The sequence below is a fragment of the Helicoverpa zea genome, chromosome 16 (assembly GCF_022581195.2).
Source record: "Helicoverpa zea isolate HzStark_Cry1AcR chromosome 16, ilHelZeax1.1, whole genome shotgun sequence".
NCBI classification, from domain to species: Eukaryota; Metazoa; Arthropoda; class Insecta; order Lepidoptera; family Noctuidae; genus Helicoverpa; species Helicoverpa zea.
In genome coordinates this window covers 11,995,852-12,140,030 of record NC_061467.1, presented here as the reverse complement: position 1 = coordinate 12,140,030, position 144,179 = coordinate 11,995,852, and the positions used below count along the sequence as shown (strand labels likewise).

General features: G+C 35.4%; 9 protein-coding genes across 9 annotated transcripts in view; 8 read left to right on the top strand and 1 right to left on the bottom strand.

Moving 5' to 3' along the window:
* Nucleotides 1-14,818: 14,818 nt before the first annotated feature.
* LOC124637804 (putative inorganic phosphate cotransporter) lies at nt 14,819-25,347 on the bottom strand. The gene is made up of 11 exons (XM_047174471.1): nt 25,128-25,347; nt 23,861-23,982; nt 19,577-19,756; nt 18,821-18,959; nt 17,742-17,959; nt 17,412-17,561; nt 16,953-17,085; nt 16,583-16,707; nt 15,422-15,541; nt 15,058-15,187; nt 14,819-14,971 (listed from the first exon to the last, which is right to left on the bottom strand). Exons 1-11 carry the CDS (start codon nt 25,162-25,164, stop codon nt 14,904-14,906), a joined length of 1,422 nt encoding a protein of 473 aa, XP_047030427.1. The 5' UTR covers nt 25,165-25,347; the 3' UTR covers nt 14,819-14,903.
* A 54,963-nt stretch (nt 25,348-80,310) lies between these two features.
* On the top strand, nt 80,311-87,992 carry LOC124637692 (O-acyltransferase like protein-like). Its single transcript, XM_047174312.1, has 13 exons — nt 80,311-80,535; nt 82,073-82,424; nt 82,974-83,162; nt 83,278-83,357; nt 83,786-83,985; nt 84,178-84,292; nt 84,576-84,790; nt 84,874-85,064; nt 85,292-85,427; nt 85,540-85,726; nt 86,821-86,963; nt 87,216-87,321; nt 87,507-87,992. The coding sequence occupies exons 1-13, from the start codon at nt 80,355-80,357 to the stop codon at nt 87,593-87,595; spliced, it is 2,184 nt and encodes a 727-aa protein (XP_047030268.1). The 5' UTR covers nt 80,311-80,354; the 3' UTR covers nt 87,596-87,992.
* Nucleotides 87,993-90,846: 2,854 nt separating this feature from the next.
* Nucleotides 90,847-98,549, top strand: LOC124637731 (putative inorganic phosphate cotransporter). Its single transcript, XM_047174359.1, has 11 exons — nt 90,847-90,972; nt 94,232-94,371; nt 95,112-95,291; nt 96,018-96,156; nt 96,271-96,491; nt 96,894-97,046; nt 97,239-97,371; nt 97,476-97,600; nt 97,670-97,792; nt 97,894-98,038; nt 98,124-98,549. Exons 1-11 carry the CDS (start codon nt 90,906-90,908, stop codon nt 98,183-98,185), a joined length of 1,488 nt encoding a protein of 495 aa, XP_047030315.1. The 5' UTR covers nt 90,847-90,905; the 3' UTR covers nt 98,186-98,549.
* Nucleotides 98,550-100,870: 2,321 nt separating this feature from the next.
* Nucleotides 100,871-109,941, top strand: LOC124637730 (putative inorganic phosphate cotransporter). Its single transcript, XM_047174358.1, has 11 exons — nt 100,871-101,018; nt 103,805-103,944; nt 104,280-104,459; nt 106,028-106,166; nt 106,761-106,975; nt 107,337-107,486; nt 107,695-107,839; nt 108,379-108,503; nt 108,729-108,851; nt 109,216-109,375; nt 109,796-109,941. Exons 1-11 carry the CDS (start codon nt 100,955-100,957, stop codon nt 109,873-109,875), a joined length of 1,521 nt encoding a protein of 506 aa, XP_047030314.1. The 5' UTR covers nt 100,871-100,954; the 3' UTR covers nt 109,876-109,941.
* A 2,527-nt stretch (nt 109,942-112,468) lies between these two features.
* Nucleotides 112,469-118,397, top strand: LOC124637729 (putative inorganic phosphate cotransporter). Its single transcript, XM_047174357.1, has 11 exons — nt 112,469-112,657; nt 113,177-113,409; nt 113,654-113,833; nt 114,098-114,236; nt 115,276-115,499; nt 115,919-116,068; nt 116,332-116,464; nt 116,779-116,897; nt 117,349-117,471; nt 117,877-118,006; nt 118,251-118,397. Exons 1-11 carry the CDS (start codon nt 112,603-112,605, stop codon nt 118,331-118,333), a joined length of 1,569 nt encoding a protein of 522 aa, XP_047030313.1. The 5' UTR covers nt 112,469-112,602; the 3' UTR covers nt 118,334-118,397.
* Nucleotides 118,398-119,183: 786 nt separating this feature from the next.
* LOC124637699 (putative inorganic phosphate cotransporter) lies at nt 119,184-122,309 on the top strand (the record flags this gene model as incomplete). Its single annotated transcript, XM_047174318.1, has 7 exons — nt 119,184-119,411; nt 119,831-119,980; nt 120,244-120,376; nt 120,691-120,809; nt 121,261-121,383; nt 121,789-121,918; nt 122,163-122,309. Coding segments are annotated over 7 exons (966 nt in total), but the record flags the coding sequence as incomplete, so codon positions are not given.
* Nucleotides 122,310-124,503: 2,194 nt separating this feature from the next.
* LOC124637548 (putative inorganic phosphate cotransporter) lies at nt 124,504-131,713 on the top strand. Its single transcript, XM_047174062.1, has 11 exons — nt 124,504-124,570; nt 126,236-126,489; nt 126,641-126,820; nt 128,182-128,320; nt 128,938-129,155; nt 129,385-129,534; nt 129,698-129,830; nt 130,035-130,153; nt 130,418-130,537; nt 131,380-131,503; nt 131,642-131,713. Exons 1-11 carry the CDS (start codon nt 124,504-124,506, stop codon nt 131,698-131,700), a joined length of 1,563 nt encoding a protein of 520 aa, XP_047030018.1. The 3' UTR covers nt 131,701-131,713.
* A 1,361-nt stretch (nt 131,714-133,074) lies between these two features.
* On the top strand, nt 133,075-137,466 carry LOC124637482 (putative inorganic phosphate cotransporter). The gene is made up of 11 exons (XM_047173991.1): nt 133,075-133,170; nt 133,496-133,803; nt 133,953-134,132; nt 134,201-134,339; nt 134,656-134,873; nt 135,178-135,327; nt 135,539-135,671; nt 135,780-135,898; nt 136,646-136,765; nt 137,085-137,208; nt 137,401-137,466. The coding sequence occupies exons 1-11, from the start codon at nt 133,110-133,112 to the stop codon at nt 137,454-137,456; spliced, it is 1,608 nt and encodes a 535-aa protein (XP_047029947.1). The 5' UTR covers nt 133,075-133,109; the 3' UTR covers nt 137,457-137,466.
* A 1,427-nt stretch (nt 137,467-138,893) lies between these two features.
* The window catches only part of LOC124637478 (putative inorganic phosphate cotransporter), a 5,672-nt gene continuing 386 nt past the window's right edge, over nt 138,894-144,179 (top strand). The window contains exons 1-10 of the mRNA XM_047173986.1: nt 138,894-139,190; nt 139,774-139,964; nt 140,228-140,413; nt 141,089-141,227; nt 141,444-141,664; nt 142,943-143,092; nt 143,391-143,523; nt 143,598-143,719; nt 143,800-143,919; nt 144,044-144,179. The exon at nt 144,044-144,179 is cut by the window's right edge and continues 386 nt beyond it. Coding sequence (XP_047029942.1) covers nt 139,130-139,190; nt 139,774-139,964; nt 140,228-140,413; nt 141,089-141,227; nt 141,444-141,664; nt 142,943-143,092; nt 143,391-143,523; nt 143,598-143,719; nt 143,800-143,919; nt 144,044-144,179 — 1,459 coding nt within the window. The 5' untranslated portion in view covers nt 138,894-139,129. The remainder of the gene's footprint in view (nt 139,191-139,773; nt 139,965-140,227; nt 140,414-141,088; nt 141,228-141,443; nt 141,665-142,942; nt 143,093-143,390; nt 143,524-143,597; nt 143,720-143,799; nt 143,920-144,043) is intronic.

Sequence of the window (144,179 nt, the reverse complement as noted above, 5' to 3'; positions counted from 1 at the left end):
ATTATAGTGCACGAGCATTTGCGCAGACACTGGTGCACTCCCTATTCCTTCACTCTCAGAACCCGATGGGACGGCAATCCGACACGACCGGAAAGAGATCAGGCGCAGGACCGACATTTACGTGCTCTCCGATGCACGGGTGAATCAATCACCAACTTCCAGACTACGGGCTGCTTTGTGAAAGTTTAAGAAAACCCACAAAGCGATTTCGGCCCGACCCGGGAATCGAACCCGAGACCTCGTGCTCAGCAGCCGCGCTTGCGACCACTAGACCAACGAGGCAGTCGATGATCATTATATACCTAAGTGCAAGAGTTCACATTATTGGTTTTGAATGTCAATTGCTACTGTTTCAGCTGTTTCAACCATCTATAGTTAAGTTTTGAACATGCCATCATGGTTTCATAAACGAAGCTGGTTAAATAAATTACTTACTAAAAATATATCAGATCTCTTTTGTTCTTATACATATGGCAGACACAACATGGTATTAAAAAATAACGTTATCAAAATACTCTCTTATGGAAATTGATAAAAGTGCTAGTTCACCATGACTTTTCTAACTGGATTGGTTTGATAACTAAGTTAACTTGTCATCTACTTGAAATTGCATAGCGTTGTTATAATTGATACGTAATTGCACATCATTAATCATGGTACGTAACATCCCACTTGAATACAATTATTGCAATGAATTGTTCATGTTAGATGAAATAAATGACACGCGTCCAATGATACAGTATTATGCAGCGTCACACACGAAAATATAACAAAAATAAACTACGTAACTAACTATATTAAAAACCCCCCTCACGTACTATAGTTCGGCCATTCAGAGAATGCGTTCCTGACACGTCGCGATTGAACTGACGACGTAACTACATTCATTGATTATTGATATAATAATGTTGTTTTAATGCTCCTCAATTGTTAAAACGGTAAACAACCAGCAAAAATATTTTTATCGTAACTGCAACGCCATTGCAAAGTTACGTCGTCAGTTCAATCGCGACGTGTCAGGAACGCATTCTCTGAATGGCCGAACTATAACCAAACTTATTTACGCATCTCGAGATATTTGTCACCATTTCACGCGTTTCCTTAATTTATCTTCTGATCAAGGAAAATGCACGAAATTATATTGCCTAAGGAAAATGGTGTCGAAAATCTTGAAACTCGTCCTTAACTAGCATACCTAGGCTATATCCGTGTGACAGCTGGGAATATTGATGCGAAGAGCTGCATTTGTAATCGGTCAAGGTGCCAAGCTGATAATCTATGTCAAAGCGCATGCAACATTAGGTATTTTCTAAAGATGTAAAATGAATGAAATAGACGAAATTAGGACGCTTAGAAGGTGATACTTACACCAAAAGGAATTGTATTATTCGGCACCGGTTCTTAGCTGCGTCCATGACCAGAAGTTGATACCAATACAAAGAAAATTTCGTGAAAAAGTGTTCAAAGTAATGATCATAACTTGGAAAAATCATATTTCCTTGCACTATCCAGGTTTAGAGTAGGTAAGTTGCTAAGTAAAGTTTATGTTCTGCGCTGTGAAAACAATTTAAAGTTGGTGGTACATTCATTTAAAAGTGTCTACTGTAAACTCATTTTATTTCTAAAAACGTGATTTCTACTGCATAATAATTTGTGATGTAATGCACATGCGCATTTACAATAATCAATATAATATAATATGATTCTTAAAAGCTTCGTCTTTATCTTCTCATCTAAAAAGACCCAAAAATGATCCAAACGATCGAGCAAATCACCAAGTTTTATGAAACACTATTACCATAGCTTAGCATAGACTGCAAGGTCGAGTATGACAGTGAGTTACGTGACATCCATCAGGTGCAACATCGACCAGTTCTCAGAATTGACCCTCTGAGGAAGACGCACTTTGTTATTGTTTTGTACAAAGTGTTAATATTCTGATTGTAAAGGATAATGTTGTGGTTTGAGCTCTACCTGTATGCTTAGCTTAAAACAATTTAAGTTACGCTCGAGTTAGGTGACGTCTATTTTCTTAAGCTATGATCTGAATCTGAATTCAAGGTTGATGATCACCCGCCAATAACTACCATACATTTGTATATAGCTGAAGTTGGTTTGTTTATATAGCTGAAGTTGGTTTGTTTGATTGCAAGAGCTAATCTTAAGTACTACTGGTCCGATTTGGAATTGTCAGTGTTAGATATTATAAAGAAAAGCTACAGAGGACTTTTTATCTGGGTGCCTGAAGTAGTTCATAAGTGATGCGGCAAGGTCAAACCGCCGTCAAATATGAGTAAGCTTCGAAGAGCTTACCTAATTTTAATCCCAAGACGACAAAATGGTGAAAACTGATAAACTGTCTCTGGGTTACATCATGAATGGCCTATGTTATGCTTGGTATGTTGGTATGTATGTCAATCTCATCACCTCAACCGAGATATTATAATCAGGAACGATAATGTTTAATCACGATAATAACGGATTGAATGACGGTTTAACACTATCTTGATTATTGTGATAATTTTGATGTATTTACATTGCATAACATTACATTGATAGTAAAATTATCTTCTTTCATTCATCTGTCCGTCATAGTTTGCTGTTTTGTTTTTTAGTTTATTATGTCACGGAAGTCTTTTCTTATATTATTATTATTGAGTCCATGATATTATTTCAAGTAAGTCTAAAGGCTAAACTGTTATCATCAAAGCAGTTTGTACGTGGAGCACGTACAGTCGAGTCAATTAATTTCACACATTAGGAAGCTCTATGGTTTTCCTTCACATTTATCATTTTGTTTTTACCGCGTGTCCTCTTGGATAAAAATCTATTAATAGACTGGGTAAAGACTGAAATTAGATAAATGATAAACATAGTAAAAAATATATTTGGTAACTGATTTAAATGCCTTCATCTTTGATTTGAAGCTCTTTAATAACAAACCTATTTAATTAGGCCTTAAACGATCTAGATTTGGATCTCAGACGTATATGTTATCAACAGCTTTGTACTGCCGTCTTGAAACGAGATGTACTGATCAAGTTCGACTAAAGGACAACAGATCGATGCGTGATTGAAATTCTGATGAAATGCAGCACGTGCGACTGTGGACTTACGTGCAATCGCGAGATTAACTCATGATAACATTATTATAAACAAAAAAGTTGATTTAGTAGTTCTTGTGTTCAATAAAGAACAAAAAGTAAGCACACATATAGATTCGCGGTACAGTCCCGGAGAGGCACTCAAGTGGTAACCTCATTACTAAACTATAAATTACAATATTTTCCTCCACAAGTTAACATACTTTGTAGTTAACATCAGATATTCTAGTCCTAATACAATCTGTCCTTTCACTTTTCGTACTTGCGCGATTATAAGGAAAATACGTGAAAATCTACCTAGGGCAGATCCCATTATGTAGATTATTTACTTGTAGGCTGTATGTGTTGCTATCCTCTATAATCTATACAATTTACACAGTCTGTTTCCCAATTATTGGACAGCAAAAGGGCGCTATATTATTGGGCGTTAAACTTATAACTTTTGTACCTAAGAATAAATAAAATCGATAAAGGCTCAGCAATTGATAGAATACTTGTCTGGTCTACTTGATATGATAAAGCTATTTTCCTTCTCAGAACCCGAATCACTATTCAGAATTTGACAGAGGTCAACAAGATGAGCCAAGTGTGAATTTCCATATCTTGTACAAAATGGCGTACTTATATTTCATTATTCTGGATACTGATAGGTACTCAAGATAAATGTAAAAAATATCGCAGCGAGAGAAAATAGCTGCCAATATATTGTATGATTAATACAGCGAGCCAGCGATCCGAATAAAACAGATAAATCCATTAAGAATTCATTTGATGAGCGATTCATTAAATAACGCAACTAGCTCGAAACACGATTAATACCGTTCACTAGGAAAATGATTAATTTTGCGTTTTGATGACCATTATAATAAAACTAACTGTTATGTTTTATCCTGAGGGATGATACTGTTATTGTAATGAGATTAACTATAAATTAATTATTATGTACGATACGGCAAATATTATTGTGTTACGATAACCCCAATTTGCTCGCTGTTCGGTTCGGTAATACTATTAGCATTTGAATTCTATAAAATAATATTATAGCAGCTAAGTGCGATTACAGCTGAATTTAAATGCTGACATTAAACGATTACGCCTAATTAATGATTCAGTGACCTACAATTTTTCAGTGGGAGTAGACGTTTTCATATCGGACACTGAACTGTCTTTTCTATAAGCCGTAGTAACATCACCTGTCACAATATAACATTTAGCCTATATCAGCTATCAAGGTTTGCTAGCATACTATTACTATGCGATTTTATGTAGTACAGCACATTTCCCTCAGGCGAGAACTATCAAAATGTGTTGGGAAGCATCCGATGGAATTACCAAGTCATCGACAGCGACGCTTTACGATAGCTCTAAGGACCTCACGTTTACTGTTATGTTTGAGGGTAGTAAAACATCCCCTAGTGGTCGTGAAGGTCGTTTGAAGGTCAGCTAGTGTGTTTATTATAGTTGTTATAGACTTGTGTTAATTGTGTTCGGGGATTCGAAATTGAAGGCTTGGAGCATAAAGAAATAAGACAGTTAATGTAATTGAAAGTGTTTTGGATGCTCAAGTACAGGTTGAGGTACAAAAATGGTTCGGGTAGTATTGAAACAGCTCTAGAAGTCCAGACTGTCTGTGTGCAACATTTCATTTAAATCGGTTTAATTGCTTTGGCATGAAAGCGAGATTAACAGGCAGAGTTACTACTTTAGCATATTTACCATTCGAAAGGATAGAGACTAAAGACAATGGGTATAACCTTAGCCTGTTTACCTTATTATTGACACACAAATCACGCGGATTAAGTCAACAGTGTTTGATTTATTGTAAGTGACACGAGATGGCTATCACAGCACTCGAACATAATCCAGTTTATGTTTATAAACTAAATAATTGACAGCTCCTCTTGATGCTGAAGTGTTTACTGAAGATATCAACTGCTGTGGTCAAGAGATGTGTCTAGGTATATACAATGATCAATGGTTGTTGTTCTATTCATTGTTTAGTGTAGAGTGAGAGATAATTCAATGGTTGAGGAATTTTCTGTTCTGTTGCTGTACGTGTCGTGATTTCGATTCGCATTTGGGACAACTCCATCCGTGTGCCGAACGTGGATTGAAGTTATGAACTCAATTGAAAATTTTGAAGATCGATAAAAGAGAAAAAAAAAACATTTTAATTTATATATTTTCGTTCTATATCAACATACATTTTTGTTACCCTCTTACACAGCTGTACACACACAGTCCGTAAAGGGAATTAATAAAATGTAGGTCATTATAAGAAAACATAAAATACTAGTGTCGCTATAACTTCATCTGCCGACGCCTGTTCCCTGAGGCGAGCACGTGCGGATAGAATATCGTCACGACGTTATTTTTTGCTCCAGGAATCAGTTTCTTTGTTTTAATTTATTATTTATCTAGATTTCTCTCTCGGTTTCCATCCAACCCAAAAGCTCGAGTTTCAAGTATAGTGCATCTAGTAATTATATGTACGCATGATGTACCTACATAGGTGGGCGAATTCACGTTACATATAGACGTACTTATCACAAACTATTACCGTCTTACCACAAAAACTTTTTCATCCCACCATCTCGAAAAGAGTAGTTTTACCCTTTGATATCTGAGTGTAAAAGCCGTTTTTATCCTCTAGAGCGGCAAAGTGATTTGAATTTAGAACATCGTGTGCAATACTCCATTTGTGACAATCTTGATAAGACTTTTCAAACAAATACATATTAAACAAATAAAATACCGCTTAAAATAATTATTCAATTAATTAAGTAATATTTATTATTGTTTTTACATAGATTTTTAACCTCGTTTCATTTTTAAACTGAGTTTTCAAATAAATGTACTTTAATAGGTACTTCTTTTTAATTTGATGCTCATATGTGCGCGCCATTTTGTTTTTTGAGTTTAGAAATTTCCTCGATGAGGTGGGATGAAAAGTTACGTGTTGCACTCGAGTGCAAAGATTTTTCACCTTGTGCTCTTTTGATTCCCTCGCTATCGCTCAGGATTCTAATTATTGAAACACTCGCTACGCTCGTGTTTCAATTTTAGAATCCTTCGCTTGCTCGGTCATCAAAATTGAGCCCGCGGTTAAAAAGCAACTTTGCACTCTTGTATAACAAATAACTATTAAACGTCAGTTTAAAGCTTATCTAAAAAAATAATAGTTTAAAAAAAACTAAAAAACACGCTTTTTATAGAAAACCGAACTAAAAAATAGCAAATAAATTTTAATGAATTTAAATTAAGAAAATAGTGTTCAAAATTTCAATGAATATAAATTAATAATAGTGTGAATACAAAAAAAATATTTAAAAAAGCGTGGGGTGCTTTTTAAGGTCATATCGAAATGAAAATCACTCTACTCATATCTGTCAATAAAATATTTATAACTATTGACACCATGCACCCCACGCTTTTTTAAATATTTTTTTTGTATTCACACTATTATTAATTTATATTCATTGAAATTTTGAACACTATTTTCTTAATTTAAATTCATTAAAATTTATTTGCTATTTTTTAGTTCGGTTTTCTATAAAAAGCGTGTTTTTTAGTTTTTTTTAAACTATTATTTATTTTCTACTTTTTAGTTTGGATTATTTATAATAGCTTTTTAATTTTAAACTATTGCACGACTCGTGATGCGAAGCATCAGAGAGTGCTTTACGATCGAAAAAAATTTTTCGCCTTATTTTGGCAACTATTTTTAGTATTATATTTTAAAGTAGATTTAGTTTTTTTTAAACTATTATTTGTTTTGTGGAATTAAAATTCTCTTTAGTATACAAAAAATTGACAATATTAGAGAAAACGGCTAAAGATAATTATTGGAAATAAAAATTAACAACGAGTCCTGCTTATCGACTGTTGTTTCCTAGCTAAGCTACTAGGTGATCTGCTGACCTACTAGTACACAAGATGGGGTGATGATAAATAAAACCTCTTCTGTGCACTGTTCTAAGCTGGTATATTAAAGTCTTACATTTTTTTTTTTTTTTTTTTGTGAATGGCATCTCGCAGTTCAGCCTAGGAGGCTGTTTACTGCTTAACCGGTCAAATCCCTGTGGATGCCTAGAGCTTAAGGCCTCCAGCCAGGGTAAGGCCTCCAGCCAGGGAAAGTCTTACAAAAAAAAAACATTTTGTCTTAGAGTATCGCTTGTAACGAAACCATAGCGCGCATTTAAACGCGACAACGCCATCTATCGAGCGAGTAGGAAGCATTCAAATGTTAGTCGCAAACATACCGCCCACCAAGGACGTTACTGAAGGAACGTCCTTGGTGGGCGAAAATGAACTAAGGATGAACTATACTTAAAAACATTTGAACTACATAATTTGCACTTGTACTGTATACATTAAATTCGAACAAAATTTACACATTATGACTCATATACAATGAATATATACATAATAAATATAACAATTTGACCTTATACTAACAAAGTTTAAATATGAATAACAATATTATCTTAAAATAATTAACATAGATATGGAAAGACAATTTAACAATATTGTGATTTTGTACATTTGATCTAAAAGTAAAGTAGTAAATATTTGTTGTATACTTACTTGATTTTAAACATATGTAAAGTGTAAATTTCTTCTAAAATAACATGCGTAAAACATAAAGCTTATTCAACTACGGGTAAAATACATATTTTGGATGTTGGTCTCTTGATGGTTGAGGATTTGGTGCGTAACGTGACGACACGGGTGATATTACGAATAGTTGTCACTATCCATACAAGTAGGAAGTTCTCATCAATACAAAGAATATAAGTCCAAACGAGGTATTTTACATATTCAGTTTATTTGTTTATTTACTCAGTTGTCGAGTTCCCTCGACTTTCTCTGGTCTCCATCATCAGGTCAGCTCCCAACCTTCACTGTTGCATAGGTTTTGTCAATACAAATAATTTAAGCCCAAACACGAGGTTTACATATTCAGTTGTCGAGTTCCCTCGACTTTCTCTGGTCTCCATCATCAGGTCAGCTCCAAACCTTCACTGTTGCAAAGGTCTTGTCAATACAAATAATTTAAGCCCAAACACGAGGTAGTTTACATATTCAGTTGTCGAGTTCTCTGGACCCTCTCTGGTCTCCATCATCAGGTCAGCTCCAAATCTTCACAGTTGAATAGTGCTTTTAGGCGTACACCTGAGTGTCAAGTTTTTACCCTATGTATGCCTACAACTTTCGAAGGTTGCCCTCGATTTCTCAGGGTTTCCATCATCAGATCCTGACCTGATGACTATGGGACCAACTGGCAGCTATTCCGAGTCGAACAAAAAAAGAATCACGTAGATCGGTCTATAAACCTCGGAGTAATCGATGTGTATGTGTAACCTCCTCCTTTTTGGGAAGTCGGTTAAAAATGGAATAATTTTATCAAATTAGTGTATTGTCATCGGTCCTCAATAAATCTACAAAGTTTGAACGAAATCTGGCCGTTTAAAGTGGGTCAAAATCGCGCCCAAAGAAGTCGGTTACAAACCTACAAACATACAAACATACAGGTGAAGCTAATAAAAAGCGTGTAAAAATGTCAAATTATGACGTTGACATATGGTTCATTTTGCAGCCACAATTTTTTTAGACAAGTGTAAAACAGTGGTTAAAGTTTTTGTAGTAAGGCCATTAACGTCCAAATAATTTGCAAAAAAATATTTTCAGAGTTTGTCTAAGCTAAGTTTCAGATTTATTTTCTTACAACTAATATGGTTGGAGTCTCAGGTTCGATTCCCAGTTCGGACCACAGACCAAAGAGCCAGTCTATCAAATCTACTAACTACTAATACAGTGACATTATCGATCAAGCTATCAGCGTGCGTGTTACACACAGATCCAGGTAATCAGTGCTGTTGCAATTACCGCGTTCATCTGATTGATTGCTGCACATCATGTGGCGTGGCCTGTGCCTGTGGCGTGGCCGTGGCTGTGGCGTGTGGCCTGTGGCCGCGCGCCGTCGACGCGTGGCGAGATTTGATGAAATTATCTCGCATCTATAATCTAGTAGGTGAGTGATTTTCGGGTTATCAGATAGTAAACGCTTATTATCGTTGGTGTTTTGTTGAGCTGCTACTGGGCTTAAGCAAGTGTTAACGATTATCTCACTTGCTAGACCGGATTCTTTCCATTTTACCCACGAGGCCGAAGGTCTGAATAGGCCTAAATTCTTTCGTTGAAGTAAAATAATCCTTAGTGTTTCTTTAAACAAAACGTGCTAATAAATTAGTATTAATTTAGTCCCCAACATTTTAGCGTTCCTCTCCTATTTAGGTGTAAGCTCCTTAATTAATTAGAGTGAGTGTTTTCGCAAACAATCGCGGCATTCGCTGCAGCATACATTAATTGTATCATTTAATGCTATGAGTGCGCTCCCGTGTCGGGCACCGCCATATATTACGTGAGCGAACAGATTCCGCTGAGCGCTCCTAGTGGCGACAGATTTATGGAAACATTGGTGTATTTTAGAGGATTTATTTGTAAAGGAAATTGATAGGTAAACTAGTAATGATGCTTAAGGCATAAATTGGAGCACACGGTCTGGAAACTATCACACGGTTTTGAAACTTCCTTTAATATTGTCTTTATCGTACTATCAAACTGTATTTAATTTGTTTTCCTTTACAATCATCGTACTGTATTTAATATACTTTTCTATACAATCGTCTCATTAATAAGAATGGGCAAGGTAAGCCAAAGCAAATGCCATATTACGAACACCTAAAAAATAAAATTACTTTTGTATGAGGAGGTCCATTTCTGATAAACGGAACGTAATTAATGAATTTACGAAATTAAATGAAATGCATGTGAATTCAATTTATTACCATAATGACGTTGTAAGCTATATACGTCTGTTGCGAACAATTCCATTATCACGGAGACGGCTCGTGACGCTGCCGGCCACAGAGACAGACCAATTATTGTTTTTCTTTTATCATTTATTGCAATACAAATTAAATTGATATTATTATATTTCCACAGATTGGGAATGAATCAGATCAATGAACAACCAAAGTTATGTTTCCCTACTCCTATCGATTCAAACATAATGCACCATTGAGTTTGTCATTTCTTATGTACTCATTTAGTTGCCCAGTAGTTGAAAATTGTGTTTACCACACGTGGAAAGAAACACGTTTCTGAAACTGTACCAATAACCGAAAACAATCAAGTTAGACACCAGTATTGCGAACTGAAAGCGAATCCAATATCTCCATATTAGCATCGGCAACATACTCGTTCACGATACTGCAGTTAATATTCCGCAAGGCAGTCCCCCGTGCATTGTGATTGCAGGCCACGAATATTCCATGCTGAAGTATGTTCTAGCTGCCTTATAACCCAGCCTGCCAATACCGACGCAATCTCCGCACATATTCAATTTACTCCAGAATTGCACACAAATATAACTTGGCTGATTTACAAGACTCCATAGTTCCAGAGCGTGGGACTCCGCAGTTAGTTACACTGAAATTGAAGCGGAACATTGATATACTAGGTGCTTCGTCGCTGGAATTTACTAAACTATGGTTCTGCATTTTTGGTGCGAGCAGTTTGTCACTGGTAATGGGCTATATGTGTCCGCAGTCATCAGTCTGAAGCGGGAAGCTCATTCATAACACTAACAACTGAAACTCCATCGCCAACAAATAGCACAAATATATCCGAGCAACATCGATAAACGACGCCTAAAAGAAAATAATAGCAATCATTTTTTAGGTGAATCTACAATCAATCTAAATAAGTTCTGTAAAGCGAGTCCTCAGAACACTACTACTAGCTCCGGTCGTTAATATTCACAAGAATAGCCAACTAACTGCTAGATAAAGTGCGCCGTTTTACTTTTAATTAAACTCTTCGTCTGCTCTTGAAACTAGGAAATCTTCTTATTGCTAAGTTTTTATGTTTCATTTTTCTGATTCTTTGTAACTTCGGGTCACAGAGTGACTTAAAGCAAAAATAAACTTTCCAATTACTTAGTTCGAGACGCGTTAAAAATATTAATATTAACGAACCTTCTTTATTGAAAAAAAATAATTATTTAAGTAACAGCTAAAATGGACGTAAAACTACAACCCTACCCAGAATATTGTATTCATGAAATATTCGAATACGACTTATCGTTCACTCTCAAATCTCTTTAAAAGAGAACCTTAAGCTGTTTGTGAAGATCTTTACCAAGTGCGAGGCAAACTGAGCACCGCGATGTGTTCCGAATAAAAATGTGTACTTCCAGAGACTTAAGTATGAAAACCTTGTTCTCTTTTTAATGCTCCTTTGTTCAGGATTTTAGATAAGAATGCCTGACTTTAAACTGAATATTCAAACTATAAAATTCTTTAAAATTCTTCCCCTTACAGCTCCTTTGGTAATGCACTAGAAATTGTAAAGGCTTTCAGTTCCCTAAAGCAAAATTTTTATACAAAACACATCCTTATCCTAGCACTAAATAATTTTCCGGCTTCCCATCCTTGCATCCAAAGCGCTCCTAAGCGAACCCGGAACCTCGTCTCACGTAGGTACCTCGGGTTCAAGACTCACCGACGACACTAGGGAAGGTTACTGTAAAGGCTATGACTCACGCGGATCTCGCATTCATTACACGTAACGTATTAGGCCGGTGTTACTTGGATTCTCGACACGTATACTATAGCTGATCCCGGAATAACATATGAAGTTTGGTGAAATATTGATAGTATTGTTTGCTTAGGTCACTTTGTAGAAGTAAAAAAAAAGTATTCGGCTTTGCATTCAGTGACCTATATTTTGATGAGTGTTTGACATAAAGTCTCAAGTGGTGACCAATACAAATGAGACGCATTTTTCAAATGAGTTCATCATAGCACGGAGAACTAATGAAAAATCCACTCGGAGCCGTCTCAAGCGACACATCAACGATTTCCAATCGAAATGCAAATGAACTCGCTGATTGACCTCGCAAGTTCACATCGACTGAGGTTCAAGATCAAGTCAAGGTCATTTGAATTCATTTGCCGTGTTTGATTCTGGGGTCACGAATAAAGCTTCGGAAACAATGAGTACCTATCGATCGTTCGGTAATACTCGAAATTGTGTAATCGGAGCATCCTCTTGTTTTTGTTGCTGATTATTCAAGTGGGTTGTATTGTTTCTTAATTATCTCTCTTGTCAGCCTTTAACAATCTTCATTTGAATTTTTAATCTGATGTCCCAATATCTATTAACAAGAGAAAATTTTTAAAAAGAATTTGAAACTTTTTAAGTGTTCTAATTTTCTTGTTCACAACACGAAATAAAAAAAAAACTTTTTTACAAAAAAATTAAACCGACTTCCAAAAACACTAAAAAGCAAAAAAATAATAATTTTAGGTGCATCGGCCTAGAAGTCGGTGTCTAATGGATGTTACTAAGTTAATTTTGCCACCGACTTCTTGGTGTTTTTGGAAGTCGGTTTAATTTTGTTGTAAAAAAGTTTTTTATTTACAGCTTTTTAGTGATACGAATAGTTGTCACTATCCATATAAGTGGAAAGTTCTTATCAATACAAAGAATATAAGCCCAAATACGAGGTATTTTGCGCTAAGTCGTGTCAGAAGTATAGACGGTATAGTTTTGTCAGATTTGGATGCCAACAAGTTACTTAATCGACCACACGACGGCAGGGCGTTGGCAGAAATAACGAGGTTAAGAAATCTTCCTTCCAATACTTAAACATCGGTAAACATTTCCATTTAGAATATCCTTAAACCGTTTTTTGTCTTCACTATCGAATCTGCAATATTACCCATCTCAGCTTAAAGTGCACATCAATACGAATAAAATACACCCAAACACTATGTAGCTGCTATCGACCATTAAGGAGTTCCCTAAACTGTACTGCCCCTGCATCACTGAGCTTGCTGTGGCAGTCATTACTCATTTCGTTGTAAAGATCTTGTCAACACTAATAAAATAAGCCCAAACACGAGGTAGTTAAGATGTGCCGTTTAGGAGTTCCCTCGATCCTCTGTCGCCTCCATCATCAGATCTGCCCTAAACCTCCATAGTATTGTAGTCTCATCAGATATACACATAAATATAAAGTTTTTACCCCATGCTCGCCTACAATTTTTAAGAGATGCCCTCGATTTCTCAGGGTTTCCACCATCAGATCCTGATCTGATGACAATGGGACCAAATGACAAACATAACCTTTCAAATAAAAAAAAGAATTTTTGAAATCGGTCCAGGCGTCTTTGAGAAATCGAGTAACAAACATAAAAAAAAAATACAGCCGAATTGAGAACCTCCTCCTTTTTAACCCCCGACGCAAAAACGACGGGGTGTTATAAGTTTGACGTGTCTGTGTGTGTGTGTGTGTGTGTGTGTGTATGTGGCATCGTAGTTCCCAAACGGATGATCCGATTGTAATGCGGTTTTTTTTGTTTAAAAGGTATGTCAGTCGGGAGTGTTCTTAGCTATGTTTGGTGGAAATCGGTTCAGGTCTTCAAGGTCATCAGCTCGTTTGATAGGTGTGATAGGAATGTTACACGCTCAGTTTACTTGCAAGTATATGTGGGATCTGAAATTTGAAACACTAATGTCTTTTGGAACCACTGAGCTGGTCTGCTGTTAGGGCACGAAGGTAGGAGACGTAACCCTGAACTGCCTTTTAGTAAACCCATCGAGTTTGGGCTCGTTGAATTTGTCTTGACGAGTTCTCTTCATGTTTCTGATTGACGAGAACCTGATGCTGGAAATGGGATGTGGCGAATGAAACCCTGGAATGCTGGAATGAAACGGATAAACCGATTTATATTTTTGCTGAAAATCTAGAATGTCCAAAGGTTAATCTTTACTGTTTCTCAATCTGTGCAATTCTCCCAGAGCCAGTTTGTCATAAGGATTGTTAAACAGCTTCCTTTGGCCGAGATCGCATATAGCGACCTCATCTTAAGATAAAATAAATTAAATGAAAGAAGGAAAAATTAAGGAGCTCCTTTAAAAAGCATGAAATAAAATTAAATTATAAATTTAAAAAAACCCCCGACCCAAAAAAAGTACGCAATAATTATGACAAAAGGTTAAAAACGCTAAACCCTATAAAAAGCAAAAAATAACTTTTAACACTAATTAAACTAAATTTTGACGTGTCGGGGGACCGCTTTTTACCTTCATAAATACTTACATAAATCAAATGATACTTACCTAATTACAACATTCGTTTAAAAAAAAAACACGTATCTAAAGTAATGAATTAGAGCGGTCCCCCGACACGACAAAATTTAGCTTAATTAGTGTTAAAAGTTATTTTTTGCTTTTTATAGGGTTTAGCGTTTTTAACCTTTTGTCATAATTATTGCGTACTTTTTTTGGGTCGGGGGTTTTTTTAAATTTATAATTTAATTTTTTGAAGTCGGTTGAAAATGGAAAAAGGAGATACATAACACCGTTTGTTATTTTTAGAACTAGTGATTCGTATTCCCACCAAGTGCAGGTTTGAGGCGCACATCAACTATGTATGGAAAGCTACATGAGTTGGGAAGGACAATACAGTCTCGTGAGGTGCGAAATGGTCATTTCAGTGTGAATGACTGATGAATTCGTTCAGACCCTGGAAACGTGAGACAATTCCAAGATTTTCTTGGAACGTTTGAAATCCACAGTGTTGGTTTAAGAATACATGTTTACATTAAAAGGTCTGCGTGTAGGTTAAATAAAAAAATAACTTTAACATTATCCTAATCATGACTTTTTATTAAAAAATATATCAAATTTAATTCAGGTACTCGAATACATATAACTAAATCCAGCTCAGCGTCGACTCCATTCCGCATCCAACTTCGACTTTTCAGGTTCTTTCACTTCAGGAGCTTTCATTTCTGAAAATATTAAAAAACTAATTAATTTCAAACGCTATTCAAAATTCATCTTAATAGCTATGAAGATAGAGTTTATTTTCGCGTACCGACGTCGACGACTTTAGGCTCGTTCCAGGGCTGCCTCACCGATGTACTGAACAGTATGAAGAACAGGTTTGTAAAGAAGTACACTCCTGAGGCTATGAAGAACACTTTACGCCACTCCGACGGATCCGTCTGTAATACCAAATATTAATATTAGTTTGTTATAATTATTATCTTCATGTTCTTCAATTTACGGTAAATTGAAAACTATTTTTAGAATACCCTGCAAGTTAGATGTTGTTGTTGAAAATGTTTAAGGCTTAATTTTTGCACCTATATATTTTGTTGAGGTTTTATCTAAAGAAGGTAGGTGTATATTCATAATTTGTTTTTAAACGAGTAATATTTTGAAACTAAGATCCTTACCTCATCATGAACAATGAACCCACAGACGAGCGGCGCGATGATGGAGATGATGTTTGCCAAGAAGTTGGTGATACCCATCAGACACCCGCTGAAGTTCGGAGCCAGGTCTATGTGGACCAACTAAAGAAGTAGAAGAGAAAACATAAGTTATAATATATTATAGATTAATGTGGTATTTAGGGAGATTGTGAAATAATGGTGAGATCCTTGATTTATGAAATGGTTTGTAATTAAATAAGATTGAAAATACACAAAAATGTTTTAAACGTTTCTTTTCTAACATTTTTCATCTTCGAGTAGTGTGAACCCTGAATAGTACAAATCAAATACAAGCGCTGTGAAACTTTCATCTCCAACTTAACCTCCCCTGCCTTGTGGTTCGTAATTTGTTTAATTCCATAAGCAGTGAACAAGCGTGCCACAGGGCTCTGTCTTGTGGCCACCACTATTAATTAATTATTTCTTCAGCGTTTGGAAAACTTGCTCCTGTATAATTGAACTGACTGGGACAGTTTCTTTGGTAAGTTCTTTAGTTGTGTTTTTAATATTCTGCCTTGGTAGCCTAGTTTATAAAGTTATTAAGAGAAAAATAACATGGCATTGAAGAGAGACTTTACAAATTGCTTTTTGGTGGAACATTTTTAGTTACCATATGTTAGTGAGAATTTTAAATCCTAGATTCAGATATCAGCTTGAAATAATTTAAGGCCATGTTCTGTATCTTTTAGCAAATTCCCTTGAGAAAGTTTATAAAACAAAACGATATATAACGTGTAGACAGCAAGCTCGGCTGACGCGTATCCCCAGACACGGGACCGTTTATGCTGACTAGTACACGTTTATTCTTTAACAGCGGCGGTCGTTTATCTTCCTATATTATCCCGACTGTGCTTTCCACTTCACAGCCTCTGAAGATATATGAGTGGAGCGTGCAAACTTGATGCATTCCATTAATCATCGCCAGTTGTTGCAGCATTAGCTTGCAACTTTACTTACAGTTTGTCGTTTGAGTCTATGGTGGACTGAAGGGAATGATGCTGTTTGAATGGGATTGTTTAGTTTCAAATATTGGATTTGATTTTAGGTTCCATTCAAACGTAATGTTAGTTACTCTTAATATCAATAAAAATATCAATCGACGTAAATAATAGACAGGCATACCATGTATCCAGTGTACTGGCCGGCGTTGATGCCCACAGCGAGTGTGAGCATAGCCACGGCAAACGCCATGTTCCCTTCAGGCGCGTACGACAGACCTATCAGAGCTATCGCCGGACCCCATAAACCTATAAGAAAATACATTCTAAGTAGCTAAAGGTTCAATAGTAATGGGTATATTCCATAGTTTCTTAAGACATTTCGTTGAATGGAATGTTTTTATGTAAACTTCTATCAATACTGAAATCGAGAGCAGTAACGGAAAACCTGTTGCTATGTTCTAATCAAAATGTATAGTCACAAAGACAATATATGACAAAAAAAAACTTTTTTCAAATACGCTATATTGATGTACAAAAAGTTTAGGACTCACCAATAGAATTGAAAAGTTTCCTAGTAGCCGACACTGACAGCCATTGGTTCTTGATTATAACGTCCGTCATAGCTCCCATGACGAAACTGAGCAAGTACATACTCAGGTATGGCAAACACGACAGCATACCATTCTGAAAGATAAAGTGAAAAAATTATAATATTAGCTACATTCTTATGTCTCATCTTAAGCTAATAAATGCGAATGAGAGCTTTTTGGCGCGCTTCCAAAGCATACTAGTTTAAATTGAGTATGCAGACCGTCTAAGGAAGGGTGCAGAATAATTTTAATCTAGGCAGAAGCGAAAATGTTACTAATAAAAACGTGTTCAGAAGCTCTTCTTAGATACTTTCATCTTCAGTCCTAGTTGTCTAGGACACTAACTTTGCACACTTTTTTAGTTTTAATAAGTTCCGCATTTTTGTTTTGTTAAGAGTCCATGGGTACTATATAACTTACGTTTTTGAGATCAACATTGAGCACTTTTGCCATGTAAGTGGGCATCTCCGTCATGAGCGTGAAGAAGCCCCAGTTCTGACCGCAGTGCGCCACGATCACCGCCCAGAACGGTAGCGACGTCACGATGCTGCGCCAGGGCGTCGGATATTTCTGCCAGAATATCATACCTATGTATTTATTCATACATAAAACTTAAAAAATGGGATTCTAAAAAATATTATAACATTTTCATAGTTTGTAGACATGGACTAGTAAATTTCTAGTTAGTTATAAGTAAGTTATATCAGAGACATTTTCTTTTATATTAAAACAACATTAAGTTATTATCACCTTTTGTTCACCATCTCTTCCCAAAGAAGTTTGAATATACAACACTTCTTCTTCCGAAATAAATTTGGATGATTCTGGTGAATCAGCACCAAATATAATGTATGTGATCGACCAGATTGCTCCCAGTGTTCCATTCGCGTAGAATATAGCCTGCCAGCCCCACGACGTGGCCAGGAAGCCTGATGCCAGTAATTGCAGAGCTATGCCCAGCTGCCCACCTGAAAACATCATTTGAATCCTTAATCACAGCCCTCGTAATTGATTGAGTTCCAATTGAGCCGCGTGTCATGTTCACTCGTTACTCTAATTTGTGATAGTTGAGTGTGTAAAGACTGAGTTATTTATTATTTACTCGCAGTCAATTAAAGAATTGATTGAAAGTAAATAATTAAAGCAGTTTGTGAGGCAATTAACTTTGTTTACTATTTGATGTTGAAGTCTGGCACGAGGGAGTCACACGATTAATTATTATTTACTGTGTCACTCGTGTTCAATTATCTATATTTTCTTTCAATACAAAATATAACGACAGCTTGACATATTTCATGCTTAAGCTATTCCTGGTCAAATTATTCTTATTGTATCCCATTACGTTGCCATAATGATGTCTGTAACAAACCCTATTTATGTGAAACTGGGCACCAGCTGCAACCCGTCCAATTACGTGGTACTTGTGACTGCAGTTAATGCATCTGTTGTTGCACTTGTGCTGAATAATGCCAGCGTTGCAACTGCACTCGGTGACTTCATTGTGACTTGTTGACGGCCACAAATTAATACGAGCTCTCTTGTTTATTCTGAAGTATACAATGTTGCATATCAAAATGTTTGCGGTAATAGTTTTATCAGGAGCTCTGTATAACTAGTAATATTTTCACTGTATAACTTTTACGAACGTAACTTACCATCAAATAAATCGAATAAAAGGTTAGGTCAAAAAACATATAGACAATCATTAATTAATGTGTCGAACAAAACCAACACTTTCATTTGTCAACACCACTTATTCATGGGAGGAGTGTTATACAGTTATCATTTTAACACTAATTATTATTTCTTTTTTCATGTGTTTATCTCACCAGCATAAACAGTGGTGGTAAGAAGCCCCTTCTCCTCCTTGGGCATCCACTGGCTGACGAGATGGTGCGTGCTCGGGTAGATGAACGCCTGCGTGAGGCCCTGCAGCACTCGGCAGATGCACACCAGCTTCCAACCACCCTGGTAGTCAATATTTACATTATAAAGTAATCTTCTGGGCGTAGCATAGGTGAGCTATATGAATTAAGCTTTATAAGAAGACACTGGAGGCATAACCACTGGCAGGTCAGTTTAGTTTTGTTAAGCAATTTTGCTTTACTGTTTTGAGATGGCCTGCCAATTTACAAGGGCCATTAATCGTCTATTCCAACATAGTGAATATCGCCAAGTGTATCTTCCTAACTATAATTTTGTTGTTGTATGTAAAAAGTCGTGGTGGCCTAGTGGGTAAAGAACCAGCCTCTCGAGTATGAGGATGTGGGTTCGATTCCAGGTCAGGCAAGTACCAATGCAACTTTTCTAAGTTTGTATGTACTTTCTAAGTATATCTTAGACACCAATGGCTGATAAAAAAGGTGAAGGAAAACATCTTGAGGAAACCTGGACTATATAGTCTGAAATCACCAACCCGCATTGAGCAAGCGTGGTGATTATAATGCTCAATCCTTCTCCGTGTGAGAGGAGGCCTGTGCCCAGCAGTGGGACGATAAAAAGGCTGTAACATGTAAAACAAAAAAAGTATAACCCAAACTGGCTATGAAACTAGAAATCTTATGCGTGCTATTAATTTTACCTACCCATTCAGCCCCCGTGGGCAGCAGCAGCGAGATCGCAGAGTTAACGACAATAGAGGTGGTGAACAGCCACTTGCCACCGAACCTGGAAGCAAGCTCTCCTGCCGGCACCTGCAGGATCACGTAGCCCCAGAAGAACGAGGACAGGATCACCGCCTGCACACTATGAGGCCAGGGGAAGTGCTGGAGGACATACAATGAAAATCAATAAAATATTATTGTCAGCCTTTCTTTGTTACCGCTGCTGGGCGCAGGCTTCTTCTCAAATGAAGATGGAGAAAGAGAAGAAGAACAGGCAATAGCAGAACATATACGAATAAGTGTACGTTGTTGCCTGCATATGGAAGGCATTTAATTTTTATTTGCTTGGCGCAAATTCCTAATTTAATATTTCCGAAATCGCGGGCGGAAGTTAATTTATACCTAGTTATTGCATGAATAACGAAATAAGAGATATTTTAAATAAATAGCAGTAACAGAGATTATGAATGCTTTATTGTTGAACCGTAAGTACATTCTATTCATATATCTTAATTGCACAACCAACATATGTTATTTTGACTAGCTATCACCGAACCACCTAAAGATGAAATGTTATCCACTACGTTATCATATAGACTTTAATCATATTCAGGATTTTATTGAGACCCGGCTGAAAATCTCACCTTGTGATAATTACGCATGAAGCAATAAATTAATTGGTATTTACATTTTAAATATAATCAATTGTAGACTACTCGAGTATGTTACAATAACATCCATTTAAAGCAAACTGCATAGCTCATTAGCATAATAATGTCTAGCTAATTACGAATACTTGGAATACGCAGCAACACAATACATTGCTATGATCACGGCGCTCGCACATTTTGCGCATCATTATTGTAATCCACAGATTAATTAGTGTATCTAACCACGACTACTGATCAGATATTTCCTGGAATTATTATTGTACATTAGATAAACAATAGATAGACTAATTATGTTGAACAAACCCTTAGCTGGTATCAAATAAGCTGTTTGATTTACATGTCCGTCAAAATTAAATCTAGTTCATATTTTTGTGTCAGTTACGTCAGAAAATATAATTAACCTAATATGTTACTCGACATATTGTTTAATTAAGTGCGTGCGCGCAGTGGTCCGTCGTGACGTCACGCAGGATAAGGTCGGCCGTATCTAAGTGGGCGGGGTGAGGTCGTCACCGGAGCGACTGACATCATAAACTTTCCATTCTAAGGAAGACCAGTGGAAATGGCCAGGGTTATATATGTTAACCTACTTTCTGTAAGGCGAGTAACTTTAAAAGAAGCATTTATTTTTACAAATGAATTTCTACTGAAATGTTTGTATACTGAAAATCAGATATAAGATAATTCTTGAAAACTACGACTCGACCTTCAAATTATAATAAATAAATAAAAGTGACTTTTGACCTAAATCTGTGACCTTATCAAAATAATACAAAATCCTAAGTTTTTTTACACTCGTTCTTCTTCATGATTAAAATATGTTGTTGAATTTGATTTGTTCCCACTATCTTGGAGAGACCGACTTGTGATTGAAGATAAAAGTAATAATAACGACCTCTAACAATACGTGTAACATTCTAACATGTACATCAATAACATCACAACACACGTGTTATAGATAACTGAGATCGTGCGACTGCGCACGAGATTACGAGCATGTTAATCCTGATCACTGAAACCGGAAATTTGCAGTTCACAACTGAGTATTAATAGATTTTACCTTATCGAAATCGACTGCAATTCACTACGCTATAACATGTTCCACCAATCCTTCTGAACTGAATCTTTAATAATATTTTAAACCTGAGTTTGTTGCTTTGTTTGCTTGCTTGAATGCAATAATCTCAGGAACTACCAGTCCGATTTAAAAAATCTTACAGACTTACGGCCAGTTTCTTCATCAAAAGTTAAAGTTAAAGTAATGTCTAAAGTTAAAGTAACGGTCAAATTCGTTTTTTCAAGGCTAAAGTGACAGCAAAATTCATAGAAAAATTTAATTTAACCGTTACTTTTACTTTAGACATTACTTTGACTTTTACTTTGGCTTTAACTTTTGATGCAGAAACTGGCTGTTAGACAGCCCATTTTTCGAGGAAGGCTACTTTTTCCGGGTTCGTGCTGAAATTTTCACAGGATGCGGGTGAAACCGCTGGCAGAAGCTAGAGATTTAATAAGTTTTAAGTCTTAGACAATTCAGCGAAGATTTAAAATTTTGGTGTTAAAAATTGTTTACGAAAGCTTTAGATAACGCGTGAGGTGCAATTAAGTAATTTTCCCAACTGTACAAGTTCACTTCATTATGAAAGAACAAGTCATAAAAACATTGTTATTATTTCATATTATTTAACTGCTGTCTGGGTTCAGTTATTTTAGCACAATTATGACTGGATTTATCTTGTTACAAAATTTTCCACGTAGGTAGATTTCATTGAGTTAAATAAGTAAAATGATATTCATTAAGCTGTTGATTACTTTATTTTGATATGTATGAGCCAATGAAATCTCACGTGGTGAGTTTGACCTAAGATTATTGCTCTGCAACATTGCTCACTTTTGTCCAAGATTAAAGTCATTCAGACTGCGTCGCGATAGTTTTTTTGTTTAGTTTTTAACAAAAGTTTACTATTTTATCATTGAGTAGTGAGATAACTCTGTAGTTATTCTTCTTATCATTCCAGTTTTAATTTTACGAGCCAATTAATTGACTTGACAGATAAGATTATATTTTTGCAAGACATCCAACACAATATTTGTTTAGATGTTTTAAATAGCCTCAAGATAATTTTATTGTATGTAATGTTAATAATTTTATGGCCGTTTAGTGTTAGTGGAGAAAAACAACAGGGATATAAAAATTGAAATGAAAAACATTAAAAACATAAAAATGTTTGTCTGATCTGTTTTTAGGGTTCCGTAGCCAAAATGGCAAAAACGGAACCCTTATAGTTTCGTCATGTCCGTCTGTCCGTCTGTCCGTCTGTCACAGCCGATTTACTCGGAAACTATAAGTACTACAGTGATGAAATTTGATGCGAATATGTGTTGTATGAACCGCTACAAAAATATGACACTAAATAGTAAAAAAAAGAATTGGGGGTGGGGCCCCCCATACATGTAACTGAGGGATGAAATTTTTTTTTTCGATGTACATACCCGTGTGGGGTATCAATGGAAAGGTCTTTTAAAATGATATAAAGTTTTCTAAAAAACATTTTTCTTAAAGTGAACGGTTTTTGAGATATCAGCTCTCAAAGTCGTAAAAAGTATGTCCCCCCCCCTCTATTTTTATAACTACGGGGTATAAAATTCTAAAAAAAATAGAGGTGATGCATGCTAATTAACTCTTTCAACGATTTTTGGTTTGATCAAAGTATCTCTTATAGTTTTTGAGATAGGTTGATTTAACTGTAATTTACGGAACCCTTCGTGCACGAGTCCGACTCGCACTTGGCCGGTTTTATATAGATATTATGACTCCTTAAATATTTTAATTATCTCTATCGTAATACGAGTAACTCGCGGTATTATAGATGGTATTATTACAGAAGGTAGTCGCGTTATAGAAGTCTTCCCTCTTTTTAATTCATCTTAATTTTTATCACAAAAATCTTAGATTTTGCAGTAACGTCAACGCGCTGATACGGCGTTCTCTAGATTGGGACTAACTAGTATAAGGGACTAGTATAAGGGATACAATGAGAGAGTAAATAAGGGATTACAAAAGCAAGACTATGAGGGAGTATATGTATAAAAGAGTACATATGGGAGTACATAAGGTAGTACATAAGGGAGTACATAAGGAAGTACATAAGGGAGTACATAAGGGAGTACATAAGGAAGTACATAAGAGAGTATATAAGGGAGTACATAAGGGAGTATATAAGGGAGTACATAAGGGAGTACATAATGAGAGAGTACGTAGGGGTTCCATAGGGGAGAATATAAGGCAGAACATGAGGTAGTATATAAGGGAGAACGTAAGGAAGTACATAAGGTAGTACATAAGGGAGTACATAAGGAAGTACATAAGGGAGTACATAAGGGAGTACATAAGGAAGTACATAAGAGAGTACATAAGGGAGTATATAAGGGAGTACATAAGGGAGTACATAATGAGAGAGTACGTAGGGGTTCCATAGGGGAGAATATAAGGCAGAACATGAGGTAGTATATAAGGGAGAACGTAAGGGAGTTCATAAGGGCGTACATAAGGGAGTACATGCTGAACATTGTGAATGTCTCTGAAGTGACTCACATCGGGTTTCCTCTCGTCGGTCATGTCGACGATGGCCATGCTCATGTTGACGCGCATGGTGAATGCGAACAGCATGCCGAAGAACAGCAGCAACGTCTGCGCGTGACGAACGCCCAGACCTTCTGGAAGTACGCGGAAACGTTATAGCAACTGTTTTCAAATATTGTGCTTAATTCAAAAATACCTTTGCAGGGCAGGATTTAAAAAACGTCACATTAGTTGCATGGTTTCGAACATTTCTAAACTGTGTGTTGATGAATTGTTTTTAAAGTGATACCACAGGTTTTCAGTATTATACATTATCTGCAAGTGATGACAAATAGAACGTGTGCCAAGGTCCAAGGTCCGCGAAGGGATATGCATTACTTTATGTGAAACCTCACAACCAAACAGACCAAAGCAGATGGATTATACTGTAGTGTTGACGAAAGAATAACTTCCATGAACAATATTTACTTACAAATCAATGGCTCGAATAGTAAGCATAGTATACATAGTTGAATGATCCCTATAGAAAACAATTTTCATGTCAAGAAGAAATATGTAAACTTCTAATGGCCAGTCTGTGAGTACAGTAAGTTGTCAGTAGTTTATCTTTTATATTTCCGTTAAAATGAACAGATATAAAATACATATAAGCTGTTAAAGTTGTCAGTAGTGAAGTAGAAATTGTATTTTGGGTGTTTTTTACTAACGATTATTTGACGGAAGAACAGCGTTTGGAAGTGTGCCCAATGAAAGCCAATAATGCTGAACTTATTACATGAAAATGGCCTTACTTTGCGAAACATATATCTCAAATAAATTGAAATAGGCTGTACGTAATATTGTTGACATCAAGTGGAAATTGGACTAATTTTAGAAACGGGATAACAGAATGCTGTAGATAACATCTTATAAAAACATGAAGTGTGAAACAAACGAAAACTCACATTTTGGCATTTATGACTTTGAACATTTAATTCAGAAAACAATGGTCAAATGATTTGTTTACGGAAAATTACGTCACATATTAGTTTGTAAATAAATATTGTAGTTTATCGTTACACTGATGTTATACCACTTGCTTGACCTTGTTATTATAAATAACGATGAAGTTAGAAGATGAAAAAAATCCCAATATTTGCGCTTTGAAAACTTCTAAGTATTTAAAAATTATAATTATGCGTATGGTGTAGGTACATACAGCCTTTCCTTCTTTCATATTTTCTTTTACAATTTTCATACATTTTTTTTAAAAGAATATATAAATCCACATCATACTTACTAGGCCTAACCGCATTTTTCTCATCAGTAATCCCCATGTTAGAAAGTACCAGTTTGTCACTATGTCACTATAGCCACTACCTCACAGTCGCGCGGGACGGCGCTTAGTGTCAGGATGACACTAATCGACCACTCGCAGACATTAGCACGGATTTTGTGAAACTATAGAGACGATATTAGCACTAAAGCCTTGTAAAACAATCGCAGATAATATGTAAATTACGTGATAAAAAATAAATTTAAAAAAATGCAGTGGATAAACACAAATACCAACAGTTATTGTTGCAACTATCACTGAAAAACTAATAAGTAAAACCGGTGCATAAAGTTTTATATTACCGCGGAAACAAATTACTTTTAATTTTCTATTGTTTTTTCCATCACAACAATTGTAATTACAAAACAAAATCAATATTATTATACATAAAGTAAAATTTTATGTATTTTTTCGAACCTGTGGATCTAACTTTAGAATCTTCACTTGTACTTAGTAACGCATATTTAATTGCGCTACAGTTATCGCACGACATTATTATAACAGGCAAAAAAAAAATAGACAAATGTCTACTCAATATTACTTTTAAAAGAAATCTCATTAGGTAATGCTAAAGTTAATTGCTATTAGTACTTGGAGGACCATTAGAATAAAGAATTTGATTTTAATGTTTAAGTGACGTAACTACAGTCACGATGTCTAGAGCAGTATCCTAGTCGTCAGTATCTGGTCTCTTCTCACTAGGAATCATCATCCTCCGAGCCTTTTCCCAATCATGTTGGGGTCGGCTTCCAGTCTAACTGGATTTAGCTGAGTACCAGTGCTTTACAAGAAGCGACTGCCTATTTGACCTCCTCAACCCAGTTGCCCGGGCAACCCGATACCCGTTGGTTAGACTGGTGTCAGACTTACTGGTTTCTGACTACCCGTAACGACTGCCAAGGATGTTCAATGACAGCCGGGACCTAAAGTTTAACGTGCCATCCGAAACACAGCCAATGGTGTCTAAGATATAATTAGAAAGTACATACAAACTTAGAACAGTTGCATTTGGACTTGCCTGACCTGGGATCGAACCCGCGCCCTCATACTTGAGAGGTTGGTCTTTTACCCACTAGGCCACCACGACTTGGAATGGACTAGGAATGTTTCAGAACATTATATAGAGATGTATTTAGGAAGACTAAGAAAGCATAAATATGTATTAGTGACATTGTTCAAACTTGAACCTATTGCCTACAATAATTATCATCACTGTACTACTTATCTGCTCTCTGTTAGCATGAAGACTATAGGAATCAGAGTGCCCACGAACACACCCCTTAATTATACACAAGAAAGAGTATCCACAGTTTTCCTTGTTATAAAATTTGTTAAGTTCTATGATATTGATAACTTGTGTGTGTATCTCTCAGAGGGTATCTTGTAAGGTCGCGAGAATCATATCAATAATTTGTCATTTCAGTACAAAGTTATTGCATAACAGTTAAAGCATAACATACCTTATTTCTCGGTAATAAAGTTCATGTGAACAGCATGAAAGTAGCAATTTTCGGAGTAGCGTTTGAACTTTGTCATTGACTTTGGCTTAATGATACTATTTTTGACTTCAATATCTTAGATTGATGCAATTAAAGCGACCAGTCGCACAAGTAAGACGTAGTTATTAAGAAAAAACATAAAGTTATTGTACTGAGGTGTTTACTATTGTCTGCAAAGAAATTTTGCTTCGTTTCGCTAATTTTCCAAAGGGTAAGTTTACCTTGAGTTGTTAACTTGTTCAATTTAGTTGCATCGTCTCCGCTTTGTTCAGTAGTCTTCCTCCGTCTCGTAGCAACAGCAATTAGGTAAGAAAATGGGTTTCCATCATAGTAAATATTTGTGAAGTTATTACGGTTAACTTCAAATGATCTGCCATCCTATATTTTGTCAATTGAACGGGTCTATTTAACTCATCTTTGCCTTTTAAGATAATTATTTTATATAGCACTTTGTATCTTCTTAATGTTCCTGCTAGAATGTTATGCGGTGGGAAATGTGTTTTGTTCACATCTATCAAAGAAAACCTCAACAAGATTCGTTAATATTGAACTTACGCCGTTGCGTAAGTTTATCATAAATTAAGTCAAATTCGCCCATACAATGTCATCCATTAACCATCCCAGTCCAGAGGTGCCTAAAATGCTGCACTCACTATTCCTCAGAGACCTTATAACCCAGTTGTTCTATAGTGATACCCACACTGCACCGTCTGTCATTCATTCATTAGCGTCAGATTAGTGGCCCGGCTGACACATTGCGGTGCAAGCGTCGGTTTAAATTGTTGCCGCTTCTCCCGGTGGCTATTGAGTGGGGATTGGCGGCTGTGGGCACAGTGACAGCGGCTTGTTATCATTGAGTTTTAGATTAATTATGTTGGTTTCTTATCTTTATAGCTATGGGTTTATAGTAATAAGTGTTACACTGTATATAAATAATTTTAGGCTCAGCCTACCATCGCTCTTATTAATAAAGGAACTAATTACCTACGTCATATATAATGTACATATATTGTTCTATACTAGCCTCCGTTAGCAGTTACACCTGCATCCCGTGGGAGTTGGGACCAACTTATTTCTAAAAGCTGTAGTAGTTCATAAGCTTAGCTCGTTGAAGCAAACATTTGTGGCCTTACTACAAAAACTTTCACCACTGTTTTACACTTGTCTAAAAAAAATATGGCTCCAAAATGAACCATATGTCAACGTCATAGTTTGACATTTTGTTAGACAAGTCTTAAACTGACGGTAAAAAGTTTTTGTGGTAAGACGGATAAACTCTTCAGCTTTTTATAACATTAGTCAGTATTCATAACATTGTCCTCTATACTACTATATTCCCGGCTACAAGTGCGCCCCCACCCGTAAGCTTTACGTGAAATGAGGAAGCTTTGCACAAAGGCGGTCCAATCAGGGATCCGCGGGGATCCTCCGACCAGCCGCGGTTAATTACGTCGCGATCATCGCTGCGCTATATTCTGATACTTTAACAATGTCTATATAAAAAGATATGATATAAACATTATCATCATCAGCCTAGACTTTACCAAATATTATATAGGTCGGCTGACAATACGCTATTCCTTAGTATGGCCACAGGCAATACACTCTTTTTGGCATCCCTGTAACGAGTATAAAAAATGTTCTAATGACAGCCGAGACTACTACTAACATGGAATATTTTCCTACGTGGTCATGATTCGCTATTTTGCTGTATTTATTCTTGCTCATTTTGTTGACCACTTTAACAAAGTTGTTTTCGAAAAAGTTATAATTTGGTGCTGAAGTATTCTGAATAGGAGACGCTGATGTGTGGTATGGCAGATACTAGTAATGTGGAAACAATAATTTTTAAATACGACATAAACTTTTGAACAGATATTAATATTTCAGCAAATATTACCAAACCATTATTTACCAGATTACACAAAAATGGTTTCAGATAAAAATAAAGGTCAAATTTGATTGCCATTATTAAAAAAAATATCTCATTTTGTTTTAAAACAAGGTGTGCTTGTGCCCCAAAGGGCAATTAAACTGTCTTAATTTGCGTTATTTTACCTTTTTATTATGGTCATAAAATATACCCTTTATACCGCAGCAAATAATCTGCGTATCACGTTTTTGGAATTACAATGTAAGCAGGAATTAGTTGCGCTTTTTTCCTAACAAAAAGGTAAAGTATGCCAGTGTTTTTATTACCGGTATTACTCCATTAAAAAGTTTCGTAAATAATTGTACAGTCCTTTACCATTAAATGTACACGGAGTATAATTTTTCAGAAGCTTTTAAAATCGGAAATAAAAACAGAAGCAATTTTGTGGAAGTGACAACATAAATCACTTGACATCAAGTACTGGCTTCAACCAGTGTCGGAGGCTCGCGGGTAAATCCGGGCTGACAGACGAGTATACTGAGTCACTTCACCTGTCGCTTAAACGTGATATACAGCCTCTTCGAGGATCTACTGAATAAAATCATTCCATCATCGATATATATGTACTACGTACTAGATAGAACGTTCCGAACAAAAAGCTTACCACACTGAACTGCACTGCAGACTATGCAGTGCCCAAAATGGCAAATCAGAGCGATTTTGACACCTGCGTCAGATGGATGTCTATGAAACTACAATTATAAAATAGAAAATACATATCAAGGTATAAACTTACACATATAAACTATTCGAGAGTCAAGTTAGTAAAATTACACGCTGTTCATGCTATTACAACGCTTGTATATCATACTTTTCATTTACAATTCAATTTTACAAATATGCATTAATTTGTTCCCGCCCGCCATCTTGAATTATGGATTAAGAAAATCGTGCAGAAACAGATGTGCCATAAAACTAGCAGTAGGTAAAATATCAATGAAAACAGACTTCACTTTGTCATGGTATGTTCTTACTTTCAAGAAAAAATAATTAAATTCGCGAAAATTTGTGATAGCCCTCTTAAGAAAAAAAACATCGTAATTAATATTAAAAACCCTAAAAATAAGTTCCTGGTTTTAATATATTACATGATTTTGCATTCAATTAGATATAAATAAACTTTTTGATATATTACATGATTTTGAATTCACTTAGATATAAAGGACAATGCCAGGGTGTGGGCTCAAAGTTTGCCCAGCAGTGGGAGTAGTTTCAGCTGGTTCCATAGTGCACTCTGAACACGAACTCCAAATATTTTTGAAATCGGTCCCAGAGGTCCCGAGAAAAACCGGTTCAAATGGTCTCCATAGATAGTCACTTAACAAAGCCTGAGCCATTTGCCCAGTAGTGGGAATGGTTAGAATAGGTTCTTTACTTCACTGTTATCACGAAATCCAAATATTTTGGAAATCGGTCCCAAAGGTCCCGAGAAAAACCGGTTCAAATGTTAAACTTGATCAGTCACTTTATAAAGTCCAAGCCATTTGCCCAGTAGTGGGAATGGTTAGAATAGGTTCTTTACTTCACTCTTAAGACGGAATACAAATATTTTTGAAATAGGTCCCAGAGGTCCCGAGAAAAACCGGTTCAAATGTTAAACTTGAACAGTCACTTTATAAAGCCCAAGCCATTTGCCCAGTCGTGGGAATGGTTAGAATAGGTTCTTTACTTCACTGTTATCACGAAATCCAAATATTTTGGAAATCGGTCCCAGAAGTCCCGAGAAAAACTGGTTCTAATGTCAAACTTGGACAGTCAATTAATAAAGCCCAAGCCATTTGCCCAGTAGTGGAAATTGTTAAAATAAGTTCCATAGTACACTCTAAACACGAAATCCAAATATTTTTGAAGTCGGTCCCAGAGGTCCCGAGAAAAACCGGTTCAAATGTTAAACTTGAACAGTCACTTTATAAAGCCCAAGCCATTTGCCCAGTAGTGGGAATGGTTAGAATAGGTTTTTTACTTCACTGTTGTCACGAAATCCAAATATTTTGGAAATCGGTCCCAGAGGTCCCGAGAAAAACCGGTTCAAATGTTAAACTTGAACAGTTACTTTATAAAGCCCAAGCCATTTGCCCAATAGTGGGAATAGTTAGAATAGGTTCTTTACTTCACTCTTAAGACGGAATCCAAATATTTTTGAAATCGGTCCTAGAGGTCCCGAGAAAACCCGGTTCTAATGTCCAACTTGAACAGTCAGTTTATGAAGCCTAAGCCATTTGCCCAGTAGTGGGAATGGTTAAAATAGGTTTTTTACTTCACTCTTAAGACGGAATCCAAATATTTTTGAAATCGGTCCCAGAGGTCCCGAGAAAAACCTAGTTTTAATGTTAGCCAGCCATTGTTAGCAAGCCATTTTAAGCAGCCACAAACCTAACAACCTCTTTTCTTGAAATAACATTCAGATAGATAGTGGTTTCACTGTTAACAGGATAAAAAAAAACAGAAATAGACGTTTAAAGGTAATTGTTGTTTCTCTTGCTTTTCAGTCTCTATCTACCACAATCAGTCCTAAGTTCGAGTAGCGTCATGCAATTAATATCCTTAATGGCAATGGAAAAATCTTATCAAGACGAATAAAATAAGCTCAAACACGAGGTATATAGTAAATAGATACCGTTGAGGAGTTCCCTCGTCTCACTGTCGTCTCCATCGTCAGGTCAGGTCTTAACCTCCACAGTTTTGTGGTGTCGGAGACATATACCCGAATGACAAGTTTTTATTCGATATGTGCTTACAATTTCCGAGAGTTCCATAATGTTTTAAGGTTTCTATCACCAGACCCTGGACCCTGGAACTATTTGGAAAGTAAATCCTTTTAAACAATAAAATGATTGTTTAAATCGGTTGGTAAACGACGGAGTTATGCACGTACTTACGTAAAAAGAATACAAATGAACTGAGAAACTCCTCCATTTTTTGAAGTCTTTTGGTAAAAAAAAATCTCGTTCAATACCTCGTATTTGTCGATTAATATTATAATGCATTTCAATTAAGGTAATAAAAGTGGAATAGTTAAGAGTTCGTAAGCATATTTTTCGTAGTATTGAATAAGAGTCAAACCAGTTTTTCTCAGCACTCCTGGGATAGATTTCGAAATATTTCGGTCTGGGACCTATTATAAGCCTATGGAACATAATACACTATGCAGTTACTGTGGGCAACTCTTGAGCCCAACTTCCATACAAAGAATAGCATTGTCCTTTTTGAGTAATGAAAAATGTAGGCAAAATACGAGCGACACTTCTGCAATTAACATCAATGAGGATGACTACATGTCACAATACGTCAACGAAATGTCAACAGACGACATAGCGGGTAAATTATTTGTATGGATGTTCTTGTCTATCGCTAGAATATATGTCAATGCATTCCATAGTCTTCTGAACGTCTTTTGTTTTTTGAAAAGAAATTGAATCAGTAAAGGTGCCTCTACACATGCATATTAAAAACGTGCGGGTCCAGCGAATCGCGCCTGTAGCAGAGCAAAATACCTTGTCACTTGTCGCTTGCGCATGTTAACTTGCTCCAGCTACATGCACCGTGTAGATGCACCCTTAATAATATCCGATTTCAATCGACTTATTTCATTTTCCCATCGAGAATGGAGTGAGATATTATATGATATTAGATGACAAAGTAGTATCGAGTGCTGGCAAAAGGAATCATCCAACAGCGCTACTATGGAGCAGTCGACCGTTCACTTTGTTGAATTTAGCTAATTGTGTGGTACTAGACATAGGCGGAGGATGGTTCAATATATTATTTTATTTTTACTTTAAAAACCATTGTATTGCTCACAAAATGGTATGCCGATATAACTTCATACTTCTTAAGAAAAAGCAAGATGTTATGATACCAATTAAAAATTGGATTGATTAAAATGTTACTTTAGGTGTGTATAATATATTTATGTATATATATATTTATTTATTTCACGATCTGATTTTCACGGCTATTTATTAGCGAAGTGCAATTTCTTATAACCTGGACTACGCCTTAGGACTTATACTCAACTAAACCAATTTAAGCTCTATTGTCACTGCATAGAACTCAAATTCTTTCGGCATGCACTTGTGTTCACTTAATTTATTATGAACGAAAGCTAGAGAGAGTAACATTAAACATTTATAATTGACACAGGAAATGTCTCTATCGATGATTTATCTTCCCTCTAAAATATGGAAATATTAATATCCGTTTTATCAATGGTTTATATTATAAAGCTAAAGAGTTTGTCTGTTTTCTTAAACGCACTTATCTCGAAAGAAGACTAAATATGTATTTCTATGGGTCCTTCCAAAAGCCTTAATCAATCTCTGTGGATACGGGATTACATCACAATTGATTTAACATCATGATTAAGTCATTATTTCCTTATTATTCCATGATTAAGTTATTTATTATAAACATGCCTACAGATTTCTATCATTAGTATCGGGCATTCAAATTCATCGTTGCTACTATATACACTTTAAATATTTGTAACCCTCGTAGAATATTCAAAGTCTCTATATCACCTAACACAGGACACGTACCTATCTGAAAATAAAGCAACTCGCCTACAACTTGGATTCTATAAGGCATCGTTCACACCAAACGTATTGTCCGCCGCTGACTGTGAGCGCGCGTTACGCAGTTTATTGCTTTTCCATATATATTGAAATTGTCGTTCACACCGAACCGACTATACGCTGTTACGTCGTCTGTTGTAGCTGACTCTCAGTAGCCGATTATTTTACTACGCGACTATGCACGGCGGACGCGGGTTGGCTACGCGGACGCAGTTGCCGAATAGCGCCGCTCCGCCGCGTACGCACCGCCGCTCCGCCGCGTCCGCACCGCCGCGCAGTGATGCCAGATTGGGGGGATTCCTCCCAAATTTGGGGGTATTTTCTGCCCACGGGGGATTTTTTGGGGGGAACAATCCTTTGGGGGGATCAGCGGGAAACTACACAAGAAACTGTAAGAATTTTCACTGTACATGAAATATTTTTATTGAGCCTAAGTTACTATGGACGTCTGACATTGTTCTTTTCGCAATTGTTTAAACGTGATTGATTTGATTATAATAAATAAGTGTTGATTACAGTACAAGTTGTTTTCCTCTTACCTTAAAGTAATTGTCAATCTTTCTTCTGGCTGAATAGCACGTCGATAATTAGTGTCCCTTTTATATAAACTTATACGTATTAAAGATAGTAACTCATCGAATGTTTTTACTGTCATACGAAAATATTTCTTGAACTTATTTGGATAAAGTCTATATTCGAAATATAAAGTATGAAATTGACCAAGAAAACATCTCTTCAAATTTAAGGGATGTACCCACAATCTCTTCTTTTTATTATTTTCGTCTTCCTCTAGAGCTTCGCAAATGGCAACTATCTGAATGCGCATCATTTAATTGAAATATCAGTAAACGTCCGATTTTTTAAAAAAATACACTAGTTTTATCGTATGGGAACCACGAGTGATCTCAGAGATCGTTTATAAAATACTACGAGCAACTTCAAATACTGAGCTCTTTTATGTGTAGAATAGTCGGCCGCTCAGCGTACGCATCTAGTGTGAACCTACACGAGCGTATTCTTTTGTTCACACATGTAGCGCATCGTACGCTATAGCCTATTGTCGGCTTGGTGAGTACGCGTACTGCAGATTGAGTCGACGTTCACACTGAGGCCGACTGTGAGTATACTCACAGTCAGCGGCGGACAATACGTTTGGTGTGAACAATCCCTTAAACTTTGACGTTCGGGACAGCTTTACAGCGGCGCCGAACAAACCCGAATGCTCCCGAACGATGCCGAAGCTATCTGTCTAGTGAAGCGTGGGAAATATCGACACGGCTTTGTGGACATCACTAGTTTTTATTTTATTTAGTGCTTGTCGACAGGTACAAACTGAGTTTTAGGATCGGGTAAACAAAATTTTGTACACTTATAAGAGATATAAAAATTCAACCCCATGTTAAATTTACCCGCCCTAAACTACACTTAAAAATCCTACCTTGATTACTTACCTTGCTTGAGTAAATTCTACTTAATTTTATCAGGAAAAGCGCGGGTTCATCTTGAACCTCCTTTTATTTAAATGTCAAGTTCCCATCGTCCTTAAATTAATGTTACTTACTTAAAAATATGATTAACGCTAAGTAGTTAAAAGTAGGGAAAACTCCCAACAAAGTATAGATAAGGAATAATGAATTATTTGTGACAGTTGCCGGAAAGTTAATTTAGGCCCAGGCACATTCTATGGCGTTTTACATATAACATAGCTTTTTAAAGACATATTACTGAAACTAAATGTTTAAGATCATGTACCTAATTGGCCGGCCCGTCATCTGATGATTAGCTAGTAAAAAAGAATACGTTACGAATGTATCAAGATTTTCAAGTAACATTAGTATATTAATAAGTTGCTGAAAGGAACTTATTACATAAAAGCATTTACTAAACAGTATTGCGTAGTACCACTAATAGAACTACACAAATTGTATGCTATAGTTATACCTGGCCAAGTACTAAGTGCTCTCACTAAGTTGTACCAGTTAACATGACTATAACTGTGATGCTTCTAAGTATTGCCCACTTTGGTGCTACGTAGGCTTTTGTTCGAGAAACTACGGTGCTGATTGCAAGTTTTAGATTAGTCTGAAATATTTAAAACGATAAAAGCTAATGGAAAATTGAAATTGTAGTAATGGTGGCCTATTTATGCTGTTATTTCCGATAAAAAGTATTTAAAGAAAAACAAAACAAACAAACCTCCGCAAGAACGACTTACATTTTATGCAAGTTTTATGTCCCTTCTGTGTAAAATCCCAGCTTTCCTTCAATATTCAGTGAATTTCCCTCAGTTTTTCTTCGAGAATTTTCGCACCTGACAAAGCATTCTCATTCAACGCAAGCTTCACAAGAAACCTCATTATTTCGCGCAGATATTTACAAAAATGTAGTGGTTGCACATAGTCATTAGCGCCCCTTTCAGGCTCATGCAACAAAGGCATTAGAAAACAAAAGCCGGCCTAACCCCCGACATTACACCCCGACAAAGAACTTTTGTACTCAGATGAGTACGTTTAGCGGCCATTGTACTCAAACAGGTACAATGTACCCAATCACGATTCGGGACTTAAGTACTATTCGCAATTCGATTACGTTGTCATTGTGTCCGTTTCTTTAACGTTTCTGGACAGTTGAATCGTGTTTTGGGGTCTCAACTGTCGGTCTTTTATGTCAATTATTATCAATTTTTGACACAAAAGTTGTTTGGGTTTTATTTCGTTTCGTCAATCTGGAATTACTGCGAGAAAATATCTAATAGGAAAAATGTAGGTCAACGAGATTAACGGGAGTAGTGTGTGTCGTGTTTATAAGGTTTGCTGTGGAATTGTCACCATTTTGTACACAAATATTTAATATCCTGAGAAAACAGAATATATCCACGATACCCTGAGCTTTATGTGAACCGGTCATTGACCCCGGAGCCGGGCAATTAATACCACTTACTCGAAATTCCTCATGTTTAATTCAATTGTTGTTGTTTGTTGTAATATTTGTTTCTATTTACCTGTAGTATCTAATAAAAATAAACTGTGAATATCATGTTTTTGAATGTCTTTGTGCGGACTGAGCATACTCTCCATTACTCAACACATGCTCAACACATATAATATAGATAATATACCTGTACATAATTTGTAGTATGTATTTGTGTTTGCGCAAGATTAGGTTTGCGGTCGTGTGATCATTTATCAACCAGGGCTAAATGAGCGCAACTTAGTGTAATCGATGTTACTTAAACCGCCAAAAGGCGATTTGCTATACCTATTCGAAGTTAGAATGTTACAAACAACGTACGCAGAGGAAAAATGGTAGTATAACCGATTTTGCAGTCACCGAAATAATTCGGGAGATATTCGAGCGCGATTCGTAAAAAAACACAATTTGAACTGTCGAACAGTTTAATTTTTTTACGGCTCCGATAGCCAATACGCCAAAAAGCCAATCACGAGAATAATCCCACAGTAACATTCAGCTGCTGCAGCGCTTTGGCCGCTGTTTTAATAATGTGTGCTTTCGTTCGCTGCAGCGGATGCATTACATTGGGCGAGTAAATTAGGTTTGTGTTGGTTTCAGCAGAATACCGTCTGTATGCGGTCTGTATTCGACCGCAATTTTGGAGATTCCGATTACGTTCACATTTCGAATGTATTTTCTTTACATACATTGTATTTTGCGACATGGGGCTCCAGTATTGATACACTTTTATTAAGTAGGTTAATCGGTAACAACTGTGTACTTTTCTGAGTATCAATATTTTATGCGTTCATAACCTATACTCATCATCCCGTTGTTTTATTAATGACTCAATTATTTATCTTGATACACTTAAAATTTTCTATAACTTTCATAATTCAAAATATCTAGTTTTCTGTTGACGCATTTTTGTTTTTTATTGGGGGTTATAGATGAAATAGTAGAATTAAAAAATATTTCGTTTAGAAGTTTAAGAGATAAAGTCTACCTAATATTATTACTGTGAAAAGGTGAGATTCTTATTTTAAGAAACTTGCACAAAAATCAACTCTTGTACATGTTATAGCTAGTTTTCGCTTGTTTTTGATTAACTGCAAGTTTCACTATGTCGTCACAACCCACCCAAAACAAAAATGTGAAAGGCTGCCAAGTTCGATAATATGGAAATCCTTCGCCTATAAAAGAAGTGAGATCTGAATAAGTACCAAGTTCCATACACATACCTCAGTTAAAAATAGTTACTTTTTAATGATGTTACTTGGCAAGTTTTCACACACCTTATAAACCTACTAAACGCAATGAATCAAGTATTTAATTTTCTATTAAAACTTGCCAAGTAACATTATTAAAAAGTAACTATTTTTAACTGAGGTATGTGTATGGAACTTGGTACTTATTCAGATCTCACTTCTTTTATAGGCGAAGGATTTCCATATTATCGAACTTGGCAGCCTTTCACATTTTTGTTTTGGGTGGGATTTCATTTATTTTTGTAAGGTTGTTTATTTTATTTTTTTCTTATGATTAAGTTAGTTAAGGAAATGTCTCATTTATACTATTTTTCAGATTTTTGAATATGCACTATGCTTCTTACAAAGAAATGAACTAGATTAACTAAATGGACTAGATTTACCAACTGACTGACATGACATGTTATCATATATTATGTTCGTGGATCAAAGTTACACATTCGTTATTTTCGAAAGTGACTCACACTTAGCCGTTTTCAGATTTTTACTTTGACTAAATACAAACCTTTGTAACGAATTTTAGATCGGTACGACCATTCGAAGATATATTATATAAATATAGATAAATTTAGTTCGTTTTAGTTCCTTAGGGGTATAAATTTACACTGGGTATTTTACACCTTCATTATTTTGAAACCGACTCACACTTGGCCATTTTCAGATTTTTCCCTTTACCTTGACATAAAGACCTACCTCCATGCCAAATTTCAAGTCAATACGACCATTGGAAGTGGTCTAGGTTTTTGATGAGTGAGTCAGTGAATCAGTGAGTCAGTCAGTGAGTGTATAGTAAAAATAGCGATTTTCTGACGTCAATATCTCAAGACCTACAATAGGTATATTAATGAAATTTTGTATTTTAGACAAGTGAGGGGGTCTCAACAGATACTAGAAATTTGAAATGTGTAAATAAAATAGATTTTGAGTTATAGGGGGGTCGAATTTGGCCCGAAATGGTTCGTGTAATATAACCCACGGCCGGTGTGTCGCTTTTTTTACTCGAACTTGGCGGACACACTGCCGTGTGTCTAGATAGGACTGCGGCTGTTGATCCGTTGATTACTTTCCTTGTTTACAACTTTAGTTTGTGGAGCGTTTCTGTTAGACAAGTTTACAACCACCTCGACGATTGGCTGTTGGTTTAGCTGCAGCCGCAAACCTAACAATGGTTTGTGACTTTTGCTTTTATACGGCTCACTTTTATTTATGCCCTGTTCCTGTAAACAAGAAACAGTCGGTTTTGCATACGGAGGGTAACTTCTGATACTAATTCTATGAGACTTTGTGTTATGTCTACGTAAGCAAAACAAATTGTTTTTGGAACCGGCCGTTAGATGCTTCTGCTTATCAGAAATTATTTCATTCGGGATGGGAAAAAAAACTAGTTTGTACCATAAACTCGTGCGTCTTGTACACTTAATAAAGTACAAAGGAATTTATCTTTTATTTATTTATTTAATTTATTTATTTAACACTTTTGTACACATAGAACACAAACAATAATAAATAATAGGAAAAAAATTGTACAAGGGCACAGCTTATCTCTAATGAAATTTCTTCCAGCAGGCCCGTTATGGGAGAGTTAGAAATAGAAGAGATAGGTACAGATAGACAGTGTAAAAAGAAAGAAGATATAACCAATATAACTATATACAATACCCAAACACCAACCCAAACAGCAACCTAAAATTATTTATCTTTTATCCAAAACACACTTCAACTCACATCCTAAATCTAATTTCTTACCTCTAAACGGCAATACATTTCATTTGGAACGTCTAAAAGCCCCTGAACAAGCACCGCAGTGGCGCGCCGCCAACTGTCCGCCAGTGAGCCAGCGTCGCATTCCTATCGACGTCGTCTTCACTTGGCGCGTAACGTCGCGTCAGGTGTATGCTGACTTGACGATGCAAGCGAATTGTGAAATTATTTGGTTGATTGTTGGTTTGTGTCACCTTATTTCTTACCTACAAATGGCAATACAATTCATTTGGAACATCTAAAAGCCTCTGAATGAGTACCGCGGTGGCGCGCCACCAACTGCCCGCCAGTGAGCCAGTGTCGCCTTACTCGCATTCCTATCGACGTCGTCTTCAATTGACGCGTAACGTCGCGTTAGGAGTATGCTGACTTGACAGGTGATGCAGGCGCATTCTAAAATAAATTAATCTTCAATCACTCTATCTTTTAAAAAAATGCATGAAAATCGGTTACGTAATTGAAGATTTAAACGTACAAAGGACATAAGGATATAGGGACAGAAAATGCGACTTTGTTGTATACTATGTAATGAAGTTTAAATGTTTCTTAACTTAACGTATTATTCCCAGGAATATACAAGGTGTTGATTTGCATTTGTGCCATACGTCAGGAGGAGGACATGAAATACGTAAATAATCGATTGTAATTACAGTAGACGGGAAATAGCTAATACGCACGGCTTTTTTTGTCATTGTAATGTCGTAGCATTTCAGAAGTAATCCAATTTTATGAATGAAATTTATGAATGATCGTTACGTATGCTTTCTGTTTGGGTTTGTGTGAGGGCGCAGCACGGTTTTAAGGCCAGTAACACACGCGCCAAGTTTAAATACGGCTAGATAACATTGATGGATTTCCGAAAAAAAATTAAAATCAAAAATTTTCCTGCCGATTTTTTTGTTGATTTGGGTTGAGAATCATTAGTATAATTACGTCCTTGACTATGGCACGGATGCAAATCAACAGCTTGTATTGATTGGAAAAAATCTTTCAACACAGGCCTATTTATAGAGGAGTATTACCTACTAATTTCCGCGGGACTGACTGAAACTGATGGCAAAAGCTAGTGGCATATACTTAACACCCTTCACATACGAACACATGTCACAGAAACATGTCACCATAGAAACTAAAGGCAGCGAACACTTGTAAAAGTCCTCCACTATTAGAGTACACCCGCAACTTCTGGTCTCTCACGCGCGGCCATTACGCGCGTCTAATATTTGCTCACGTGTGGCGCCTTAATGGGCGCCGGGTGATTCTGCAATCATTGTGCGACGGCCCGGCTTTTAGTGAAGTACACACTGGGTGAGCTGCAAGCGGCAGGAGTTTTTGAAAAGTTGGTACTTCTGGAAAAAATATTCCACGTTTATGTTTAGTTTTTATGGTTTGGCTACGTTTTAAGCAGTGTGGAATCATGAAAATACGGCTGAATTTTTAAACTTTTCATCGCCAATTTTCAGAGGTGCCTTTACTGGATATAAGGCAAGTGGTTTATGTCACCATAACTCTTAGTTTCCATTAAGGAGAATAATACGTTATTTTTCAGTTCAAACCAGAACGTAGAAAGGAGGAAAAAAGTAAATCTCAAAGTTAATGGCACAAAAAATCCCCTTGTATTTTTCAGTCGATATACTTATTATTTACGTTCCGATATAAGAGTATTTTGTGCCATAATACGCGATAACGCTGCCTAATGGGCCATGGGACGCCATGGAAGGTGCATGGAGGTGAGACATGTATTTTTGCTATATTGACGCTAATATTGTGAAAGTGTATTTTTATTGCATGTTAACATTGGTAAGTAAATATTTGAAGGAAAGAAACCATTCAGATAACGTTGCGAAATTATTTGTGTCTTTCCGTTTTCCATATAGTCTGATTACCTAAATATTTATCTATTATACAATGTTTGTTCAAGTTTAATATTTTTGTTGGCACACAAAAAAAATGCGCAGAGTTGTATCGACCCAGTGTGTAACCGATAATAGTCACAGACAGAATATTAGACGCGCCGTGTAAGCGACAGAGCCGACGCGTTGCCATAATCCTTTATCGACTAGTCTATTGTCGATAGTCGGCCCACACTACCCAGCTTAGCAGGACCTGCAGCTGGAATTATACTATGGAATTTGTACTGAGGGTTAGTTAAAACTATAGCGGATCGGAGACTGATATTAGTATTTTGAATGTGAGAGTATCTGTCATATATTTATGTACATGGTACATACAGTGTTAAGTACATACATTATTGATCTAAGCTGTAGCTGCAGGTGCTGTCCACAGTTGCAGTCTGCAGCCTAATTCCAAAACGTACCTTTATATAGGTATTACAATTCCTATGGGCTATTCCTTGTTAGGGCTTAACCTGGACAGCTTAAATGGAATTAGAATATCTAACTTGTAAGACAAATATCGTCGTCGACGTTTAAAGTCAAAGTTGCAATCATACCTTTATATTTCATAGTCCCTCGAAGAAAGTGGATATTTCAATATAAACCGTGAACAGTGAATTATTATCTGTGCAAAAGGTTAAGTTTTGTGTTCATATTAAATGGTGTGAAGGAAATTGATGAAACCGATACCAAGTCGTGAGATTTATGTAAAACACTCGCTACATGTGGAACTTCTAAGTTTTATTAAACACTTTATAGGTAATGCAAAGAACTTCTGGGTGTAGCGCAGGTGCTGTTAATTTACTAGAAAGAATAAGAACATAGATGTACTAGTTTCAGTCACATCACATGGGTGGGAACTACTTCTCTCGGTTCTGCAATAGAAAGAAAAAATGCATTATGTGTTATCCTGACGTAAGTAAGGTAAGTTACATTACTGCTGAGTTAGTTTCACAAAGTTACACAAAGTTACAATCTTACACCTTCTCTTTTATAATATTAGATGCGTATAAAAATGCTTAGGCAAAAGAGAAGATGTTACCTAACTTTTTTCTCCTGAGTAGGTCTAGTAGTTAGAATAAAGTATCGGATGGAGAAATGAAAAAGTATAAAGTAACGAAGTTATGGTGACCCTAAAGTCGACGTTAATTCGATTGAACCAATATTCTAACTGAAATAAACCCTTGATTCTTATAACCCAGGTTCGATTATAAGGTCTAGCAAAAAATGGGTCACGACAACTTTTTATCGAGCTTAATGTGTGAAGAAAGTATGAACACATTATAGTATTTAGTCGGTTTTCCTCACAAAGTCGAGCTAAATGTTCCCATATATATAAAGGGCCTTGTTTTACCGGTTATGTAAAGAAAAGCGGGTGTTAATTTCCTAAACATTCTATTCCTGCATTTTCTATTCTGCGCTCGCTTACAAAGCTGTTTCTGAATTTGTCGAGCACAACTTTCAGTGACCATTTTTCATGCGAAGGGTAAAATTTGGCAAAAATCCTTTTTATCCCTTACCTAAGGCAAACACAGCGTTCGGGCAATATTTCGGGAGGCCAATTTCAGGCGTTTGTTGGTGATTCGCTTCACTGAGAGATGTAAACAAAAAGTTTCGCAAATGCGGATTATCATGACTTGGTGTAGACACTTCGAATTCAACATAGATTTGCATCGGGAAGAGGATGTCACTTTTGGATTAGTGGCTTGTTTTTGACTGTATTATTTATGAGCAAATCTTCTTCTGGTTGTGAAATACTATGATTGTAATCCATCAAAGTTTTTGCACAGCTGAATAAAAATCTGGAACTAAGAAGTTTATGCTTTAAATGAAGACACACAAAGTTTTTTGATTTTGAAAGTGCGTAGCGATACATATTTGATTTATTTTATATTTATTTTGTAAGTGGTTCAACTGTACCTCAAGGTATTAACAGCAGTAGATATTTGAGTGTTCTTTCTGACTAAATATTCTTTCTGAGTTTACGTTTGATCTTTCACGTTGCATGCACAATCCCACCATTGCCTCCGTCGCTATCGAGCGCACAAAGTCTCAAAGACGTTCAGATATTGCTCAGTCGGTCATTGCTTCCTTTCACAAATGCTTATGAAATAAAGTAATTCTCAGATCAATTCCGCCATCTTGTAGTCACAAAGCAATATTACAATTCCAAGTCTTCATGTAAAATCTTGTAAAATTCATGAGGCGACTTCAATAATGACTTACAATATAAGATATTCAGTGCTTACCTCGTTGGCTCGCTGCTGGATTCATTATTCATGGAGGCACAGCATCGTATTGTAAAACAGAGCTTTGTACGAAATATCGCCATGTTCAATAGCAAAGGCTGGAAGACCTGCTTTTGTCGGATTTGTGTAAAAAAGCGCGAATTCTGCCGTTTAGTGAGAGTTGTTAGCAGCTTGCGCGCCGCCAGAGACGAATATTGTTTTATTGCGCCGATGGCCTGTGCTTTATTATCTTTCTGAACAAATTTCTACGTGTCTAGATCCGTTTAAGCGTTTGTTAGCTGATCTTAAGGATTTATTGTTTTTTACAATGCTATGGACGGGGTTTACTGAAAGAGATCCAGTGAAAAATTTCGAGATAAATCTCTACGTTTTCCACTAGCCTGTAATAATCTGTTCCTAAGTCATATCCTCCGAGCCTTTTTCCCAAACTATGTTGGGGTCGGCTTCCAGTCTAACCGGATTCAGCTGAGTACCAGTGCTTTACAAGAAGCGACTGCCTATCTGACCTCCTCAACCCAGTTACCCGGGCAACCCAATACCCCTAGGTTAGACTGGTGTCAGACTTACTGGCTTCTGACTACCCGTAACGACTGCCAAGGATGTTCAATGACAGCCGGGACCTACAGTTTAACGTGCCATCCGAAACACAGTCATTGGTGTCTAAGATATACTTAGAAAGTACATACAAACTTGGAAAAGTTGCATTGGTACTTGCCTGACCTGGAATCGAACCCGCACCCTCATACTCGAGAAGTTGGTTCTTTGCCCACTAGGCCACCACGACTCCTTATATAATCTGTTCCTAAGTATTTTTCCATTAAATTTCTGCTACGAAAGCATTTCGCGTTCATGAATGTGCATACAATTTATTGGACCATTGCATTCTTTGTGAACAAAAGATAATGTTAGCGTTCGTCTTCGCACTACGAAACTGTCGCGTTAATCGTGTTGTGGGTTAACTTCGTTGAGACAAGTTCTGCCGCAATGTGACCAAATTGTGTGTATGCATATATCTGTCATATCGGACTATAAGTAGAGTCATGATTATGTATAGGTATATGGTTATATAATAAATCAAGTTAAGATAGAAAATGTAGGTATAATGTTATAGCAAAGATATCTTTTTACAGAATACTGTCTAAAATCAATATAAATACCGATCTAAAAGATCTTCTTATTAACGGGGAAAATGACAATTCGTAGAATTGCAGCAAAATATTATAAGCGAAGTAACTGTTCACAGGAAATTTAATTATTCACAAGGGAACAAACTTTTTGTTGCATGAAATATTACGACTAATATTGTATAATTTTGGGCTGCTAATTGAAGATCTGAAGTCAGAATTTCTGTATCACCTTTACTTTTTGAGATATCAACAAAACGTGATTTTCATAAAAACACAATTTTATTAACAAAAAACCGTTTAAAAACAGCAGAAGAACAACAATTAAGCATCAAAAAACTTTCTTTTATAAGATTTTCTAGCTTGATTTGGTTCACTAGGGCTGTCTTTAATGCTACAACAGTAGTTCGCCATCATGTTGGCATTCCAATGACCCTGGGACCGCTTTTCCATAGTCCAAATATCTTAATGGAACCGTTCACCTTTTCTTCACTGAGATCACATAGATTTTCAGGGAAATGGTCCAAATGGCTAAGGAGGAAGTATACCTTGATGCTCATGTTACAACCAAGCCGACAACATCTGTTCAAACTGATTTGGAAAAAGCTTTCATCCTTTTTGTTTGATAGAAAATTTTGTGCAATCCAAACGAATTCGTTTCAGCCTTTTTTTTCGATATCAGTCATGCAATTATGAAACTTGCACTTACATCAACCACCTTATTTGTGGACCATCAGAAATTCCGGCTTTTAGTTTCTCTATTTTCAAATTATGGGACTTTTTAGATATGTATTGAGCATTTTTGTTCAGAGCTTTTACGAATTGTTTCATGAGCCCAAGTTTGATGTGCAAAGGTGGTAGCACCTTTTTTAAGGTAAAGTAGTAGATAACAAGTTAGGGTAAATCCATTTGGACCGTTTTTTTTTTGTTAATACCGTTCATATCAAACACGCAGAAAAACTACCTAATGATTCGAGGGTTCTCGCCAGATCATCGGTGTTTGTTACTTGAAATGGGGTCTTTCCTTATTTTTCCATAACCTTAAAGACTCGACGCATGTTTTACATACCATTTTAAACAGCCAGTAAGTACCTGTCGCAGGTGTCCAAAGAAAATCCAAAGAACTCAAAGTACACCCGTTTCAAGAACTCCGACACGCTTAATCTACAATCTTTAAATGTATATTCACCACAAATATTACAGAAATAGTTAGTATCATTTTTACAATTATTTTGTAACATAGAATCAGTTAAATATAAATACTTTTTAAATAAAATGCTCTGTTTTATGAAATTTAAGTGCAACTGGTTCGAAAATACGGTCAATAGCTGTATCTCAAAAACTAAAGCTGTAAGAAAAAAAATGTGGGTAGATTTGAAATCAGCGACCTCGAATTAGTAAACAAAAGTCATAAAATTTCATGCAACAAAAGAAAAGTCTTATTTTGTTCCCTTGTATTATTTTTAAAGAACGTGCTACGGGACTGGTACGAAAAGCAGGCAAAGAGACACGCTGTCCCTCATGACTTGTCAAATGGACAGACGGACAGATGTGTCAAGTTATACATAAAAATACGACACGTTGATATGGGTCACTGAAAAAAATTTAGAAGTTGCATTTCATCATCAGCCTATCGCAGTCCACTGCTGGACATAGGCCTCTCCAAGTGCACGCCACTGAGATCTATTTTCAGCTTCTCGCATCCAGCTCCTGCCAGCCGTCTTGCGCAAGTCATCACTCCACCGTGCCTGAGGACGTCCTACACTACGTTTGCCGAGTTTGCGAAGTTGCATTTAATGTAGTAGTATTAGCTTGTAATGTAATTTGATCGTCAGCACTTTAAACACAGTTAACTTATGTTTGATTTTAAGATCGAAAACCGTTAAATTTTATCGTTTACATCCCTATCACCATTACTGTGTACTTGTGTACTGTGTTGGAGCACAGTTCTATCTGAAAGTATGAACGTTAACTAAATAAATGCGACAGAATCCGATACTAGACTAAGCAGCCCCTAAATGACGAACTTGTAGAAAGTACCAACTCGGTAGTTCTCATGATATCGTCGTTATAACAACAGGGTATTATGGCGACCAAGTTTGAAGACTTAACTAACTTAGATGAGAAGTATTGAAGCAACTTCTACAGGTAGTGGGAACTTAGTTAAGTATGTATCAGCTGGTTTAGGCAAACATTAGGTAAAGTAGAAACCTGTAATGTGCGGTTTGAGATTTCATTTTCTAATATATATTATAAAGTAACTTGATGAATTTATGGAAAATGAGCTATACATTAGTTGAGTGAGTGTGAGGTGATTAGGAGAGTGAGATTTTGTTATATCTATCAGAAATATTAAGTTTTCATACGATTACATTACTGATAATTAAGTTTCATCCTTGAAACTATCTAATGCTGAAAAACTTAACGCACAAAATAGTATTCTAACCTCAAGAAAAATTGATCGCGTGCTCAAATCGTGATTTTATACGTTTCTATTCTGTACCTGCTCATAAATAAAAACTACCAATTCCGGCCAATTTTTATAGTATCTCTATAAACTAATAAAGGAACTGTCATTTGTGGATTACAACGAAGGACTTGCGAAATAAACATAGATGTTTTGGAGTTCTTCGGCTGTCTTTTGTTTCGTGCTTCACGCAGCAATATTTTGTCATAACTATTTGTAAGTGTTAGGTCCTTAATATACCTACAGCGTAAATCGACTTCTAAAATATTCATTGACTAGTAAAAAGTCCATGAGACACACATGTCATTTTTCTGCAAATTACAATTTATTTAATAATTGTATACTCTATTAAATGTATAACAGTGTGCTGTATAACAGTTCTTGATTTATAACTTTTAAACGCTTCTAAACCAGTGGAATTACATAACCGTATAAACTCCAGCAGACATTCTTAAATTCTCTCGATACACTACTTTTCCTCACGGAATAAAGAAATAACAACAGCATTTCATGCAAATATCATTATTATAGCTTAAAACGATATTATTTACTCGCATTAATACAATCGCATGCTTTGTGAATAATAAACTTACAACTGTCACAAGCAGAAACAAGAATATCCATACTAAAGAGGATTTTTTTGTTTGTGTGCTATCTAAAGGATCCGAAACTAGGTACTCAACCTTTTAGAAAAACTCTTTCACTGTTGGGAAGCTACAATATCCACGGGTGACATACAGTATGCTTATTTTATATGGCGACAGACGGTTGTTGCTGCAGGATGCGGGTGAAACTGCGGTAAAGAGCCTGTAGTATAATAAAGCGAATTTTAATAAAATTCTTTAACAACTTTTGTATCATACTTGAAACTTTGTAAAAGTCAATTAGGTTCGTGTGAGGAAACACTAAATTACATTTCAGAAAAACCGTTTTTAGTATTTCGTAAATCTGTCTAATTTCCTTATTAGAATGTAACATTTGAACAAAGTTTCCTTTATAATGGTTTTCTTAATTAACTCTCGTATTAATATGCGACATGAATTTTATAAAGACAAAAGAATACGGAATAAAACTTGTAACCTAATTAATGTTATTCTTTGCACTCTTTATTGTAGTATATTCGCAGAACTAATATTAATATTCTGTGCTATAAAAAAAATATTATTGTTTAAAAAATATTTTATTTCATAACGTGTTGATGAAACAGTTTTTTTTCATCTTTAATTACGACTTTTTTTCAAATAATGAAGTAATTCATTAAGCTCGCAGGTTTTATTTACCTCACTCTGTGGGAGTGCCCTTGGCCCAACACTCGCTACAACTATTATGAATTGCTTCCGCGCTAGAGGTGCGACTCATTGTTGCACAAATTGCTCGCTAGTGATGTCCCTCAATCTTTTATCTTTTTTTCCTTTTATTATTTATTTTTATCTTTTTCCTTATTTGATTTCTTCGATTTATATTTCTATATTGATGAAAATGTGTACCACTTCCTTTTATTGTTATTCATTTCGTAAAATATTTCCGATGATATTTTGCCATTTGTGACCAAAAGTTATTACTTTAGTCGGTTCCCATGTTGTTATTATTATTGCTAAAATGGATTGCTGTTCATAACATGATGGTCTCTATATTTTCTAAATGAAAAGCTTTTTCAATAAATACGTAAAAGCAGTAAAAATAGATGACAGTAAATAAATTTAATTGATTATGTAAATAAAATAAAACTATAATTAAATTGATTAATTAAAATCTGCATGAGCTATGCTAACAGCACTGTTATCGCATGTATTTTGTGTTAGACGCTTCATCAAACTCAATCCTTTCAAAAACAAATAAATATTTTTTGAAAAAATAAAGCTTTTTAAGTTAAAAAGATAAACAAATTGAGTGCTGTCAGTAACATGAGTCCCGAACAAACGACCGTTATTAACTAAATGTAAATTATTCAAATTAATGCATTTTCAGTCCCTTTAAACATCGCCTTCAGTCTGTTTAATAGCTTCATTGTTGAGACGTTAGATTAAAAAATAATCAGTTTGCGAATCTGGCGGCGCAAACATTTATAATTAAGATCACAAAAAAGCCTGCTGGTGAGATAATTTTGATAATTTACAATATTCTTAACAAAGACTTACGTAAAACGTAAATTAATTATTATACTTTAAAAACTTTTCAGTAGCATTGAATATTGCATATTTCGCGATACCTACAATTATTTAAATCAATAACAGTTTTCTTGATGATATCACGTCTTTTTCTTGTATTATATTTAATTGAGGTAAAATGTCCACTTGTCCCAAACTAAAAATCTTCATCACGAAAGAAAACTACAATTTCCAAAGATAACAAAAACAGTAAAAAAATAACTAAAAAAGATAAAAGTTAAGTAAGATAATCCCCCCTCCCTAGCGGTGAGCGAGCGCTTGTTAACTAACAGTTTAATTGTTAACACTATTTCAAGTTTGCTGCTTAACTGTAACTGTTTGGCGTTCTCCGCGCTTTTGCACTTGTCGCATTAATATCCAAGTTGCTTTAGCTATCTTCGATAAATTTTGGAGAATTTGATGAAATATACCTACTACCTTTAAGTATACCTATTTACCTATACATAATTTATCTGTCTATATTATGTAGATTCCTTGGAAACACAATGACATTTTGAATGACGATACATTGAGAGTGAGCTTGCTCATAGAACAAATCAATATATGTATTGTTTATCGTAAGCATTCCTTAAGGGAACCGGATGGTAATTCAGCTGAAATACTTTCAATATTTTCTTACAATGTTGGATGAAACACTAGAAATAGTTCAATTACATACGAGTTACACTTCCAGCACAAAAGAATTCTCGCAAGAAATCGCCGACTGTTTTAAAATTCTATCGGGGTGTCTGTCGAAGTTCAGTGATTTAGTGCCAGAAGTGCAATCGTAACAGTTCTCGACTCATGGTATATTATGTGGAAGGAGGGGGTGGAGGAGAGAACACGTTTAATATTCCAACAGTGACGTGATTTACTGGACACACACGTGTTTGAGAACCAATATGAATAATTATCTAGTTATAAGGTATTTGTCACTTACGTGAGCATTTCCTCCAAGTGCAGTTTTGGGTTTGCAATCAGTTTTGGCTGTTGAAATTCTGAGTATTTTCATTTGCTCACTTCGTCTTTTTCATAGCGTGATAAGACGCGAAGACATTTTAGATTAAAATGTTATAACATCTAATTTAAAATACCCACAACGCGTTAGACCGAAATACTCGCGAAAGATGAAAGGTTGTCCTCTATAGTTTGATCCCGACTCGGCCGGGACTGGGCCGTAAACTCGCCCGGACAAATGGCCCGGCCGGCCATTAATCTAATAACATTCCTAGCAGTTTATCTCTGATTAAATCTATTGGGTATTAGTGAGACGGAATTTAAATTAGGATCTCGTTAACGAGTTACAGATGATACTCGAGTTGTGACTGTTATTTTGAATTTACGCTTCGTTTGCTAGAAAGATCTGGAATAATGTTTGTGAATGTGAATATTGTTAATGTTAAATTATTTAAGCTAGATTTTTTGCCCTTTAAAGTATAGAAATCTATCTACCTATGTACATCGTTTTAAGGTTCATGAGTAAGAATCATTTGTTTTCTCCAGAAGCTATCAAAATATCAGGCTTAAAAATAATTTATTAAATGTCTCTTACCATCAAGTTCTTCTTGATTTTCAAAAGATTAAAAGTCCCATAATTTTCTAGTTCAGTGGAACATAATGGAATGTCAATCACTGGGGCGGGTTCAGTACCAAGTTGATGCAATTTCATATCTTCGACAAATGACTCGCTTGTCCTACCGTTAAGATCAATAGTGATACGTACTGAGTCAGCAAAAACAGGAGACGAGGTGGGTACATAAATCGATGGGATCTCGATAGATTTTAATGATAATAATCATAAATGACAACTCCAGACCTAATTTCGGATGTTCGTCGTTTATACATCTTTGACACTTGTAACGGGTTGGTATAGGCTGAAAATCAGAACTAGTCTTACCAAGGATATTATCAGGTTTCTCGGCCAAATAGGCAGAGGAAGTCAGATAGGCAGTCTCTGAATATCATTTTAATAAATAATACCATTGCGCGCTGAGTTTATTATTATAACTTTTAAAAAGATATTTCTACAACTCATTGCTATTAATTGTTCACAGTGTTGCAAGCATGGTTTGCCCTACTTTTGCAAATTCTAAAACTGGGTTATTAAAATTCTTTTCATAAAATCCCTAAAGCTTTTACATTCCCCTCATTTGAATGTTACAATAAATCTAGGAAAGGGAAGTATTAAACAAAATAATAAAAAGCAGAACAATAACTTTTATAATTTAATAGCAAGTCGCTTCGGGGCTGAAACTATTTGTTCACAAATTGTGAACATTTTTAGCTAACGATGTCTACGCGATACTTATCAGTATTGCAACCACGGGGCGTAAGGTGGGAGAAGGAAGAGACTTTAACAAAGATTTGTTTTCTGGATTCATGATTTTTTCTATTGATAGATAAATTACTGATGGTTGATAACTCAATCAATCTCAATGATAACTGAAAGCAGTCACCATAGCCGAAATCGGCAGGGAAGTATATATAATTGTTGATAGTTCTTAAAATTATTTGTTTACTATTTTCTGTTGAAACATAATTTGTAGTTTTAAGTAATATAGTAGAGCCTGCGTCTGGCTGTCTGTGGAGCTTTCACGCCCAAGCTACTGAGTTCTTTTAATTAGATACAAATAGTCAAGAGCCTGAAAAAAGACCCGAGTTTTACCCGGGTGCGGGTAGTAGTTCCCACGAGGCTTGGGGAGCACCTAAATTAGTGTAAAAACTCGCTATCCGCTTCCGTCTTGAACCCCAGCAATAGGATTTAAACGGAAATTAAATGTTTTGTTTAAGGCTTAAGGCAAAAGAATAATTTCACAGATAAACGCAAGCCTGGCTCGGTTTTAGCGCCGACCATTCATAGCTGTAACAGTGCCAGTGAACTTTGTTACACTTTTATATGAAAATGTTATTGTTATATCAACATGGAAATGTATAAATATTATATCTACTTATAGAATTAGTTAAAGCGGTGCTTTGGCAAAACAGTGACCACATTGCTTTTATTTCGACGCTTAGGTAAATGAAGTTTCTAGATTTTCCATGAATACATTGTGAAACATAGCCTCATCCACGTGTATACTTTGTGATACCTGAATTATTGCATGAATTTTGTAAATACTCAAATGAAATAAATGATTTCACTTTGATTTGTTTGTATATATATCCCGAGCACTACTGGATAAGTTACTAGTATGAACTATCATAAAATCCTTTTTACGAGCAGGTACGCAACATAAAGTGGAATAAACTCCACAATAGCCATACTTTCTAATACCACAGCGAGTGTAAATTATATTAGTTCTGCAGCCATGTTGAAAAAGTTTCCCACAAAAGTTGGTATTATTGCCTGCTGTGTGCAGCGTACAAAGAAAATATTACCCTTGTGCTGCAGTATGTATGCAACTGCACATAAGCGCAGCTACATCACGCGCTGAAACTTTTACGAGTTGCATAATGGTCCATGTAGGTGTAGTAGAATTATTGAGTACGTCGATAAACTGTTAATGCAGACAATACTCGGAGGAAATCTTTGAATTTGTAAGCAAAAATAATAATTTTGCATATAGTAGTTAGCTTTCAGATTTATGGTATAATTAACTGAAAAAGAACAATGAATCAAAAGTAAAAAAATGAAGTTATTTCATTACAGCGCAGAGATACAAGATAGTACGTCGAACTTTGTAAAAATCTGTTTGCTTTTAATTTCAAACTCATCCACGATACAGCAGACTGAGGTAAGTGCAAGTTTTCTAAGAATAATTAATTTTTTGTGGCTTCCTCGAAAAATAAAACTCTACGGAACCTCTTCCGGTGGCACACAGTTCTACCAACTTTCAGGCAGATATTGAAAAATATGTAAATCGTTAAGCCCTGAGGTTTTACACTCAAAATTGGAATATAAAGTGGGGGAATTTTACTGAAACCGCTTTGGAAGTGTAGGCTTCTGTTTAACCAGCTACATATGGTACGTGGAAGTTGGGGACAGGTAATTGGCGTTTAGACCCTAATATATTATTTAAATTAAAATTATATTGTGAATATGTTTGTCGTTTCTTAGTATTGATTTTCGTACGAAATTGGTTATTTGTATTTTATTTGAATGTATTGCTGACGTTATAAGGACTAAAATAAAAGTAAAGATTAACCTCTAAGCTACGTAGATTAAGCAAATACGACATCAATTCAAAAGATAAAAGAAAACAGATGTCAAACATAAAACTTGTAAAAGCGATCCAATTGAGATTGTATCAAATAAACTTCTCAATGAGATTGCCTAAAAACGTAGCCAAACGGTAAATAAAGGTAATTTGAATTCCTGTAGGTACTCCAAGATCAGATTTACTTCACAATTTATTGGAGAGCTTCCTTTATAGGTCTGCCTAAAATTGATCGCTTCTCGAACTTTCGTTTTCAAGTTTTTCTTTGTGCTTACTCGCGGAAATACTTAAACTTTGTATCAGTTCTCTCCAATTTTGTGAATAGATCCTTGTTAAATATGGATATAATATTGTCGTTACCTTTTCTGTTCCTCATTTGATCTCATGAATAACATATCAAATCATTATAATTGGTTCATTGAAAAGGTATGTAAGTACTTCTTCATCTTTTTTTTCAACGATAAAGTTTTCTTCATCCTAAGACGCCAAAGCTAGATTGATTAGCCACCCTTCGATACAAGATCTCACCTTTATTCAAGTCTTAACGCATTTAAGTCTTAACGCGATCATTGACACAGCTGTCGACCACAGTCTAAATAAATGTGAACACTCTACGGCGGCTTATCGACAGCGCGCTAAACTCACGCGGGCACTAATGTTCCAGCTATAATTAAGGCGAATACTCTTACTGAATATAAGGCAGTATTATGATTATAGGCGTGTTAAGTTTTATGTGTTAATTTCTTGGGCTCTAGGTTTGTATCAACGAGTGTATTAAGTTATATGGTTATTATTTATATAGCTGAGTACTTGATAAGAATATTAAACAGGTAAAATTGTTTTCAGGCTGAATGGTGCAATGTAATTTGTGGTCACGATAATCACCAGTAAGAGATCCACGAAGAAGAAAAATGGAATGGCAAGTTCATGACAAGAATGTGATAATTGATCTGACAGAAATCACTGAGAAATAAGATCAATAAATCTTTGTTATACGCACTATGTTATGATTGAAATTTATAAAAGTGTAATACAGTTTAATAAATCATAAGGTGCTACACTTTGCTAATTAAATTGATAAGGCGTTTGGCATTACCTATACATTTTTTTAGTCTTGTAACTTCATACCGAATTCCCTACTATATTAAAAATGACATGAATCAATATACTTAGTTTTTGAGCAAGCAAACTGTGCCTTAACCGGGCGGGTAATGTCCGGATATTGCGGCCACCTCCGGCCCGTAATGACGGCAGTTTGCCCGTCATCCCCCGCCCGTGTGTCACGGTATACAACACTATGCCGTGTGAATAGATCAACCTTTCACTGGGTCTTGTTTGGTTTGCAAAGTTTATGTTAGCTTTCGTTTTAATTTTAAGTGCTTGATATTTTGAAGTAGGTAGTCTAACTGAACGATATAGGTTCCCTAAGGTTTGCGCCAGTTATCTTTTACCTTCTAAAGTTAGCCATTTCCGTATTTCTTCATACATGCCCTGTAAAGATGCTTGGCATGTCCGCAGGTGGGCACTAAAGAGTCTTTACAGGTACAACAAAATTGATTAAAGTAACGCTATTGTTATTATTTCACATCAGCCAGATGTAGGTACGTGGGTGTGCATAACGCATCTAACTTTACTTACTTTAAAACAACAGTATTCTTTAATTTAAAGGATTTTTAAAGTAGGAGTACGTTTGCAATTGTTTTGTTTTATGTTCTACTTACGTCATATTTAGTTACATAGTGGTACAGTTGGGATCTAAATCTACTCTATTCGAGCAGCATTACACGGTTTCTATGAGCACAAGGATCCAGAAAAGTACAGCAGTTTTATACTCCCTAAGACTGGAAAGAAAGCAGTTCTTTTACTAACTTGTACAATGTAAAGTTATGACAAACAGAACAAACATTGTTAGTGCGCATTAAAAGAAGTCGTAACAGGTAACAGTTTTATGTTCTAATGGTTAACAAGTGTTCACAAGACGTAAAAAGAAGTCGTTTAAAAAAGTTTTGATTATGTGTTCTGTACTTACAATAAGACTTAAGCACTATATTTGCACTCTCACTGAAAAACTGTCGTAAAGTATGTATGTTTATACACATTATTTATTTTTTCTCACAAATTCACCCGCGTCTCCAGGGCACTACTTCCCGCACTTGAATAAGAAAGATAACTTACGTCACTCAAAATGACAGTTTTTTTTTTCAATTTTATCTAATGACAACACAAAATGTACAAACTATTGAAAATGAAGAAACATCTATAAATATATTTTTTTACAGTTATATAAAAATGTATCCCGAATTGCGGATTGTGTCTTTGGAACTCTGTATTTTTGCCAAAATATTATGAGATATAATTCCGAGTGTCACTTTGCGGATTAAACAAAGTAGGCCAGGGGGTTACGTGACATAATTAATGCAAAACTCGTGAAAATATACATTAAGTACATTATACTTTTATCCGTAACTTTTTAAATCTGAAAGGATTGTAGTTTTGTAGAAAATCTTTGATGAAACGTTATAAAGCTAAAGAGTTTGTTTGTTGGAACATGCTAATTTCAGCAATTAGTAGACCAACTTGAAAAAATATTTTAACCACAGATTAATACTTAAACTAGATAAGGCTGGTGCGTGGCGTTTCGTTTAAACTTGTGGAGAAGTTCAAATAAAAGTATCTACGCAAATACTCGTAGACGTTCATGTTCTTTGATTTTAAATCTCTTCACCTTCACACAATAAGCAGAAAAAATATGCATGCTATCGACGATGTTAACGATGATATGTGATGTGATCGCTATCGACATTTGTCCTGTCTAGAGTTCTCTAGCTCTATGTAGTGACGGTGTACAGACTACAGAAGCCACATCCGTAAACATTCAAAAAGGATTAATTACACGCTGCAATGGGGCCCATTCGGGGCCCCGCATAATTTCAGCCGTGCGCCCCACTGCGGCCCAACCAGGGAGGTAATGTGCGAGCCATATATCCTCTTTAAACGAAATTACATTCTATGTGAGCTTGCTTTTGTATTTTACGCTTTAATTTTTCCAGAAACGAAGTTATCTTCCAGATTCATAGATATAGTTCAAATAGGATCACACTGAAGTATGTAATAACTTTGGTGGCATATTTAAAATAGGTAAGAGATATCCTATATTTTGTCCTGTTAATAAACGAAATTGTCAACTAAACGAAGACTTATTTTAGACATTTGCTACTAATTTAAGTAGACTCACACATTTTTTGCTGTAAGTGCCTCAACCATTCCATTTAGCAAAACGCACGTCGACTAAATTCAATACTCGAACAAGCAAGTATTACTCAAAATAAATCTCTCAAGTCTTACACGAAAGTTTGAGAGCATAAAACTATGTGACTAAACCGTAGGTGTAATGTGTCACAGCAGTAAGTTTAGGACACAGATGCAGCAACAACGACGAACACTCGTTATGATCTCGAAGTGCTAACTTTACAAGTATGCAGCTCCAGACATGCACTGAATATATTGCCGCTTTAAGTTGTTTGCTATTTGTCAGGCTTGTCTACACTTAGAATGATTTTTAAAGAAGCGTATCTGATTTCGTAAACTAAGACCATATATTGAAAACTTTTGGTTCGCCGATCGTTTGGTTCGACTCATAAATCAGTGTGATATTTTAGTTACAAGAAACACAAGCATCAAATAGATCATTATTTCGTACTAAATCCTATATAGGCCTATGTTCATCAGTGGACGTCCTATGGCTGAGATGATGATGATGATGAAATCCTATATTTTTTAGAAAACTTCTCACATTAAAACAAATTAAATTTAACACCGCTTAAGCCGACCTAAAAATGGGTTGCGAAAGTAAGATTAAAAGAACTGACAAGTGAAAAAGCTTAGCAAAAATCTCCCTGATGTGGAACCAAATAAAATACTTTTACTGTTACTGTACTTTTGTTTATGAGTACAATTTGAGGGCGCTAGACATAAATCAGTTTGGTGAAATGTAATCATGGGATTCTCATTTGAATTCAATCAGTAAGGCTTATGTGTGGCGAGTCGGGACATGGAAGTAATTGCTTTCAAATTAATTTTGTTTGTCTTTTTTTTCCAATTTGATACCAAGGACTGCTGAGTAGCCTTTTTTTATTTGGACCATGTAATACCATGGACTGCTGACTGACCTCCAAAGCAGGTTTTTTTATTAACAAAATAAAACAAAACATCCTTTTTCATTTCTTTTTATTGTTTTTTTAAGGCATTTAAATAGTATTCTCTTATCTTACAATTTAGCCTACGAAAAGAAGAAATATTCACGAAGATTTTTTCCACATCCACAAATCCACATCCAAAAATTATTATTTTATTAAGAATCTTTTACAAAAGTAAGTTCTTCATTTCTATGCAGTTTATTGCATCTGCAGACTATAGTTTGCAAACAGTCTCATAACTTAGCTCAGCATTTAACATTAATTAAGAAACAAACGAAATTCAATTCCGCAGCTCCTAGCGAATCATTTGTTTAGTTTTCCAAATAACTGCTTACATCCTCCACTAACTTCAGATTTATTTCCTAATTTAATACCATTGGCATCTGCGAGTGTCTTTCATTGCCTGCTGAGCACGTAGTCTTGCAGCTGCCGAGAAGCGGAACCAGCGATGTATATCGAACAACTTGTATTGGCAGATGGGGCCTGCAGTTTGGTAATATTGCGACACTATTGGCTCATATATTATGGGGAGTCTTACTTTATTTAGCATCTGGGAATTTTCTGGTTTTCTGTTTAAAAGCAGGAGATTGAATTTTCTTGGGAAAAGCTTTCCATTTTCGTCGGTAGGATGCAGGTGGATCCTATCAACATATTTGAGGTTGTGCCATACAGATACCAGGGTATTAATAAAGGGTTTATATAAAAATGCACTGTAGAACGAAAGTAGGTAGCATCAGTAAATGCTGAAAGGAAATAAAAATTAATTTTGCGACAACCAACAAATACATTTAATGTAGAGAAACAAACGTTTAGCAACACGTCACTACACAACATTTATTTAGTTAAAACATCAAAACATTGAAAACGTGTCACACGAACAGACGATTGTTGTTGTTATTTGTTTGTAAATCGACAATTGCCAGTATCGACTATACTTTATTTTGACTTTTTTTTAGACCTTTCTTATTTTAGTAACAACTTATCGAACCCCACTCGCCTAGTTTGTGTTATCATTTTTTGGGTGAATGCTTTTCCCTGTCATCATTCTTAGGACTTCCACTACCTATCAATATCTTGCCCTTTCTCACTTATCAACAAAACGAGGCACATACAATATTTTGGCATTTTATCTTGGGCTAAAAATAAGGCTATTGTTGTCAAAAGTTCATGCAACAACGCAAAGTTTTATGTAAAGTAAAAATCGTCTAAAAAAATAAGTAAGTGACAGTTTAATGTTTCAATTAGTAAAAAAAATCTTGCTTCAAAAAACATTCTGAAAGACCGTTTAATTTTCCACAACAATTCTCTGTAAGGAAATATCAAACGCATTAATTAAATGAACAATCTCCCTCGTATCTTAAACATTTCCTAATTTCATTGTAATTCAGTTTCGTTAAAACTGAAACGCGGTATCATTACAAATTGTATTATGAAGTTTTTCCTTTGTATGTGCCGGTAAATTACCAAGCAAGTGTAATGGATTAACAATATCAAATGAAGCCGAGAACTTTGCCGTGTTAAGTGTAATCTAATTAACTAATTACTTTGTGTTTTAATGTATTTATAGAAAGGTTAATAAGGTTTTTGTCTTTAAAAAATTTAATAACATTATGTGCTGTAGCAACTATAATTCTTACGGAATACTTGACGGTGTCAATAAAATTAGGTATATAAATAGAAATCATATATTAAAGTAGGTACTTTTACATACTAGACCTATTGAACTAAACATTAATACATCCAGATTCAAGTCCTATTTACACAGGTAGCACAATTACCCAAGTTACACAACGCACGCTTAATCATATACTGACATAACTAAAAAAAGATATTTTTCAAGAAATCGCTAAAAACGATTTAGCAAACCTGACTTACCTTACAAAATGGCTTATTACTCAAAGAAAATAACTTTATATAATGAAGTAATGTATTGTAGGGATAGTTGATAAAGGGAGTTATTGTATTTGAATATAATTTTAAAGAAATATAGTTTTTTTTACTATAAATTAATCGGTTAAAAAAATTGTTCCTCAAGATGCGTCAGTTTAATATAAAATATATAGTTACATTGATTTAATACTGGTGACACATTTTGAAATGAGTCCGTGTTTTATTTAATACATAACTAAAGAATATTCATTATTAAGGTATGGGTTGTTCAATGTATGTTCTTATTATTATGATAATGAGTCATAAACTGATATCTGTCTCTGTCTCGTAAAAAAGTTTGCCGAAACGATTGAGTTCGAAAGGGACAGATATGGGTCTAACTCCGCCTAGAAAAAAGATATCGAAAAAATTCCGAGATCGGCCGAAAGAAGGCGTTAAAATAAACTTCTTGGTACACTTATTTAAACTTTGACCGAAACACTAATCGGTCAGTATATGATTAAGCGTGCGACAAGTACTACTCATTAAACTCCCTCAAAGGTATTGAGCCATCAATGACTGCTCGTCTCAACTGCGAGTGAAGCAGGGAACTCAAACACTAGCTTGTACAACTGGTAAGTAAATAGCCACTCGCGCCAGTACTCGACTCCAGTGCTGTATCACCGTGCCTAATATAATGTTAATGTTTTCTGTCGTCCTGCGTGGTTTATTGAAGCAATGGAAATAGATGATGCGATATAATGCGGAAAGAAATAGGTACCTGTTGGTTATGTATCTAAAGAAAAAGTTGTTTAGAAGAGTTCAATCGAGGGATGTCAATATTCAAAATAAGAAATCAACATTAGTGGTGTTGGTCACACATCCGTGAACGTAATAAATAAGATTATCTTACTTTGTCCCTCTAATACCTAATTGCTTATTCAGACCCGGATTGTACGTACGTACATATCATCACCTTTTTAAAATAATACCGCTTGTGATCGCATCATATGGTCTCAGTAGTCACGTAGGCCAATAGTCGAGGCGTGTTAAGTACGTGTTACTACAGGTTCAAGATCATTCGCTATTGATATCTGTAGTTGCTTGTTTGTTTGTTGGCAGCAATATCTGCTCATTGTTGATCGCTTGCTTATTTGGAGTTTGATAAGATTGGTTGAATAAATAAAAATTTTGTATAGCGTGCAAAAAGTACTCTTAAAAGATATCTTGAAAGATATTTGCAAATTACAGAAAGATTTATGAGATTTATGAAACTAAAAAACACGCTTGTCATGTATTGTCATCAGAACTCAGAGCGTGTGCAAAATTTCATCTTAATCGAAGACCGGGAAGTGTGTCAAATTAAGATTCCAATATTTTCTTACCTACATAGTTACAAGTAAAGCTAAATAAGCGTGTTAAAAATCCCAGACACATTTTTTGTAGCAAAATGTTGTATAGATGGATAGATTTGAGAGTAATTTAGATATGGGCCTTGTAGATTTATCCGGGAGACTGAAGTTACTCCCACAGGAGACGACCGAAACAAAAACCGTAAAAATATAAATTAAAACTCGGCTGCGTCGCTGCTCTTTGGTTCAGAAAAAACTTTGAAAGTCTTTGCAAGCCTCATAAGTCTGATGATGGATCCCAATTACGTCAGGTAAAAGTTTACGCAAAGTGAACCGAAATTAAAACTTGATTAAAAACTCAAAGTTGTTGAATATATTACAAGGAAGACTCTGGATGAAAATTTTACTTAAAAATGCGCCGGAGATTGGAGATATAGCTCTTTGAGGCAAGTTTACGAGTTTGCTACAAGTGTGTAAATATAAAATGTTGTAGTCTGATTTTTGTGTAGGTACTGCTAAAGGAAATTCATAACGTTTATGAAGTTTGTGCAGAAATGTTTTCTAATATTGTTTCCTCGTAATAATAACTGACAAGATATTTCAAAGAATAGTTCCTAGATAAAATATTACTTTACAACAAATTGAAAATCTAACAAACGGGTATGTTTCCAGCTTTATAATGTAAGTATAACTATGAGTTCAAGCAACTTCCTAAGATAGGTAATACATGAGATACTCAGTAAATATTCCTAGAAAGTACTCTGCTAATGTCCTGAACAAAAATAAACGACTATAATAAAAACTGTTTATTTACGTAGCCACGGGTGTAAGTTAGTCTGAGTTCCTAACAACACACTATTATTTTGTTCTTTAGCAAATGTTTTGTGAAGTGTGTCTCGCTGCATTGTGAGAGCTGTTGACGTTTCATTACAGGTTTCAATGAAACGACAATACTTTGGTTCGTCTTTACGGGTCTTTACTGTACAGTAGTGTTTTGTATTAAAGTAAAGCTGAGTGTGTTTTATTTTCGATTTCTGCTAATGCATAGAGAACATTTGTCTTTGCATACTGTATGTGTATTGCACCATTTATAACTGCGAGAGTAAATAATTGCAATATTATTGTAAAAGCCACAAAGAAACGTTTTTGGTCATCCTGACACAAACATAACACCATAGCTTACTGACTTTCAACTTATCGTAATCCCTTACTTATATCAAAAGTGTATTCATGACTTGTATTGTGGCTAAGTTACAACAACATCAAATCCAAATTAATAACGATACAACAATTTGCTTAATCACAAGAACTGCACAAACCACAGCAAACAAACACGATTATTCAGTAGAAAATTAGCGCTTTTAGCCGAAACCGCAGTCTTTATACAAAATGTATGAGACGGGGACATTAAACCGGCTTATTACTGCAGTCGACGCACATACAGACTGTATTCATTAACGTATATATTTATATGTATATATATGTTTTACGAGTACAGTCGGGTTAGGCTTAATGCGACGCTGTAAGTATATTCGCGTATATTACGCGTGTTGTGGAATGTGATCGTAAAATTTTAGATTGTTTACTGAAATCTTTTGAATAAAATGATGATAGCATAATTGCATTTTATTTCAATTCATGAAATTTGTTAATAGACACAACAATTAGTTACGCTTCATAAATCATACTTATTTAATTGTACATATTGTTAGCGTCAGGACCGCCGTCACGATTCTCCGATCCTCTCGAAATACATATAGAGAGTTGCTACCTAATTGCTACCAGCTACAATCAGTTGCTACCAATTGCTACCCTCGTGGTTTTCAAGATATTCAGCATCCAAAGGTGACAGCCATTCTGATATCAGGATGGCTGTCACTTTTCCCAGTGTGAAGAAACGGCGCAAAAGTATTGAGTTTTTTTTTCACCCAGAGTTGCTACCTAATTGCTACCCTCCAGAATTAAATTTTGGGCCACAAAGATTTCCTGGATAAAAAGATATTTAAAAAATGAGTTTTTACGCCCTGCCAAATTAAATTAGCAAGCAGTCAGTTAATACAAATGAGTACTTTTGACGTAGGCGCTATCTATTATAATCCGACAGCTGATATAAATGCGGCCGAAAAGTGAACTAAAGCAAGCCGCCATCTTTGAACATCATTTTTGATTAGGTGTATTTATAAATGTTACCTGTTGAATGAAATTTCCCGAAATGCATGAAAAAAGTATTTATTATAATTACCTCAGCCTTCGATTGTTAATACGAAAACATCCAGTAAGGCCAGTCGTGTAAAAATCATACCCAACTCTACGTAAAACATGAACTGATTTGGTCACAGTAAAACAATATTGATTTTATTAAAAAATATTTTTATTTCAGTCACTGACTTAAAATAGACTCTTTTGCAAAAAAAGCGGGCACCTATGCGAAATCTTAGTTTTAAGGACTAAAAAATTTTCAAAACACCGACGAACATTCTGCCAGCGATTAGTCCAAAACAAGGTTTACCAATTTTTTAGCAATTTTAAAATATTCAAATTTAGAATACACTCTCACGCATGCTTGGCTAACCTTTTTGATGCTAGAAACATACTACAATCATTAAAACCCTTTGAAACACACATAAAGTCCTTAAAACTAAGATTTCGCATAGGTGCCCGCTTTTTTTGCAAAAGAGTGTATATCATACCCTGACATGATTTAATAAATTTTGAATTATTTCGTGTTAACAATCGAAGGCTGAGGTAATTATAATAAATACTTTTTTCATGCATTTCGGGAAATTTCATTCAACAGGCAACATTTATAAATACACCTAATCAAAAATGATGTTCAAAGATGGCGGCTTGCTTTAGTTCACTTTTCGGCCGCATTTATATCAGCTGTCGGATTATAATAGATAGCGCCTACGTCAAAAGTACTCATTTGTATTAACTGACTGCTTGCTAATTTAATTTGGCAGGGCATAAAAACTCATTTTTTAAATATCTTTTTATCCAGGGAATCGTTGTGGCCCAAAATTTAATTCTGGAGGGTAGCAATTAGGTAGCAACTCTGGGTGAAAAAAAAACTCAATACTTTTGCGCCGTTTCTTCACACTGGGAAAAGTGACAGCCATCCTGATATCAGAATGGCTGTCACCTTTGGATGCTGAATATCTTCAAAACCACGAGGGTAGCAATTGGTAGCAACTAATGGTAGCTGGTAGCAATTAGGTAGCAACTCTCTATATGTATTTCGAGAGGATCGGAGAATTGTGACGGCGTTCCTGACGCTAACGTACATATTTCAGTTATTAGGTTTGACAGTTTTTGTACTTTGTATTTTAAATCTACTTAGTACTTATTTCTCTAGGTATTCCGGGTTGAACCGCTTGAAATCATGATCAAAACATAACGGATATTGTAATAGTTTTGTTAATCTAAGGTCTTATTAAAAAATCTGTCAACAAATATTTCCTAGCAAGCAACAAAATTACCAGCCATGCTACATAGTGTAATTAAATGTTCTTCAGAATTCAATATTTGTTTGCAATATCTTTCAGTATCGACGTCGCTTTGTTCAAATATTTAGCATTACAAGCTATTAATAGAAGCTAAGTCAACATGACGAGATAGCGTAGATAGTAGAAATGCACTTAAGCACGTACAGACATAACGGCATTGATTGCAGATTACTTGTTTGGGGGATTACCTCGAAATACTCAAAGGTTATTTAGATTTAAGTCTTACTTAAAAGTTTCTATCGTAGCAATTTAGATAGAAGATAAAATTGTGTTTGAGCCATCTCTACATTTCGTGGCGTAGTCTCTTATAGACTTTGATTTTATGTAGGTATTAGTACTTAAAAACAATTACTTAGGTAGTATTAAATAACTAGAACTTACCAAGGAAATAAAAAAAAACATACTGTTACTGTTACAGCCTTTTATCGGCCCACTGCTGGGCTGCGGCCTCCTCTCGCACGGAGAAGGATTGAGCATTAATCACCACGCTTGCTCAATGCGGGTTGGTAAAAAAAACATACATTAGGTAAAAATAACCCAGTTGCTGGCGCAGTACATTTTGAAGAAAACGTTCAATGTCATAGACAACTGCAAAAATAACTGATCGAATTGTAAATAATTACCTATGTATATACACAAAAATCTTAATTTAAGCGTAGAAGTTTAAATATAGGTCAGAAAAGTTAATATCTAAAGTACTACGAAATATCAGGCCTTGTTTGTGGCGCCCTCCATTACATTTCTATCTCGAAGTTCACGAAGTTATCTCACACATAAAACATTTCGTAATGTTGCTCATAAAAGCCTGAAAGCATTCATAATTGATTCTGTTTTATTAGCATATCTTTATTATTTTAACTTCTATAAAAGTTTTTCAGCAAATACGCAATGTATGCAAATATGCCTAGTTTTCATTTTGTGGTAAAGATTTTTTACTTAGTAAAAATATTTTTCTTAGACCTGTAGAACTTTACCTGCTTGTTTTGAAAGGTATTTTTTGGCTTGGTTTAGTTTTTTAGTTTTCACTCGTAACGACTAATCTCAGGAGATGTCTTAAAAGTAAGCTGGTTTCTTGTGGAGAAAATAGTTTCATTTAATTTGTTACAATAATCTTGGCTAACCTAGTAAAATTAAAGTTTGTATAATAATACCTGGGTTTTTACAGACAAACGTTTGAGTTAAATTAAAACTCAAAACTGAAAAACAAATCTCTGAGGAATTGCAAGGAATGCGTAGGTAGGTGACCTTAATAAAATCTGAATATTGATATAAGAAAATTGCAAGTTTAGACAACAATTGTGACCATAGTAAAAACACGACACGATGATTTTATAAAAACACCAAAAAAATACCAGTATTTGGCGATATTTTACAAAATCAACTTCAATTTGCGACCAATTCCTCAACTCTATCAACCCCGTCTCATAAATCAGTACCAACCGTCAATGGTCATTGTATCCATTAGGCATCCATCGCTGGGTATTATCGCGGCTAATGACCCCGTCACTCACAGCAGCGGGTGATGTATGGCTCGCAATTTTTGCGAGCCGCAGATTTATTCTTGTCAGCACCACGGTTTATAAGACAACTGCTACTGGTTGCGCGAGGACCGTGCATTTGATTTGTAATAGATGGATTGATAGAAAAAGCTATGAAGTAGAGAATAGATTTATTGAGCTGGATGTTTGTGAGTTTAGCAAGTTTATTTTTTGTTTTGTACATTTATTGCTAGATTCTCAGTTGTGCCATTTAACTACAACAATGATCAAACCATAACCAGCCTAGAAATAGTCCCTCATTGGCCATATCGGCGATTTAACAGCTTGTTATGGTTACATGATACTTAGGTATAGTTACATGATGCGACTTACCCTAAGATCAAACATGCATAATGTATGTATTTGTATAATCATGTTCATATAAAAAGCGTCAGAGTATTTGAGTAGGTAACTGCTCATCCTTATAACTATTATTGAATTAATTTATACACACTATAACAGAAGTTACTGCATTAATCTGTTAAGCACCAGCAGCCTCATCAAGCAACAATTATGAACAACAGTCGCAGCAGCAGTAGTTAATAGTGTCATTATTACGAACACATCTTACAGTACAAACTAATCTGTATGTAAATCAGTTGCATTACATCTGCATACTGATAGCGATAGTTGCAAGTGGGATGCATGATGAACTTGTGTGATGGTCGTGCAATTGTCGCATGATGATTGTTTTTGCTAATTTAATAATATGGTAACTGTGTGAAATCGTTTTTAAAGTATTTTTTTATAAAATTCCGTCGTATCTGGTCTACTATTTTTATACAGTTTCAGATTATTTCTATTAATAGGTTATATACATAACATATGTACTTATTATTCAAAACATAGAAAACCCGGACCTACATTCGATTAGATAATACAAAAGTATACAAATGTAACTACGTCTAATTCTGTATTTGGAATCTTATCACTAGCTACATTATACCACTTAATCCTGCCCTAAATTCTACATATGTAAAATAGTTTTTTACAACCTACAATTTGCTCCAAACATGTGTATATGACAGTAAATTGAAGCTACCTCATGAGTTCAAAGAGAGGAACATCAAAGTCAAATGCAACGTTATTTAGTCCCCGCCATATCAAATGTTAATACTGCGGATTTACTCGGCCCCGAGCACTGCAACTAACGACACTACGCAGATCAGTAAACAGTGGATAAGGAATTATTTAATGGTCTCAAAATCTATTATTGTATGCTGATGGTTATGAATCATTTTAAAAAGTAGTCAATAGTAACACTGCTGAATAAAACTCTTCAGAATACAAAAACAACCAAATCTAATTTCAGCCTCTTTTCAGTATTTTTGCAATGTTAGATTTGTGTCTGGAATTTGAAAGAATACAATAGAAAATATAATCTAGTTACTCAGTAACGAGACGAAAGTTTGTTATTGTATTGTGTTCAAAATAAATACCTAATGTTTTTATTATTCAGAAGTGGTGTATCATTTATCAATGTCGATCTGAAAGGAGATTGATTGCAATCGAATTTTACCAAACAAAGCCCAATTAATTCATGAGATAACGCCTGAAAAAGTGGGTAATGAACACAACTATTGTCATTTCGATTTCAAAACAACTTGTTGACCCCCTTGGTTTTTTTTATTCGATATTTATGATAATAGTAGATAAAAATCTTAATTATTGTTCAACCTTATAAAAAGGACAAAAATTTGAGGAGGCTCTAAAATATTTTATTGCATTTTTCAGTATTTGTCCGCATAGCAGCAATTAAATAAGTACATCAACTGTAAAAAAAAATTGTCTTACTAACTGAGATACAGCGTAACTATGATGATAATGAATGATAGACAAATGGACAGTGATCTTTTTTACCCTTTAACACCAACTCTAAAATTATGGCTGTAAACTAAACACAGTCGTATCCACATTTACATAATCTAAGCAGGAATCCCTTGAATTTCTTTGTACGGCAAGTTGCGCAGTGTGTTGGTGTAGGCTTTCAGCCGTAAGAGGCGTTTATTTCGATCTCCGTTCAACACACGCTTTGAGGCTCAACGTTTCACCCACAGTTGAGTTCTGAGACCTGTAGATTCACTACTGTTCAACGAATGCACTTTAGAATAACTGAATAATCATGTGGTATTGTTTCTGCTTCTGAACATTTGTGTGCCAAAAGTGTTCATTGAACACTTTTGGCAGTCACAAGACAGTAAGCCTGACAACCAGTCTTACCTAGGGTTATTGGGTAACTGTGTTGAGGTGGCTCTTTATAAGATACTGGTACTCTGCTGCATCCGGGTAGACTGGCAGCCGACCCCAAAATAGTTGGATAAAGAATATGATGGGTGGGAAATTCTTACTGTCATTGAACATCCTTGGCAGTCGTTACGGGTAGTCAGAAGCCAGTAAGTCTGACACCAGTCTAACCAAGGGGTATCGGGTTGCCCGGGTAACTGGGTTGAGGAGGTCAGATAGGCAGTCGCTTCTTGTAAAGCACTGGTACTCAGCTGAATCCGGTTAGACTGGAAGCCGACCCCGACCTAGTTGGGAAAAGGCTCGGAGGATGATGACCTGCTCTTGAACTGACTTTTACTAAATGAATCCCATCTACCTTATTATCCTATATGGTGTAAGGGAGCAAACTAATATCGCCCTGTGCCAATTGTCAACCATACCTGTCCGTGGTGCACCCTACTGAAAAACGGCGGAGGCTCTGGTGGCTGGACAACCTGGGGGGTGCCTTTTGTCTGCATGGAAAGATTTTCGGCTGATAGTGAGAGGAGGCCTGTGCCCAGCAGTGGGACCATAAAAAGGCTGTAACAGTTACAATTCTTATCAGGCCTTGCATGTAATTGATTTCCTATTTTCCTTATTTTAATTCGAGACAGAACATAATAAAATTATATCATCATACGCAAGTAACGTAAAGTACAAAGTTCGCTATTATAATGAATTAATTTGCGTCATAATCATAAAGATCAGCTGATGTATTAGTTTAATGTTTAGTTTGAAGCCATGGACTTTGGATCGATCACTAATACTCACTGAAAATATAATTCTTTATGAATGGACTTTAAACGCGACCTTTGGAGTACTGACTTCCGCGTTAGAATGAGGTAGGTATATTAAATTATCTATTGCTAAATAATAATTAATTATTGCTGAAAGATCAAAATTAGAAACATAAATAAATAAATACTTCATTGATGCAAATCCTTACAAAATGCTTAATATCTAGCAGGTTTACAATTTAATGAAGGCACACAAATGTTGAGACCCGGCCCCTAAACTAGGAACGCCTGCGACTGCCTGTGTCTGTGCTTCTGGCATAGTACGTACATAATGGCGTACACATATATTATAGTATAGAGAACAAAACTACTGTTGGAACAGCTGTTTACGTTCATGCGCCGCCACTTTTTGTGCCTAAAACTTTCGCAGGCTTATACAAAATAGCCAACTCACAGCTTACCACTTTGAGAATGCGTAGATAAAAACAAACAGATTTTATTTTTTAGAATGTAGTAGAATTTATTGGCCAATGGTCGTCCTTTGCGTATTCGGTTAATGTGTTGTTAAAGATGTCAAAGTATTGAATGTAGGTAAACGTTGCTGAAAACCAAGTCAGGAGACCGTTAACTTATGATGAAGATAAAATATGGGAAACTTGAACTAAATGTATTTATGTAGATCTCATTAGAATTTTTTTAACAGCCAGAGCTCACTGAAAACGATATAAGTTTTACCTATATAACCTCTATAACTATCTAGAAAAAAAATCTTAAAATCTAATTTTCAGTAAGCTTTAGCTAAGTCTGTAAGTATTTTTTGCAAGTGTTTTAAAAATATATTGGGGCTATTCTCAAAACCGCCTAACCTAAACTGGATTTAAACCAGGACATGAATATAGTTGTATCCACCTTGTAAAAACGAGATAATAATATATGCATTTAGGACAAATTGTATGAGTAATTAGCGATTAAATCTAGCTGAAACATTTTCAGACAATAAAATATTCAGTTTAGTATGATTAAGGATTAAGTGATAAATTACCATTTTGAAATATCATTTTATAAAAGGCGCAGTCTTTATTTGTATGCTTTCCGGACCCGGATGCAAAATAGTACATGTCATAGATGGAAATAATTCTCAAATCATCATCATCAGCCTATCGTCCACTGCTGGACATAGACCTCTCCAAGTGCACGCCAATAAGATTGATACATATGTCGCTACCCCTTCTTCCAGTGGGTGTCGTAGAAGTCGACTAATGGAGTAAAAAATGCACCGAACTCCAGTGCGAGAAGGAAAACTCGGAAAAACCCCTCTATCAACCCGTCTGGCCAGCGTGATTGTAGTAGGCTAAATTCCTCTTATGTGATGCAGATAATGAAAATTGCTAATACTAGAAACGAACCTAGGTTTTTGTTACCAGGAGATTAATTTTTGATTCTCTTTTTTGCCAGGACAGATACTTTAATTTTTGCCACGAAAAATAACGAATCTAATGTGATTCAAATAAATTCTACAAACTAGTTTTTAAAAAGCCTCTTTGTTAACACTATCTAGTAAAAAGGCCTATGCAAGACCTAGCAATTATGCTTTCAATCTGGAAATAAATCATTACGAAAAAAAAAAATAAGTCACGATTTACACAGTTAAGGCGAACATGACACTACTAGCAGAGAAAATAAAATAAAAAGGCATTTATCCAAAGAAGACTGAAAGTAAGCAATTTTTGAAGGATAGTATTACAAAAGACGTGTTCATTGGGAAGAAGAAGTGATGGAATGAACTCCCCAGTAACACTAATGTGTAAATTAATCTCTTTAAACAATGCAAAAGGTCATATTATTATTACTGTACTGTTTAATATATTTATTTTTGGAAAAACGTATTTAATTAACTTTTCTATTAAGCTGTACAAAATCTAGCAGGTCGCAAGCGGCTCGCAGCGGTCAACCAGAACAAAGGACATAGCACCATGTTACAACAGAGCCTTAACTAATTGAAGATTCGCGGTGCGTCCACCAGAGCGGACACAACTGCAGAAAGTTCGAGCCAATGAGTATTCCCCGGACATTCCCATTCCTCCTTATTATGCTAATGAAGCTATTATAATAATCTGGCTTTTAGCGTTTTAAAGTCATTTGTAATTGAGTTATTTGACTTACAATTGGAATTTAAAAAAAAAAAGTAAAACTCTGAATTCACCATAAAGTTTTCTATTTGGAGGATTCATTAGGGGTACATTAAAAAAAATCATTATACCTACACGCTATTTTACGAAGATCTAATAATTGTAAAGAATCGAATAATTTAAAAGTCAACTTCGAAACTGCATAAGAAAACTAATCAAAGTAGGTAATGTTTAAGATTCTTCCAAGATAAAGGAATCCCTTTGAGGATTGTCCAGGCAAAGGCAAATGTAAACGAAAGGAAAGAAGAATAAAATCTTATTGCCTTTCTCTTATTCTTTTAATAGAAATCAATCAATTAGCATCGTCTTCGTACAAAAAAGTTTTAGTACTTACGTCGTTAAAATAAAGTTCATCATTTATTGGAAGTAATTTGTTCGCAGTTACAAATTATGCCTATTATAAGTTACGTAAGTTTCAGTTCGATACTTTTGTATTTGCTTAACTTTTGAAGGTCGGAAGTCATTCATGTGTTGTCGTCAATCAAGATTCTTTGTTTGGTTGCAAGGTTTCATTTCAAACTAGTTATTTCAAACTGTGCTCTTGTGAAAGTTAGTCATGGTAGCATGGTTCCAAGTTCCAAAAGTTGAATATGGATGTGTATGGTGAATATGTATGGACATCGAGTGTATCCAGAAAATGGTTCCATGGTTCGAGAATTTTGCGCTGAAATTGCATTGTTAAGAACAAAATTTCATTCTAAGAAACTCTTGAAAGTCTGATTTTATAAAATCCAATGTTAACGTTTCCGGATATACTCACCAAACTTGATCATAAATCTAATTACACGCAAACTTAGTAATACACGTAAATATCTGATAGGTAATATCACAATTACAACAGCGGATTATAAACGTAATGCTTAGTTGTGACAGTCAGGATGACTGTGTCTTTCATTGTAGTTACCTAAATATGTGCTTAATCAATTTCAAGAATGAATGATTCAATATACACGGTAATTACAAGATAAAGAATTTAAAGGTTATAGAGTTGCACTAAAAGTACTCGCACATTGAAGACTAAACAGCTGGTCCACAGTTGATCAGATAGTTTGACCGATTTTTTTATAAAAAATCTTGATCAAGTCAGTTTTCAGTCAGCTGTTACTTGATCTTTGTAACGTAACGAGTCTAAACTAACTATTGGCTGGTTAAAAGTTGGCAGTATGCGGAAGTTCTAACAATGCTATCCTTGGTCTTGAAGCCGTTTGTAAAAACTCTATTTTTTATTCTAAGAGGAGATTTAATCAAACTACCTGTTAACTAACGTGCCAAAAGGTCCCTGAGTGTATTCTGTGTTTGATACGCTTTCAATCGTAATCCTACCTTGCTGAGAGAGGGAATATAGCACGCCTATGTGTCTGCATATTTTAAATGAATGACTTCATTAATTATGACGTAGATAGCACGTGCATAAACACCTGTGCAGAATAGATATAATTTTATGACTTATTTCATCATCTAATCTTATATCCGTCTGGAAATGTGCGGATTAGTGTACATATTTATTTTACTGATCGGGAAAACAGCTTGTAATTAAAAGCTGTTTCTCCCGGTTTCACTCGCGTCCCTGAAAAGCTTGTCCCCGTACCCGAATAAAATGTAGCCCACGTTGCGCTATTGTAGCTTCACAACAGTGAATGAATTTTTCAAATCAGTTTAATAGTTTCGGAGCCTAGAGTATCACTAAGCAAAAAAGTTTCCTCTGTATTATATTACTTTTAGAATAGGAGTACCTACCTATAGATATAGTATGGATATAGATTATTGATTAAGGAGCGAAATGTATTTATGTGGGTTTGTAGAAAGAGATATACATGTCTTGTCATATATTTCACAGGTAGATTACATATTTATCTATTTGTTCTATTGAATGCCTAGATACTTTGTTTGTAACGGTTATAAAACTATACCTAATAGGAAATGATTATTCACGTCAAAATACTTACATCCTATTTATAGATTAAACCATTATTGTCTTGTTTTATTGTCACGAGATTATTTTTACATGAGTCATGTGACAACAACAATATTTTTTTATAACAGCAATATATTCACGAGTTAGATAATATCGTACGATTTCTTGTATTTTTCTTTGCCAGCCAACGAGAAGGTGCTCTGAAAGAACTAATAAGCATCAAAAATGTATTAGATATCTACTAATCATGAAACAAAAACTTGTAGACACGGAACACTTTACTAGTTACATATATTCAAGCCTCGTAAAGAAATTAAGTAACTACATCAATAAAATAGAGAACTTACTAGCTCGTGTCTCAAATTTCACGGCATACACCAAATTCACAAACTGAGAATCGAACTCCACTATAAATTAAAGTATGCAACGATTTCCTAGACGGTTTCCGCCATTAAGAATACATTATGACGTAGCCAGCATTCCAAGTTCCAACTTCCTCATATTTATGGAAGCTAAGCTAAAGTTATTGAATCTTTAATCATACTTAGTATCGCAATCGTTTTTTAATCTTAAGACTAGCTTCTATCTGCGGTTTCACCCGCGTCCTACGAGAACTACGTAGGTTCTTCACGTACCCAGATATAAATAAGCCTACTGTGTTCTTCGATAAATGGGCTAACAGGGAGACTTTTTTGAATTGGACCTGTAGTTCCTGAGATAAGCGGGTTCAAGCTAATAAACAAACACACTAACTGTTCAGCTTTATACTACCTATTTTAGTACCTAAAGAAGTAAATAATGGTGGTAATGTTATATCCTACAAATTGTTTAAAGTGGTTTTAATTTTAAATTATTGTCGTTTTAATAACGAAAGTTTAAATACTTGGTTCAAAGTAAAAGATTTGAATGTTTGTTCAGCTTTGATGGAACGACTGTCTGTTCCAATTTATTTACGGTGTTTCCTTGTACACTGAAATTAATTAAATTGTTCGAACCACTGAATGTCTAAGATTTAATTGTTGTCGCCTTTGTAATGAAAATAAAATTATTTCAAACGAAACTGTAGGTTTGTTTTTTTTTTTTTTTTTTTTATACAAGGTAAAATATTTTGGGAGATATGGAAATAAGAAAAAAACACTCATTACACAGATGTGGCTAAGTAGCAGCTACTAATCATACAAATCAGTAATCATTAAGCAAAGCTTGGCGCGGTTGATGTGTGGACTGTGTTATCATGAAAACTTCCAAGAAGCCAGAAAGTCTGACTTTTAGAAGAAGTGTCAGTTACTCGGGTAACTGGGTTGAAAAGGTCAGATAGGCAGCCACTACATATAAAACACTGACACTCAGCTCTATTAGCGGTTAGACTGGAACCTGATGCTAACATAGTTGAGACTAGGCTAGGCAGTTGATGATATAGTAAATGTTTACAACTTGATACTATTGTTTAAGAATTGAGATACTACTCACAGTCGATGTATGTTACTGTTTGTGTATTACATGTGATTTCTATGTTTAGTTCCGCCTCGTGTCTTTTATCTCTGTATACATTTTCTTGGCATTTCCCACACGTTGAAAACCATCGTTTATTCCACACGCTCGTCATATTCATTACCTCTGAAAGGCGCGTACATTTACTTTAATACCTTTGTACGAGGTTTTAATATTTTCTGTTTATATTTTAGGATTTCATAGCTTCGCTTACAGTCAATTTGAGTCTGTCAGCACATCACGTTGTTCCAAGGGGAACAGGTTAAGTATGGCTCTCTGAGGAATTATTTTCGTTCGGAATTAAACTGTATTATATTTCTTTTTGTGTGTACGTGCTTGCTTTTCTTTTGTTTACAGCTAAAACTACACAAGTGAGATGTTATTCTTACCCTGTTTAATTTTAAGTACGTACATACTTAATTAATTGGTTTATCTACTTTGCGTCACACATTGCATTGTTGAAGTCACGTAATTCAACCTTCAAGGTTGTTGAACAGAACTTTGATCGTTTTTTATGAATTCTGAACAGTCATGAAAATATCTTTGAAAGCTGCATCATCATCTATATCCTTAAACAAAAACCTACAATTTTACATAAACTACCTAAAACAAGAATCGAAGTTGTGTAAGCGTTTAAAGTCCAAAGTAAATGTTGTCACTAATCAGTATTGATTATCAATTATTGCTAACATTTCAGGAAACAAAATGTTAAAGAATTTGTACAGTGTACCTATATGATTTTTTACCTAAACTAATGACAAATACAATGATGATTGTGAACCAGATTATTTAATAATCTCTTTAGGATTAGTAATACGATTACAGAATAAGGAAAAAAGGCTGCTTTCCAAGAATACTGAAAAACAAATACGTAGGTACATTCACTTTTATACGTCTTACCGAGCTTACCGTACTTATGCTGCGAGCGACTTCTTGAAAAGACCCTAAGACAAAATGACGACCTGCTTTTCTGGAAGTAGGTTTATAAATAATTAGTTAATACAATTTCTTATGTTGCATGACATAAAAACGGTTTTCTCCTACTATCTCTACCTATTCGTTGTATGTTTTCAAAATATACCTATCTGAATTTCCGTTCATAAGATAGTCAACCATAGTAAATGTTTACAACTTGATACTATTTTATTACTGAATTGAGATACTAAATTGATTATCAACTCTAAATATAGTATCCAAAATGAAAAGAAAAACAAGCGATGACAAATAAAATGAGTCAGCCTATTAAGATAATCACAAAATAAAGTTTTATGTATTTTATTGATGGAATTGAGTGTAAATCCATTACTTGATTACTATGCTGATAAGTGATTGAATCATACGTTTCATAATGATTATGTAAAATTCACGCTTGTCAATTATAATGATCTTTGATGTGATTTTTTGATTGTAAATAAAAAATATGATTGGCTTAGGTGCTACCCAATGTGTCACACAGTTGCTATGACTTATAAGATTATGTTTTTTAATGATTTTAGTAAAGACTCAACGAGGGATAACCGAAATTTTTACGAAGATAAATTATTAGCCTCACTATAAAATGTTAGTCATTTTTATTAGCCACTCTGCACCATAGTGCCTTAGATCCAAAATTCCGAAAATGCCACCCCTTTGTAGTAAGGAATTTGTTTGTACACTACTTTCACGGCTCATTCGCTTTAATAGCAACATAAGAATTTCTTTATTATTTTATATGTATAAGTAAAGCCTTCAATCTTTTATGGTCCTACGCAGTGTGCTAATACATAAACAAATTGGCAAAAATTATAAAAAATGCAATATTTTGTACTCGGTAAACTCAGTTAAAACCACGAAATCACAATAAAACATTTCACCGACAGTTGCTTTGTTCGTTTTTTTGTGTTAAAAACAAAATGTAAACGCTTTTTTATTTCACGTCAATGAATGCACCGACTGTGAAACAGAATATATTCATCAAAAATTCGCAGAACAATTTTTGAAATAATTTATTTTGGTTCGTTTTTTATGCAACTGATTGTAATTTCGCGCACGTCTGACTTGCCCGATTGTTTTGCCATTTCCAACTAGTTATATTTTGGCCACGGAATGGACAATCAGTGCGGAATGTCAGAAATGGGAGAAGGGTTCCTTTCCGGGACAAATCTCGCTTTGTCCCGGACAAAGAATACTAATCTCGTGTGTCGTGATTTATTATAGGGTACGGATGAGAACATCTGTCCTTTACACGAAGACATAAACTTTTTTCAGTACATAAAGTCTGTAAAGTCTTTTTAGATTTAAGCTGATAAATCTGAGAACCTATTCTCGTATTACTCAAACGTTACTTAATTTTACAATCTATTTCTGTCGCAGAAGGGTGGCCGAGTTGGAATGCTGCAAGCTGTATTTAAAATTGAGTAGCGTTTCAACACTTGGCCATCAGTGAAGAAAAATCACTTCTAAATAGTCAAATGTAAGAATTTAATAAGTAGTAGTAAGTAAGTAAGTATGCTTACAGATTTATGTTTGAAGCCTATTTTTTTTTCTAGTTGAATTAATAACATATTAAAATGGACCTTTATCTAGAACTATGACGGCACACGTCGATTAGCACTCGAACTACTGATACAAATAGGTTTAACTGATAACGTATAATGCGGAATTTATGTTTCGCATTTTCGTAGCAAGAAAACCTATGACTTGGTGTTACCTAAGGCGATTAGAGTTTTTGTTACAATTCAGATAAGTGAATTCTTAAAGTTTATGAAATTTATTTTTGTCTCATTTATGACACACTACTTTTCAGTGTCTGAACACTGTTTTTCTTCGCCTATGTTTGTATGAACAATTGCACAACAATTATAGAGATATTTTAATTCAATTTGCTAGACATAATCTAACAACAATTTCTATGCCTTTTTGAAAAAAAAAACATAATTCAGTATTTAATGCAGTCAATTAACGTTCTAGGTAAATCAGAGCCGACAAAAGCCACAACAGGTTAAAACTATTAAACATGTATAGGAACTAAACAATAATAACACACAAATTGCTAGTTTGCTCTAAGCGAATTATGTGAGCACAGAACATAAAGCTGTAGATTATACGCCGCATTGAAGGAAATAATTCCTTCTAGGAAAGCACAAAGCTGAAGCACACATATGTTTATAATAATATAATATATGAAAGTCCTTGATCTCATTGTTTTTGGTACACATACGTTGTAACTTAGGATTAAGACTTACACGTGTGTTTTGTTATACGCACTTACAATAATATTGGTATTGGTAAATATATACAGAAACTTCACGTACGTATATATTTTGCCTAGGTTACCTGTAGTTTCAAATAATAATATATTCAATCGAGTTATGGCTTATCTAGGATTAAACAAACTGTGTCGAAAGAAGGCTAAAAGTTCTTACAAAAATCCTTTTACAACTTTTAAAATATATTTTTGTAACACCTGGTTTAATGCGTGGCTATATGGCTTAGACGAAATACTTGATATAACATTTGCACAAAACAGGTGAAGATTAGTGTTTTCCTATAGATTAAATGAATCATTCAATCAGTGGCTGGTCTTCCAGTAATTGATAAGATAAATACATCGTCTGGAGATAATTATATTTGCAGCCGATTATAATTAACACTCTATTTACTGCGTGTACAGTTCATGACATTATTCCAATCCCTAGTAAGCAAATTAACAGGTGATAGGTTATTGAAATCCACCATGGATCAAGAAATGCTTACAATAAAATATTTATTATTATATAATGTAATGTTATTTTTGTTGTTTGTTGAGAAAACACAACTGCGTGGCTCTGGATTACGTTATATCAGTGTTTAGGCTTATTATTTTACTAGCTGATAATTTGGTATCTTGTCAACTTATTTCTATTAAATACCATTTTATCTTAATAAACGCATATAAATAAACACCATTTAAAAATACATAACATAGGGGGATAGTGATATAGATCATAGGGTCCAAGGTACAAGTGCTAACCACCATGGATCATTATTAAATTATCAGATTTCTTCAGAGTTGTGCCTACGAAATCAACTAAACACCACACTGGTCTATTGCCACTTCGTGACATATAATGAAACTTTTAAATCAAATTCAAGATAGATTAGATATGATACGTCATTTGTCATTCACCTCTCTATCTATTATTAGAACCATTCGGTCCACTAATTCGAAAGACACCCGTGCACCTAGTTTTAAAAATAAAGAAAATGACTCACTATCGGAAAAAAGTCATCAATTTACTGAAAAACAATAACAAATAACGCTGGAGACAATAAAATCCTAAAAATAAACTGTCGACTCAAATTATAATCTTGTGTGCAGTAAAGATAATGCATATCTTTAGTTTAGCTGATTAAGATTAACGAGTGATTCATTCAATAAATTGGACTTTTTAAAATTATGTCTTTGATGGTAGACAAAATGATCATAATTTTTGTTGACACTATGCGTAGGGAATTTCTCGTGGATATCTCAAATCTCAATATCAAGATTGGCATATTGATTTGAAATAGTAAGCTGATTGAATTAATTGGATGTGTGGGAATGTATTTACATGATTCAAACTTAAATCCAAACTCATTTTTTTTTATTTATTCAAAGAGCCCTATGTACCTATGCTCTTTTGGAACATAAGCTAGTTGAAGGGTTCAATACAGTAGGGCACGCCACCATCGTGGCGGTAAGTCCCCTCTTTGAGGAGTGGCTCGGGAGGAGTCACGGCGCCCTCACGTACCGCATGACGCAGGTCCTCACCGGACACGGTTGTTTCGGGAGGTACCTGCACCGCATCGGTCGTGAGGAGGCGCCCGGGTGTCACCATTGTGCGGACAGCCCCGAGGACACGGTGGACCACACAGTCCAGGTGTGCCCCGCATGGGAGGGGCACCGCCGGGTCCTCGTCGAGGCTTTGGGCGGCGGCGACCTCTCGCGTCCGGCCCTGGTTCAGGCCATGGTCCGGGGCGAGAGGGAATGGGATGCCGTCGCCTCCTTCTGCGAAGCGGTCATGCTCGAGAAGGAGGAGGCGGAACGCCAGAGAGTTCGCACCTCTCATCCCGGCCGCCGCGCTGGACCAGGTAGACACCATGGGCGCCGGGTGTCGCGAGATGACTCCCAGCCACCGTAAGCGTGGGTCTGTGAGCGGTGAGTTCGGGTGGCTCATCGTCCCTCTGTCTTTCTAGACGACAGACCCGTGTCGACGGCGCGCGTTGTTCCACGCGCTCCTCAAAGAGATGTCAGCAACCCCAGCGGGGCCCAGCAGGGCCAAGGCCTGCCGGGGCTGCGGGTTGTTCGAAAGAGATACCGCGGCCCTGGTACATAAAAGGCCTATGACGGAACACGACGATTTTAGTCAGTAAGAGTCTGACACTCCCTCACCGCTGCTAACCCACAGCGGGAGGGGTCATTTGATGATTTTACGTCGCTAAAAAAAAAAAAAAAAAAAAAAGGGTTCAATACAGTGATAATTCAAGTTTAGTTCAACATGAAACTAGCCTAGTTGCAGATGTTGATGCGATTTAATGGGTGATTTAATAGCAAACAACAAGTGCTCAGAGCATACAGTAGCCTGAAATGAATTCGAATTAATCACTGATCTTTTCCAATAGGTTAGTAGCCATGTGAATATTTTCTGATTAGTAACAGCATGTTACTGCGATATGATAGGGTAAGCAGTGAGTGATGTACTTAGTAATTTGGCATCTAAATCAAGTTCTTTATGAAATCTATGTGAGGTTATAAGATAGGTAAGTAGTTAAATATCTTATGTGACGCCACGTATGTTTTGATCAATTTAAACGAAAGTTTGCTTCAAACTTTTACTATAGGGAAGCACCATAAACGTTAGTCAGTTTTTTCATTCCTATTGAATGATAATCACGACTAAACGATATGTTTCAACGAAATCCCTCATCGAGAGATAGCAGTAGCAAATTATACGTCACTCAATAACTGCTACGATTACGATAAATTAGCGAGATTACCGGCTTATCTGCTAACAAATAATCTGATAGCCGAACCGATAAATTAATATAAAAAGTATTTGTAAGCCATTATTCCTCATACTAGCTGTAGAATTCGAAGAGACTTGGACGCGATGGGTGCATTAACTTATTTTATTGTTTTATTAGTAGTAAACGTAGTGTTTGGTAGGGAACAAGGTCGTGAAGTGGACCTCAGGAGTGCGTTCGATCAGGATTTGTACGAGAATGTGCTCGATTCAGAAAAGTGCATCAGGCAGTTGACGATTTTGGCGAATAATAGCTTGGCTAATCAATGTGAGTATACATAGTTTGTAGCGTGCTGATTAAGTTACATATAATGTGAAACAGTTTAAAAGTTTTAAGATAAGGCCTTTTCTTAAAACTTATTCTAAAGATTTATCTTGTTTGCTTGTCATATATTTCACGATTTTCAAGAACAATATTTTAACTAAAATTCAATCAAAGTAAACAACAATTTAATCAAAAGTCACATATTAGGTATTTTCTAACTTGAAAGTTGATAATAAATTAATAAAATCCATTTTTGAAAAGCTTTTTTACTTTTTAGTAAAGTTCTGTTGGCACCAAAAAAATGCTTAAAAGCTCAAACTTAAATTGCCACTTTGACACCGAAGTTTCTTCAAGTAACATTGAATGCGTAACTATAATTATTTATGTACCTATCGGAAATACATGAATGGAGAAACCGATAAAATTCGTTTCCTAGCCAATGTATTTATTTACGACGACACAAAGCTTAAAGTTTATTACTTTGTTTTGAAAAGTCATGACTATCATAAAACAGGTGTACGAAATTAATATTGCATTACAAGCTTTACACTTTTTAACCTTTTGATTAGATTATTGCAATCAATGAAATGTTGTGAGCGAACAAGTACGGTTTGTACCTACCACTTAAATTGATAATCATATAGGTATTATGATTCAATCTTATTATTTACTTCATCATCATTATGAGCTTATCTTTTGTTTTAACAGGCCCACCTTTTTTATAAAGAAAAAGTACACGAATTTTAGACTTCTTTACATAGCTTTCAAAATATTTTGCAATTTTGTTCAGACTTTGAAAAATACACGCTACAAACACGTGCTATTCAGCTGATTAATTCGACTAATCGATAAAATTATTAATTATCTGAAATGATTCACCCGCTTCAGGAACTAAGTGGTGATTAAGATCTACAAGACAATACGTTCGTGCAAATATGGGAAATCACGCATTTTTCACCTTTGTTCGGTGATTAGAAGATTACAGACTAGTGCTAATTAGTTTTTGATTACAATCAAGAATCTAATGGAGCATGAAACTAAAACGAACTTCCTTCCCTCAACTAAAATAATGATTTTTTATTTGATATGGAACATTTAGTAGAACAGAAATTCCACATGAGATTTAGTCATCAATATTAAGTCCATTAACATATTGGAAAGAGCTATATTGAAAGTATTTGTAGGTGTATAATAAGTTTCATTAGTATTGCTATTAAGTGCTGGTAGTTAATCACACGTTAGTTGTATAGCGACATAGTTTACTACTGAATCATTACGCGAAGTACCGATGGCCACGTTAATGGGCTAACTTTACTCGCATATAGTTCGGTAGTTAGCGCAGGAACACACTACATTTAGCTTCCTCAAACATCAAGGTTTCCAGAACTATTCCTGTTAAATAAATTGCTAGGTAAACAATAAATGGGACCGAATGGTTTTAAAAGCTTGGTCTTTTGCTAGCTAAGAAGATTCCATTCAGGTTCTATCTCATATTTATTATATGCTTCTGTATTTCTCAATAACAAAAATATTGTTTCAGTTCTCGATGCCAGTGGAAGAATTCCAAGTGGTCTCCTCACTGGCAACTGGAATGACCTCGGAGATTACCATCAATGTCTCAGTATCCACCAGTTCGTCAACAACACAGAATTCCAAGGGAAATACTGCACGATCAGAATTCCTATCAACCAGACGTACATTGATATCCCTGAAGGTTTCCCAAGACCTGAAGACTGGCCTGACCTAATACCCGATGAGTGGCCCGAAATTGTCTTCCCACCCGGTCTGTTCCCCCAAGCTGATAGGAAAACACTCCGTGAAATGGAAGACTATAGAGGACTGCAGAATTATGTTATGGGAATAACTGGCATGGGAGAAACTCCGGAAACTAGGTAAATACATACCTAATTGATAATTCATTAATGAAAATGATAAGAATAATTAATTGAGGAAGTGAATGCAGGTGACCTACAGTAATAATACAAATGTACATATATTGTACATATGTACATAATAATAAATTGTATACAAATGTACATATCAAACAATGTTTAAGGTTCTTCTAACCGAACAGACAGACATGTGTTGCTGGGGAGTTTGTTGCGCCACTTCTTCTTCCCAGCAAAAACACATAGGAAGTGGTGAAAGGTGGGCGTTTAGGGGGCTGTCTTTTGTAAATTTAATTTTTTTTTGACGTTCGAAAAGTGCTGTTTTGCAGCCAAGTTTGAATAAATGACTTTTGATTTTGATTTTGATTGAATAATAAAGCACTCGGTAATCTAGTAAATTCGGAAATCCTGCGGACTGAAGGACCCATTTTATTCATGACGAGCAATATTCTTTAAAACAGTTTTGAACTAAATGCAATGTCACCTTCAAAATCAATCGAGTGTGTAATTGTTGAATGAAATCATTTTTAATTATTATTTGTTTTGTTGCAGATTCTTCCCATTGTTAATAGCAGCGTCTCAGCGGGCTATGTTGTCTGTCTGCATTCCTGAAGCGTGCAGCCCCACGGAAGCCGTCGATTTCTTCCAGTCTAGGATCCCCTTCCTCAACTTTACTTTTGAGGAGTACTACTGCAGACTGCCCAATGACAAGCCTTTCGTCGCTGCCGATTATGTTGCTATGTAAGTTGTTTTGTTATCCGTATTGTTTCTTTTAAATGCTCTCTCTATCTCCATTTTGATCTTTTTTTAATTCAAAATTTTGCGAATGTTTAACAACCATATTTTTTTTTTGCAGATCAATACTCTCCTTCATCGGATTGCTCGTCTTACTCAGTACAGGTTACGATGTGTATCAAAACAAGATCGCTAGACGCGGTAAGTTCATTGACATTTACAAATCAATCAAAATCAAGACCCACTGTATGCGAATCCAAACTTTACTATAAAGCGAATAGACTATTGTTACTGCAGTCTTTGTGACATTTACTTAGTTGTTTAACAAAACACATGAACGATAACAAACCTCGTGATATTAATTACGAAATCAACGTGACTTGATTTGCAATACAGTTTGTATTTATTATCTGGTGTACAAATCTTAATAACAAGTGATAACAAGGTTACAGACATCTAGAATACGATTTCTTGAAAGATAATATGTAAACGTACAGACCTCAAAACTCACAATATGTTTCAAAGCACTAGCACTTAAACTACAATAGATTTCTTACATAAATCACATAAATGACATAAATCCTTTTGGCCTCAAAAATCACTCCTAACAATAACGATTATCTTCACAGCTCCATCACGCATCAACGGCTTGTTCGTCTCATTCTCCGTATACACAAACACCCGTCGGTTCCTGAACTTCAAGTCAGCTCCCGGAGCCCTCGAGTGTGTCGATGGCATCCGAGCCTTCTCCATGATGTGGGTCATCGTTGGTCACACCTACAGTATGACGTTGCTTGGCTTCGTTCACAATGTTGGCGATATCATGAACGTGAGTATCTTTCTAATGTCTTTTGTTTCTTTGTCAATTGTCAATGGTTCGATTCCTAAAATAATTCAATAACTTTCTTTAATCCAGTTATCTAGTACATGTCGAGTTAGAACCATCGCTATAGATCTGTTATATCTTGGATTGTTATAGATTGGATCTGTTATTCTATATGGTCTATCGTTTTATTTACAGTGGTTAACCTCATTCGGAGCCATATGGATAAATTCAGCACCAATTACTGTGGATACCTTCTTCATGCTTAGTGGCATTCTGGCAGTTTACACGTGTATTGGAAAAATCACTAGAAGTAAGTATTATTATCTGGCCCTTTAATCCGCCTAAAAAAAATATTATTGTTTGTTTCTATAAACTTCTGCAGCGTTTTATCTTAATAAATCTGGTTACGAAATCGACCATAGTTTTAAAGTATTAGATGTTATCACATTAATGACCATTAGGCATTAGATACAAATTATTAGCTGATTAGGTAATTTAACAAATGGCAAGCTCACGGTGATTTGTAAATTCAAAACATCAATGAATTCTGTAATAATCTTCCTATATAATTCTAAACAAAATTTTACTTACAGCTCGGTTTATCAAGACCATCCACCTATTCTACTTAAATCGTTTGCTGCGGATGTTCCCACTTCTGGCGACGATGGTACTTCTCCAAGCTTCTCTCTTCAACCACGTTTCCGATGGACCATACTGGATCAACCAGGCTCATGCTGCAGAAAACTGCAGGCAATACTGGTGGGCTGCCTTACTTCATATCCAGAACTACGTAAACCCACTTGAAATTGTAAGCAACATTATACTTTGACTCTTTGTAATCTTCTTAATGTTTATAAACGTTCAAAGCTAACGTTATTCTTTTCTTTCCAGTGTCTAGCTCAAACCTGGTATCTGTCAGTGGACATGCAGTTGTACTTGATCTGCCCAATTATCCTCGTGTTTCTGTTCGGACGTGAGCGGATCGCTTGGTGTGCGCTCACCGCTATCGTTCTTCTCTCCCTCGTCTCATCTTCACTGTACAGCTTCCTAAATAACTACTCTGCAGCGTTAGCTAATCCAAGGTAAGCGTTTCATAACATCATATTTTGAAACTTATAAACCATAATAAATTATTATCAGTTGATATAAACGCACAGTCATATATTTTGTCACGCATAACAAACATGGTATCATTAATTTCACTAATTGCGATTATGATAATATCACATTCGACTTAACGAAATTGTGCCTTGTCCTTGATATTATAGTCATGTATACACTATATCTAATCAGATCCATTTGTTTTCAGGCGTTTGGCCCAGTTCCAGGAGTATGTCCAATATTATTACTTCAATACATTGACCAGAGCTCCTCCATTCTTTGTGGGAATGATTTACGGTTACCTGTTGTACTTGTGCAAGGACAAGAAAATTAGGATATCTAAGGTGAGTTTCAAGTTTAACACTAGATAACATCTTTTCAATATTAACTCAACTCCTTATTTATTTATTTGAGCTGCATGTTGAAGGTTAAATTAACATTGTCTCATTATTTCAGTTCAACGTGGCGATTCTGTGGATGCTGTCGTTCGCAATGATGGCTTTTTGCATCTTCACCATCTACCCCGTGATGCAGCCTGATCACACAGCCCAGGTCTTCGACAACTTCCTCAATGCTTACATGCGGGCTATATGGGCCATTGGCTTGGGCTGGCTCATTTTTGCATGCGTACATGGCTATGGAGGTAAGAATCCATTTTTATTATCAAACTCTAACTTCTGTCAGCGGTGTCACCTACATCCCGTGGGAACTTTGTCACGTGTTAGGATAAAAAGCCTCTCACAATAAATGTTCAACCAGTAGTTCCTGAAACGTTCAACCAAACAAATACTTTAGTTGTTAAATATTTATATAGATAATCCGAATTTTAATCTAGCCTAAATAATTACAAAGCATAATTATTTTTGGAAGCAAATCTAAATACAAAATATGGAAATGAATTTCCTGTCAAACTTAACTAGAAACCAATTAAATTCAGTTAATTTCATAATTAATGTTTAATAAGCTGGGCTACATTTGATATTGTGTTGCGTGCAGTTTTGTTAATGAATATTATGTATTCAGTATCGTGGTTAGGTTATTAGTTAATTGTAAGTAATACAAGTACATGTAGGTGTAGGTATGTTACACGTCAACAACATGCAAAGCTTCGCAAAGTGAATGTTTAATAAACGTTCAGTTTGCGTGGGTTAAGTGTGGTCTTGAAAACTAAGAACAAAGAAACTGGTTTTAATTAATTCTGGAGTTTAAAAGCCTTTTTAAACAGTTTCAAAGTCGTTGTTTCTTTTTGACTGCATTAATTAAGAAAAAATAAAATGATGAACAATTTGAATACAAAATAGAAACGTACTAACTTTTCACTGTGATACTATACTCACAGATTTTTCGAATCAACAATGTTTGAGTGATTATTTATTTCACACCCAAACAAAATAAAACAACAAAGGATCAAGTAAACAAGCTCGTATACAACGAAGTTGTAAATAAATTATTTGCTCATTATCAGCAGCCATTATTCCTACGTAGCCTAATGGGGAAGTCGGATTACGGGAATTCATTAGAGGGAGCTAATATTGTAAGCTCACGATGTAAAGGCTTACGTAAAGTTTACTTTTCTCACTAGAAGAACAAAAACTAACTAGTACACTAACAATCATTAGGCTCTTTTATGTTCAGATACTACTTTTTCTTTGTCCTTTTACTCCCTCTTTCACTTTTCTCGTAGTCTTTTTTTTGTCATTACAATCAGGTACTTAAAATATTTGTCTTCTTTCTCAGGTCCAATCAACTGGTTCCTCTCTCTCCAAGTATGGAAGCTTCCCGCTCGTCTGTCTTACGCCATGTACCTGATCCATCTGCCCATCATCTACACCTCCACTGGTACTTGGATGAAGACCTATTACTTCAGCGAGGGAAATAATGTAAGTATCTATATTTATATGTATTGCTTCAACAGATTTTGTTGGTTCAAATTCTTGGTTGCTCTGCTTTAAATAGTGATTTTTAAATTCTGTACTTAACACTTTAGCTGTTATTGTAGTACTATCAGGCAAAGCCTTACTATTGATTAATTGTTTAAGTATAGTCATATCTCAAATGAGTACATTAACGCTTCCTTCAGCACTGTATTTAAATATTTCAAATATTAATGTTATCGTTTCTATTGTCCACAGTTGTACAGATTCATGGGTGATATCTCGATTTCCTTCATCTTCGCCTTCATCCTGTGTGTCTGCATCGATGCACCCTGCTCTACACTACAAAAGATGTTGTTAGGAGGTAAGCTATGACTACAATTCTTTGTGTAAATTCTGGTACTTTTAATTCTATTTGGTTCAGTTTTGTATCAAGAGATTTCAATTCTTATTTTGGCGCATATTTTCAAAGCTTCAAAAATCAAAGCAAAATTTAAAAATCTTAAAACATTTAAAACCAAATTCCTAATTTCAATTTATTGTTCTCAGGTGGCAAGAGACCGCAGAAGCCAGCAGTGGTAGAATCTCCAGAAATAGTCAGTGCAGTAAACGACAGAATCATAAAGACATCCTTATAGAAACAAAACTACAGAAGAATCAAGAATAAGACTGACCGACTGACTGACGTTAGTAAACCACCATCGAAATAATATTATGAGGTTTCTTAAACAATGGTGGAATAGTACTGAAATATAATAATGTAGGTATAATTGGAGATTCAAAACATCGTTCCTAAGTAGATTTTGTGTAAGATATTCCAAGTGATTTATTATTTCCTCAACTATTTTTTCTTCTCTTATTTATTGTAGTAGATATTATGTAGATGTAAAATAGGATAGATAATTAGAAAACTCATTTTTTTTAGATTTAAGTTGTTTTAATTTATTAATGTGAGAAGCTTATTAAGATCTTTTAATAATTGTAAGTAGGTATTGTAAATATTATTTTGTATCAAATAAAAAATATTAATGTTAATTTGTTGTTTTCCTTTCAAACATTTCCTCTCATGGCTTTAAACAGAGGCAGATCTTGTCTGCCAATAAAATTAAAAACATTGAATGGTTGCTGATTTTCAATAAATATGGACTTACATTTATACCCTTAAAATGCTTCTGTCAATCTTCGGGCATATTAGAGATAGTCACCGTAGATAGACATCTACCATTGATTTTCTCTAAATGCAGATCAGAGTTGCTGTGCCCAAAATTGTACGGCATCGTTAATATAAATTGAAAATTAAACTGCAGAAGACTTATTAGTTATTTACTATACAATATTTGTTGTAATCGCGCCACACCCACGAGTTCATAAGGTAGTAGATAAGGTAGGCGATAGGGCTTAAGAAGGAAAACATACGATACTGCGTAGTAGCATTAGTGGTAAGACTATTAGTACCGTAAATGAGGTAGAATTGTTTTATGCCTTTGTTAAAAAAGATATTTTTTTCCATAACAGTCTAGTTTATTATAATGCCGCACTATTACAAGCAGAAGAATTAGTAAGTGGCATTTTGCAAAAGACTTCTTAGAATATTTTCTTCGAACCCTTCGCTCATGAGTACATATACTTACATTAGAATATACCAATATTTATTTATCCTAAAACGAACCCATGACACTACAGAACTACTTTACGAAGTATGTTCTACTGAAGCTGAGGGTATAAAATATACCCTTTTATTATGTAAGTATCTCAAGAATAACCACTAGTTGGTAAGTGGTCTAGCCATTTTGTGGGAGAGCATATTGTAATCAGCATGATTTCTGCTTCCATTAGACTAATAGTTTGGAGTCAAGTTGGTGCTTCAAGCACTTGGTAAGTTAAGCTCATATTTGCAAGGAATGCGATCGCAGCTAAAGTTTCCAATTTGTAAAATTGGAATTATTCGTTAATATTTCAATGTCGGTTTGGTTGCAGTTGAAGTGATTTATAATCTTATTTTTTAAGTTACGTAAGTAAGTACTGATATTTTTGAAGTTTATGTTCGTTACTCCGGAGTAAGGGACAGTCCGTATTATTGCCAACGCATTGTGTAAGCTAAATTTAGGAACGAAGTATACCATAAAATAGGTTCGTTTTAACAAAGAATAATAAAAACAGACAACATTGCTATCAATTATACAATTTAAAAGTTGATTCACCTCAGTGCCTTAATACCCGTGCAACATCATGATGACAGGTATAACTCATTCTGTTCACAGGGTGATAGCAAATCATTCTACAAATAAAGTGGTTCGCAATAAAAATACTTTACTGTTTATGTATAATTATATGTTCACATGGAAGATACAGGGGGCTGAAATAACCGCGAAACGCTTCGAGAAAAGATGGTACGGCCGTGCCCGCTTTGCTCGAGTCTTGGCTGGGGCACTGCCGTGCCCTCAGATTTTAGTTACAGGCAGAAAGAAATAATAGTCATCGAATGAAACTCCCAGAACTTATTATAAGAGATCAAGCATTTTAAGAACAATCGACTTAGAAGCTGCGCTAATCTTGACACAGGTCTTTTTCCAATAAATTGCGATAGGCTGAATTCAATAACTGAAGTTAATCTGAAAGGTAAGTATGTACTATGCAGATTAGGTCTGATGACTTAATAAAACTTTATACCAGGGCAGCTACTATCCACATAGAATATATAATCTTTAAGTACATATTGTCCAGTAATTTTACATAAAGCCCATTTATTTACAGTGTCTGGAACAATAACATGTGGACAATGCATACATAATAATTATCTTAAAGTTTAAACAGGTTACTGTGACGGGAGCACAGAGCAAACATTCAGACAAATACAATCTTAGCGATTAGCTTCTAAATATATACTTATCTTTCACTAATAATGAACACTGTTAACTTGTGTGTTTGTCCGCCATTTACACCATACCAGAGTAATAGATAAACATAATTTTGTGCTGCTTGATAGTTTATGCACTGTGAAACATACTGTCACATTTATATAAAAAAAAGTTAGGTAAATTTTTTTGCAAAATACAAGTGATAGAAGCGTCCATTTAAAGGCGTAGTATTAGGGCGCATTGAAACAAAACAAAATATACTCATTGTTTCTTCATCCAATCATATAGAGAACAAACTAAAGAACGCTCTGTATCAGTTTACATAAAATGAATTGGACAAGGAAATAATACCAGAATTGTCTAGTTTTTCCCCTTTCAGTCTAGATAAAAATGGAACAATGCAGAGCAGAGCTAAGCCTTCAAAGTAGAATCCTTTATCAGCCGTCCGATTTACTCAGACCCTCTTTTCCTGGTCACTTACAACGATTTCACTTCAGCAAGCTTTTCTTTTACACTGAAGGTAATGACGCAAGAAATTGACGCCTTTTGCTCTTCAAGGGAAATTCCGCTACAAAGACATAATTTTAAATAAAGGAGGAATCTTCTAATTTAAGAAATATTGTTGTCTGTAAGTAACTTTCTAGTAAAATTGTGACAATATTTGATATCTGTAAACACAGATTGAAAAATAACAATTACCGAACATCTTTTTCAGGAATCGGTAAACTACTATGATACATTTGAATGTGGAGAAACATCCAGTCATGGGATATATATATTTATGTTTTTATCAAGCAGACCCACAAAATATAACAAAAGACTTGTCATCACAAAATATTCCATAATAGTGACGATGTTAAATACTCATTAATACCGCTATTGTAGACTTTCTGATAGAAACTTACAGCATCTGTCACTCAAATGTATAAACTCTACGATCTACTACCACTCAAACACCAACCTTATGTTTCAAGAAATAAGGTTGCAATTAGTTTGAGTGGTAATATTTACCAGTTCATACTAATAAGTTAGTTGTGCTCCTGGGTTGTCATTCCTTGCCGAGGAGCGATGTGAGGGGTCAACACCACAGATGACGAAAATGGCAGAAAATATGGACAAAATCGCGAGAAAAGCGTCAGAGGGCGGGACGCATAAACGTAAATATGATTTCTTTTTTATATCAGTCTTTTAAAAATCAATTACTGAAATAAATTAATTACTTGTTATAAGTTAAGTATTTCTCTAAAAAAGTAAAATTATCGCTAATTTTTATTTTGAAATCTGAATAAAAATCTTTTAATTTTAAAGTAATTAATATGTAGTTTTTATTAAGTTTGTAAATACAATTTAATTAAACTCTACATTCGAATTAAGCGTAAAACTAAAATTCCCAGTAAAAGTTATACCTATTCTAAATTGATTCAAATCGCAGTTAAAAAGCCCAATACCGTTGCACAGAACTTTATAATCGACCATTCCTTAAAGAGAGATCCGATCAAACAATGCCAATCACATTATCCCACGGAGGAGAAAAGACTAGCGGAGATGCCCTAACGAAAAATCTCCAAAATTCGGGTGAGCGGGGGACGAGGAACGTTACTGGCTCCACCCGTGCTCCACCCTTATACGCCTTTTATGGGAAGCCACCCATTTTTTGTAAATCCATCTAGCGTGGAATAGGATGATTAAAATCTAACCCTAAACTAACATCGACCACTAGTGACATACTCAAAAGTAAAGTAAATACTCAAAATTAATAATTCTTTTAAAATAGTAATTCAATTAGAAAGTTTAAAGAAGCATTCATTTAAAATGAACGAAGAAAAAGAGAGAGATAAAAAAGTTAGAAAATTAATTGTTATATAAGTATTATTTTGTGCAGAGAACTTGCCCCATAACAATTTATTTACTCCTCCAGAAATGAAATAGGTATCTAGGAACCATTAAATGGCGACTCGATGAAAAATCATTTTTATTCACCACGGGTCTAAAATACCCCCATGGTGTAATTTAAGTATCAACTTATGGCATTGTGTTAGTTCGTCTACTAGCCACTATGGCATCACAAGCACGAAAATTCATTCTATTTGTTCTAGAACCGTGCTGCGATGACTGTAGTTATTTTCGATGTTGCCACATTACGAAATTCACCAAGAAAAATGGGAATTAAAATTATAGGGACAGTGTTTATCAAATTAGAGTTTTCACAACTGTATCATAACGGCGCATCCACTAAATAAGTAGCAGACTTTATGTGAGTCGGATGTTGCTCTGAGTAAAGGTACATTCAAAAAGTATGTACGGCAAGAGAGATATACCTATGTAAAACATTGCTGATCTATTCTAATATTATAAAGAGGAAAACTTTGTTTGTTTGTTTGGTTGTAATGGATAAACTCAAAAACTACTGGACCAATTTTAAATATTCTTTCACCATTAGAAAGCTATATTATATGCAAGTAACATAGGCTATATTTTATCCCGGTGCGGGCAGTAGCTCCCACGGTACGCGGGTGAAACCGCGGGAAAACGGCTAGTGATGAATATAAATAAATCTACATAGTTAGAGTTATGATTAATTTTAAGATAATTGCAGCTTTTTTAAATAAGATCTTTTTTAAGAATGGGTGATTGCATTTTCGATGTCTGGTAGCACTTAATTTTGTAACGGGTCTCTCTGTCTTGATGAACACAATTTTACTTCAAATATACGTAAGTCGACTACTTACCGAAAGATGGTGTTTTTATAATATTAAATTTTCATGATAATATATCATATGTTTTGGTTTGTAAATAATCTATAAAAGAACTTGTAGGATGCAAGGAAAAATGAAGCTGCTTTTTAAGGCAAAAATTGGTACCAATAATATACATTGATACAAGATTGATACGAAAATAATACAAATTCACTTAGAGGTTCTAGAAATGCAGCTATTCGACGACAGATGTCTCTAGCAAAAAATATGTTTTAAAGCTAAAATATTACTTACACGTGAAATGTTATCCTATGGTATGTTTGAGTTTGGATCCTGAGCAATTTCTACAATTAATGATAGCGCATTTCATCGTTTTAATCGAGTAACAAATAAAATCTGTTGAAATTGTGGTAAAAATACAACCATGACAAGATGTCAGTTTGATGTAAAGGACGGTATATGGGCGGTGTCCAGCCACGCCTGCCGTGACGTAGTCGTGACGTATTTGACCTACCTGAAGGCGCGTGACCTACCTGCGTTAGGGCATCTCCGCTAGTCTTTTCTCCTTCGTGCATTATCCTCTCGTCGATATTTTTGAGGAACAACACAACATATTACAATACTCATTCCAGTAGACGGGATAAGCCTGAAATCGATTACACGAGCCGGAGTAAACACGAGTATCGATTACAGGTCCTAGGCAAATAATCGGAGTTCACCAATCATTCCATTGGGTAAACATCTGTGGTTTACTCGACGGTCGTGACTTGAGTTTTAAATGATTCCGATACTGCATAAGTGTTACGCGATTTTGTGAAATGTATGTAAATAAATAATGAAATTAACCGTGGGTTCATCGGATAATACCTGTACCTGTAGTTACCTTAGTTCCTGTTGGAATGAATTTGTGTCCTAATATGTATCTAAAATAATAAACTTGAAGTATATAAAAAAATTCTCAACACATTTTTAAGTTAATTGTGATATACTTGAAACTTAACCCATTACTGCATTAGCCATACATTAAAAAACAAAATACCTTTATCACACCACAAAATGCAATTTTCGCTTCATTAAAATCCACAATAAATAGAGCGTTAAAAATAATAACCTCTGCACTAGAAGCTATCGAAGCAACTCAACGCTTACTTAACGATATAAAGTCCAATACGTGACGGTTCCCCGATACCCAGTAATTAAAAACTAATCCCTTCACACTGGCCGCTATTTTCTCTCATATCGTTTATTGGATTTCCTTTAATACTCGTAAGTTTATTCTCACTGAAATTATTTAATTTGTTTTCAATCGTTGGTGCTTTTTGTTACAGTTCTGATTTTTACTTTGTTTTCTTCATTACCTAGGTACATAAACTTATCATTAACCTTGTCATTATGGGTATTTACTATTAAACAATCACAAATATCTGCACTTAACTAATGATTTTTAGAATTTATAGTTTAGTCAGTTTAGAAAGCGGAGTATGGTTTTAGCTGCCTTCAAGGATGCTCCTAGGTAACCTTATTTACTGCTGCCACCGTAATAATCATGCGAGCATATTCCAAATCACTTTTAGTAACTTCTGCTCCTTTTAAAATGTTGGTGTCTCCATAACCCTCTTTACCTGTATTCATATCACTCTCCACTATTCCAAGATTTTCAACTCCACTGGCATCTAGTCTTTTATTTCCATCCCTATTCTTATTACTTCTCTCATTCCAGACTACGGCTTCGGCGTCAGACATGTCCAAATGATCTGCATGTCATTCTGCATGGTAGCGCTACTGCTGGCGCGCAGTAGCATGGGCGTCGCCATCCTCGCCATGACAGATCATAAACACCATAACGGTTCTACGGCCGAGGTTTGTTGCTTTGTCAACTGTTTTATTAGGGTATGGTAATTGACCCACAACAACCTTAGGGCTTGTTGACGATAGTCCATTCTGCAACAGATGCATTTGCTTCACGTTGCCTCAATTTGCTTGCTTTATGTAAGCGTGTTGTGCATTTCGGCTTACTTCGGCATTTTTTCTGTGTACGGACTTATTGTAGAAATATCATCGTCAAAACCAAATGGTGCTCTGATAAATTTAACATGATTACTTATTATGCCATGTAAATTAGAAAGTATTACCTAAATCTTTTCATATAGTTTGTTACACTGACAGGTACTGCATACGCTATTTTTAGTATTTTATCAGTTCATAATAACGCTAACAATATGACAAAGTGATAAGTTTGTTATTAAATAAGTCTGTCCAAATATGTTAATGTGTATCAATGGTACGTGCGGAAGATATCAGGAGATATTAATGACATATTAATATTATCTTTTCATTTACTTAAATCTTTATATTTACTAAACGTAATGTAAATTGTGGAAAAGTTTTACGATGCGAAATACCTATGCCTGTCTACATAGCCTTTTTATGTATTCTTGTTCCTTCGTTTATTAATGTTATATTTTACATATTCAGGTTGACTAAATCTCGCTTTTGCCATTATAAGCAACCAATTTTGACTCAAATGATTTAAAAATACAATGATAACAATTAATTTATTCTGTCACTTCAATATAATAATTATATTTCTTGTTTTCTAGGTGTACGATTGGGACAAAAAGATCCAAGGTCTGATTCTGTCATCATTCTTCTGGGGCTACATGTGCATGCAGATTCCTGCTGGTGTACTGGCCAAGAGATTCGGAGGAAAACCCATCTTATTGGTCGCTTTGCTGGCCAACGGGTGTCTGACGGGACTCTTTCCAACCTTGGCTAGCGTGGTAAGTTCCTTCTAAATGACTGTACTTAATATAGCTCTTAGTCAGAAAAATATCTGCCCAGACGTTGCTACCGAGTTTGGATTGTAGTAGAAATGATTAACAAAGGTTTACTTTAAATTTTAGAGTACGGATTTTTTTCCGGGAACTACTCAAAATATTATTATGTATTTCACAATCACTATTTGCTGAAAAGCCTCGAAAGGGATATAATTAATACATGATCACAAGACTATACTGTATTTACCAAACGCTGTGTTACGTCCTAGTATGGGACCACAACCATAACTTAGTTATAACTCCCATAGCTACATAATTCGCTCGTTATGTCACCCGGCTTGGTCACTAAGACGATGCATCTCGCAAAACTAATTTGAGCGATCCCTTCCTTATTCAATTAGAGCGAGTTACCAAGTCTTATCCTGAAGTTTGAAACTATTCGGCATTAAGGATAGTTGGGATTGCGACTCAGATTCTAGGGTGATTGTTACTCAAATTTTAGAGTGGGTAATATTAATTTGATGTAACTTGACTATCTTTATGATTTATGGGATATTAAAGCGTAATTGTAACTTTTGGCAGTTTTATCATTGTCTGTTAAGTATCAAACTATCCTCCGAATGATAGGAAGCCTTACATGGTATTTTTTTTTCTTAAGAAGATAAATGTGCACCTGCCAGCCAGGACCATTACGTATAGTCTTAGATTCTATAATGTTACCTGTTCCAGGGCGGCTGGCCTCTAGTATGCGTGACTCGCGTGATGATGGGTCTGACCCAGGCCTGCCTGTTCCCAGCCAGCCACACACTCCTCGGCAGGTGGCTACCGACCAGTGAGCGAACCACCTACACTGGTATAGTTTATTCAGGTAAGGAACCCATCTATTTAAGTAGGCTATTTATACATTGCTGCAATTTATCCTACTGTTTATCAGGTCATCTAAATATAATTTCTGTTGCTTATCAACTCTACCTTCTTCCAGGTTCCCAAGTAGGCACAATAATAGCGATGCCTCTATCAGGACTGCTAGCTGAAACAGCGCTCGGCTGGAAGATGATCTTCTACGTGACTTCTGCCATCATGTTCCTGACTGCCGCCATGTGGTACTGGTTCTCAGCCAGCACCCCTGGACAGCATTCCATGATGACTGAGGAGGAGAAGACTTATATCGAAATGGGACTTGATACTAGTAGTGAGAATAAAGTAAGTTTGTGCAGTTATTTTGAAAATCCTACACTTTATATTGAGAAATTCTGATGTTATGATATGTAGTATTACCCCTTAAAAAGTTTATTTAGTTTTAAGTCTCTATTTATTTTAGTTTAGTTTTAAGATTCTCTTTTATTCTTTTTTGTACGCGGTGTTTACCTTTAAGTAATGTTTGCATTGTACCTTATAGATTAATTACTGTAATTGCATGCTTTGATGTACAACATTGTTGGTAGACCTAATATGTAAATAAATAAATAAAAAAAAATAAAAAAAAAATTCCCCATGTAATAGGGTAACAGAATAACGAATTTTTTTTTATTATGTGCTTTTATCTGACAATAAAATTCGGTAAAAGTAGAACTATCCTTTTAATCCGAACAATTCATGTTTCAGCGTCGCCAACCAACACCCTGGAAGGAAATATTCAAGTCTGGAGCATTATGGGCCATCGTCGCTTCACATGTTGGTGGCAGTGCTGTCTTCATACTGTTCTTTGTCGATCTCCCCACTTACTTGGAAAGAGGCATGAATATTTCTTTGACAAATGTAAGTGTGCTTCATATTTACTTTTTTATGAAGTTAAATATTTTGAACGTCATTAAGTAATGCTCTATGAAAGCCGATGCCAGTGACTAAAAAGTAATTCAATTTTCTTTTTCTCATACTATTATTCCAATATTTGTCTCGATTTCGGGACCTCTAAAATATAACTTTTCAATGTTATGTGTTTACTTCCAGAGTGCCACATTATCAGCATTACCTTTCGTGGGCATGTGGTTTGGCTCCATAGGATCTGGCATACTCTGCCAGAAGATATACAACAGAGGCTTACTATCTCTAGGTATCTGCAGAAAAATCTTCAATTCATTAGGTAAGTTGGAATTATAAGTTTCCTCATTATTTTCTCCATAATAGTCTACTGTTCCCTTAATTGGTTCTTTACAATATTTAAAACGATTTTTTTTTTAATTTCAGCTATGTTTGGAGGTGGACTTGGAATCATAGCACTCGCGTTTTTGGGACCAGATCACAAGAACATAGTTATTGCTTTATTAGTTCTTGTATTCTTCTTGGTCGGATGTATTTCGGCTGGATTTATGGTAAGTAGCTCAATACCAGATAGACAGAATTTATTATTATTCTTATTCATGCTTGTCTTATTTTTCCAGGTTAACCATTTGGATTTATCACCACAATTTGCTGGGGTGTTATTGTCGCTAACTAACTTCGCTGGAGGCATTGGAAGCATTATAACTCCCGTTATCACCAGTTTCATCCTCAGAAATGATCCGGTAAGTTGTGATTTTTTATGTGTATGCTTTAAATTTTAAATGAAATTCTCTCATTCATCTTCATTATTATATGTATTAATTTTCTTAAATATTGTTTGCAGACGGATATCTCTCGCTGGCGAATAGTTTTTCTTCTGTTTGCGTCAATAGGTATCGGATGTAACCTCATCTACGTCATATTTGGAAGCGCAGACCGACAGCCCTGGGATAGTCCCAACTACAAAGACAAGAGGAAAGCTGACCCAGGTAAACTTCAAACCTATAATTTCGTTAAAAAATTAAAATAATAATACCGTTTTTACAGAACACTAACTTATTTGTATCTTTGCAGAGGAAATGACACCAGTATTAGACAAGAAAGAAGAAAAAGAATTAGAAGCGAGCAAACATTAAAAATCCTCAAGAAGTGATTTTGTTTAAAATGTTTTCCCAAGATGACTGAAAATCAAAATGAATGAAGGAACAAAGCTTAGAAGAAACCCACCCGATTACTCTTTATAAAGCTAAGGTAGCAGACGGAATAATAAGATAAAAGCTTGAAGAAGATTTTATTTATGATCGCACATAATGTTCTGAGCATTAGCTCCTTTGTAAGATATTGTGACTTTGATTTATTTTAATTTTAGTGAATAGGATTTGTACAAACTAGTCTTTATATGTATATGTAGTAACGATGTAGATTTTAAGCCTCTCTTGTTTTATACATATTTGAGAACAAATAAAAACATATTCTAAAGAAATAAAAATGAAACCATTATTTATTTTGTTTCATTCATAACCTTTTCACTGTAGAGTAAAAAATAGTGTAGAGAAAATAACAATAAATCCCAGTTTCCACATAAAAGAAGCAGACAGAGATACTACTTTAACTATAAAAGTAAATCCAGTGAAACATAAAAATGTTTTTGCTTTAAATGAAGTGTTTAATGGTGGTGCTAAAGTAAAGAGTGCGACTGCAGATGTAATTAAGAGTAAAAACGGAGCCGCGCATAAAATGATAGTGTTAATGCATAGAAATGTAAACAAAGTGGAAAACATTAACATAATTGAAATGAGAATTCTTGGAGAATACGCAGACACTTTTAACATTGACATAGAAAAAGATGGGACGGGTAACGATTGTATTGTTTTCGATCCAGTCCGAAATAATTTATTAGAGAGTTTAAAAGTCTTTGAAATACTGTTTTTATGTAAAGACACTTTAGTTTCTTATTTGTTATTAGATTTCAAGAAGTCAAAACGTAGAGCAGGTAATACTTTTTGAAATCCTGAGATTAAGATAAATCGATAAATAATGAACTCTTCTGACGATGATTGAAACAAAATAACAATTATAACCACATGTTTTAATTCAGTCCTCAATAATAGTTTAATACTTTAGCAACATTCAATTCACAATAAAGAGGTTTATAAATTTCTCAACGACGAAGTTACTACTCAAGGTCTCTAGAGTCTTTAGTACTGCTCATAGGAACCAATCCAATAATACTTAGTAAGTGAAATTGTTTTGCTAGGCAGTCACGACACAATACTCGAGGAAAGGATTAGTTACACCTGTCGATTTTAACCCTATTTCTTAGCTAACAATTAATTATTTCAAATTATAACAACATAGTCAATTTATTTGAGGTATGTAATATGTATTATGTTAATATGTCCCACTAGTTTTTCCCATGGTTTCATCTGCTTCCCGGTAAAGCTACACCCAGCATGCGGTTAAATAACTTATGTCCTTTATAGGCTCTAGGTTATCTGTGTAACATATTTAAATCATTCAGTAGCGACTAATTATGATATTGAGGAACGATAAACACCAATTTTTCGTTTATACAATACTGTTCTCTTAGGGCAAGCAAGCCATTTAGAAAAACAAAAAGCAACTCATAGGAATTGATATGGGATCAAGACAAAAGCCGCGAGATTAAAAGCAGGAAAGTTACCAATGTATTCAACTTAGTAAAACCTATTATTCCCTTCCATAAATATAACTACAATGATTCTAAACAAGAGAAGCCAACACACAAACACAAACAAAGCAAGTCTCATAGTCTCAACAAAATTAATATTTTACTCATTTAATTATAAGCCTCGTAAGTATATTAAGGTTCTCTCGTGTATATTACAAAGGAGTTTGGGCAGAATCCAACATCTTTACTCAATGTTTCCGTAGCGAACTGTTAAAGACTTTAAGGATTTGTGTTCATACAACAAGCGTGAGGAATCAGGAACAATGTTATTGTTGTTGAAAGCTAAGTTATAGCTCAAATTAATTATATGAAGTGCTAGAACTGGCGTTATGAACTGTTAAATCAGGAATTTTTGATGATATTCTGTGTCCATTATGTGATAATTCATTGTATTCCGAACCTTGAAAATCTTTATTTGACGTGTTATGATGATTATAAAAGTTCGGTCAATATTTACTAGTACATATTATGTGTTTTGAATGCTATAAATCAATGAAGTTGATAGTAGTAAGAAATTGCATTCTCTTAGATATTTTGACAAGTTTCTGGGGTTCGATCCAGCCTTTTTCGGAGTAGACCTCATTCCTAGTAGAAAAATAATAAAAAACATTTTAGTTGTTATCTTCCTAAATATTCGTACATTCCACTGTTGTAGAAAATGTTCTCTATAAGACGAAGTTGATTTTTATTTTGCTATTCGTCTGTCTGATATGGTTTTATTATATTGTTAAGTAAATGTAGAATAAATTACCAAAACAATTTAAAAGTCTGTGTCTGACTAAATACTTGTTTTCTTTAACGTCGTAGCATTTTTTATAGAACAATGACTAAAAGTTAACGGACGCAGTTAGACATCACTGTGTGGTATTTGTCACTCCTCACGTCTGCAATTAAATCACAAATTACACACTATCATTTAAATAGAATATACTTTGACATTCTGCCTTCAAACCATTTACAGTTAATTGACAAACAAATGTAAGCCTTAACGCAACGGTATGAGGTGCAAAATTGAATGTGTCAGAGAACTAGAAACTAACTTGGAAAGATAGTTTTATTTAAGTACTAAATCAGCATTATTTACTTAGAGCTAACAATTCATTGTTTTAGGAATAGTCTCGGAGATAACGAAGATAATATGTATGAATGTAACAGTGCGTTGTTGTAATTTGATATTATTTTATTGTCGAACAAAATGGACGTGGAATTTTTGAGGTTTCAATTCTTAGATGGGTATCAAGGTGTTATTACGAAAAATGGTGAGTGAATATTCATTCATGTGCATATTTAAACTTAAAATTTCGAAGGAAGAAAACCACCGTTATTGGGAACCTGGTCCTATAATATGAGAGCTCCAGAGGACTAAGACGACCTTCCTCGCCATAATGGTCTGATTTAGAAAGTCTGAAGTATTCAGAAAGACTATGTACTCTTCATAAAACAGTAAGGTATTATTGCTAAGATATTGGATTGTGGAGACTATGTATGAGGACGTAAGTAGGGCCATACATAGTTCCAAAACCCACTTCACTGTTGTTATGGGGGATTTTAACGCTAGGTTGGGCAAGAAAAGCGGTGATGAGTTGAGAGTGGGGCAATTTGGATATGGGCAACGGAACCATAGGGGACAGAGGCTGGCTGACTTTCTGGAGAAAGAGGAACTCTTCATGATGAACTCTTTCTTCCAGAAGCCGCCTCACAGGAAATGGACCTGGTTGAGTCCCGATGGTTTCACGAGAAACGAGATAGACTTCTTCATGACCGACAAGAGACGGATATTCAGTGATGTCTCTGTGATCAACAGGGTAAAAACCGGAAGCGATCACCGAATCGTAAGAGCCTCACTGAATATCAATGTTAAACTTGAAAGGTCCAGTCTGATGAAGTCTACGCTCCGACCTACTCGGTCCCATATTCAAAACCCGGAAAGCTTTCAACTCGAGCTCTCTAATCGCTTTGCTTGCCTTGAGAACTTAGTGTCAGTGGACGAGATCAACGACGGACTAGTGGAAACTGTCCGCACGGTAGGGTCTAAGTTTTTTAGACCCTGCCGTAAAAATAGGCCTCAAAAACTAACCGAGCAAACCTTAAACCTCATGGCTGAACGACGCTTGCTACAGTTGCAGTCTTCCCATGATGCGAAGTCATATAGGCAGCTCAATAGACGAATATCCAAATCCTTGCGACACGATCTGCGTCTCTTTAATACGAATCGTGTTAAAGAGACCATACAGCGAAACCAAGGCTTCAAAGTGTTCGCAAAGGACAAGTCTATTGGGCAAAGCCAGATGACTAAGCTGAAACGGGAGGATGGCAGCATAGCGTCGACCAAGGCAGAGGTTTTAGGCGAGATCGAGAGGTTCTATGGACAGTTATACACTTCGGTCGCAAAGTCCGTTGACAGCTTGGCAGGAAATCCAAGAGCCAAGCTGTCCCGACATTATACCGAAGATATCCCGGACATCAGTCTGTACGAGATTAGGATGGCCCTGAAGCAGCTTAAGAACAACAAGGCGCCGGGTGAGGACGGAATCACTTCAGAGCTTCTGAGAGCGGGTGGAACACCGGCACTTAAAGTCCTCCAGAAGCTCTTTAACTGCGTCCTGTCCGAGGGCAAAACGCCTGAAGCATGGAGCAGGGGTGTGGTGGTGTTGTTCTTCAAAAAAGGTGACAACAGCCTATTGAAGAACTACAGACCCATCACACTTCTAAGCCATGTTTATAAGCTGTTTTCAAGGGTTATCACGAACCGTCTCGAGCACAGGCTTGATGACTTCCAGCCTCCCGAACAAGCCGGTTTCCGAAGAAGCTTTAGTACCATAGACCACATCCATACGCTGCGGCAAGTTATACAGAAGACCGAGGAGTATAACTTGCCATTATGCTTAGCGTTTGTGGACTATGAGAAAGCCTTTGATTCGGTTTAAACATGGGCGGTACTTGAGTCACTCCAACGATGCCATATTGACTATCGGTACATCGAGGTGTTGAAGTGTTTGTATAATAACGCCACCATGTCGGTCCGAGTACAGGAGCATAGCACGAAGCCGATTCCATTGAGAAGAGGCGTAAGACAGGGGGACGTAATCTCCCCGAAACTGTTTACTGCCGCAATGGAAGACGCCTTCAAGCTCCTGGAATGGCAAGGACTTGGCATCAACATCAACGGCGAATACATCACTCACCTTCGGTTTGCCGACGACATCGTAGTCATGGCAAAGTCGATGGAGGAACTCAGTATGATGCTCGAGGGCCTCGACCGAGTTTCACAACGGGTGGGCCTGAAAATGAACATGGACAAGACGAAAATTATGTCAAATGTCCATGTTCAGCCCACCCCAGTCTCTGTTGGAAGCTCGGTACTCGAAGTTGTTGACTCATATATCTACCTAGGACAAGTAGTCCAATTAGGTAGGTCCAACTTCGAGAAAGAGGTCAACCGCCGAATCCAACTCGGCTGGGCAGCGTTCGGGAAACTACGCAATGTCTTTTCGTCCGACATACCTCAGTGCCTCAAGACGAAAGTCTTCAACCAATGTGTGTTACCAGTGATGACTTACGGCACCGAAACGTGGTCTCTCACTATCGGCCTCATCTCAAAGCTCAAAGTCGCTCAACGAGCTATGGAGAGGGCTATGCTCGGTGTTTCTCTACGTGATCGAATCCGAAACGAGGAGATCCGTAGACGAACCAAAGTGACCGATATAGCCCACCGGATTAGCAAGTTGAAGTGGCAATGGGCAGGCCATATTGCTCGCAGAGCAGATGGCAGATGGGGCCGAAAAGTGCTGGAGTGGAGACCACGGACTAGCAAGCGCAGCGTAGGACGTCCACCAACGAGGTGGACAGACGACCTTATAAAGGTCGCCGGAAGACGCTGGATGCAGGTCGCTTCCAACAGGTATCTGTGGAGATCAAAGGGGGAGGCCTATGTTCAGCAGTGGACGTCCTATGGCTGAGATGATGATGATGATTATTGCTAAGATCTGATCTCCTTTCAATCCAAAGTCCGTCCTAGTAATAAAATGACTGTATCTTTTTCCAGGGTTCAAAATAGGCGTCAGGCATTTGCAGATGATGTACATGCTGGCCAGCTCCATCACTATGGGGTTCATTAGAGGCAGCATGGGGGTTGCAGTTCTAGCAATAACTGATCCCACGAGAAGAGATGATACGTATATTCAGGTAAAAAGAAACGTTGTTGCCACTAAAAATAGACCAAGCAAAAGTAAAGAAATATTAATAAGTCACATAAGTGTAAGAAATAAGCAAAGAGATAATTATTTAAATAGCTTGTAATAAAAAATACATGACCTGAATTCATAAGCCACTTTTTATCTACATTCTTATGAATATTGTAGATACGCACCAAAATACCCGCGTATCAAAATCGTCAAAGACCTAAAATAAACTCCTAAAGATTTTTCATAATGACTTCCATGATTTCTCATCCATGATTGTTTTCGTCTTAGGCAGCCATGTAAAATAATTTCTACAGTTTATGTATACTACAATTCCAGATTCACAACTGGGATGGTAAAATCCAAGGAGCAGTTCTATCATCATTCTTCTTCGGCTATTCCTTGATGCTGATGCCTTCAGAACTGCTCCTGAGGAAGATCGGAGGGAAACTGGTGACGTCTGCCATTCTTCTAGTCAATGGGGCGCTGTGTGTTGCGTTGCCGACTATTATCAACAAGGTTGGTAGTTTACATTTTATGTACATCGTGCTTGTGTGAGAAGTATGTACATGAGGACTGCCGATAGAATAACACCATGAAACTATAACCAAAAATAACCAGGTGGAAATGGCCGCTAATTGGTCAAATCGACGATTTTATAGCTGGTTCGGAATATGTATAGATGGTTTGGTTCCTGTTAAAAGTGCATCCCACCCAAAACAAAAATGTGAAAGACTGCCAAGTTCGATAATATGGGAATGCTTCGCCTATAAAAGAAGTGAGATCTGAATAAGTACCAAGTTCCATACACATACCTCAGTTAAAAATAGTTACTTTTTAATGATGTTACTTGGAAAGTTTTCATACACCTTGTTATAAACCTACTAAACGCAATGAATCAAGTATTTAATTTTCTATTACAACTTGCCAAGTAACATCATTAAAAAGTAACTATTTTTAACTGAGGTATGTGTATGGAACTTGGTACTTATTCAGATCTCACTTCTTTTATAGGCGAAGCATTCCCATATTATCGAACTTGGCAGTCTTTCACATTTTTGTTTTGGGTGGGATTTCATTTATTTTTGTAAGGTTGTTTATTTTATTTTTTTCTTATGATGAAGTTAGTTAAAGGAATGTCTCATTTATACTATCTTTTAGATTTTTTAATATGCACTGTTTCTTACAAAGAAATGAACTAGATTAACTAAATGGACTAGATTTACCAACTGACTGACATGACATGTTATCATATATTATGTTCGTGGATCAAAGTTACACATTCGTTATTTTCGAAAGTGATTCACACTTGGCCGTTTTCAGATTTTTATTTTACTTCTAACTACACTATTTTACTTCTAACTAAACTAAATACAAACCATTCGAAGATATATTATATAAATATAGATAAATTTAGTTCGTTTTAGTTCCTTAGGGGTATAAATTTACACCGGGTATAAAACACCTTCATTATTTTGAAACCGACTCACACTTGGCCATTTTCAGATTTTTCCCTTTACCTTGACATAAAGGCCTACCTCCATGCCAAATTTCAAGTCAATACGACCATTGGAAGTGGTCTAGGTTTTTGATGAGTGAGTCAGTGAATCAGTCAGTCAGTGAGTGTATAGTCAAAATAGCGATTTTCTGACGTCAATATCTCAAGACCTACAATAGGTATATTAATGAAATTTTGTATTTTAGATAAGTGAGGGGGTCTCAATAGATACTAGAAATTTGATATGCGTAAATAAAATAGATTTTGAGTTACAGGGGGGTCGAATTTGGCCCGAAATGGTTCGTGTAATATAACCCACGACCGGTGTGTCGCTTTTTTTGCTCGAACTTGGCGGACACACTGCCGTGTGTCTAGATAGTGCTATCCATATATTAGTCTATACATATATCAGAGGACTCATATATTATACGCTATCAGGCTACTTAAGCTTTTCACATTGCCTTTGGTAGAGAAAAAAGTTGTTAATAATGTGAATTCAATATTATTCCCTTGTTTGATGAGGACAGATAAGTATCAGGAGTTTTAAAACTCTGTACTAATGAGATCCTTTATATATATTTAATTCCAGGGAGGTTGGGTAGCTGCCTGCAACGCTAAGCTGTTCATGGGTATGACTCACGCTTGCTTCCATACTGTCAACCAGTCGTTGTTTGACAAGTGGCTGCCTCCAAATGAAAGAAGGATCTTTAACTATGTGGTTTACGGAGGTATAGTTTTGATTTTTATTTTACTAACTTGTATTTTTATTTCAGTGCCTACTTATGAAGATGCCAAGTTTAGTGTCTTATAAAATTCTTCATCGCTCAAAAAAAAATACTTAGCTTTGTGACAAAAATGTGAGACGATTTGTATTCGTTTAATAAAGACATTGTCAAGCTCTCAAGCACTCCACTTTAACTTAAAAATACAGTTCTTTTGTAATTTCTTTGCACTCTGCGGAACTACATTAAACTTTGCCGTCATGCATACTAATTCATTGAATACAGCTTAAACTTCTTTCTTTTATGTTCACGTAATTAAGCATACCTTCATTAATTATTTATTATCAAAAGACTTCATCATAAAAATTAATTACTCGGGTATATAATCACATTTTCCTCCCTTACGCTTACTTATTAACAAAATTATGAAAAAAATAACATTAGAAGAATTTCATTAAGGTCGATGCTTATGAAGAAACATTTATTATTCTTTCATGTTATTATTATCAGTAAAATCTATAGCTATCGTCCTTATTTTGATAGTATTCGTTAACTATTAATGATCTCATCATTTTCTAAGATTCCCATTTCTTTTCCCAGGTGTCCAACTAGGCATAATCATAGCCTTACCAATATCAGGACTGTTATCATCAGCACCTCTTGGCTGGGAGCTGGTCTATTACTCGTTAGCTATGCTGGCACTCTCCATGTCCATCATATCGGGGACCCTGACGGCCAGCTCGCCGGGAGAGCATCAGGCTGTTGGAGACGCGGAGAAGGAGTTCATTAGGGAGACTTTGAAGAGTTATCAGAAGGTCAATTGTAGTTTTATTAATATTTGACAAAAATAATGGTATATAGTGTATGTATACCTACGTACTAGCAACTACTTCTATATTCAATGCTTTTACTGATATTAATTTGATGCAAGCTCAAACAGTTTGAAACAATATTTGAAAATACGGCGGACGAAAAATCCATCACGCAAAATTTGAATCAAGATGAATTATGGAAAAAAACAAAATGGGATTTAAGAAAGAAAGAAAGAAAGAAAGAAAGAAAAACCATTTATTTTACACACAAATTTATTGGATTACTACACTTATTTAATTTATGGATTTAGAAAATGTTTCGAATATTTCAAGAGGGTTGGTAAAAGTGTTTGTCCTATTTCAGAAAGAAATAAGCCGACCTTGGCGTGATATCCTCAAGTCACCTCACTTCTGGGCTGCAACTGCAGCGCATGTATCCAGCAATGCTCTCTTCATCTTCTTCCTCGTACATGCTCCTGCTTATTTGATGACTTATGGAATATCTTTGCAAGATGTAAGTACATCCTCGTACATACCTATGTAAATTAATTTGACTCCATATGTAGCTGAGACTCTGAAGTTGTCCACACTTTTAAATCACGTTGGTGAGGTAGATCCTATAATATGGAAACCTTAGGAATCTCTTTGGTCAATTACGTAAATGTTTTTTTCTTTAATTTTTTCTTTTGGCCTATGTTAATAATCACTGTATCTTATTCCAGAGTGCGTGGTACTCCATGTTTCCCTTCATCGCGATGGCTGCTACGTACCTGGTGATGAGTCCTTTCATTGAATGGGTTTATTCCATCCGATACCTTCACTATATCTTCAGTCCAAGTTTCTTCAGAAAAGTTATCAATTCTCTGGGTTTGTATTGCATTACTTTTTAATATTTTTGGGATGTCATTATAGTTCGGCCATTCAGAGAATGCGTTCCTGACACGTCGCGATTGAACTGACGACGTAACTTTGCAATGGCGTTGCAGTTACGATAAAAATATTTTTGCTGGTTGTTTACCGTTTTAACAATTGAGGAGCATTAAAACAACATTATTATATCAATAATCAATGAATGTAGTTACGTCGTCAGTTCAATCGCGACGTGTCAGGAACGCATTCTCTGAATGGCCGAACTATAATATTTCTCAAAACATTTAAATACTGAAAATGGAATTTTTATGTGGATGTTTTAATTAAGATGTATGGAAGACAGCTTGGTGGTAGTTTATTTTGAGCTGCTTTTTATTTTAGGGCGCAAAAAACCAATTCAAACTGATGTAACCATCTACTTCATTAAAATTTAGTAGTCTCCCAAAATCCATCCACAAAATCTGTATACATACATATACCTACCTATATGTTATTTTTTAAAGCTAATTGAATGAAGTATAAATTAATTTTCGCAGGTGCTTTCGGGATAGTAATGGGATTAACGATGCTCCCGAATTTTCCTCGCGAATGGAGCTGCCAGGCGATTATCGTGTTCACAGCAATATTGGCTCAGCTAGCTTTACAATATTGCGGATTTTTGGTAAGTTCAACAAGATTTATGTTTCTCATTAGTTTTTTGATTGAATAGTTATTTTGGTTCAAAATTGGATTTAGCGATCAATTTATTTATTTTATGATTGAGTTTTTAATTTAGAAAAATATATAAAAAATAACTGGAATGCCTACACGAGCTAATAAAACTTAAATTACTATGTATGGCTTCCATAGCACTTCACTTTTTCACGTGTCTAATTATCATTTTCAGAATTCATACAAAGACATGTCTGAGAACTACTCCGGTACCCTGATGATGATATCCTGTACAATCAGCAGCGTGTTTGGAGCCGCCGTGCCTTTTGTGTCAGGACTCATTCTTGGTGAAGATATGGTAAGAATTTCATACTCACACTGGTATAATGGTTTTTACATCAACTATGTGTTGGGGAATACTTTTGTCCAGAAGTAGTAGGTACAGTTTAAGTTTCTGGGATAATAAAAGCTGTATGAGAAGAGGCTTGTACCCTGCAGTGGGACATTAAAAAGGCTGATGAACATGATGCCAAATGTCTTGGTTACATATTATCAGCTTTTGAGGATTACTTTATTGAATAGAATAAAATGGGCCTTTGGTTCAGTTTTAGATATATTTATAGTCTGTTTGTATAAGATGTGTGTTTGAATTAACAAAACTTTTTCTAAGTTAGAAAAAAAAAATCATCCCATGATTTAATTATATCTTTCTCCCTTTCCAGTATAACCCTGAACATTGGCGAGTCATAATGTTGACCCTGGCGAGCCTGTGCATCGTGAGCACCGTCATATACACGTCCTTCGGGAGCAACGACCGACAGGAGTGGGACCACCTCAACAACAACGATAAGAGGAGATTGGGATATTATAATGATGTTATGGGTAAGTTAATATCATCATAAGTAGGTGCAGCTTGTTTGACATTAGGTCTTTGCAGTGTTTATCAATTTATGAAAAACAAACCCACTAAAATTGCTGTCAAACAAAACCCACTTCTTAAAGCCTTGCCTTTCAGCTAACCGCATATAATAAAATACTATTAAAACCTTAAATTCGGTTTTAATAGTATTTTGAGAAAAAAACGTTATGAGAAAACATTTTTGATATCGTTGCAATGGAAAATTAATTAAAAGCAAGTAGTTTACATAATTATATTTAATCCATTCTCAAAATCAACACACCCTCGACGATCCACCTAAATGGTATACAATTAAAACAATATCATACTTATCTTGTGCGAATACAAATAATTATATTCCTTCAAATATAAATAAACTAACCTTTTCCTATTTGTTTCCACAGATCCCCACCAAGTCCAGCTAGATGACTACGGACACACAAACTTAGCACTACAGCGACATGAGATCGACACCGCCTTGTGACAATTGACTAGCTTAAGAATTTACTATCTGATACTCACTGACGACTATTATACTTTGAACAATTTACATGGCCTCTCATTTATTCTCATAAAATGGAAATATTTAAAGATTACTTCCAATATGGAGAAAGCTCTCGGTATGACTTTTAAAATCTCACCAACTGCAGAATATTTTACTGTATCTAAACTAGAGTATCATAACTCTTCATAGTCAAAAATAGAATGAAGGATATTATAATTTTCAGAAAAAGTTTTCGCTTTCGAATTCTTAAACAAGTAAAAATATTACCCTAATGTTTCTGTTCCATTTAATAAAAATCTTCGTTCACCATTATTTTTACCTTATACTTTCTTACTACAAAATCCAAAGAGAGTAAAAATAAAACAGTTTTCTCACCAGGTAGTTAATCAGTATGTCTAATCAAAGCAACCAACAAAATGAAATAAAAAACGCCCTTAATAAACCTGAAATGTTGAACATTTTCCCACCATTTTCCTGCAACAGTCTGTCTTTTAATTTCCTAGGTGTCGTGGAAAATCTGCCTGACAGTGTATTTATGAAGCACGACTATGCAGGTAATTTTAATTACCTGCTTGCTTCGAATATATTTTAAGCTAAACTCAAATAGTATATTTCAACTTATAAATCTTTTTGAAGTGGAGACGTCCGGCGAAGCTAGAATAACTAATATTAAAAATAAATAGCGAATAAGTTGGATAGTTTACTTCATTATAATCATAAGCTTTGTTTACTCCGTAACCATGAGAAACCAGGGTCTTCCAATAAGGATCAGTTGAATCGTTCAAACATTCCTATAAAATTTAATAGGCTGTAATGAAGATAGGTAGACTTTAAACTATATCTCAATCGACCATATTGTTCATCAAAATCGTACCATTTGATAGATAGTCGTAAAGCAACTATAACATAGGATTATCATTTTAACTGTAGGCTCTCAAACTAAGCCATCGACGGCTTCTGATGCCTGAAACTTACATCGATAGTAATAAAACTATATCTTATTCTGCACAGCACCGTATTCGATAGAATAAGCTTATTTTAATCCTTGAAACGAGTTCCAATTTGCCACACGATAATGAACCTTATCGCTTTGTAATAAGGTGTGCATTATAAGTGGTCTCTGTTAAAGACAATATTTTGCGAGGTAGGTACATGTATTTCCTGCGTCCTCAGGGATTTGTTAGCTAATCCGCAATAAAGTGAAGATCCTAATCATTAATGTTGTAAAGGAATTGGTAACTGCAATCATTTTGCACTTCAATATAGGTATGTGAAAGAAAGGAAACACTATTATAGCAATAGTAAGGATAAGAAGTCTGAATGGTTAGTAAAATACTTATTACTATAAAAAACTATTAAATAATACCTCTACCTCAGATTTCATTCATTTTACTAAGTCTTCTAATACCTATTTTAAATAACGTTTCTGAAATAAACAATTGAAAGCTAATTCATCTGCAACTAAACGGATTTTATTTGAAAAGGAAATATGAAATTGCCAATTTCTATCGATGTCCAGTAAAATGTATTAGCGAGCATAATATTGAGATTTAGTTGTAATCAGATTTGGCGATAAGCTGGCTCCTATCGATCGGCTATATACTTAGTTAATATCAGTCAATTTCCTTGATTCGGATTAATGGCAAGGTTACTGGGTAACATTATTATTTATGAAGGATAATCAATAAAGATTTAGATTACTGAAAGGAGTTGACAAATACCAACATTCTGCTACAAAACCTTTTCATCTCAATTTATAACCACACATATAACATTTTATTAAAACTCACGAAGTAAAGACAGGATATTTATTTAGCTTATGTCTGTGACCAAACGAATAAACCATTATATTATCGTTACTCTGCATGAACTAAAAATACCTAAACGATCTCTTACAAAGATTTTTTGCGCAATCTGACTTCTGAAATACAATACTTATCTTAGAATTCTGCTATATAATTCCACTATATAATTATATTTCCACGCACGTTGATATATTTCAGGCTTTACATAACGATAAGTTAAGCTATTATCAAACACACATTTATATTACTTGAACAATTTATAATGGCGCTACTGTATTTAAACTAGTTATTTATCTTAGAGTACTTCACCTTGATGAGAAATTGTTTTCCTAAAGTTTTGCCAGTTATTCCAACTAACTTCCTGAAATTTTTGAGAGTACATATATTGTTTGCTTTGATGATTGAAAATAATTTTAATTATTTACACTAACATACAGGCTGTTTCATATTCATTAGGTAGGTACTGCTTAAATTAGTGTTAGGTGGTTGTGTGTTAGGTGTCACTAAGGTATAAAATAAGTTACAACCAAGTTTCAGGACAAAAATTACGGAGCTTACCAAAAATAAAAACGTACATTTTATCTACAGCAAGAACCACAAAATTATTTCTGATGCTCGTTGTAAAACTATTGTAGGTAAGGAAATCTTCATCCTTTCTTCAAAAACCTATTGCAATACTTAGGAATTAAAATACGTTTGTATAATAAAATTAAAATAAGTTTGTATAATAATTGTAACTTCATAATCATCTTTGCAAACAAAAGCAGAGCAATTTTCGGAATCGAAATGAAAGAACTTCTGAAGAGTATATTTAATTGTTAGCATATGATATAACTGTTGTACAAATGAAACTATCTGAACCGCTGGAGGCTGGTCGAGATATCTATCATTGATACAAGCAATGGCAGGCGATAAGGCAGTGTACGCGGCGGTGCCCAAAACTGAGAATAATGAAGGTAAGAGTTCGATAATTTATTATTAACTAATCAGCATAATTAATGTAGATGTAAGGCCAAAAAATATAGGGCTTTCCAAATGAAAACTTTGCTAGACTGATTTAAAGTAAAGATTTTGTGTTTCCTTGAACAAGCTTTAAGGCAAAGTTCCATTCATACAAAGTTGGTAATTACACTGGTACTGTTAACTAAGCTTATGTTTTTCCTTAGTAAATAGATATTAATTTCAATGTCAAATGTAAGCCAAGGATTATAAATGAAAGTGTGTAGAAATTGATCAATACTTTAGCCGTAAAACAAACTTGCCTGTATTTAAGTTCCTTAACCCCAAGAAGCTTATCTTCATTGCGTGTTATTAAAAGCGATCAATGCTTATTGTATTTGTACTGTTAATAATCTACATGTTATTAAGATAATTTACAGTTGATATTAGTCACCTCTATACAGTGCAATATTACTCACTAACGATCCATCATCTCCTTTTGATATTAACAAATTAATATTTTTTTTAAATTTTAGAGGTCCGCACAAAACCGGCTCGACCGAAGGGTCTCGGAATAAGGCACTTACAAACTGTAATACTTTTCGTAAGCCTCACCATTGCATACACCATGAGGTCCCAACTTTCCGTGCTTATGGTAGCCATGGTGAAGGTACCAGACCCTCACTGTTTGGAAGTGAATGGAACCAGGAATGTGACTGAAGGTTGTGACGAAAGCAATACTAATATGAGCAGCTGGAATATTTATCGCGTGAGTTTTATTTGTTTTGTGATGTTTTTTGCTTCTTGGTTATTGTGAAGTTCTTCGTATTGAAAAAAGTAATTAACTTAAAGATTTTACTGATTTCGAAGATAAATCAATCGTAAAAAACTCATAGCAAAATTCAGAAAATTATTAAAAAGCTGTAACTTTGATACTTTTTTCTTAAATATTTTCAAGGACTTTAATTTGAACTTTTAAAAATATTTTTCTGTTTTATTCTTTCGTTTCCCAGACATACGAATGGAATAAATCGACTCAAGAAATGATAACATTTTCGTTCTTCGTGGGGTACACTAGTATGATGATGCCCATGGGACTCCTAGCGCAGAAGTTTGGCGGCAAAAGACCCATCATGTTTGCTTTATTTGTCAACGGGATTATTTCTATTTGCACACCATGGATAGCTTTGTTTGTAAGTAAATATTTTCTGTTTATTTTTTTGTATGATTAGTTCACATTGCGTACATGATTTGCAAAACTGGCGCTTACATAACAGGCATCAAAAATTACTCTATTTTATGAGCTGAGTATTAAGCGTTGCTGCTTAAAAGTTTCAGAAACATAAACACCTATGCATGCAGTCATTACACTATGATCTAAAATGGCAGGTCTTAAATGGATATAATATTGAACTTTGTTTTTGGATTTTACTCGATCAATTTACATGTTCTTGCAGGGTGGCTGGCTGGCTGTGTCAGCTAGCAGATTGGTGCAGGGGTTTACTCAAGCGGCTCTCTACCCAAGTATTCACACCATGTTAGCTAAGTGGGCCCCCTTGTGCGAGAGGGGACGACTCAGTACTTACATATACACAGGTAGCTAATAGCTTTGTAACATTTTAAACAAACAAATACTCATATAAATAATAATATGATGAAAATTATGATCTATCCAGGTTTATCAATTTCCTGTTCTGAATGTTATCTAAAACTACATTCCTAGCCTAAAATTCAAAGCCACTGTCCTCAAATATAAAGTGTCAGAAAGAGGTAATCCAGATAAAAGTTTCTATCTAAAGCAATCAAAAACTTAGTTATTGATGATGATTGTTTTTTTTTAAAGGAAATCATGATTCATCAATCAATTAGAGTTTTTAGCCGTTCTAATACTGACCAAATACCTGATCATTTTTATGCACATATTTCCATTCATTTCCATACTGATTTATGAGCCCGAACAAACTAAAAGTTTTCAATGTGCGGGAGGTCTAACAGTGAGTAATTGTATTTTTTTACAAGTCTCCATATAGCCCCCATTTGACCCCCCCCTTTCACATTATCATCCCTTATTGCCCAAAAATTAACAAGACATAACTCCCGTCGTGCCCCCTCGGGCCGTCACGTGTAAATGACATAACTTTTATGACGCACCGTTTCAAACAACCAAAACGTAATCTTTTGGACATGTATTACAAAATTAATTTATCTTTTGACGACTTCGTGTCGGAGTTGAATTTGTTATGTTTATTCTCTTCAATGGAGATGGATCTAATGTAAAATATAGTCATTGATTTTTTTATATAAGCAAGTAAAGGCCAACCTTAACGTTGGTAAAGCTGAGGTAAGGGGTGATAGATAGATAGATAGATAGATATACTTTATTAGGTACATCAATTTTACATTTTTGATCTTAATCTAGTTAAAGTAGGTGACATAATGCTCAATCGTCCTCTATGGAGGCCTAAGCTGTGCCCAGTTGTGGGACAGTAAAAAGGCTGATGATAAGTAAAGGTTGACCTTCAAACTCAAACTCAAAATTTATTTCAAATAGGCCTGCAAGGTATGTAGGTACTGTTTTTACTTCAAATAGGTAGATATTATAAAACTTTGACATTTTTTTTTTAAATATTTTCAGGTTCACAAGTAGGAACAATCATAGCCTTCCAGCTATCAGGACTGTTTGCTGGTAGTCCAGTCTTAGGCTGGCCAGTGTCCTTCTGGCTATTTGGAGCTCTGAGCCTGGTCTGCTGTGGTCTACTGGGCTGGCTCGGAGTCGCCAGTCCTCATGAACATCCCACCATCACTACTGAAGAACTGGCGTATATTATGGAAGATGGAGCCGTTGATATTGTGCCTAAGGTCAGTTGAATATCTGAATATCGTTGTATATTTGACTACATAGTTGTAAAATTTCAACCTCACTGAGTTTCCTAAAATTTTACACACAAATAGTTTGTAGCCTGACTTTGATGACGATGACCTTGAAATTAGCTAAATTGGTTAAGCAGTTGTTTGAAGTTTTTATTAATCTATCGAAAGAAATGGTTAACCGTCAGTTGCACAAAGATCCATTAAAGTTAAAGACTCTTTAAATCTATAGCTGACTCTTTCTTCGTCAACGAGAAAAAAGTGTTAGCAATAGATTTAATGAAGCTTTAACTTAAATGGATCTTTGTGCAACTGACGGTTAACCATTTCAACTGAGATAAAAGTCAGAAAGTAAACTTAATGCTTATAAAGACTACCGATTAATATAAACTTCATTATTTGATTTCCAGAAACGCAAGACTCCTTGGAAGCACATCCTGACCTGCAAGGCGGTGTGGGGGCTTGTGGCATCTCACGCCGGTAGTGCTGCCAGCTACCTGCTGATCCTCACCGAAATACCTCTGTACATGAACCACATACTACATGTAGACCTGAAAAGGGTACGTTAAAATACCTGATAGCTTTTTTGTTTATGAATAAATAAATCTATGCTAATATTATAAACGCTAAAGTAAAAAAAACTACTGCATAAACGAAAGTTGGCAGGAATGTACATAGCTTTAAATTAATCAAGAGTAACACACGGGCTTTTAATCTCTGTAGGAAGTAATTCCCTTGGGATGCAGGTGAATTCGTGAGTTGTAGCTATTAATCTACATATATTTTGAGGCTCCTCTCAAACTAAATGTACTTTTGTTTCCAGAATGGAGTTTATTCATCGTTGCCATACATCGCGTTGTACGTTATGGCTATGTTCTTCGGATATGCTTCTGACTACGCGGCTACCAATAAAATTATGTCTGTAGTCAATATCAGGAGGACGGCTAATAGTATAGGTATGTAACTGCATGCCGTTTCATCTGCATATAATGCTCACATTTTTTATTTACAAATACTTTTATTCTAGATATTTTTTTCATGCTCAATTTACTTTTAAATTTCCTATTATGGTTTTTTCTTTTGGTAACTGTAAGTCAGCAACAAAGTTTCCCTGTCACACTAGCTCCTGGAACCTCTTTTGTCGACATCTATCCTAAGCATTACCATAATTTGGTCAGTAATTTTATACCCAAATCCAGAAAGTAACAAAATCGAAATCTCTTCAACTATCTCTGATATATATTTGGAGACCTGTTACATCTCCTTTCAGCAATGGCAGGCTCAGGAGTATTTCTGTTCGCGTTCAGCTTCGTGAACGACACCACGCTGGCGGTGTGCGTGCTTATCATAGCACATGGTTTGCACGCTGGCGTCCATGTTGGATTTCATGTAAGTGTGTACCTCCTTTATATTTTGATTAAAGTCAACGGATCGTTCAAAGGCGCTGTTCAAGTAATCAGTTGTTGCCAATATTCAAAACTGTGTGCCTAACCTTCCTGAAAAGGTTCTCATGAGCTTCTTTTAGGTTCAATTTAATTGGCCAATATAATTATGATTTAAAGGACCTAAATGTAAATATGAATTGAATAAAATCAAGACAGTAAATAGTAAAGATTAATAAAAAATGATTTTAATTAATTTGTTCAAGAACTTCGAAACACACAAAAAATACAGAGAAGTAAACTTTCTTAACCGCGTTTAAACACGTCTAACTACTCTACCATCCATGGCTAGATGTAAATACCGATCGTCTGTGGGTATATGGGTAATGAAGAATCCACAGAGACGAGTCTATATAAAATAACTACAACTAACTCAAAATATTGTGTACATATTTCAGATAAACCAGATCGACTTGGCTCCAAACTTTGCAGGACCTATCATGGCGCTCGGCAACATGATCGCGAATCTCACCAGTCTGTTGGTACCTGTGATCGTTTCCAACGTCGTGAAGGATGATGTGGTAAGTCCTGTCACGTGAAGGGATGCACTTGTGTTTCTATTCAAATTGAAAATAGGGTTTATATACAAATAGCATAGTGTAAAATATCATCATCTCACGAGCCTTTTCAAAACTATGTTGGGGTTTGACACAATGGCAGATAGATTGATACAATATTTGTCATATGGACTAAAAAGTTTGATTAGATTCACGGTTACCTTAAAAATAAATCGGGCCAACTATCGGCCGACGGTTTAATCCGCCGTGTGCAAAGTTCCAAACTTAAAAAAAAAACGAGTTTAAAGAGAAACAAAATACTGACACGGCACATTTAGCATGTATTTTTCTGATAAAAAATACCTTATTCTCAAGGCCGACTACAACTATGTATATTTATGATCATTGATACAATACTTACTTCGACAGACGAATCACCGCAAATGGCAGTACGTGTTCATGATATTTGTGGCTATCATGATCATCACCAACACCATATTCGTCGTTTTCGCCAAGGGAACTGTGCAGCCATGGAACTTCTATGGTGAAGACGAAAATGGTAAACCTTTTAACAAAAGTACTTTTTTATTCTTACCAATGTTATATGCGAAGGTGACTGTCTGTTTGTTCGACTTCGACTGGCTTCGACTTCAAAACTACTACTAGCATTACTGAAGCATTTTTATGTGAATTAGTTTTTAGTTACAAACTGAATGAAAACAACAAAATCATTTAAAAAGTAGTATTTACACAAAATGGAAATACTGCATTTTAATTAAGCTTATGAAAATTATTTTTTGCAGAAGGTGAGAAGGAACTGGGTGCTCTAGAAGATAAGAACTCGACCAAAGAAAAGGAAAGTTTGCAAGATTCTATACGACAATGATAATAAAATTAAATAATGTAAATTATTATACTAATTTAGGAAATAATAAATAATAGCGAAATAAGTGATATGTTTCATTTATTTACTGTCCTATAAAAAAAACCTTGAAACTCGTGGCCTACTGAAGCTATTTGAACGGCCTGGTTAAAATCGAAAAAGATTGAGCAAAATCTGAATTTGCTCTGATTTTATTATTTCTTTTCATAATCACTCTTTTAGAAAAAAATCAACTAAGTAAATAACTGTAGGCAAATTAAGACACAAATGCAGTGTTTGAGAATGACTGCGCGATTTTTTATGGTAGACAAAATATGCAATGATCATTTTCTTGGTTTTCTAGACGGACAATATTTACACCATGAGTTGAAATTTTGACAAACAACCAAAACGTAATCTTTTGGACATGTATTACAAAATTAATTTATCTTTTGACGACTTCGTGTCGGAGTTGAATTTGTTATGTTTATTCTCTTCAATGGAGATGGATCTAATGTAAAATATAGTCATTGATTTTTTTATATAAGCAAGTAAAGGCCAACCTTAACGTTGGTAAAGCTGAGGTAAGGGGTGATAGATAGATAGATAGATAGATATACTTTATTAGGTACATCAATTTTACATTTTTGATCTTAATCTAGTTAAAGTAGGTGACATAATGCTCAATCGTCCTCTATGGAGGCCTAAGCTGTGCCCAGTTGTGGGACAGTAAAAAGGCTGATGATAAGTAAAGGTTGACCTTCAAACTCAAACTCAAAATTTATTTCAAATAGGCCTGCAAGGTATGTAGGTACTGTTTTTACTTCAAATAGGTAGATATTATAAAACTTTGACATTTTTTTTTTAAATATTTTCAGGTTCACAAGTAGGAACAATCATAGCCTTCCAGCTATCAGGACTGTTTGCTGGTAGTCCAGTCTTAGGCTGGCCAGTGTCCTTCTGGCTATTTGGAGCTCTGAGCCTGGTCTGCTGTGGTCTACTGGGCTGGCTCGGAGTCGCCAGTCCTCATGAACATCCCACCATCACTACTGAAGAACTGGCGTATATTATGGAAGATGGAGCCGTTGATATTGTGCCTAAGGTCAGTTGAATATCTGAATATCGTTGTATATTTGACTACATAGTTGTAAAATTTCAACCTCACTGAGTTTCCTAAAATTTTACACACAAATAGTTTGTAGCCTGACTTTGATGACGATGACCTTGAAATTAGCTAAATTGGTTAAGCAGTTGTTTGAAGTTTTTATTAATCTATCGAAAGAAATGGTTAACCGTCAGTTGCACAAAGATCCATTAAAGTTAAAGACTCTTTAAATCTATAGCTGACTCTTTCTTCGTCAACGAGAAAAAAGTGTTAGCAATAGATTTAATGAAGCTTTAACTTAAATGGATCTTTGTGCAACTGACGGTTAACCATTTCAACTGAGATAAAAGTCAGAAAGTAAACTTAATGCTTATAAAGACTACCGATTAATATAAACTTCATTATTTGATTTCCAGAAACGCAAGACTCCTTGGAAGCACATCCTGACCTGCAAGGCGGTGTGGGGGCTTGTGGCATCTCACGCCGGTAGTGCTGCCAGCTACCTGCTGATCCTCACCGAAATACCTCTGTACATGAACCACATACTACATGTAGACCTGAAAAGGGTACGTTAAAATACCTGATAGCTTTTTTGTTTATGAATAAATAAATCTATGCTAATATTATAAACGCTAAAGTAAAAAAAACTACTGCATAAACGAAAGTTGGCAGGAATGTACATAGCTTTAAATTAATCAAGAGTAACACACGGGCTTTTAATCTCTGTAGGAAGTAATTCCCTTGGGATGCAGGTGAATTCGTGAGTTGTAGCTATTAATCTACATATATTTTGAGGCTCCTCTCAAACTAAATGTACTTTTGTTTCCAGAATGGAGTTTATTCATCGTTGCCATACATCGCGTTGTACGTTATGGCTATGTTCTTCGGATATGCTTCTGACTACGCGGCTACCAATAAAATTATGTCTGTAGTCAATATCAGGAGGACGGCTAATAGTATAGGTATGTAACTGCATGCCGTTTCATCTGCATATAATGCTCACATTTTTTATTTACAAATACTTTTATTCTAGATATTTTTTTCATGCTCAATTTACTTTTAAATTTCCTATTATGGTTTTTTCTTTTGGTAACTGTAAGTCAGCAACAAAGTTTCCCTGTCACACTAGCTCCTGGAACCTCTTTTGTCGACATCTATCCTAAGCATTACCATAATTTGGTCAGTAATTTTATACCCAAATCCAGAAAGTAACAAAATCGAAATCTCTTCAACTATCTCTGATATATATTTGGAGACCTGTTACATCTCCTTTCAGCAATGGCAGGCTCAGGAGTATTTCTGTTCGCGTTCAGCTTCGTGAACGACACCACGCTGGCGGTGTGCGTGCTTATCATAGCACATGGTTTGCACGCTGGCGTCCATGTTGGATTTCATGTAAGTGTGTACCTCCTTTATATTTTGATTAAAGTCAACGGATCGTTCAAAGGCGCTGTTCAAGTAATCAGTTGTTGCCAATATTCAAAACTGTGTGCCTAACCTTCCTGAAAAGGTTCTCATGAGCTTCTTTTAGGTTCAATTTAATTGGCCAATATAATTATGATTTAAAGGACCTAAATGTAAATATGAATTGAATAAAATCAAGACAGTAAATAGTAAAGATTAATAAAAAATGATTTTAATTAATTTGTTCAAGAACTTCGAAACACACAAAAAATACAGAGAAGTAAACTTTCTTAACCGCGTTTAAACACGTCTAACTACTCTACCATCCATGGCTAGATGTAAATACCGATCGTCTGTGGGTATATGGGTAATGAAGAATCCACAGAGACGAGTCTATATAAAATAACTACAACTAACTCAAAATATTGTGTACATATTTCAGATAAACCAGATCGACTTGGCTCCAAACTTTGCAGGACCTATCATGGCGCTCGGCAACATGATCGCGAATCTCACCAGTCTGTTGGTACCTGTGATCGTTTCCAACGTCGTGAAGGATGATGTGGTAAGTCCTGTCACGTGAAGGGATGCACTTGTGTTTCTATTCAAATTGAAAATAGGGTTTATATACAAATAGCATAGTGTAAAATATCATCATCTCACGAGCCTTTTCAAAACTATGTTGGGGTTTGACACAATGGCAGATAGATTGATACAATATTTGTCATATGGACTAAAAAGTTTGATTAGATTCACGGTTACCTTAAAAATAAATCGGGCCAACTATCGGCCGACGGTTTAATCCGCCGTGTGCAAAGTTCCAAACTTAAAAAAAAAACGAGTTTAAAGAGAAACAAAATACTGACACGGCACATTTAGCATGTATTTTTCTGATAAAAAATACCTTATTCTCAAGGCCGACTACAACTATGTATATTTATGATCATTGATACAATACTTACTTCGACAGACGAATCACCGCAAATGGCAGTACGTGTTCATGATATTTGTGGCTATCATGATCATCACCAACACCATATTCGTCGTTTTCGCCAAGGGAACTGTGCAGCCATGGAACTTCTATGGTGAAGACGAAAATGGTAAACCTTTTAACAAAAGTACTTTTTTATTCTTACCAATGTTATATGCGAAGGTGACTGTCTGTTTGTTCGACTTCGACTGGCTTCGACTTCAAAACTACTACTAGCATTACTGAAGCATTTTTATGTGAATTAGTTTTTAGTTACAAACTGAATGAAAACAACAAAATCATTTAAAAAGTAGTATTTACACAAAATGGAAATACTGCATTTTAATTAAGCTTATGAAAATTATTTTTTGCAGAAGGTGAGAAGGAACTGGGTGCTCTAGAAGATAAGAACTCGACCAAAGAAAAGGAAAGTTTGCAAGATTCTATACGACAATGATAATAAAATTAAATAATGTAAATTATTATACTAATTTAGGAAATAATAAATAATAGCGAAATAAGTGATATGTTTCATTTATTTACTGTCCTATAAAAAAAACCTTGAAACTCGTGGCCTACTGAAGCTATTTGAACGGCCTGGTTAAAATCGAAAAAGATTGAGCAAAATCTGAATTTGCTCTGATTTTATTATTTCTTTTCATAATCACTCTTTTAGAAAAAAATCAACTAAGTAAATAACTGTAGGCAAATTAAGACACAAATGCAGTGTTTGAGAATGACTGCGCGATTTTTTATGGTAGACAAAATATGCAATGATCATTTTCTTGGTTTTCTAGACGGACAATATTTACACCATGAGTTGAAATTTTGACATGAGATAATTTCGAGACTTTATTTACAAAGTTAAATAAAATAGCTCATGGTTATCAGTGTAAAACGTTTCCTCTTCATCTCCTAGCAGAAAACGGCTTCTTAAAACTGAATTTTTAACCCTAGAGTGGACAGGCTATAAATAAGCCCCATAAATCCAAAAAACTATTATCTATATGTCGGATACTGTCATTAGTACGGACACTAAACGTCAAGCAAGCGCGCCCTCTGGGGGCGTTTCCGGTGAGACAACATTTTGGCGCGCTTGGCAGAGTAGTGGCGGTCAGCGTGGCGTCCGCAGAGCTCAGTCTTGATCGAGTCTTGGTCGAGGCTGCGTCGAGTCTTCGTGGAGTTGTCGCGTTACTGCCTTTCGTTACGTGTAGTGTACCTAGTGTTATTGCCTAGCGTTGTAGTACCTAAACTAATTGTAGTGTCTTATGATTTTTGTATTGTAATGGTTCTTCTAACCTAACAGACAGACATGTGTTGCTAGGGAGTTTGTTCCGCCATTTCTTCTCCCCAGCCAAAACACATAGGAAGTGGCGAAGGGCGGGCGTTTTGGGGGCTGTCTTTTGTTCTGACTAATTTGAATAAACGTTTGAGTTTTGAGTTTCTTTGAATTATCTCTTTGCTTGATTACCCTAACTGATGTCGGACGATAGTGCCATCCTGATGACGCCTCCGACATATACATATAATATTGCTAGCTGGACTCGATATAACTTATATTATTTAATGCAATAGTGAAATAATTTTTATTCGGTTCAGTAGTTTCGGAGCCTTTAGGATACAAACAAACAAATGTTTCCTCTTTACTACATTAGAATAGATCATACCAGCACCATAAGTTAGCGCATTTTGTGCCTGACTGGCTATAGGTCACGACAAGAGTTTGAACTAGAAAAGGTGTATGCAATCATAAAGAAATAAATGGGTTACCATTTAAGTTAGTTATAACTTACTGTTTTTTATCGTATATGTAGTTTAATTAAATAATATCATCATCTCATACTGCCTAGGTTTTCCGAAATATGTCGGGGTCTGTTGATTTCCTAATGAATTACAAACTCAGTCATAACACGATTTTTTTAATGGTTTTTCTACGCCTTCATTGTCGTTTCTTACAACCCTATGAAAATTCATTACACTTGCCTACTGAAGTTAAATAAAAAACACGTGCTCACTCCAGGGTTAGTGAAAGCTTTATCATCTAAGCCTACTGCTGTCCAAACAAGGCCTACCATTGTTATGGCAGTCAAATTTGATTTAGATAAGATACATATACTGAAGACCAAAGAAGATACAGATGGGGCAGTTAATATAGACATAGTTTCTATCCTACAAGCTTGACAAATGCGAAAATACCAATCGGTTTTACTCATTTTACCTAAAAATTTGCATGAGCATTTTCATCAAAGTAGGCAGAGTAGTAAGTAAATGTCAGTGTAAGTGATAGTATATACCACACTGTTGACTAAACAGACGGTCGATGGTTGGAAAAAATAATTATTAATTTATTAATTTGGTTGGAAGTTATTTAAGAAGATAGTGAATTCAATAATTTTTCTAGTCGGTCTGATGCCGTCCAAATACCTGATCGAAATGATTTAGAACTTGAACAATCTGACTGACTGTTTAATCGGCAGTCTGTGGGTACTTTAAAACTACGATATAACCCATCTAGGCATAAAAGTGAACCTATATCATTACCTACATGGTATGTTTTCATCACAGATATGAAACACAAAAATGGCATATCTAATTATTTATCTACTCTATGCCTATCAAAATGTTTCTTATAAGCACCTAAGTAAAATGATCCAGTAAAGTATCATTCTTTGACTGACTTGGTTTCAAAATACTAGTTCAAAATTATTTTAAAAAATGGGAATGGAAGAAAAAGCTCCTGAATATGAGTACAGCAAAGTTCCAACAAAGGCCATGATTGCGGGTAAGTTTTTAATACACATATTTATAGCAAATCATCTGTTCCCTGTGGTTCTAACTGCATCCCGAAGGAATTACTTCCCACATCTGTTTAGAAGTCCTTTCTCAGGCTCCGGGTTCACTTTGTCCCATTGAAGTAAGTAACAGTAGTAGTAGTGTAAGTATCACTTCAGTAGTTTTAGTGTGAAAGACAGAAAGAGTTACTTCAGCATTTATAATAATTGCAAGAAATAACGATTAGTTATTTATTTTCTGTTAATTATATTAATGGCTTAATGCCCTTGAATTAGTAAAAGGTGATTCTTTAAATAAATCAATCTTGATGAACATCAATTGACTGTAACAAACAAAGATAGGCGTAGTTGTGTTGTCACTGACCTTTCCTAATTATCTTACTATTAGCACTAAGAATCTATTTTTAACCCCCGACGCAAAAACGACGGGGTGTTATAAGTTTGACGTGTCTGTGTGTGTGTGTGTGTGTGTGTGTGTGTGTATGTGGCATCGTAGCTCCCAAACGGATGATCCGATTGTAATGCGGTTTTTTTTGTTTGAAAGGTATGTCATTCGGGAGTGTTCTTAGCTATGTTTGGTGGAAATCGGTTCAGGTCTTCAAGGTCATCAGCTCGTTTGTTAGGTGTGATAGGAATGTTACACGCTCAGTTTACTTGCAAGCATATGTGGGATCAGACATTTGAAACACTAATGTCTTCTGGGACCACTGAGCTGGTCTGCTGTTAGCACGAAGATAGGAGACGTAACCCTGAACTGCCTTTTAGTAAACCCATCGAGTTTGGGCTCGTTGAATTTGTCTTGACTAGCTCTCTTCATTTTTCTAATTGACTAGAACCTGATGCTGGAAATAGGATGTGGCGGATGAAACCCTGGAATGCCGGAATGAAACGGATAAACCGATTTATATGTATTTTTGCTGAAAGTCTAAAATGACCAAAGGTTAATCTTTATTGTTTCTCAATCTGTGCAATTCTCCCAGAGCCAGTTTGTCATGAGGATTGTTAAACAGCTTCCTTTGGCCGAGATCGCATATAGCGACCACATCTTAAAATAAAAGAAATTGAATGAAAGAAGGAAAAAGTAAGGAGCTCCTTCAAAAAGCATGAAATAAAATTAAATTATAAATTTAAAAAAACCCCCGACCCAAAAAAGCACGCAATTATTATAACAAAAGGTTAAAAACGCTAAACCCTATAAAAAGCAAAAAATAACTTTTAACACTACGTAAGTACCAACTAAAGCATGTCAGACTAAACTAAATTTTGACGTGTCGGGGGACCGCTTTTTACCTTTAAAAATACTACATTAATCAAATGATACCTACTTAATTACAACATTCGTATAAAAAAACACGTATCTAAACAAAATTATATAAAAAGTTATAAGAAGTATATATAATGTAGTAGTATATAATTACTTCTAACGTTAAGCTAATAAATTAGAGCGGTCCCCCGACTCGACAAAATTTAGTTTAGTCTGACATGCTTTAGTTGGTACTTACGTAGTGTTAAAAGTTATTTTTTGCTTTTTATAGGGTTTAGCGTTTTTAACCTTTTGTCATAATAATTGCGTGCTTTTTTGGGTCGGGGGTTTTTTTAAATTTATAATTTAATTTTTACTATTGTAACAAATGTTTTCTTTTATTTAATTTCAGAAAGCCCGGAGAAACCACCAGCTTATGGCTATGGAGTCAGACATGTTCAGCTTCTAATATGTTTACTGAGCCTAACAGTCAACTTCATAGCGAGAGGTCATTTGGGTGTCACTGTTGTAGCTATGACTAGTCCTAGAGATCATGCTTTAGTTTTAGATACAAATACAAGTACAAATTATGTCGAGAATATCACAATAAGTAATGTTAGTATCAATGGTGTTCCTTCAATGGATTCTACCGAGGATCCCTTCAAAGTAAGTATGTAATTGAACTGCTTAATTAAAATGAATACAACAGAACATTCAGAAACTATTTAAGTATTTTACGCTAATGCATTATGCTGAAATTATCAAATAAGTATCACAATAACAAAAAAAAAATACAGAAACTCTTTATACTTTTCAGAGATTTGACTGGCCAAAATCGACTCAAGAAATGGTACTAGGCGCTTTCTTCTTAGGATACTGCATCATGACCTTCCCCATGGGAATTGTGGCACAACGATGGGGTGGCAAGATACCGTTGCAAATTGCTTTATTTTTCAACGGAGTTATATCTCTCTTGACCCCGTGGCTTACAAACTGGGTAAGTTTTCATCACTCAAAAAGCAAATCTATTAGTAAACATATAATCTTATTCTTGATATTGTGTGGCCTATAAAATTACGTACAGGAATGACCAAAAGGTCCTCTAAATGAAGTGTATTATGACTGCTATGCTAAAACTCGCATACCCACCCAAAACAAAAATGTGAAAGACTGCCAAGTTCGATAACATGGGAATGCTTCGCCTATAAAAGAAGTGAGATCTGAATAAGTACCAAGTTCCATACACATACCTCAGTTAAAAATAGTTACTAGTTAATAATGTTACTTGGCAAGTTTTCACACACCTTGTTATAAACCGACTAAACGCAATGAATCAAGTATTTAATTTTCTATTAAAACTTGCCAAGTAACATCATTAAAAAGTAACTATTTTTAACTGAAGTATGTGTATGGAACTTGGTAATTATTCAGATTTCACTTCTTTTATAGGCGAAGCATTCCCATATTATCGAACTTGGCAGTCTTTCACATTTTTGTTTCGGGTGGGATTTCGTTTATTTTTGTAAGATTGTTTATTTTATTTTTTTCTTATGATTAAGTTAGTTAAGGAAATGTCTCATTTATACTATCTTTCAGATTTTTGAATATGCACTATGCTTCTTACAAAGAAATGAACTAGATTAACTAAATGGACTAGATTTACCAACTGACTGACATGCGTGTTATCATATATTATGTTCGTGGATCAATGTTACACATTCGTTATTTTCAAAAGTGATTCACACTTGGCCGTTTTCAGATTTTTACTTTACTTTGACTAAATACAAACCTTTGTAACGAATTTCAGATCGGTACGACCATTCGAAGATATATTATATAAATATAGATAAATTTATAATAAATTTACACCGGGTATAAATTTACACCTTCATTATTTTGAAACCGACTAACACTTGGCCATTTTCAGATTTTTCCCTTTACCTTGACATAAAGACCTACCTCCATGCCAAATTTCAAGTCAACACGACCATTGGAAGTGGTCTAGGTTTTTGATGAGTGAGTCAGTCAGTCAGTCAGTCAGTCAGTGAGTGTATAGTAAAAATAGCGATTTTCTGACGTCAATATCTCAAGACCAACAATAGGTATATTAATGAAATTTTGTATTTTAGATAAGTGAGGGGGTCTCAACAGATACTAGAAATTTGATATGCTTAAATAAAATAGATTTTGAGTTATAGGGGGGTCGAATTTGGCCCGAAATGGTTCGTGTAATATAACCCACGGCCGGTGTGTCGCTTTTTTTGCTCGAACTTGGCGCACACACTGCCGTGTGTCTAGATTTAGTTGTCCAGACATAAAGAAAATAGAAAGTATTTATGAAATATGATGGTTTTCTAGGGTGGTTGGAAAGCAGTATGCGCCTGTCGTATAATACAAGGATTGTCTCAGGCAGGAGTCTACCCCAGCATCCAGACTTTGTTAGCTAAATGGGTTCCAGTCAGCGAGAGAGCGTCTTTGACTAGCTATGTTTACACAGGTTGGTAAATATGTAATCTTATCAAATTATGTCACTGAACTCATAGACAGTATTCTTAAAGTTTTTTAAGAGGTAGCTAATATTGCTATTGTGTCCATCAACTAAGTAATTTGGAACATAATAAATTCAAAAGCAAAGGAACAGACAGTTTTCTTAGCAGACAAAATAATATGCGCAGTAAGATTAGGTAACGACAATCATGACTTGGCACTCAAAAGTGACACTTTAATACCATATTAAATAAGAGCACAGCACCTTGTTATAACAGCGATAAGTACACGTAAAATCCTTCTGATATAAGTTCATTAGACCCCTTAATATTATTATAGCAAACGAGACTATGATTACTTGCTATCATAATATTCAAAGTCTGGCATTTGTTCAACTTTGTTTAACAATCACAATGAGTGTAATTCAAGTTAATTCATAAATGATAGTAGAAATATTAAAAAAATAGAATGATAATACTAGAAAGCTTTATAAGATACGCTGTTACCTACTGGAGCTACCTCATAAGATATCACAGTATGCGATGATATAGAATGTTTGTGGTAAATTGAGGTCTTAGTCTCATTCAGCTTTATTATTTAGTACAACAACAATTTTATTATTTGCAGGTTCAATAGTTGGCACCGTACTATCTTTCCAGTTGTCTGGCTTTTTGAGTGAATCAAAATGGGGATGGCCGTCAGCATTTTGGGTTGTTGGTCTGATCTGCCTGATCTCGTTCGCACTTCTGACTGTTTTTGGTTCTGCATCACCCGCTGTCCACAAAACAATAAGCGATGAAGAGAAGAATTTCATTCTCGGCCGCATCGATGACGGGAAAGTTAGGGTAGGTATGACTAGTCAAGACAATATTTTAATTTGATTGAAAAGAATATTACTCATGAGGTGATATCAGACAAAGAAGCATGAAAGAAGAATACATTTGCGCGAACCCCAAATCATTTTGGGAGAATTAGGGTGACACGACGAATATTTTGCTTTGGTCACTTAATATTAAAACGTAGTAAAAATATGCACCAGGAACTTTAAATAAAATCTTGTTTTATCCATTGCAGAGATTGAAGACACCGTGGAAAGCGATCCTACGTTCGAAGCCGTTATGGGGTACACTAGCGACACACGTTGGCAGTGGAACTAGTTTCGTCTTTTTCTTCACTCAAGTGCCATCTTACATTCATTATATTCTTGGAGTTGATGTTAGAAGCGTAAGTTTACGTGTTTACTATGTTTTCGTTCTTATTGGAACTATGTCATGCTTAATGTGCAGAACCATTATTAGATTTTCTTGTATCCCATCGTCCTGTCTTTGAGAACTGTAGACTGTAGAATTGAGTTAAGTTTAATGTGCTTATGTTATTACAATTTCAGAGTGGTCTTCTGTCATCTTTGCCGTACATCGTGAGTTTCTTCACGAACATTACGTTTGGAACACTATCAGACTTCATGACAAATAGGAATATCATCAGTGTCAGGAACGCGCGAAGAATATTTAATAGCATTTGTAAGTATATTAAAGTTTATAATTTCTATATCGTTAGTTGTTTTGTCACTTCATTTCACTATATTAGAAAGTGCTTCATTTATTTTTAAATATTCATTGAACACATTTTCACAGTACACCTTGTAATCTTCCACACTGAATCTTTCATAACACACATTCTTATTCTGAAATATGACATAAAAACCAAAATTTTACCTATTTCAGCTCAGGTAGGAGTGGCAATATCTCTAATTTGTGCAGCATTTACAACGAGCACTGTGGTAGGAGTACTTTGCCTGGTCTGCTCCATGGGATGCCATATGGCGATGCACGTTGGATGGATGGTAAGAATTTTATTCCTGATGCATATTAAATCATGGAGTTTTAGAAATCATTGTTGCCATTGGTCTTGTTACAAATAGTCCTCTCAATTGCTTGCCACCAAGTAGACTTGATCATTAATTGAAATGGTCAACAATCGCTACTGTTTCTCTTTGAGGAATTATATCCCTTGTTTCTTCCTCAAAAATACCTATTGAGCGGCCTCAAAAATGTTTGTGTGTTAGAAATGACCTTAGAACTAAAACTGCCATATTACTTCTTTCCAGGTGAACCACATAGACTTGGCTCCTAACTTCAGCGGCACTCTCATGTCGATAGGCAACACGCTGATGAACATTCTAAACGTGCTATTGCCCGTACTTGTGTCCTACGTTGTCACTGACATGGTTTGTATTTTTGTTTTATATACTACTAGCTCCCGCCCGCGAATACTTCAAAAGTCCGGGATAAAAACTATCATATGTTCTTTCTCAAGGTCAACTCTATCTCTGTACCAAATTTTATTTAAAATCAGTTCAGTGGTTTAGACGTGAAAGCGTAACAGACCGACAGACAGAGTTACTTTCGCATTTATAATATTATAGTACGCGCCAAATAAACTTGCAATAAAGGTCATTCAACCGCCCTGCCGTCAGGGGCGCATCACCTGTCCGCCATTTTGTAATAATGTCCTTCCGTCATTTCGAATTTGGAATGCGCTTGGGATAGACTACTCAACTTGTGTAGGTACTCTACTCGGAAAGTTTTACTGACTGATCATACTTTTGACCAAAGGTTTGTAATCCTTTGCGATAAGGACGCCTCTTACCACGATACACTTGTTTTGATCGTGTTACCGACACTGCCCATACATTTTTTTCGTATCGTTTTGGAATATTGGGATACATTAGTAGAAGGAGGTGAACAAACTTTATTGCACGTTTATTTGGCGCGGACTATAGTAGGGATTAGTTTGATCTTTTTGCAAATTAAAAAGACGATCATTGTAGAGACTGCCCATGATCGAAATCGTTGGTATTCGTTGGGGGAAGCCTATTTTCAGCAGTGGATGGTTTGGCTGATATAATGATGATGGAGTAGACGATGAATGTTATATACATACAGAATATGTTTTTCTATTCAATGCGATTTTTTTAAACATTGTTAAAAAAACACCAAATATGCTATGACTATAAAATGAAATTACATTATAGACAAATTGGTAATTATTCATATTATTTTGTTGCAGAAAAATCAAATACAATGGCGGATCATGTTCTTCACGGTAGCCGCCTTAACTTTGACGACAAATGCTTTGTTTCTTGTACTGATGTCTGCTGATACACAACCATGGAATGATGTCGATGAATGTGGTGAGATTTATGATTATGAAATAATTGAAAGTACCTAGACAATTTACAGTAACTAGTATATAAGTTTTGTAAATTGTTTAGTAGACCGAGCCAACTTCTTTCGGAAAGCCTAAAACTTAATATTTTTGATTTTTTCAGATACGAGCCTAGAAGATGCGGAAATTAAACAAAAAAAGGAAACAAAAGAAAACCAATAAAAAGTTGCCAAAATATTGAGTTTCATTGAACAATTCAGTCCAGTTTTTTTTAAAGATGTTTACCTTCACGATGGTGAATTGTGTGTGAAGTGATTGATGACCAAGATATACTAAGAAAGTGCCCTCATAAAAGTTTTTAAAGTTGATAATGTAATCGAACCCGACCCTGATACTTGAAAAAATTTTGCTTGGAAGAATAGGCCTCCTGGTACAAAAATCAATAGATAGTTAATTAGTAATCGTCTCTCTCTACTACAGTCTGTAGATTTCTTTTTAAAGCAATCAGTACTTAGTACACATATAAGTGTATAGACACTCTTAACTTCATTTGTATACATATTACATTGGGTTACATTAATTTGTTAGATTGGAAGATAGCTCCCAATCATCCCAATATAATATGTATACTTGGATATTTTAATATTTAAATAGGAAGTCATGCTATCGAGAAAACGGGTAGTAAAAAAATATTAGTAACTCTTATGATACACACACATACACACACACACACACACAGGACCAGCAGATTTTAGGCTCAGTTTTTCAGCTACATTTGAAAAATACTGGTTGAAACAACGACAGCTAATACAGCGTGACATATTTATTGCCACACAACCCGTGTCGTGCGTATAAAATCTGAGCGAATTCGCGCGACAAAATCTGCTAACCTGCGTAAGCGATCTAAAAATAATTATGTCACGATTCATAGAGTTGAAAACCTTACTCAGATCCAAAAACAGTGAAAAGCTTTAGGTAACTTTATATAGAGAAACATATGCAGAAAATAACGTTCAATACATTGGGTTGTTATATAGTATCTATTTGTGAAAGAACCTTTCAATATTGTATTTCTAGCCACGCCTATTTCTATTTTTAGTTAACATAAATTATTTACATTTAACATAATATTAGTACTTCTTCGTTTATATTACATCATTGGGAGTCTGGTGGAAGGTTTTGGTATGCTTGTTTTAAACTAGATAAGATATCGTCTAGCTAAAGAGCTAGGAAGTTATAGAAGTTATACTTTTAGTAATATTACATTACGAAAAATTTTAATATTGAAGTCCTTTAAAAAATGAAGTAAATGTGAGATGTAACTATGTTTCTTGATGCTCCGGTATTACTTATCTCAGTTTTAGTACTGATTATTTAATCTTTAGTTTTATTTCATCATTAATATTAATAATTTACAATTCAATGTATTAATTGTATCTAAAATTAGATAAAGTAGATTTTATAAAATCATTCATTCCACAAAGTAAGACATGCCATATCTAGTAACTTCTTAACTCTATACTATAACAAAACAATGTGTTGTCTATGCAGTAAAGTTCAAGCAGGATCATTTGAAGTCTGGCTTTGTTTGAAAATACAAGCTACCAAGGAAGAAAAATAATAAAGTGAGTATGAACGAGAAATCACCTGAATATGAGTACAGTAAAGTTCCCACAAAACCTTTGATTGCCGGTAAGTTTAAATATAAAGTTTTAATACACGAGACCAATTCAATAGTAACGTGATTAATTTTGCCTTTCTTTGTCTACACGGTCATACATCATCCCCTTACTAAACAAATGCAGTCTAAGATGTATAAATGATAAATTTATCTAGAGAGCTTTCCCAAAAGTTTATGTCCCTTACTTATCTTCTTCTTCTGTTCTTAATTTTATTTGTGGTGGGATATGTTTTCTGCTTGCATTTCTCTTTGTCTGTCATCATGAAATGCACTCCCGTCTTGTACCTCACAGTCATATTGTTTGGTTAACCAGCTATGTTTTATGTTTGGTTTCAGATAATCCAGAGAAACCACCACCTTATGGGTATGGAGTTCGACACATTCAGTTACTAATATTTTTCTTCTGTCTATCGGTTAATTTTATTGCAAGAGGCCACATGGGAGTAACAGTTGTTGCTATGACTAGTCCTAGTGTTCATAAATTAGTTTTAGATACAAATAATACTGAAATTAATTATTCGGGTAATAATACAGATCTCCAAAATGGAGAGAAAATGACAGAAAATAATATTGACGATGGATATGTAGGAAATATAAGCAATGATGATGTTGCAGTTGTAGATTATACGAATCAATCTTACAGCGTGAGTATCTATTATTTATTCTACTGCTAGAAGTCATTGCTATTGAAATTAAAACAATACAAAGTTGGAATATCAATAACAACATAATGTCACAAGTGGTGCTAAACATAAAGTCCTCTAAATAAAAAATATTGTTTTTAATTTTTCAGACATATGACTGGCCAAAGTCAACTCAAGAAATGGTTCTAGGCTCGTTCTTTCTTGGATACGGCATCATGACCTTCCCCATGGGGATGGTAGTACAACGATGGGGTGGCAAAATACCGATGCAAATAGCTTTATTTATCAATGGAATAGTGTCTATTTTGGCACCATGGCTTATCCACTGGGTAAGTTTTTATCACTGAGATGTATTTAATTTCGTAGAAAGTATTGATGATTTTATTTCTATCTATAGGGAAGTTGGAAAGCCGTATGTGCCTGCCGTATTGCCCAAGGTCTGTCTCAAGCGGGAGTCTATCCCAGCATCCAGAACTTGTTGGCAAAATGGGTTCCCGTAAGTGAACGAGGCTCTCTAACTAGCTACGTATACACAGGTAACTAAATATACTACTTAATATGAATATATGGCTGATAGCCTAATTCAGGTTCACTGTACTGAAATAAATTCACAAAAGCAAATTATATAGCAATACCAAATTAAAGACACAGAGTACAAAGAACAAAATAAAGAATTAGTTAAGATAATAAACAACTTTACAATCAGTGACAATTTAATACTTGACACGATAAAAATATATACGTCCACCTATTAATGCAAATAACTTACATATAACGTAAGATAACGAGGTCCTGTTCCTTATCTAACTTTCATTCGGATTATACAAAATGATGGTGACGTTAATTTTCCAGGTTCAACAATTGGAACCGTATTAGGATTCCAGCTGTCTGGTGTTCTAAGTGATACCAGGTGGGGCTGGCCGTCAGCGTTTTGGGCTGTTGGTCTTATATGCTTAGCCTTCTTCCTGATCCTCACTGTTTTTGGTGCAGCAAGTCCTGCAAACCACAAAAGCATTAGTGATGATGAAAAAAATTACATTTTGGGTCGCATTGATGATGGTAAAGTGAGGGTAGGTGACATCAACTTCAAAAAAGCTCAAGTCATCCTATAGTTATCGGCACGAATCTTGAGCTCTGACCTACATCTGCGCAGAAGTGATTTATTAGCAAAGAACCAATCCCGAGTGACGGCTATGACGCGATGCACTGCGGGCCAATCATCGCTTTAGCCCGCCCCCGCGCCTCACTTCATACCACAAAAGGGACCCAATAAATTACTTCTGCGCAGGTGAAGGTCAGAGCTCAAGATTCGTGCCGATAACTAGATATACTCAAAAACTTGTTTTATTAATTTTGACTTTTTATTTATTGCAGAAACACAAAATACCATGGAAAGCGATCATGACTTCAAGGCCCATGTGGGGCGCGCTAGCTTCACACGTTGGGGCTGGTACCACCTTTGTATTCTACTTCACTCAAGTTCCTTCCTACATTCATTATATTCTTGGAATCAACGTCAAAAGTGTAAGTGAAATCCAAATACCATCACTTTAGATATTTGACCCTCTGACGAATATGATCGAGCCATTGTTTTTGGACCTATTTTCTTGACACTCCTCGATCAAAAGTCATAAGTGGATATAGTTTATATACTTCTGGTATTTAGGCGAGTTAAGTAATTATACCTGCAATCTACAGAAGAAGAGTAATTATTACATTAATGTTATGATTTCAGAGCGGTCTCTTATCATCTTTACCGTATTTAGTAAGTTTCTTCACAAGCATTGCATTTGGGACGATATCAGACAACTTGACAAACAGAAAAATCGTGTCTGTGAAGAATGCGCGAAGAATTTTCAATAGCATCTGTGAGTGTTTTATTGCCTTCTTTCCCTAGTTTTTGTTCTTGTGTGGTCCATCTTCACTTATTATTTTATCTGGATTGAAACCTATTTGTTTATTATTATCAATTTCAGCTCAAGTTGGAATAGCAATCTCACTAATCTGTGCGTCGTACACTACAAGCACAGTGATCGCAGTATTATGTCTCGTCTGCGCTATGGGATGCCACATGGCGATACACGTCGGTTGGATGGTGAGTAAACTTATCAATAAAAATTTCATTGAAAAACCAGAATACTGTACTGTGAATTTAAACAATTTAAACAGGAGCAGAATGTAATACTGTCCCACTGTAAGGCCTCTTTTCATGCAGAGAAGATAATGCACAAGAACAGATTAATGCACTTAAAAGTCCAGGCTGCCAAGAAGTCAAGTCATTTAAAAGATAAACATGGGAAGTAAAAAATTCCCTCCTCCTCCTCCTCCGAGCCTTTTCCCAAACTATACTCGGGTCGGCTTCCAGTCTAACCGGATTCAGCTGAGTACCAGTGCTTTACTACAAGCGACTGCCTGTCTGACCTCCTTAACCAAGTTACCCGGGCAACCCGACACCCCTTGGTTAGACTGGTGTCAGACTTACTGGCTTCTGACTACCCGTAACGACTGCCAAGGATGTTTAATGACAGCCGGGACCTACAGTTTAACGTGCCATCCGAAACACAGTCATTGGTGTCTGAGGTATACTTAGAAAGTACATACAAACTTAGAAAAGTTGCATTGGTACTTGCCTGACCTGGAATCGAACCCGCGCCCTCATACACGAGGTTGGTTCTTTGCCCACTAGGCCACCACAACTAAAGTAAAAAATTAAAGACACTTAATCAGAAAAAAAACCTGGGCTGTTATATGAAGCAAAGTTACTATTTCTTAATAAAATGATCAATGATGTGGAAGAGTATTAATTAAACAGTTTGAAAGTTCTATTATCTCCTATTTCCAGGTGAACCACATCGACTTGGCTCCGAACTTCAGCGGCACGCTCATGACGCTGGGCAACACACTCACAAACATCGGCACTGTCCTGCTACCAGTACTTGTGTCACACGTCGTCACTGATATGGTAGTTACAGCTTTTTAATTTTATTAATATAGACTTTCTCTCCTCTTTTCATTTAAGAAGTCTATATTTTTTGTTGTCTTGCCATGCAGGCAAGGCATACATGAAAGAATATTCAATAGAGGTTCTTTTTGGTCCTTCTCTGTAAGATCAACTACCTCTTTAAACCGCACAGTCTCTTTGTCCTTCTCAAACTGCACCGTGTCTGTTTGTAGTAAGAATTGACGACTACACTCAATCAAACTATTTTCAATAGGGTTTATTTTTGATGCCGTGGGATCTTTTTATAAGATTAACCTGTTAGTTATATTGAATTTTTCAGAAAAATCAAATCCAATGGCGCATCATGTTCTTCACGGTGGCTGCAGTAACTTTAACAACAAACGCTCTGTTTGTGTTACTGGTGTCAGCCGATACACAACCATGGAATGATTTGGATCAGCACGGTTAGTATAGTTTTCATCAAACTTTTTGTCGTCAAGAAGGTTTTCCGTCGCAGTAACCAATCCTAGATATTCAGTATGGGAACGACATCGATTTTACGAGAGCTGTAATATGCTTCCAATCAATAAATACGTCAATATGCAATTTTGACCAAACCGCAGGACTTAGCCTTAATAAATCTTTTTTTTTTTCAGATACGGCTCTTGAAAATGTGGAAACCGAACAGAAAACAGAAAAGCAAGAAAAATAATCTAATAATTGTAATAAATAAAAATTATGTTTTCACTTGGGTGTCGAATTTTTTCCTACCCTGTCGAATCTGCTTCTTGGAGTTCATTTTTGTAATGTGACTGAGAAAGACTCACCATTATTCTGGAAAAATAAATAATAATCAATTTGTACTTCATTTAACAATTACGCTTATTCCGTAATTAAATTACGAAAATATTGAAACAGAAACTCTTTTCCATTAAATTCTTGAAAACCATCGCAGCTCTTAATAAAGTAATTAAGCAGGACAGTAAAAAACTTTGCAATTACCTCGAGAATAACTCGTAAACATAAGTTATGAAAGCAATTATTCTTGTTTCAGTTTGAAAGGTAAACTTTAGATCGACTTGATGTAAAGCTTTTAAGGAACTAAGTTCCTTAACGTTGGCGCTAGTAGTTTACTGATTAAACTGGTCACAATAAGAAAATAATATTATAAATAATGACTAACGACGCTTTTTTAGGGATATGTTTCATTGAACGATTTAGAAGTTAAGGTATTGTTATCAAGAATTTTTGGGTCTAAACGATAAAAAAAAAAACATATTTTTTATCTCGTTTAAAGTATAACATACATAGTGATATACCTGGTTTCGTGTTTAGAATCCCCACGGTCACAAAAATATTCATTACATTTATTTTCGAAAGTTATACACCAACATGGATACAATATATGGAAGAAAGCAAATACAAGATTCCACCAGTGTTTTCTCCAGTGTTCACCATACAAATGTTTCTGCTGGTCTACGCTAACACATAATAATTGTTCAACATTGTGGACCTAACCAATCGATAATTATTTAAACGGTTTTGTACAGAACCCCAGTACTTTCTATCTTATGCCCTAATTCTGATAAAAGATACGAAATGTGTATTCAATTTAACAAGCTTAAAATAATTGTTGACGTTATCCATTCACTAAAACATTCTTATTTACACTGCAAGGAAGAATGTCAGATAATTATTATTTTGACCAGATGTTTCATTTTATATGATTTCGTAATATTTTGCAATTGACCAATTGCAACGGTACTTAGGTCTATTACCAGCAGACATGTTCTTGAGGTATGCCAAAAATGTTTATATTCTAATTATCAACTGTGGTTAATCGGCCACGGTACCTGTGGTAGAAAAATAGAAATAATTGAATCAGGAATCGGACAATAGTGAATGCTGACCACTACCATTAAGTCTCCCCTGTTATTTGACTACTACATAGGACTAAATAGCCAATTATTTCTGGTGCAAACCGGAATAAAAGCGGATATTTGCTATTTACGTCAAGCGACAATAGTATCACACAGTACTCATCAGTAGCATTGTCTTAATTAAAGTATTTGCTCAATGATAACTATGATAATACGTAACCAAAGGTACATAATTTTTCCACTGATATCTTAGTATTTTAGTTTAAAAGACGAGCTCCAAATAACCAATTGATAAAGGAATAGTCCAAGTGACCGTTCCGTAAAACTCTAGTGTTTAAATATATTTTTTTGTTTTCACAAATCTTAATTCGTTAAACTGACCAGTAAAAAAATATTTTTTATCGTAAACGATCATCGGTTTTTAAAAGTTTAATGTAATTTTAAATTACCTACGTAATCAGGAAAAATACTTAATAAACATTTATTTGATACTCAAACATTAATAATGGAAGACAATGTAGAAACTCAAAATCAGGATCATAAAACCGAAGCAACCAAATTCAAAGGTACGTTTAAAATAAAATTTATTTAGATCTGTCATTTTATATTAGGTTATTTATTTTAGTGACGTAGTAATAAGCAAACCAAGCTACAAACATAGTATAATTGCTATGATAAAACAGGAACGTGTCTCATTTAATCTGACATACCATAATTACATACATGGTTATGAATCGTCACATTTTCTCCCTAATCTAAGCAAGAAGTGTCAACAGCGACCAAAGCGAGTTGTTTGCATATCATTACTACTTTATACAAACACGGAAATGTGTGTGTGAGAGTATGCACAGCCTTGGAATAGGAACGCAAATAAATGCTCCCAGTGGGTCGCTCCAGTGGCGAAACTCACGCCATTGTATTTATTTTGGTAGCATTTGTTTTAGCACTTGATACATTATAGGTTTTGGTTAATTATGAGTTTTGTAAGATAGGTGCAACAAAAATTGAGCCGTCTTTAAGATTTGAGCTCGCACAGATAAACAGACAAAGGTTTCTAAGATTGTTACTATACGTTTTAAAGATGAGCCTTTCTTCAATATCAGAATAGATTTATAACAAGAAAATAACATTTTTTATTTAATATTTTAGTTGCAGGATGGGGTTACCGTCACCAGCAGTGTTTCATACTATTCTGTACGCTAACCATAGCTTACAGCATGAGGTCCTGTATGGGGGTCGCTTTGGTCGCCATGACGGACTTCGAAGATAAAGGAAACGATAGCAAACCTGTAGAATTTAAAACTGAAGGAGTTTTGAATTCCCTCATGGTTGTAGCACCTGTAAGTGTTATTAAAGATAAAGCTTTTAATGAATAGCTTGATTTTGTAATTTAAATAGTAGTTGTTCTTGTGGTTGATAGAAATACAATAAGTACTACACTATTAAAAATCGTTTTAAACTCATGTTGTCCATCTTTACTTATCTTCCAAGTGCTAATGGATGCACATGCTTGATAAACAAAAATATAAAACACAAAAAGTTTTTTTGCCTTCAGTATCTAGATCAGAGCAAATTAAGCTTCACAAATTTCTTTCATTTCCAGTACCCAATCTTCAACTGGCAAAAGAAAGTCCAGGACACGGTGATCGCCTCCTTCTTCTGGGGCTACATGCTGCTGCAGATCCCAGCAGGTCACCTCGCTCACAGGTTTGGCACCAGGTACCTGCTTACAGGCGCTATGATGATCAACTGTGTGGTTTCCATCCTCTTTCCGATCGCTACTTATTATGTGAGTACACTTTAACTCAGCATCAGATTTCTATTCGAAATCATTGTGATCATTTATCATGGTCATTCTTGATTGCTCATCAATGACTTTCTATTTATGTTATTTTGCAGTAGCAAGGTCGTGGTGGCCTAGTGGGTAAAGGACCAACTTCTCAAGTATGAGGGCGCAGGTTCGATCCCAGGTCAAGCAAGTACCAATGCAACTTTTCTAAGTTTGTATGTACTTTCTAAGTAAATCTTAGACACCATTGACTGTGTTTCGGATGGCACGTTAAACTGTAGGTCCCGGCTGTCATTGAACATCGTTGGCAGTCGTTACGGGTAGTCAGAAGCCAGTAAGTCTGACACCAGTCTAACCTAGGGGTATCGGGTTGCCCGGGTAACTAGGTTGAGGAGGTCAGATAGGCAGTCGCTTCTTGTAAAGCACTGGTACTCAGCTGAATCCGGTTAGACTGGAAGCCGACCCCAACATGGTTGGGAAAAAGGCTCGGATGATGATGCAGTAGCAACGTATCAAAATGCTTTTGTCTTACTTATTTAAACTGACATGTTTACTTTTGACAGTTGAAATAAATAGCCCTGGTGGTAAGTTTGTTATTTTCTTAATCTAGATATATTTTTGGAACCGATATTTCTTAAATTGAAATATTTTTGTTTCTTTTGCGTATTTTACCAGGGTGGCTGGGTACTGTCAGCAATATGCAGAGTGTTGCAAGGTTTAAGTCAAGCATGTATCATGCCCGGTTTGCACACAGCGCTAGGGAAGTGGGCACCCTTGCATGAGAGGGGCAGAATGTCTGCCTTTGTTTACGGAGGTTAGTCATTTTCAATTAATTTGTATGATTCTACCATACAATTTGGAGTAATTTCACATTAAATTGACATACTCATAAATAATCTTCTACCATAACGTCGATGTTTACAATTGAATTAATTTTTCACAATGAATTACTTTGTTCATCATCTTTAGCTGATACTATTTTCGCATTATTCTTATCAATTCATCTTTTCAATAATAAACCCTGTTTCAGGTCAAGCTCTAGGTACAGTATTTGGACTTCCAATAACAGGCTTCATAGCATCATCTCCAATGGGCTGGCCTGGTATATTCAGGTTCTACGGTCTCGTCTCAGGCATGATTGGATTTCTTCTATGGTTTATGGCTGCTGATGCACCGGCACAGCATCCCAAGATATCAGCCGCGGAGAAGAAGTACATTGAGGATGAGTTGGGATCTAGTGACAAGAACAAGGTACAATCTAAGATATCTTATTTTACTACTACTATGACTATCTTATTTTAGGAATTCATTGAAGCAAAAATCTCTAAAGAGTAGTACATAAACGTTGCGTTTATGTACTACTAGCCGTTTTCCCGTCGTTTTACCCGCGTCCCGTGGTAACTACTGCCCGTACCGGGATAAAATATAGCCTATGTTACTCGTGGATAATGTAGCTTTCGAATTTTGAAAGAATTTTTAAAAACGGTCCAGTAGTTTTGGAGCCTATTCATTACAACCAAACGAACAAACAAAGTTTTCCTCTTTATAATATTATAGTATAGATAGTTTTAAGTTCATCTATTAAAATATTGTTGAAATGTTGTTTATTGTTGTTTCTGTTTTATTCTTGTTAAAATATGTCAAGAAACAATGGCTTGCTGTGGCATCTTTTAGCAAATAAAACAATGCATTTCATACTTGACGATTTCCCAACAAAAAACTACTTCATAGTATAACCATAAATCTCTGAAAATGTGCATATTTTAAAAGCTTCGCGCTCTTTAAAAGCGCCTCCCACAGAGAGGTATGAATTAAACTAGTTCTGAAGCAGACCACCATTTTTAGGGTTCCGTAGCCAAAATGGCAAAAACGGAACCCTTATAGTTTCGTCATGTCCGTCTGTCCGTCTGTCCGTCTGTCCGTCTGTCACAGCCGATTTACTCGGAAACTATAAGTACTACAGTGATGAAATTTGATGGGAATATGTGTTGTATGAACCGCTACAAAAATATGACACTAAATAGTAAAAAAAAGAATTGGGGGTGGGGCCCCCCATACATGTAACTGAGGGATGAATTTTTTTTTTTCGATGTACATACCCGTGTGGGGTATCAATGGAAAGGTCTTTTAAAATGATATAAAGTTTTCTAAAAAACATTTTTCTTAAAGTGAACGGTTTTTGAGATATCAGCTCTCAAAGTCGTAAAAAGTATGTCCCCCCCCCTCTATTTTTATAACTACGGGGTATAAAATTCTAAAAAAAATAGAGGTGATGCATGCTAATTAACTCTTTCAACGATTTTTGGTTTGATCAAAGTATCTCTTATAGTTTTTGAGATAGGTTGATTTAACTGTAATTTACGGAACCCTTCGTGCACGAGTCCGACTCGCACTTGGCCGGTTTTTAGTATTTATCATCATTAAAGTTTCCTCGTATTGTCCAAAGCCTAAAAGCTACGAGGGAAAATAGTTTTAAAATAAGCTTAATCTGGCATTTCACTAACCTAGTTTTTATATAATTTTTTGCAGCGCATGGCAGTTCCATGGGGGAAAATTTTACGTCACAAAGGACTGTACGCCATTATAATTTCACACGTAGGACACACTTGGGCACAAATAACTTTGTACTCAGAAGTTCCCGCGTTTATGGACAAAGTCATGGGAGTTAATATAAAAGCGGTAATTGAAGTTTTTACGAAGTTTTAAAAGAATTTACATCAAAGTGTAATAAAGATGGAAGGTCAAGATTATTTTCTGATTTTCAGCTCAGAAGCAGTTATTTTAGTATAAGTAAGTGTAGTGGCTGAGCTCTCTTGCTCAGTTTTAATGAAATAAATATTTGTGTGATTTACAGAGTTAAAGTTATTGCGGCATGAGTTTTTGTTCGCGATCCTGGAGAACACGGGGTATTTATATCAACATCAGTTCTTACAATTATTGCTTGAAACTTGGCATTAAACATTTTATTATTATTTAGAATGGTCTCCTGACTGCGCTACCGTTCCTGGTGATGTGGTTCACAAACTTCTTCTTCAGCTGGATGACGGACATGCTGATTGTGAAGAATATATTGAGCGTCACAAACACTAGAAAGTTTGCGAATTCATTGGGTAAGCAATTATAATTCATTACCTGTTTCATCTATGTGATATTACTACATTTAAAGTAACTTTTATGATTGCAGGTAATATTCCAGCAGCTATTGGTCTAATTTCTTTAGCTTACGCACCCAAAAACATATACATCGTAGAAGCCATATTAGTTTTCACTTGCGCTTTCAAAATAGCTGCTCATTTGGGTTTCCAGGTAAGATGTTATATTTTCCTTTAAAAATTACTGAACCCCATTAAAATTTTTAAGTGCTAAAAATGTAATGATTTCTACAGGTAAACCACATCGATATAGCGCCTAACTATGCAGGCACAATGATGAGTTTGAGCAATTTCATATCGAACCTTTGCGCATCGTTCTGTCCTATTGTGACAGGCTACATACTAACTGACGTTGTGAGTATTATTTCCAATCTTCTTATCCTAATTTGAATTAATTTCTTCAGAACACATACAGCGTGATGGTGAATGAAATGATGAATTTATAATTCTAATAACTTACTAATTTTCATGTTCACAGACAGACAGAAATCTCTGGAAGCAGGTATTCTTTGTGTCGGCTGGGATGTACCTAATCACAAATCTAGTATACGTGGTAATCGGTACTGCTGAGAAAGCTGATTGGAATGACCCACCACAAGAACAACCTGTTGATG

Excerpts from the sequence above, each read along its gene's own strand:
- LOC124637729 (XM_047174357.1), top strand. The coding sequence starts at position 112,603 with ATGGCAGGCGATAAGGCAGTGTACGCGGCGGTGCCCAAAACTGAGAAT. Across the intron at positions 116,069-116,331 it reads TACATGTAGACCTGAAAAGG|AATGGAGTTTATTCATCGTT; the intron begins GTACGTTAAAAT and ends TTTTGTTTCCAG. Across the intron at positions 117,472-117,876 it reads ACGTCGTGAAGGATGATGTG|ACGAATCACCGCAAATGGCA; the intron begins GTAAGTCCTGTC and ends TTACTTCGACAG.
- LOC124637731 (XM_047174359.1), top strand. The coding sequence starts at position 90,906 with ATGACGAAAATGGCAGAAAATATGGACAAAATCGCGAGAAAAGCGTCA. Across the intron at positions 96,492-96,893 it reads ATACTAGTAGTGAGAATAAA|CGTCGCCAACCAACACCCTG; the intron begins GTAAGTTTGTGC and ends TTCATGTTTCAG. Across the intron at positions 97,793-97,893 it reads TCATCCTCAGAAATGATCCG|ACGGATATCTCTCGCTGGCG; the intron begins GTAAGTTGTGAT and ends TATTGTTTGCAG.
- LOC124637804 (XM_047174471.1), bottom strand. The coding sequence starts at position 25,164 with ATGGGGATTACTGATGAGAAAAATGCGGTTAGGCCTA. Across the intron at positions 23,983-25,127 it reads GAAAAATGCGGTTAGGCCTA|AAGGTCTGGGCGTTCGTCAC; the intron begins GTAAGTATGATG and ends GCGTACTTCCAG. Across the intron at positions 18,960-19,576 it reads TGCCCACGGGGGCTGAATGG|GGTGGTTGGAAGCTGGTGTG; the intron begins GTAGGTAAAATT and ends ATTGACTACCAG.
- LOC124637730 (XM_047174358.1), top strand. The coding sequence starts at position 100,955 with ATGGACGTGGAATTTTTGAGGTTTCAATTCTTAGATGGGTATCAAGGT. Across the intron at positions 101,019-103,804 it reads AGGTGTTATTACGAAAAATG|GGTTCAAAATAGGCGTCAGG; the intron begins GTGAGTGAATAT and ends ATCTTTTTCCAG. Across the intron at positions 109,376-109,795 it reads ATATTATAATGATGTTATGG|ATCCCCACCAAGTCCAGCTA; the intron begins GTAAGTTAATAT and ends TTGTTTCCACAG.
- LOC124637548 (XM_047174062.1), top strand. The coding sequence starts at position 124,504 with ATGGGAATGGAAGAAAAAGCTCCTGAATATGAGTACAGCAAAGTTCCA. Across the intron at positions 124,571-126,235 it reads AACAAAGGCCATGATTGCGG|AAAGCCCGGAGAAACCACCA; the intron begins GTAAGTTTTTAA and ends ATTTAATTTCAG. Across the intron at positions 126,490-126,640 it reads CTACCGAGGATCCCTTCAAA|AGATTTGACTGGCCAAAATC; the intron begins GTAAGTATGTAA and ends TATACTTTTCAG.
- LOC124637692 (XM_047174312.1), top strand. The coding sequence starts at position 80,355 with ATGGGTGCATTAACTTATTTTATTGTTTTATTAGTAGTAAACGTAGTG. Across the intron at positions 84,791-84,873 it reads ACGTAAACCCACTTGAAATT|TGTCTAGCTCAAACCTGGTA; the intron begins GTAAGCAACATT and ends TTTTCTTTCCAG. Across the intron at positions 86,964-87,215 it reads ACTTCAGCGAGGGAAATAAT|TTGTACAGATTCATGGGTGA; the intron begins GTAAGTATCTAT and ends TATTGTCCACAG.
- LOC124637482 (XM_047173991.1), top strand. The coding sequence starts at position 133,110 with ATGAACGAGAAATCACCTGAATATGAGTACAGTAAAGTTCCCACAAAA. Across the intron at positions 135,899-136,645 it reads CGATACACGTCGGTTGGATG|GTGAACCACATCGACTTGGC; the intron begins GTGAGTAAACTT and ends TCCTATTTCCAG. Across the intron at positions 136,766-137,084 it reads CACACGTCGTCACTGATATG|AAAAATCAAATCCAATGGCG; the intron begins GTAGTTACAGCT and ends TGAATTTTTCAG.